This window comes from Epargyreus clarus, unplaced genomic scaffold (assembly GCF_041222505.1).
Source record: "Epargyreus clarus isolate Ecla_fem2 unplaced genomic scaffold, WU_Ecla_fem_2.2 ptg000016l, whole genome shotgun sequence".
NCBI lineage: Eukaryota > Metazoa > Arthropoda > Insecta > Lepidoptera > Hesperiidae > Epargyreus > Epargyreus clarus.
The window spans coordinates 1,024,435-1,168,613 of record NW_027332224.1 but is presented as its reverse complement, the minus strand read 5'-3'; the positions used below and the strand labels follow the sequence as shown (position 1 = coordinate 1,168,613).

The following is a 144,179-nucleotide window of genomic DNA, read 5'->3' as shown; positions in this document are numbered from 1 at the left end:
GTTTTGGGTTCCGATTGTGTTACCATTATCACATTTTAATTTTCTACCATAAACCTTGTTTTTTATTATTGTTACTGTATGGAACGAGATTGAGTTAATATAAATAGTAAAAAATGTGAATTAATCTTAATTTATTTAGATTATTAGTTTATTATTGTTGTATTAATTTAATATTGTCAAAAATAAGAAACTACGATTTGGAACGTATTTTCTTGATAGGTCAACACCTTTGTTTACATTTTGGACACCTAATTATGAATCAGACTATAGTAATCATTATTACCTTTGAAGAACTTAAGCATGTTTCCTGAAGATGTTTTCTTTATCGCAAGGTTCAAAGCAACTGATAATAAACGTTTAATAAGCACATAATTTAACAAACAGTGATTAAAATTGGAAATTTTATACATTCCTGAAATATAAGTATCATATTGATGTTTTGAAATTGGGATTTGAACACTGGATTCCCGTGGCGACACAAAACGTAGTAATGAAATATGAAGTTAGACCTCTTTGTACCTGACTGCGGAAGGTAATGTTTATCGAGTGTATGTATGTATGTGTGTTTGTGTGTGTGTGTGTGTGTGTGTGTGTGTGTGTGTGTGTGTATGTATGTGTGTGTGTGTGTGTGTGTGTGTGTGTATGTGTGTGTGTGTGTGTGTATGTATGTATGTATGTATGTCTCATTCTCTGTCACGCTGCAGCACAAACGGCTTGATAGATTAACATATGAGGTGTCGTTAGATTCGTCTAAATTGTGGGAGTGACATAGGCTATATTTTAAACCAGTTGGGTTCTTATAATAATTGCTAGTTCATATAAAATTCTTATACTAACAACTTGTGTTAGTATTTAATATTTTTCATGTTTTTTTTTATCTTTCATAAAATAATGTCTAATATGTGTATAATTTACATTTTCTTACGTGTGAACAGAATCTTAATATATTCCTTATGTAATGTATTTATATTTAAGCGTAATTTTAGTAATGCTTGCAAACAGCAAATGTATAAGTCATTATTTTAACCAACAAAATGTATAATACTGAAGTATTTTGTATAGTTACCTACCATTATTCGCTTTTATACAATGCAATCCGTCTTCTGTAGAAATAGATTAATTATTAACATTTGTATTTAAAGTAAGTGTTTATTATTTAATTTATAATACTTACTCACACTTTAGAATCATAATGATGTAAGTGCAAAAAGTCGTAAAAGTGAATAATCTCCAAAAACACTTTCAAATAGGGATCTGAGATCGCTTAATAGAAGAATCGATCTTTTGGCCACAAAATTTGATTTTAATCGATCTCCAGTAATGGATCGATTCAGTGAATCGATCTTTCATTCTATAAAATCGAAAGTCGATTTTTTCGACGTTGGTTGAATTGCTGACGAATACGTATTTCAGTGCTTGTATGCTCCTGATTACCCTTTTTAGCTGAAAAGATCGATGATCGATTTTTGGAGAATCGTTTCTTTGTGCCTCGATTTTTTGTGAATCGATTTATTATACTTCGATTCGAATCGATTTAAGAATCATCTTTTCGGAAAGAATCGTCATCCTATTCGTTGAAGAGTGTCAAACTTGAATTGACTCTCGTGTTTACGGTAATCTCCGCCAGACAGTAGCAGTGTCGCTGTCGTGAGAGACCGCAGAAAGCACCTGATTCTGATGCATTTCTCTCGAATGGTATTTGCAATTACGTTATTGTATTTCTAAAGGCAATTTTGTAGTTTAGTGCATTAGATTGCTTGTTTTTTAGACTTGAATTTATATAATTGTTATAGAATTTTCAGTTGAGAACTTAATATAAAGGTCTTAATTATTACTTATCGATTTTGTTGCGTTACTGTAGTGGTCATCATACTGGTTCGACAAAGGCAAACAATAAAATGGAATAATATTAAGTTTAGGGTCTAGAGGTTTATCCTTGTGTGTGTTATGGACCCACACATCAATAGTGTGTGATTATAATTGTAAAAATAATTTTTGACCCATTCCAAATTGTATAATGGTGTGGGCAGATCCCCAAATTAATTAATTTATTATTACCATGATTTATATAATAGTATTCACTTTATTTTTTATTCTACGGGGATAGTATTCTTTACATCGGGTTGATTAGAGCATCATAAGACCGCGATTTGTTAAGTCTTTCCTAAGTCTATGTAATTTGTGATCTCGCAAAATTCTGATATTTCTGCTAGATACACTAACAATGCAGAACACAAGCTTATGTAACATCTTATGGGGTAATCATTGAAATTTAAATGTAGTGTAGTGACGTCATAGTTACACTAATTTCTGCCTTATAATGTCAGTGTAGCGTTATTACGAGCCATTCCAGCTTAGTCCTCAGATATATTACAAACTAAATGTATAAGTATATACATAAAAGTAAGAATTGTCATTTTTTAAAGATGTTTAGTATACTTTGTCCTAAGTTTTGTTTAATTTTTGGTGTCATTTATTTCTGTTGTATGTTGCCAAACGCATTTAGACACGATATCGGGTTTGATTCTGGGGCAAGCAAAGTCTATTATTTAAATATCATACATCTGGGTGTTTTGTGTTTGTGTGTAGCACCCAAAATTGTAGTGTCATTGAACTTATTTCTTTATTAGTAATATTACATTTTAGTTAATTTGTAAAAGTGCGTCTATTCACGAAGTAACGCCTAAAAATGTAATTAGTAGATGATTAATAAGGAGAATTGTTGCCATGATTTTGATAAATAAATCTTGAAAATTAATTGGTGTTTTATTTATACTTAAAACGAAATTGAGGTAGAAAATAATGCTCCTCACCTGATATATATTTTTTATATAACATAGGAGTAGCAGACGGGCATGCAGCCTGGCAAGTGGCTACTGCCGCCCATGGACATCTGTAATCAACCCCAGATAGGAATAGATATTTCTACCTTTTTTTTTCTTGACGAGGGGGAAACCTTCAAAAGGTATCCGGTGCCGTGGGAGCGGCACAGGGTTATGTGGGATTCTTACCGCACTAAAACCCCCCCCGGTGGCCGTCCTCAGCGTTACCTTATATTATAAATATATATATAAACAGTATTACATAATTACACATGTGACCTCTTTAATTTGTCACATAACATTACTTCCCAGAATATGATCCTTATAAGCGACACTATCAGATAGTGGAATAATACAGAGGGTGTATTTTTTTCAAAATGAACATGTTCGATTTCCGGCTAAGGAAAAATATATAAACAAAACGAACGATGCAGTTTTAGTTTTTATCAAAATCGGCCTCGTAACTCCTTTCAGCATTTTTCGCTAATCCTTATTGTTTTGAATTTGGCCCTGAAGGCCTATTTGACAAATTCACCCTGTATATATAATTTTAGACTAAAATTATCGCGGAATTGAGACATTTTATTTAGTTTATGCAAGTCACAAATAGTACAAAGTACGGTGCGTAAGGATATCTACTGTTAGTGTTGTGTGTCGTGATATGGAACCTAGAAAAGAAAAACGAACTAGACGTAGGGTAGATAGATTAATCTACCACTATTACTTGTCAACGGTTTCTCCCCGCCACAGCAGTTTCGCTGTGACCACGATCCATGCAACTGGGTCGAAATATCGGCAATAAAAAACGCATATCGTGAGTACCCGTTACATAATAAAATGTCACCCTGTATATGAAGCTGGTTACAGATCCATATGACAGTAACCACTTACCATCATACCACGCTGGTTCGCTACAAGATCGAACTCCAGACCTCCGTTTTCATGTCACCACCAAACTGAGGCATACTTCTGAGAAAGTAGCAAACAGATAAACCGTATTAACATAATTACACATGTGACCTCTTTAATTTGTCACATAACATTACTTCCCAGAATATGATCCTTATAAGCTACACTATCAGATAGTGGAATAATATAGAGGGTGTATTTTTTTTCAAAATGAATTCGTTCGATTTCCGGCTAAGGAACAATATATTTAAAAAAATGAACGATGCAGTTTTAGTTTTTATCAAAATCGGCCTCGTAACTCTTTCCAGCATTTTTCGCTAATCCTTATTGTTTCGGATTTGGCCCTGAAGGCCTATTTGAAAAATTCACCCTGTAATTTTTTATATAATATAGGAGTAGCAGACGAGCATGCAGTCCACCTGATGGTAAGTGGCCCATAGACATCTGTAATCTACCCCAGATAAGATTAGATTCCCACCTATTCCAGGTCAACCACAGATTCGCTGCTACCCCATGTCCGTTGTTCATTACAGATGTCCATGGGCGGCAGTAGCCACTTACCATCAGGTGGACTGAATGCTCGTCTGCTACTCTTATATTATAAAAAAAGCAGCACGCTGGTTCGCTACAAGATCGAACTCCAGACCTCCGTTTTCATGTCACCACCAAACTGAGGCATACTTCTGAGAAAGTAGCAAACAGATAAACCGTATTAACATAATTACACATGTTTACCTGTTATCGCGATCATCATATCAATCAAATAAGCTCGTAATATACTACTGATAATTAAATATAATAAAATTCACCAACGCGCTCACGTTATTTGTGTTGTGAATTATGTGCAAACTTTTGGTAAGTTTAAACTAAGTTCAGTGTTGTGTTACTGTGAAGTTATTGTCTTATAGTAGCTGTCTGGTTTGAAGTGGTAAGTACTGTAGAACCTTAGTACTGAATAGCAACGCATGAAATGAAAAATTAACATTTTTGTTAATATTCATATTTTGTTACGAACAAAAATGTTAATTTTTAATTAACATTCTTGTTATTTTTTAATGATTAAGATTTTGATTTTGAGATGATGATTTTTTGTTAATTTTTAATGATTACAATGTTTTCAGTTTTTGTAAAGTCAATTTAATGTACTTCTTAGTAAGGTCTTTGGTTTATGGGGTATAAGAATGAAACTTCATAAAACATTATTTTTTATAATATTTTGCGAAAATAACTCCGAAAGGCATATCGTTTCATAGTATTTAATATTACTTTCCGATTTATCGCAGTATCACGGTTGAGGCCGTGACCATGGCCATCAGTTTCATAAAATTTAAGTAGCAAACTTGAAGTTCACCCAATGGCTTTAGCCAGAGCCGGATTAACCTTAAGGCAGAGTAGGCAACTGCCTAGGGGCCCAGGATCGACAGGGGCCCACTGCAGACTCCTTACTAACACGCAGCCAACCCGCGTTGAGCACGCATAGAGCCTGCGTATGTCTGAACCCGCCCTTAGGACGTCATCCATGCCTATATCGGGAATTGTATTCAGGAATGTGGGTAGAAGGCAAAAAAAAAAATATTTAGTCAGTCAGAGTAGGTAAAGAAAAGGGGCCCGAAAATTGTATTGCCTACAGGCCCATACAGGGTTAATCCAGCTCTGGCTTTAGCGGACCAATTCTAGAAAGGGCGGTTCGCTCCGGGCCCCGGATCGTGGGGACCCCCGAACAAAGTTGGGGCCCCCAAATAAAAAGACCACCGGACTCATCGTCCCTGAAATACGTATTTGTAGGCGAACAGGTCTATGTGACATTTGTATTTTTTTTAAAAACAAGTAACTTTTTAGACTGGGGGCCTCCATTCTATTTTCCGCCCGGGGCTCCGACGACCTTAGTCCGCCACTGATGGCAAGTGGTCATTGGCCATTGCCTCTCATGGCCTTGTGTGACCAACTTTATATAGAACAGGTTTTATCTAAAGCCGATCAATGCGTTGCCACTGATGAGGTCTAAAATGCCAGTCTCAAATTTAAGTCAGGCATCAATATATGTTCACGAATAAGAACAGAACAGCTTCACGCTAGAATTAGGTGTGGCGGTGGTACCTTGCGGTCGAATTATATTGACTTTACCTTTCAAACATATTTCCTATCACATCATTGATCGATATCTGGTAGAACTCCTGTTTTATATGGAGTTTGTTAAGTCCATGCTGTCACTTGAACTCAGGTGGTAGACTCAGGTCTTGAAGCTGGTAGAAGCTTTTGTGGTTCGATTCGGGCGGCTCCACCGCCACACCTATTTCTGTCTATTACCAGTAGTATGGAGCGCGGCTGTGTTCTGGTTTGATGGGTGATAAGGGAAAAATACTTTTCCGAGGGGTTCCAACCTAGTCCTCAAGGGTAGCGCATCTGTGGCTGATCTCAGATTGGAATATCTGGTGCTATTTGGGGTTGATTACAGATGTCCATTATGTCTACAGATTACTATGTCTACAGCTTAGCCCATACACGCCCTTAATTAAATAATCAATCTACATAATATGTTGTTTATCAAAGATTGACATTTGATAATTTCTTCATTTTCGATATTATGAAATTTCGATCCATTTGTGTGTAAAAAAATGGTTAAGTATATATTTTAACGAGCTTTTGCCCGCGGCTTCGCTCGCGTTAAGAAGTAATATTATTAACTAAGAAGATTTATACAGACTTTCATCCCCTATTTTATCCCCATGGGGGTAGAATTGATCAAAATCTTAGCGGATGCCTACGTCATAACATCTACCTGTATGCCAAATTTCAGCCGGATCCGTCCAGTGGTTTGGGCTGTGCGTAGAAAATAATCAGGCATTAACTTTCTTCCCTTATGAAAAATACTTAAAATACGCGCATTCTCATAGATACTAACAAACTTGTCTAGAACGTTTATTATATATTTCTTGGCACGGATTTCTCCCCACTAAGTAAGTTCCCCAGAAGTGAATAAATGAGTGGTTAGCCTGAGGAGTAAGATGAAAATCTTCATGCATGTTTTCCTTACCACACTTTTCAAACCAGAACACAGCAGCGCTACACTTCTGTTATAACAGAAATAGGGATAGCAGTGTATCTAATCGAATCTTTTGAAGGTGGTAGAACCCTTTGTGGTTCAACTCCGGCTGCACCACCGCCTCCTATTCCGCCTCATAACAGCAGTGGTAAACGCTGCTATGTTCTGGTTTGAAGGGTGTGGTAAGGGAGACATACTTTTCCGACGCGTTCCAGCTTAGTCCTCAGGGGTAGGCGGCGCATCCGTGGCCGATTTCAGGTAGGAATATCTTATTTTTTCTGGGGTTGATTACATATGTCCATGGGAGGCAGTAGCCACTTACCATCAGGTGGACTGCATGCTCGTCTGCTACCCCTATATTGTAAAGAAGAAGTGTTTTTCGTTGAAGAAACCTTCGATTGTTAAAGGAATTATTTCTGACTCATTAATTATTCGAGTATCATGATTTATTTCTAGATATCAGCTTTTAGAAATCATGATGACATCAGTGATAATAACATGTACCTACTCGAGAAAAATGCATTTGAATCAGGCATGTTGCCATCTGAAGCAGATATAGTATAGTGGTTGAAAGTCGATGCCTAGATCGAGGGGTCCGAGGTTCAAATCCAATCGCGTCTCTGTTTTGATGTGAAACATCTATAGCCGTAAAACCGATTACTGGCGTGGCGATGCATGCCGTGGCGACGCGTCGCCACGCTATACGATGGTATATATATACAGTCTATATGCAGTAGTGTGTACGGTGTGGCGACGCGTCGCCATGCGCAATCGACTTCAATAAATAGTCATCGTTATCTGGAAAAAAATCGTAATATTTTATTTTATCATTATGACATATTTAGTTCCTATCACAATATGTTCTTTTCTGCATATTACTTTTACAAAATAATGTCGATGTTTCACATCTGCCAGGCGTCCCGTGACGGCTCACATTTTTTTTTATACATAGTCATTTTTACGTATTTTTGCACTAACGTCATTATAATCTGAAAGGTGTGATATGAAATCGATGAGTTATTACTAAACTGCGATTATAATGACGTAATGTGACCGAAATTATCTTTATATCACGGCGTGCGTAAATGGACGTTTTACGCACGCTTCGCGTGCGCAAAACCCCCATTTCCGACCCCGTAATATAAAATTTTATACAACACGCGGATGAAAAATGTTTTTCTGACTCGTGTGATTGCAGTCCTCGCCTGCGGCTCGGCCTGCAAACTCACACTTGTCAGAAAAAAATTTTTCGTCCTCGTATTGTAATGTACTATTTCGTCCTCGTATTGTAATGTACTATTTTATGCCGTTTTTCAGGAAGGAACATGACGCATACTTATACCAAATACTGTTTTTTCGGTACTTTCACATTATCAATATTTCCTTATTTTTAAGATTAAGGTATTACGGTTTTCTTATTACTTATTCATTGACGTCTGTTATTATTCAGTCTATCCAATTTTTTGCCTAATTATTTTCGAGGGGAAATCTTTGAAAAATCTGGTGCCGTGAGAGCATCATCAGCGCATTACTGTCCCACTGCTGGGCACGGGTAGGAGACCCGTGCCCAGCAGTGGGACCTCATAATGAGAATGATTAGGCCATAGTCCACCGCGCTGGCCAAGTGCGAATTGGTAGACTTCACATACTTTTGAACATATATTTTTAAGAATTCTCAGGTATGCAGGTTTCCTCACGATGTTTTCCTTCACCATTTAAGCAAGTGATAATTAACTTCTAATACGCACATAACTTTGAAACATTAGAGGTGCCTGGGATTTGAACCTCGGACCCCTCGATCAAGAGGTCTCGTTTCTTAACCACTAGGCTATCACTGTTTTTTACCATGAGAGTGACCCTAGTTGATGTGAGATTTTTATCGCACTAAAACTCCACGGTGGCCGTCCTTGGCGCTGCGTTGAGGACTTCGGGATCTCCAAAGAAACGCCACCGAAGTCCTCTAAGCTCCTTCCCCCATCGGGCACCGCCCTAGAGAGCATAAAGCTACACCATCTGGTGTACACGACGGTACGCGACCACACATACCGCCGTCCTTCCTGGGGGCGCTGGCGGTTCAACTCCCACTCTTGCCGTCCGCAACCCCGGAAGCCCCCTTTTAGTCGCCTCTTACGACAGGCATACCGTAGCCCTATTCTGGTCCCGGAACTACAGGGACAACAGAGACATACCTACCACACAAGTTACCAATATCTTGCTTAACAACATATAAATAGCTAATAGTGAAATCAGAAGACTTAATAAGTAGTTCTGATTTATCAATATATTGATAATGAAAATCTATGAGTTATGATTATCATGATGATATCATTCTTTATATAATCTGTAACATTAGTTTACAACTACTTAACGCCATTATTAGAACATTACATTAAGAATTATCTATCTATCTATAGGCATAGACAAAAGAATCAGTAGGAATATTTTTTACTAGTTTTTGCCCGCGGCTTCGCCCGCGTTTAAAGAAAATAATATGACATACTAACATACATAAAACTGAAAACATTCATTGAAATGACAGTGGCGCCATCCGGTGAAAATTGATCGTACCAACTCTGGAACCTTCGTGGGCTCATGGACAACAACTTAGCTAAAGATCAACACTTGATCAAATACATAGTTTACGATTCAATCCTTACTAATATGGATTAAAATAATCGATTTTTTTGGTTCAAAAAATCGATTCTCCGATTAATCGATCTTAGATCGCCATCTCTAGTTCTCGTGGAATTTCCGGGATAAAAAGTATCCTATGTCCTTTCTCGGGTCTCAGACTATCTTTGTACAAAATTTCATTAAAATCGGTTCAGTGGTTTAGGCGTGAAGAACAGACAACCAGACAGACAGACAGACAGACAGACATAGTTACTTTCGAATTTATAATATTAGTAAGGATCTATGAATAGTTTTTTTTTATTTTTAGCATTTTTTTATAATAAACGTACCTATAGCAGACGAGCATGCTGTCCACCTGACTGACTGAATATCATCTTCAATACACCCAATAAACAACCATAAATAGCATTCTAACGCAAGGACTCATTAGTACCAATCCAGTGAAAATTATGAAAAAGATACAGCATGTAGATTTTTCGAATTTCAATAAGAATGAGTAAAAAAAGTAAATTTGCTCATAAAAAAATATTTTAACAAAAAATAAAACCGACTTCTATGTCACTACAAAGTAAAAAATAATTGAAATAAATGTTGGTTTAGTACATATTTCTGAAGTTGGCGCTCAATATATGTCGTTTGATAACGGCGTAAACAGCGTGTCCAATATGAGCGCCGACTTCAGAAATATGTACTAAACCAACATTTATTTCAATTATTTTTTACTTTGTAGTGACATAGAAGTCGGTTTTATTTTTTGTTAAAATATTTTTTTTCACCCTTTTTAGTGATGGTATGCTAACGTTTGTATTAATATTATGTAAAATTGTATAAAGGTGATCATGAATAAAGGTAAGGTCTGAATTCATACGGATTGGACCCACCCGCTCGCAGGGCGCTACCGCGCTCTTCTCGCTTAGTTTTACATTGTCTTATATGTTCCAACCTAACCTAACCAATTCAATACGAAACACTATAGGCGAAACACGATAGTATCTCATATAGGATACTACATTATTGGCTAGGTTAGGTAGGAACAGAAAAGTAAATAAATCAAACTAGGTGGTAAAACTCTGCGAGTGAGTTGGTCCAATTTACCTTAATTCAATAGTTGAGAAAAATTACAACGTATTCATTAATCATATTTTATATTTGTAAGAAGTAATTGTCAAGTTACTGTGGTTTAGGCCAGCAGTGTCCCTGAGTCACTAGAATTGAAGACTTGAAGGTCAAAGTTATCAGGGTTAAGACCTTGAAGGTCAAAATTTTCATCCTATGTGTCTGCTTAGTGACGTTAATACATATATGAAAGCACAAAATGGCTAACTCCTATGGTTTAGCTTGGAAGCACACCAGCATTATCAGAGTGAAAGAGTTGATGGTCATTTTTTTCATTACATATACCTGCTTAGGACCTGTAAAATATGTGTGAAAGCACTAAATGGCTTATTTATGTGGTTTAGGCTTACCTCTGCATCATAAGGATTGAAGAATTGAAGTTCATATCTTCCATCATATGTCTCTACTCAAATACCTTATCATATATTCGTAAGCTCCAAATGCCTAACTTGTATGGTTTAGGCAGGAGGCACCTTTGCATTATCAGAGTTGAAGAGTGGAAGACCAAAATTTACATCATATATCTCTACCTATCAACCTTATTAAATATCCATAAGTTCCAAATGCCAAACTTGTATGGTTGAGGCAGGAGGCACTTCTGCATTGCCAGGGTTGAGGAGTTGAAGGTCGAATTTTCCATCATATCATATTAATCTAGATACTCAATGTTCATTTAAAGTTTCATGACAATTGAGTGGGCAAAAGTAAAGTTGTCATAAAATATGTAAAAAGCAGGGGTAGTGATGATGAGTTCCAACCCATTACTTAAGTTCTAATCATCAGAGTATACTAATGTTATAGTAGGAAAGTACCGCAACAAAACACCCTTTCATATGAAAAAAAGGAAATTGAAATTGGTTAAGAAATACTCGAGTTATTAAAGTTTATATCGGGAAAGAAAAGAAAGAAATGGGGTTTTTCCAATTTCCCGGGAAAACTGGCGAAAATTTTCAAATTTCCTCGAAATGGGACCCCCTGTGAAACTAGCCGCATACAATGGTGTATGAATCATGTCGATCGGTCGCGGCATCGTGAAAAAATCGCCGAACAAACATAAAAAAAAAAAATATATACGGTCGAATTGAGTAACCTCCTCCTTTTTGGAAGTCGGTTAAAAAACACAAAATAAATTATAACTCTGCAGGGGTTGAGCTTAAGGACTCCCGTCGAATTTATGCAACTGATGACTTTTTTTTTTATAATATAAGGGTAGCAGACGAGCGTGCAGTCCACCTGATGGTAAGTGGCTACTGCCGTAGGTACATCTGTAATGACCCTATATGACATTAGATTCCTATTAGAGGTCGGCCATAGATGCGTCGCTACCCCTGAGGACTACGCCTGACCGCTTCAAAAAACTATGTATTCCTTACCGCACCCTTCAAACCAGCACAAATCAGCGCTTAATGTGGCTATGATTAGAAAAAATGTAGCGGCGGTGCGTCCAGAGTAGAACTAGAAAGAAATTTAACCTTCAGCTTCTACCTAAAATTGACAATTAAAAGTAATTTGAAAATATTTAAACGATTTTTGTCGTATGGTCACTATATAAGTAATTGTAATGTATGCAACTAATTTTAGTTTTCACATTTATTATACAAAAACATAAAATATAAAAATTCATTTTTATTATTTTTCCAAAACGCCTCAAAGGAACCTAGTATACTTAACAAAATAAATACAACCGACTTCTATGTTACTACAAAGTAAAAAAATAATTCAAATAAAATATGTTGGTTTAGTACATACTTCTGAAGTTGGCGCTCAATATATTAAACAGCGGGTCCAATATGAATCATGTCGATCGGTTGCGTCATCGAAAACATCGCTGATCATACATAATACAATATATACATATATATATATATATATATATATATATATATATATATATATATATATATATATATATATATATATATATATATGCGACGATAAAATCTCTGTTCCTTTAGGAAGTCGCTTAAAAAACCTTACTATTAATTACCTACTTACTATTAAAGTCATTACTTACTGATTACTTGTAATACACGACTTCCTCAGTCGACATCAGATAAACATTCTAGTTAAGTAATTGCGTTTCATTGTTTTCTCCAAATTATCAGTAATTCAATTCCGTGAAATATTTTAATAATGATTATGATAATAACATCACATTAATGTATATTATGTGATAAATATTTATCTTTACATCTACATGAATAACGATTTATGCTTTTAAGATATCTAGTAGGATCTTGGTATGCAGTGGAAAGAATTTATTTGTCTGTTATTTAAGTTATAAGGTCAAAGAAATAAATAAAAATGAAACAAAAACAAAGAAATAAAGAAATGCATACACTATGGTTTTATTTAGAAGATAGTCCGCTAGTCCGCTCTGAAGTTGTTGCGAGCAGGTGTAGTCATACAATTTGCTATAGCGACGCGGTTCATTTCTATATTCAGAGCGGACTAGCTGTTTTACGCGGACTATACCACCGCTACACTTATTTCTGCTTACAACAACAGTGTTAGGCGCAGATATGTTCTGGTTTGAAAGGTGTGGTCATAGATTAGTAAAGATTACTCACTCCTAACAAGAGAATGTACCCAGTTTTGACAATTGAAATAGTTGCGTAAAACAGTTTTGCCACGTCTCCGTGCTAAAATGTCCCTAAAATATTTGAAATAATTATTTATTTATTATGTAAATTACGCAGTATTAGTTATTTATTCGTAAATTTTCTCTAAAAATGTTTTTATTTGTTAAGAATTAAAAAAAAGAACTTACTAATAAGCCATTTGTGGCTTCATTCAATTTCAAGGCGGCGAAGTATCTTTATTAAGTAATCTATGGGTGTGGTAAGAAAGACATACTTATCAGAAGCGATCCGACTTAGTCCTCAGGGTAGCAAGGCCGTTAATCTCGGGTAGGAATTTAATCTTATCTGGGGTTGATTACAGATGTCCATGGACTGCAGTAGCCACTTACCATCAGGTGAAGCCATCTCGTTTGCTTCTTCATATTACAATATACAAAATGCACAAAATTGCAGGCAAAATATTGTATTATTTAATGCAATAATTGACAATTGATTTTTATCGAACGGATGAAAATAATTACGATTATTGTTATAAATATCTTATTTTAAGTGCTTTTTTTGATTGGAAATTTTACAGGGTTGCTCATTTTCATTACTTGTTAATTTTTAAAAGTTAATTAATTTTAATCGTTGTTTCTGTAACTTTTGGCTTTGAGGATCAAGAGTAAGAAATCCACGCTTCGCTGATTTTTTAAAATTAAGACATATCATATCATATCAAAAAAAAAAAATCACACGTTGACGTTTTAATGTAACAAAATACTCTTACTGGTTACTAATTCTTAAAAATATGTGTAGTCTACCAATTTGTCCTATCCAACATGATAGTAAAAATTTTATTTATTATTATTAACATAAAATGTATTATAGGGCCTTAGGTACAACAGTTGGGAGACAAAGCGAAAGACAGTTATCCAAGTGTACCTGGTGAGATCCTGGCGCCTGTGATAGGTGTCAAAAGAACCTGAGTCTACTTTTAAAAGTCTTTTAAACCATTCCAACTTGTACAGAATAAAGATCTTTTCAAAATCTCGGATAAATACTCCAATATTTCCAAATTTTATCATATTTCCATAAATACGTTGAATTGTTAAATAGTAGGAACCTATGCTATTCTGCAGGCCTTATTAATAGAGGCTTTGCCGAGTAATTAAGATTTGTGAGACTTATCTAAAGCTTCCGACCATGTAAATCATAAAAAATACTATTAAAATCATGAATTTGTATCATTCAGAGCATCTGTTATCTTGAAAATTGTTCTTATTACGAAATTAGAATGCAAAAAGTAAAAATACATGTAAATAAACCAATCAAAACAAGTGTTAAAATAGGGTCTGTGCCAGGACTTCATCTTAGGACCGCTACTTTAATTTATATGAAAGATCACTACAAAATTTTATATTCGAATAAAATGATTTCAATTCTATGGATGGACTTTGTATTTAAGTAACTTTTTTTTATTTTTTGCACAAAGACTAAGCTTCGTCGTGCTGCAAGTTAACGCCGCCAGCGTTTTGGGAACCATGCCTCACACGGCAATTTTAATATTTTTTTGTAAATTTTGTAAATAAGTTCATTTAAAGTTTAATTTATTAACTTTTTACTTTAAATTTCATGTACTTCAAACAAATTTCAATCAATAACCATCCTTGGTAGCCACTTAGTGCTAAATTTAAATTTGTTTTTTGAGATGTAACTAGATTAGGTATCGAACACATTATCGTAATCAAAAACAAGTATTTTAATGAAATACCCATGTTAAGTTGTACGTCATAAATAATACAGATATTCAGATTACAGTACTTTTAAGTTAATATTCAGTAGTCTTGTTTTTACGGGTGCAAGAACACATGTAGCTAAGGTAGATATCCCTTTTATATAAATATTTTTTTATAATATAGGAGTAGCAGACGAGCAAGCAGTCCAGCTGATGGTAAGTGGTTACTGTCACCCATGGACATCAGTAATCAACCCCAGATAGGATTAGATATTCCTACCTGAGGTCGGCCACAGATGCGCCGCTACCTACTACTAAGCTGGAACGCCTCGGAAAAGTATGTCTCCCTTACCACACCCTTCAAACCAGAACACAGCAGCGCTTAACGCTGCTGTTATGAGGCAGAAATAGGTGTGGCGTTGGTGCCGCCGGAGTCGAACCACAAAGGGTTCTACCACCTTCATTATATACAAGTTAGTAGTTAAGTAGTCGTCGTGAACTCATTACTTTCCCATTGATGGGCACAGATCTGTCCTCAAAGTGAGGGTTTTGGCCCTATGACTAGACTATTCTAGTGCAGGCCAAAAGCGAATTGTTAAATTTCACAAGCCGTTAAACTTTTTGTTTTTCCCAATTCTTAGGCGTGTAGGTTTACTTGAAATTAAATAAAATCAGTAATATCTGAACAAAAACCTTCTAAAGAGAATTATTATAAAACCAAAAAATCACGATTTCTTAAATACAGCCTGTATTACTAGATTACAACGACATTGTTGTAATCTATCAAGCCGTTTAGGATACAGAGCGTGCCAAAGAATGGGACATATATTATTTATTTTTTATTAAAAGTCCAATATTATTTACCCTTTAAAAGATGCAAATATGCACACGTATGGAGTTTCTTGCGCCGCTTCTTCTCCATAGCGAAATACCTTCCGAAGCGGTGGTAGTTTGTTGACTTTCAAATAGTATTCTATATGTATCAATTTTGAATAAATGAGATTTGAATTTGAATTTGAATACGTGGAAGTCTCTTATACGGTACCTCACATCTATATTTATTTATTTATAAATATATAAACGCTTTCTACACTCACAGCCCCACACTAGGATTCTCTATATCGTGGGTGCCATGGACACACACAGACAAATACACAAACACCCAGACACAGAAACAGAAACCTAAATTCATCATTTAGATTTCTGTCTGGCCGGGGATCGAACCCGGGACCCTCTGCGCGTCAGACCGGTATGGTGACCGCTTCGCTACGCGGATCGTCGATACGTTAATACTCGAAAAATATTATGCTACGCAGTCGGGCAAAGTCAATAATTCATCGTTTTATTACGGTAATTGTATCATCGATAAAATAGCGACGTCTACGTAAAAAGCAAATGCTTCCTAACTTTCAAATAATCAGCAAAGTAAATTGTTACACTGTCCGCAGTAAATCCAATTAGATAACGCGAAATATTATTGCAGATAATATTACAATGAACGGATTTCAAATTTCATTGTTATCCATTTCTTATCGTCTAATACGGGGTCATATAGTTTGTGGAAATTCCGGTATTCCCTTGTTTTTTCTGTTCCATGGGTATTCCTACTCCTACTCTTTCTTGCTTTTACCACGCTTTTATTAGCTTGACCTGTATGTATGTAACAAAATCTTTGAACTCGATTTTTACCCACTTTTAGCCGTTCGATTAATTTAAAATTTTAAACTATTATCAAGAACCGATGACAATACACGAATTCAATAATTTCATTCTTTTCTCCTCATCATGATCGTCAGGAATCAGGATTAACGATTTTCCTTGTGAGATTTTAGCGTGGTTTTTCTCGATCAAGGGGTTCGAGGTTCGAATCCCAGGCACGTACCTCTAATTTTTCAAAGTTACGTGCGTATTAGAAATTAATTACTACTTGTTAAACGGTGAAGGAAAACATCGTGAGGAAACCTGCATACCTGAGAGATGTATGTGAAGTCTACCAATATGCACTTGTCCAGCGCGGTGGACTATGGTCTAATCTTTCTCATTATGAGAGGAGACCCGTGCCCAGCAGTGGGACAGTAATGGGTTGCTGAAGAAACGAGCAGTCCACCTGATGGTAAGTGGCTACTGGCACACAAGGACATCTGTCACCAATCGTAAATAATATAGAACTAGCACGCAGTCCACCTGGTGGTAAGTGGCTACTGCCGCCGATGCTGTCATTAATCCCAGATAAGATTAGACCGCCACACCTATTTCTACCTAATTGAAGGTGGTAGAACCCTTTGTGGTTCGACTCCGGCGGCACCACCGCCACACCTATTTCTACCTAATAACAGCAGGGTTAAGCGCTGCTGTGTTCCGGTTTGAAGGGTGTGGTAAGGGAGACAGACTTTTCCGAGGCGTTCCAGCTTAGTCCTCAGGGGTAGCAGCGCATCTGTGGCCGACCTCAGGTAGGAATATCTAATCCTATCTGGGGTTGATTACAGATGTCAATGGGCGGCAGTAGCCACTTATCATCAGGTCGACTGCATGCTCGTCTGCTACTCTTATATTATAAAAAAAAAATCTTAACTGAGGTCGGCCACAAGCGACCCCTGCGTACTAAGTAACCTCGGATAGGTATATCCTTTACAAACCTTTAAAAGCAGAAGGCAGCAGGGCTATAGGGTTATTAGGTAGAAATAGGTGAGGCGATGTCCCCGGAGTTGATTCACAAAAGGTTCTACCTTCAAAATATTTTCTACAAATATTTACGGAGGCTGGTCCGTTTAAAATTACTGTATGGTTTTTATAAAAAGTCACAAGTCATAGGTAGTATAAAGTAACTAGTAACGTGCCTTAGTACCTTAGGGTGTAGCTTGGTTAAATTTTGAGTCCAAATCGGTGGCGTACTTACAGTTCAAAAATAAGGTTTTTATGTGGAGTAGAAGAATTTTTTTGGTTAGTAGGCTGTCAACAACGCGCTCAGAGGACTCCGGTTGCGTTCCGTAGGAGATCCCGGAGTCCTCTTGGCAACGCTGAGGACGGCCACCGGGGGGGTTTTAGTGCGGTAACAGTTCCACCTAACCCTGTGTCGCTCCTACGACACTGGGTAGGAGGTTTTGAATTTTGAAGGTTTTGAAAGTTTTTGAAGCTTTTCCCCTTTTGAACAAGGCAACCTTTTGAAGGTTTCCCCCTCGTAAACAAAAAAGGCTGTCAAATATAACAAAAAGGCGTAGAGTGGGTGTCACTCGCCCTTTGGAGAAGGGCCAGGTCAGCAAAGCTACTGGCGATAGTAGCAGGCGAAACAGTGTGCTCTCGCTCGTATATTAAAGCAAGGTGTAGAACCCTTTGTGGTTTGACACCGGTATCCTCCGCCACACCTATTCACCTATAACATTATTATTATAACATTACCACATACATCATAACATTACCTAATAACAGCAGTGTTAAGCGCTGCTGTGTTATGTTTTGAAGGGTGTGGTAGGGTAAACTTATCCGATGCGTTCCAGCTTAGTCTTCAGGGGTAGCGGCGCATCTGTGGCCGACCTCAGATAGGAATATCTAATTCTATTTGGGGTTGATTACAGATGTCCCTGGACAGTAGTCACTTACCATCAGGTGGACTGCATGCTCTGCTACTTTAATATTATATAAAAAAAATAAAATCCTAATATAAACGAAAATAAAACTAAAACCATCTCTCCCTTCCAGATATGCGAAATCTGATATTCTTCCTGCTGTTCTCTGTATGTTCAGCCCAGTTCCTCTCGAATGGATGTCCGAGTAACTTCCACGTCCATCTCTTGCTTCCTCACGAGAGTGACTGCGCTAAGTACTACCAGTGCAGCAATGGACGTAAAATTCCGATGAGTTGTGCTCCTGGCACGCTGTTTGACGCGAGGTTACAGGTTCGTGGTACATTCCATTTGTTTTATTCTCTGATATTATTTGTATTTTTTAGCAATTGAAATGAATAAGTTAGGGAGTAAACTGAATTGCTCAACTAAACTATACAATTGAACTGTACTTCTATACTATTACTATTAAATGAATGCTATTAATCTACGATAAACAAGAATTATTATTTTCAATTTACATCCTTCATTTGTTTAATATAAAGTTATTAATTTTTTACTACTTATTTCCTTTACTTACATGATAATCACCTTTTAGATTTGCAACTGGCCTTTCGCCGTTACTTGTGTGCAAACAACAACACCGGCGGTATCGGAAACGACAGTACCAGAAACGACAGTGCCAGAAACGACAGTGCCAGAAACGACAGTGCCAGAAACAACAGTGCCAGAAACAACAGTGCCAGAAACAACAGTACCAGAAACAACAGTGCCAGAAACAACAGTACCAGAAACAACAGTGCCAGAAACAACAGTATCAGTAACAACAGAGTCATCGACGCCAGTTTCAATACCAGATAAATGTCCGGATGACTTCAATATCCATCTCCTGCTGCCCCACGAGAGTGATTGCAGCAAGTATTACTCTTGCAGCAATGGACGTAAAATTTTAATGGATTGCGGTGTCCACCGATTGTTTAATTTTGACAAACAGGTATGCATATATGTACAGGGTGAATTTTTCAAATAGGCCTTCAGGGCCAAATCCGAAACTATAAGGATAAGCGAAAAATGCTGAAAGGAGTTACGAGTCCGATTTTGATAAAAACTAAAACTGCGTCACTAGTTTTTTTTAAATATTTTTTTCCCTAGCTGGGAATCGAACGAGTTCATTTAAAAAAAATACATCCTCTATATTATTCCACTCTCTGATAGTGTTGCTTATAAGGATCAAATTCTGGGAAGTAATGATAAAAGACAAACTAAAGGAAAAGCCTCAATTTAAAAAAAATATACAGGGTGAATATTTCAAATGTGCCTTCAGGGCCAAATCCGAAACTATAAGGTTAAGCGGAAAATGCTGAAAGGAGTTACGAGGCCGATTTTGATAAAAAATAAAACGCGAGTATATGTAAGGGGGTACGCGGGGTCATCTCTGGACCATACATAAATTGCTCATTAAATGCAAAAGGGCCGCTAAACGAAAAATCAGCAAACCAGTTTTATTAGAAAAACGTGATGTAAGCACACGGTATTTTAAAAAATAAAAAAGATGCATCCAATGATGTATAACACTATTATTAATCTAAAAAAAAAACAAAAACAAAATACATAAATCGGTCTTTCAAATTATGTTTTGGATTGTTAACGCTGGTATAATACATTCTTGAAGTATAATATTCGTAAGACCCTTTTCAACACTATTGTTTGATTATTATTTATTGTAAAATTGAATGAATGCATTGAATATTGAACTATTGTAAAATTATTGCAAGAAATTTGTGATTTGCTAGCTTTTTATTATTATCTCATTATGTACAGCTAAAGTTTTTGTAAGAATATGGTTAACTACATCTTAATATAGAACTGAAATTTGGATTAGTGATTTTGATGACTATTCAAAAACAAGATGTTATTATTGATACAGTATTAACTCGGATAGCTTATGAATTATCCAGATGCTAGCGGACCTTTTTGTGTTTAAGTTTATTCAAGTTATTTTTACTACCATTTAATTAACATATTTAAATAAGATATTTATAACATTCTTATTTAATCTATTTTCCCTGTTTAGACATGTGACTGGCCTCATAACGTGGTATGTATGACCCAGCCCACGCCAGAAGCAACAATCACACCTCAGTATACCACCACAACAGAGTCTCAAACTAGTGTTACAACTGAATATTCAGTAACAACAGACGCTACTAAAATAACAGAACACGTGACTGCAAATACAACAACACAATATACCACAACAACAGAGTCTCAAACTGAAGCACAAACTGTATATACAACAACTTCTGACGCGTCAACACCTATTGTGATACCAGACAGATGTCCAGATGATTTTGAAGTACATCTCTTGCTGCCACACGAGAGTGATTGCAGCAAGTACTATTCGTGCAGCAATGGATACAAAGTTCTAATGAATTGCAGTGATGACTTGTGGTTTAATTTTGAAAAACAGGTATGTTATATGTTGCTATTTATTATATCTGATGATCTCTTTCTCTGTGACATCACTAGCTGGGGCATTATTCAAAATTAAAAAACCGGAAAAATTAATGCCAGTTAGGAATGTACATTTATCTGGAGTTGATTACAGATGTCCATGGGCGACAGGAGCCACTTACCATCATATACTTTATAGTTTATTTTTATTTTAGTGTGTTTTTGTTTTCTATTCTTATTGTTATCGTTTCGACCTTTTTAGTACATTAGTTTTAAATTGTTTTTTTTTTTGCAGTTGTGCAATTTTTTTTCGAAAATATTTATTTTATGCATGTTCCTTTTTTAATTTAATATTTTCGATGTTCAGAAATGTGACTGGCCCCACAATGTGGATTGTACCACCACAACAGAGGCTCAAACAACTAGTGAAGCTACCACTGATATTGAAACAACAGAACACGTGACGACAACTGAATATCCTACAACAACAACTGAGTATATCACAACAACAGAGTCTCAAACTGAAGCAGAAACTGAATATACAACAACATCATCTACATCTGACGCGTCAACACCTATTGTGATACCAGACAGATGTCCAGATGATTTTGAAGTACATCTCTTGCTGCCACACGAGAGTGATTGCAGCAAGTACTATTCGTGCAGCAATGGATATAAAGTTCTAATGAATTGCAGTGATAACTTGTGGTTTAATTTTGAAAAACAGGTATGTTATATGTTGCTAGTTATTATATCTGATGATCTGTTTCTCTGTGACATCACTAGCTGGGGCATTATTCAAAATTAAAAACCGAAAAAAATTAATGCCAGTTAGGAATGTACATTTATCTGGAGTTGATTACAGATGTCCATGGGCGGTAGTAGCTACTTACCATCATATAGTTTATAGTTCATTTTAATATTGTTTTCTATTCTTATTGTTATCGTTTCGGCCTTTTTAGTGCATTACTTTTAAATTGTTTTTTTTTGCAGTCGTGCAATTTTTTTTCGAAAATATTTATTTTATTCATGTTCCTTTTTTAATTTATTATTTTCGATGTTCAGAAATGTGACTGGCCCCACAATGTGGATTGTACCACCACAACAGAGGCTCAAACAACTAGTGAAGCTACCACTGATATTGAAACAACAGAACACGTGACGACAACTGAATATCCTACAACAACAACTGAGTATATCACAACAACAGAGTCTCAAACTGAAGCAGAAACTGAATATACAACAACATCATCTACATCTGACGCGTCAACACCTATTGTGATACCAGACAGATGTCCAGATGATTTTGAAGTACATCTCTTGCTGCCACACGAGAGTGATTGCAGCAAGTACTATTCGTGCAGCAATGGATATAAAGTTCTAATGAATTGCAGTGATAACTTGTGGTTTAATTTTGAAAAACAGGTATGTTATATGTTGCTATTTATTATATCTGATGATCTCTTTCTCTGTGATATCACTAGCCAGAGCATTATTCAAAATTAAAAAACCGGAAAAATTAATGCCAGTTAGGAATGTACATTTATCTGGAGTTGATTACAGATGTCCATGGGCGACAGGAGCCACTTACCATCATATAATTTATAGTTTATTTTTTATTTTGTTTTCTATTCTTATTGTCATCGTTTCGGCCTTTTAAGTATATTACTTTAAATTGATTTTTTTTTGCAGTCGTATAATTATTTTTTGAAAAATTTTATTTTATTCATGTTCCTTTTTTAATTTATTATTTTCGATGTTCAGAAATGTGACTGGCCCCACAATGTGGATTGTACCACCACAACTGAAGCTCAAACAACTAGTGAAGCTACCACTGATATTGAAACAACAGAACACGTGACGACAACTGAATATCCTACAACAACAACAACTGAGTATATCACAACAACAGAGTCTCAAACTGAAGCTCAAACTGAATATACAACAACGACAACATCTGAGGTACCAGTTGTAATACCAGACAGATGTCCAGATGTCTTCAGTATCCATCTCTTGCTGCCCCACGAGAGTGATTGCAGCAAGTTCTACTCATGTAGCAATGGACGCAAAATATTAATGCATTGCCCTGCTAACTTATTATTTGACTTCAATAAACAGGTAATTATAACCAAGTGAAAAAAGTAATAATTTCCTTTTATTTTTAACTTTAGCAACAACTTCATTTCATTTGAATCTCCAGATTAATGTGTTTAATATTTTCTGTACATGTTATACATAAAAATATTTAATACAATTACATAAGCATGATATCATAATTTCCTAGTTGAAGAAACCTTCAATTTATAAGATACTAAATGAGCATTTTTTTAGAGTTTTTACCTCCAAATTCCAAAGGACAATGCCCATGAAAGTATGGACCGCCGTCCAGAGTTGCATCACATTGAAACTTGTTGTGGACGATGTATAATGAATCAAATACTACCACCAATAATTATTTTTTAGATCAGCACCCGGGTTCTGAAGTTATTTACCGAAATGTTACATAACCTCAAAATCTAAAATATCCGACGATAGATTAATGGTCGGTTTTAACTGATAGTAGGTACCTATAATATAGTTCGATTCTTATTTTATCTTAAATGGAATCCAATGTTCAAAGAAACTATTCTGATCGACAAACTATGTAAAAAAATCAAAAAATAATTTTAATATTACTTTCATATTGATGCATGAGAAAAATCATTAGTCAAAATACTAATAGATCTTATTGAATTCCTAGTATAAAATACCGCCATTTTAATTTTTAAAAACAACAATCAACATTTCGTCTTATTTTTATCTTAAATGTAATCCCCTGTTCAAAGAAACTATTCTGATCGACAAATTATGTAAAAAAATCAAAAAATAATTTTAATATTACTTTCATTTTGACGCATGAGAAAAATCAGTACCAAGAATGGGCATTCTCCTTTAAACATTAATTAAAAAATAATACGTATGTATACTATGTATACAACATGCTATTACTATAATTAATTTTATTATATAACACTTAGGTATGCGACTGGCCTCACAACGTCATTTGTGTGTCGAAACCCACATCAGCTCCAACATCCACTACAACAGAGTCTCATAAAACAACTGAATATTCAACAACAACAACCGACAGTCAAACGACAGCTGATTATATGACAACATCAGCGTACGCGGAAACAGAGGGATCAACACCGCAAGAGATTCCAAGCGAGTGTCCTGATGACCACGACATCCATCTCATGCTGCCCCACGAGAGCGATTGCAATAAGTTCTACTTATGCAGCCATGGACACAAAATACCTATGAACTGCCCGGCGACTTTATTGTTCGACTTCTTCAGACAAGTACGTTTGAATTTATTGGTTTTTAATCGATTTCTAAAAAATATGGGGTTCTATATTCGATCTTTTTAGATTTAATTATTTGTTTGTATGTATGTGTGTATATATGTATGTATGTATGTCCATCTTTTTCTAAACTACTGATCTGACCAAAAAATATTTAATTATATATTTTAAAATATTTGAGTAAATGATATAAAGACACCAAATGAAAATTTGGTAATGGTTACCACTTACCACATAACTGCCGTTTATGGACAACTTTTAATCAAATTCACATTGAAATAGGGTTCTATCTGAAGTTGACCTCATATATGTAAAAATATTGGCATTAAAAAAATGAAAAAGAGAATAATTATTTTTAAAATTAAAAAAGACAAACCCACTGAGTTTCTTACCAGATCTTCTCAGTTGAGTTCGCGTTCCGATCCGGTAGTAGTTTTAGAAAATATTGTAACTGACAATTTGTAAGTGCCGCCGTTGGCCTATACAAATATATTTCATTTCATTTCATTTCATTTGTTGTCACTACGGCTTAGCTAGACGTCTCTTATACGTCAGCCGGCAACCCTTCTATCGAAACGCTAGAATTCCTTTACAATAGAAATAGATGAAAGGTGGTATCATTTTGAAGGTGGTAGAATCCTTTGTGGTCCGACTCTGGCGGCATCACCGCCACACCTATTTCTGCATCATAACAGCAGTGTTGAGCGCTGCTGTGTTCTGGTTTGAAGGGTGTGGTAAGGGAGACATACTTTTCCGAGGCGTTCCAGCTTAGTCCTCAGGCGTAGTGGCGCATCTGTGGCCGACCTCAGGTAGGGTTATCTAATCTTATCTGGGGTTGATTACAGATGTCCATTGCGGCAGTAGCCACTTACCATCAGGTGGAGCATGCTCGCCTGCTACTCCCATATTAATAAAAATATCTAGCTGGTCGAACCACACTTGTTCTACATACCATTCTTTTTCACCTTTTAATGACTTCAATTAATGAACTTTTTAAATTTTAAGTAAGCGTATCGCTATCGAAACAAATCCCTTACTAATTATCTTTCAAGTATTAGTATAATTTATGATTTTAAGCCAATATCGCTGTATGGGTATTCAAGATAAGTTTTAAATGATTGCGTAGTTTCAATAACTATGAAAAGTAAATATGTCAAATGTTCCTTAAAAAAGTTTAACACGAAAGCGAAAACTCTTTTACATTTAAGAATTGTATGGAATAGTTTATTTTATTTTTTTATTTTTTTATTTATTATTATTAGAATAAATATATAAAAAATAAAAAATAAAAAAAAAATAGTTCAAACTCTATAACTATGTAGATACATTAAATTTAAATATATTTCAGACGTGCGATTGGCCTGACAACGTAATATGTGTGACCAAGCCTCCACCAGATCCTCCAACAACAACACAACAGTACACTTCAGTTACAACAGAAGCAACAACTGAATATCCAACTACAACAGAAGATTTCACAACAGAAAAGGAAATTGAAACTACTTCTTCAGAGTCCTCTTCAACAACGGAATATTTCACAACAACAGAGGGTACAACAACAGAAAATGAAACTAAAACAACTCCAACACAGTCCTCTTCAACAACGGAATATTTCACAACACCAGAGGGTACAACAACAGAAAATGAAACTAAAACAACTCCAACACAGTCCTCTTCAACAACGGAATATTTCACAACAACAGAGGGTACAACAACAGAAAATGAAACTAAAACAACTCCAACACAGTCCTCTTCAACAACGGAATATTTCACAACAACAGAGAGTACAACAGCAGAAAATGAAACTAAAACAACTCCAACAGAGTCCTCTTCAACAACAGAATATTTCACAACAACAGAGGGTACAACAACAGAAAATGAAACTAAAACATCTCCAACACAGTCCTCTTCAACAACGGAATATTTCACAACTACAGAGGGTACAACAACAGAAAATGAAACTAAAACAACTCCAACACAGTCCTCTTCAACAACGGAATATTTCACAACAACAGAGGGTACATCAACAGAAAATGAAACTAAAACAACTCCAACACAGTCCTCTTCAACAACGGAATATTTCACAACAACAGAGGGTACAACAACAGAAAATGAAACTAAAACAACTCCAACACAGTCCTCTTCAACAACGGAATATTTCACAACAACAGAGAGTACAACAACAGAAAATGAAACTAAAACAACTCCAACAGAGTCCTCTTCAACAACAGAATATTTCACAACAACAGAGGTTGAAACTACAGATACTACAATCAGAGTAGAGTCTACAACTGGTGACTACACAACAGTAAGGGACGACTCTACAACTACGATCAGAGATGAGTCTACAACTGGTGACTACACGACAGTAAGAGACGACTCTACAACTACGATCAGAGATGAGTCTACAACTGGTGACTACACGACAGTAAGAGACGACTCTACAACTACGATCAGAGATGAGTCTACAACTGGTGACTACACAACAGTAAGAGACGACTCTACAACTACGATCAGTGATGACTCTACAACTGGTGGCTACACAACAGTAAGAGACGACTCTACAACTACGATCAGAGATGAGTCTACAACTGGTGACTACACAACAGTAAGAGACGACTCTACAACTACGATCAGTGATGACTCTACAACTACAATCAGAGATGAGTCTACAACTGGTGACTACACTACAATAAGAGATGAGACTACAACAGAAGGCCACACTACAATCAGAGATGAGTCTACAACTGGTGCCTACACTACAATAGGAGATGAGACTACAACAGAAGGCCACACTACAATAAGAGATGAGACTACAACTGAAGGCCAAACTTCAATAAGAGATGAGTCTACAACTGGTGCCTACACTACAGTAAGAGAAGAATCTACAACTGGTGATTACACTACAGTAAGAGACTACTCTACAACTACAATCAGAGATGAATCTACAACTACAGTAAGAGATGAGTCTACTTCTGGTACCTACACTACAATAAGAGATGAGACTACAACTGAAGGCCAAACTTCAATAAGAGATGAGTCTACAACTGGTGCCTACACTACAGTAAGAGAAGAATCTACAACTGGTGATTACACTACAGTAAGAGATGAGACTACAACAGAAGGCCACACTACAATCAGAGATGAGTCTACAACTTGTGACTACACTACAATAAGAGATGAGACTACAACAGAAGGCCACACTACAATCAGAGATGAGTCTACAACTGGTGCCTACACTACAGTAAGAGAAGAATCTACAACTGGTGATTACACTACAGTAAGAGACTACTCTACAACTACAATCAGAGATGAATCTACAACTACAGTAAGAGATGAGTCTACATCTGGTACCTACACTACATTAAGAGATGAGACTACAACAGAAGGCCACACTACAATCAGAGATGAGACTACAACTGGTGCCTACACTACAATAAGAGATGAGACTACAACAGAAGGCCACACTACAATCAGAGATGAATCTACAACTGGTGCCTACACTACAATAAGAGATGAGACTACAACAGAAGGCCACACTACAATCAGGGATGAGTCTACAACTGGTGACTACACTACAATAAGAGATGACTCAACAACTACAATCAGAGATGAGTCTACAACTACAGTAAGAGATGACTCTACTACTACAGTCAGAGATAAGACTACAACTGGTGACTACACAACAGTAAGAGACGACTCTACAACTACGATCAGAGATGAATCTACAACTGGTGACTACACAACAGTAAGAGACGACTCTACAACTACGAACAGAGATGAGTCTACAACTGGTGACTACACGACAGTAAGAGACGACTCTACAACTACGATCAGAGATGAATATACAACTGGTGACTACACAACAGTAAGAGACGACTCTACAACTACGAACAGAGATGAGTCTACAACTGGTGACTACACGACAGTAAGAGAGGACTCTACAACTACGATCAGAGATGAGTCTACAACTGGTGACTACACAACAGTAAGAGACGACTCTACAACTACGATCAGAGATGAGTCTACAACTGGTGACTACACGACAGTAAGAGACGACTCTACAACTACGATCAGAGATGAATCTACAACTACAGTAAGAGATGAGCCTACAACTGGTGATTACACTACAGTAAGAGATGAGACTACAACAGAAGGCCACACTACAATCAGAGATGAGTCTACAACTGGTGACTACACTACAATAAGAGATGACTCAACAACTACAATCAGAGATGAATCTACAACTGGTGACTACACAACAGTAAGAGACGACTCTACAACTACGATCAGAGATGAGTCTACAACTGGTGACTACACGACAGTAAGAGACGACTCTACAACTACGATCAGAGATGAGTCTACAACTGGTAACTACACAACAGTAAGAGACGACTCTACAACTACGATCAGAGATGAATCTACAACTGGTGGCTACACAACAGTAAGAAACGACTCTACAACTACGATCAGAGATGAATCTACAACTGGTGACTACACAACAGTAAGAGACGACGCTACAACTACGATCAGAGATGAATCTACAACTGCTGACTACACAACAGTAAGAGACGACTCTACAACTACGATCAGAGATGAATCTACAACTGCTGACTACACAACAGTAAGAGACGACTCTACAACTACGATCAGAGATGAATCTACAACTGGTGGCTACACAACAGTAAGAGACGACTCTACAACTACGATCAGAGATGAATCTACAACTGGTGACTACACGACAGTAAGAGACGACTCTACAACTACGATCAGAGATGAATCTACAACTGGTGACTACACGACAGTAAGAGACGACTCTACAACTACGATCAGAGATGAATCTACAACTGGTGACTACACGACAGTAAGAGACGACTCTACAACTACGATCAGAGATGAATCTACAACTGGTGGCTACACGACAGTAAGAGACGACTCTACAACTACGATCAGAGATGAATCTACAACTGGTGACTACACGACAGTAAGAGACGACTCTACAACTACGATCAGAGATGAATCTACAACTGCTGACTACACAACAGTAAGAGACGACTCTACAACTACGATCAGAGATGAATCTACAACTGGTGGCTACACAACAGTAAGAGACGACTCTACAACTACGATCAGAGATGAATCTACAACTGGTGACTACACAACAGTAAGAGACGACTCTACAACTACGATCAGAGATGAATCTACAACTGGTGGCTACACAACAGTAAGAGACGACTCTACAACTACGATCAGAGATGAATCTACAACTGGTGACTACACAACAGTAAGAGACGACGCTACAACTACGATCAGAGATGAATCTACAACTACAGTAAGAGACGAGTCTACAACTGTCGACTACACAACAATCAGAGATTACTCTACAACAGAAGCCACCACGAAATCTCAAAGTACACAAGACTACACAGAATCAGAGACAACAGATGCAGGGAGCACTACAATATCGAACTACACCAAAACTACTCTTGGAACAACAGGAACAACAGATGTAACACATAGCACAACAACAGATGTAACACATAGTTCAACAACGACAATCCCAGAAGCAACAACAGGGAGCGAAGCAACAGAAGCGCCGTCGATCTGTCCCCCAGGTTTCATAGGGATGGTGCCGCATCCTGAACTGTGTGATTCCTTCTTCATGTGTCTGAATGGGGTCTCTAATCAGCTGTTCTGCAATCCCGGCTTCGAGTTTGATCCCAATTTTGGAGTAAGTATTGTATGCACTATTTTATTGGCTTAAGGTTTCAATATGATTGTCCCTGTAGTCCCGGGACCGGAATAGGGCTACGGTATCCCCTGCCTATGTAAGAGGCGACCAAAAGGGTCTTCCGGGGTTGCGGGCGGTAAGAGTGGGAGCTCAAACTGTCCAGCAAACGACCTCGGGAAGACAGCGGTTCGTGTGATCGCATATCGCTGTTATCACCAGGGGATGTGAGAGCGTACATTACTTTTCTCCCCCCTCGGGCAGAGCCCGATATGGACATCGCGTTAGGAGGACTCCGGTTGTTTCGTTAGAGATCCCGGAGTTATCCACCGATTACAGATGTCCATGGGCGGCAGTAGTCACTTACCATCAGGTGGACTGCATGCTCGTCTGCTACTCTTACAGTATAAAAAATAAGTTATCTTAATTTTTTTTCTTAAATTACATAATTTGTTTCATTTATTTATTTAAAATTTATTGCATCACCTCTAAAAAGAAATGTACAAAAGGCAAACAAAATACCTGATGGCATTCTCTACCAGTTAAGCCTGGGTGGATGTAGAGAATTTGCAGCAGGTGTTACAAAGCAACAAAAGAAAACAACAACAAACAATAATGAAAACAGCAGATATTATAAATATGTATTAGGAGTTTAGGAGTAAGAAAAAATACATATTAAAATGATTTAATAAGTATCACTATTTTCTCGCAATTTTGATCATCAGGACGTCTTATCAGCACGTGATAAATAAATAATTCTTTTCTCAACCCGCATGCATATGACACGCATGACAGGATAAGAATCTATGCAACGATATGCAAATGATATGCACGAAAACAAATGATTATAAAGTTATAAATAACATGAGTAAATTGTAGAAGTAAATTATATTTTCAATGCACTTTCAGAAAAAGGGTAAAATAAGAGAATAAATTAAACTATATACGAATAAAAACTTATTTACATAATGTATCTTATATATAAAATTCTCGTGTCACAATGTTAGTTACCGTACTCCTCTGAAACGGCTTTACCGATTTTCACCAAATTTTATACGCATATTCAGTAGTTCAGATAATCGGCTACTATCTATTTTTCATACCCCTAAGTGATAAGGATAGTTCACCCTTAACATTTTTTTTATTTATATGGCAACACAACGTTTGCCGGGTCAGCTAGTACTTATATACACGTATATACAAAAATGAAAAACAACAGTAAGTTTTTATTAATAAATACGAGTACTTAGTTTAATTTATTTTATTTTCTGAAAGTGATTTTTTCTAATAATTTAAATAATGTTTTACATAATAATTAATAACATTATACTTGCATCTTTTGTTTTTGATATCATCATGACGTGCTATTCTGCAAAATATTTTAATGAGCATTGAAATTACGATAGATGACACAAAGATTGACAGGTGATAAATAGATTGATTGCTTGGCTTAATTAGGTATTTGCTCTACAAAAATATATTTACAATTAAGAAAATAAATTCTGAGATATTACACAAAGAAAAACGAAAGCATTAACGGTTTTTCTTTCAGGCAAGCTGTAGTTAAAAAATAAATGTATCTTAAAAAAGGCTATTGAAGTCTACCAATTCGCACTTGACCAGCGCGGTGGACTATGACCTAATCTTTTTCATTCTGAGAGGAGACCTGTACCCTTACCATGTTTTCAAAACATCCCACAATTTTACGTTACGTTAACTCAATCCATTATTCTGTTCCGTTTGCTTCAGTAGACTGAGTAAACGTAACAATAAGTAAGTGCTCAAGTCCTTTTGTCTGCCTCACATGTTCGCAAAAAAGAGAGACAAAACATAAAGCGCCATTTTGTCAACTTAGACATTTAATGTTACGTTACTGACACTATAGTTCCGATACAATCCGCTAGGGGCGCTGATTGGAAATTGTATGGGCAATACGTAAACAAATACCAAAACAGTCATATTTGTCAAAACGTAAAAACTCATGGTAAGGGTATTGTACCCGACAGTGGAACAATAATGGATTGAAGACTAACTGTCATTATAATTGTAAATGTCTCCGCGTGCCTCTACAAAATAAATATATTTTATTTCATTTCAATTCATATTAAAAGTATTAATTATATTTGTGTTGCGTAAATTAATCAAAAAGGGATGTATAATTTTCTACTAATATTCTATTTATTTTTCAGACTTGCGTCCCCATTTCGGAAAACGGATGCTTCGCGCAAAGAGGTAAGTCAATCTATTAACTTTCATTAAAAGTACCTATTTTTAAATATCTACTCAATACCTATACCTACTACAACAGCAATGGCTGATACATTGTAAATGAAGCAGAGGTTATGCTCTGTAATAGTATGGGAACCTACACCTATTTCTACCTAATAACAGCACTGTTAACTGCTGCTGTGTTCCGGTTTGAAGGGTGTGGTAAGGTAGACATACTTTTCCGAGGAATTCTAACTTAGTCCTGAAGGGTAGCGGCGCATCTGTGGCCGACCTCTAGTAGGCTTATCTTATCCTTATCTGGGGTTGGTCAGATATCCCCATGGGCGGCAGTGACCATCTACCATTACGTAGACATTAATATCAAAACCAACAATTATGAATTACATATTCTTTCCCAAAGCGTTCCGAACTTAGTCTTCAGGGTTAGCGTGTTGGCTATTTGTGGCCGGCCTTAGGAACTCTTTATGTTATCTGGAGTTGGTCAAAAAACCCCATGGGCAGCAGTGACCACCTACCATCAGGATACCTACCAACAATATAAAAAAACAAGATTATTTCAATAATATGAATGTAACATATTCACAAACAATATTAATTTGTTGAATCCAATTTCAGAACGAACAACAACAACAGCAAATGATGTTACGTACACAACAGAGGGCACGACAGGAGAACCGAGTGACGTAGCAACTGTTACTTCAGATGATATTGTTACTACCACAGAATCACAAGAGACAACTCTTGAAGATTCGACACGAACCCGTCCACCAGACGAAGTGACTGTTGTTACAGATCCTCCGAGTGAAACAACAGATAGTGGAACAACAACTAGCAGTACAACAATCAGCATTGACAGTGAAACAACAGATAGCCAAACAACATCAAGATATGATGACACAACAGTAGTTACAGAGGCAACAACAGAGGGAGATGCATTACCAGTAGTGTGCCCGCCAGGGTTCATAGGCAGCGTGTCACATCCAGATCTATGTGATTCCTTCTTCCTTTGCTTCAATGGTGTCGCGTTCCAACGCTTCTGCCTCCCTGGATTCGAATTTGAACTGGATGCAGGAGTAAGTATTTTGATTTATAACATCTACAGTAGCTCATACTGGGAGCATGTGTGACGCATGGGAGATTAAAGTACTCGAGCATTTTTTTTATAATATAGGAGTAGCAGACGAGCATGCAGTCCACCTGATTGTAAGTGGCTACTGCTGCCCATGGATATCTGTAATCAACCCCAGATAGCATTAGATATTCCTACCTGAGGTCGGCCACAGATGCGACGCTACTCCTGAAGACTAAGCTGGAATGCCTCGGAAAATATGTCACACTTCAAACCAGAACACAGCAGCGTTTAACACTGCTGTTATGAGGCAGAAAGGAATGGTGGTGGTGTCGCCAGAGTTGAAGCACAAAGGGTTCTACCACCTTCATTTGCCGTGCAGTCATAATGCCGTCGGCCTGATACGTATAATGTAATCTTTAGCGCATGTAACCAACACCATATAGATCAGGTTCTACCTGAAGCCGATCACAGTGTTGTCAGTCCTGAGGACTATGATTGTCGCGTCATATGTAAGAAGTTCATGTAGAAGACACATCTTTTACCGAAACGCAGAGATATTTCACACTAGTAATAGATGTGGCGGTGATACGTTCTCTCTATACTGGCTCTACCATCTTTCAATGTTTGCTCGTTTTAATATCACTTATGCAGTATTGCTACACTTCTCAACATAATTTTATAGCTATTACTTATTATCTAACATCTCCAAGCCTGCAAGTTTCTTTATTAGCTTAAGATTTGCACCAAAAAATAATTAGATAATTTTATAATTAATGTTCTAATAGATTGTTATTGTTGATTTCATGTTATTCAATCTAATCTAATTAAATTAATGCGATTATCCGTAGCTATTATTCTTCACGTCTTATCTCAAAGGTATTAGAAATGTCTTCTAAAACCGATCCATCATTTCAACTAAATGTTACAAAATACAAAAGGTTTGATCAAACGTGACTGGACACGCTTTGTTGTTCTATGTACGGATTGAATTTTATTTGTTGACACTATAAATGTATAAAAAATTCTGCGACTATACTCGAAATGTATCGTGTCCAGATTATATATCTTCATTATAAAATTAATCAATAAATCAATATGTTTTGCTGAAAATATTGTATAAGTCCTAGTAACTACCTCATTCTTTTCTATTTTTTCCATCCTATACTTCATAGTAACCCATAACATTTACTTATTAGGTGTTTATGATTTTAAAAACTTTATACCTGCTTAGAATTTATCTATTACGATTTAAAACTTGTATAAGTTGTAAATATAAGCATTGTTTTGTAATTGTATGTTTTTTCAGCAATGCGTTCCCATATCGGAAAATGGATGCTTCGCTCAAAGAGGTAAATACACGACATATTTTAATTGTCACTTGTCACTTATTGATGATGCCACAACCATTACGCTATCAAGATGTAGATTTTTTATTTCGATATTCATATTTTTACCTTACACGATCACTTTGGTAATTGAATGGTCTCATTAATTACATTAAAATAAAAACATTTAAGTATATTACATATATTTCATCTTTTTTTATATAAAAGTAATGTGAATGATGGTCCTAATCTTATTTTGTGGGGTAATCATTATTTTCACACGAAACCTTATAATAGTCATCCATACTAAACAAATAATTTGGTCTCGTTATCATAGGTCCCTTAACGGAAACAAAACACACAAAAATACTATTAAATCTATATTTTTTTTAATTTCAGAGATGTCAACAACGGTAGGAAATAATGACAACGAATCCACCACATTAGGGTCTTTGGAAACAACAATGTCTACTGAATCAACAGCGGATACACAAACAACAGAAAATTATGAATCCACAGAACAATCAACAGTGGATTCTCAGACTCAATCCACTCCGCAACAGACCGATGGAACGACACCTGACTCTACAACAACATACGAAACGACCTTTAACCCAGAATCCACATCAGATTCTTCAACTAATGACGTCACAGATGCCACTACATTGAAGTCAACTACAGAAGACTTGGAAACAACACAAAATATACAACAGACAACACATAATGATCTCACTACGGATGATTCAGTTACGTCGACAGTAAATCCACAATCAACAACAGAAAATTACGACAGCACAACTGAAGAACTAACAACAGTGGACTCAAATGACGCAACTTCAACAGTAAATCTACAATCCACAACAGGAAGTTACGATAGTACCACTGAAGAACTAACAACAGTAGATTCAAATGACCCAACTGATAAGACTACTCTACAAACAACAACAACCAGAGATGAGTCAACGACAGTTAATAATATATGTCCTCCGGGTGTGATGGGACACGTGCCGCATCCGACCCAGTGCGATGCGTTCTTCCTGTGCATGGGGGGTACCGCGTTCCCGCTGTTCTGCAGGAGCGGGGAGGAGTTTGATCCTGTGACTAGGGTAAGTTTGACTTCTTAAGCCACTACTAACTATTATTTTCAGTTAATTCGAGTGCTACTTTCATTCTGAGGTATATTTTGAATAGACGTATTAAGACTAGATATTTAAGTAAAGTATAAATGTATAAAATATTTTATTCAGAAATTTGTAATTATTAGTTGATGTATAGATTTAATGTTTTCACACAATGTTGTTTTTGTAATGAGTCTTTTGAATATTTTTCCTACGGGAAATATCTGCCTAACTAAGTCACAGCAAAGTATGGCAGGGTTTATCAATTTTTAAAATATGTATTTTTACAAATAATTGATTTCATTGGGCTTATTTTAAGAATATGATTTAAGAAACTAACGCCTTAATATTATTTTTCAGCAATGTGTTCCCATATCAGAAAATGGCTGCTTCGCTTTAAGAGGTAAATAGTTTTAATACTTATAATATATTTCATCATCGGCCATTTTCATCCTGTTATTGACGAAAACCAAAGATGTTACAACTGTATGTGGGTCAATTTCTTCGGACATCTCTGCCAATCCTGAAATATCTGATTTATAACCGTAGTGTTAGGCATATCAGCGTTCAGTCTTAAGAACTATCACATATCAATTCATGTTTGATCGACCGAAGACAGGAGTTAAGACCAATTTTACGTTAAAAAATAACCTTGGGTAGTAGAAGCTAAATATTTTAAAACAACTACTGTGAATTAAGACTAAAATTCTTCTGATTTTGAGAGGTAACTGGTCCTAATCTAGTCACACAGCATTTAAATTATTTTTAAACGTTTCATATGTTTTATTTTTTTTACAGAGAGATCAACAACAGTAGGAAATAACGATAATGAATCGACAACATCAGATCCTTTTGAAACCACAAGGACCACGGATTCACAAACAACAGAAAATCATGAATCCACAGAACATTCGACGGTGGATTCTGAATCTACTCCACAACAGACTGATGCAACGACACTCGATTCAACATCGACATACGAAACAACTTTAAACCCAGAATCAACATCAGATACAACCAATGGAGACACGGAAGCAACTACTTTGAAGTCAACTACTGAAGACTTGGGAATAACACAAAATACACAACAGACAACAGATAATGATCTCACTACGGATGATTCAGTTACGTCGACAGTAAATTCACAGTCAACAACAGAAAATTACGACAGCACAACTGAAAAACTAACAACAGTGGGCTCAAATGACGCAACTTCAACAGTAAATCAACAATCCACAACAGAAAATTACGACAGCACCACCGAAGAACTAACAACAGCAGACTCAAATGACGGAACTTCAACAGTAAATCTGCAATCAACAACAGAAAGTTACGACAGCACCACTGAAAAACTAACAACAGTCGAATCAAATGACGCAACTTCAACAATAAATGTACAATCCACAACAGAAAGTTACGACAGCACCACTGAAAAACTAACAACAGGCGATTCAAATGACGCAACTTCAACAGTAAATCTACAATCCACAACAGAAAGTAATGATAGCACTACACAAGAACTAACTACAGTAGACTCAAATGACGCCACTGATACCACTACTCTACAAACAACAACAGCCAGAGATGAGTCATCGACAATCAATAATGTATGTCCTCCGGGTGTGATGGGGCACGTGCCGCATCCGACCCAGTGCGATGCGTTCTTCCTGTGTATGGGAGGTACCGCGTTCCCGCTGTTCTGCAGGAGCGGGGAGGAGTTTGATCCTGTGACTAGGGTAAGGACCATTGCTACTATGATAATGTCCACTTAATTCAAGTTTTAATTTCGTTGATGTCGAATAATGTACAATATGTTTAATAATATATAATGTAATGTACAATAACAACAAGATAGTTTTTAATACTAAATATATTTTGAAAAAAAAAGTAATTTTGATCGAGAAATTTCTTTAAGAAGTTGATTTTTGGGACATATCAAACTAAGCCACAGCAAAGTATGGCGTGGTGTAGCTGTATTTCTTTATAAAAGTTTTCACAAATGATTGTTTCTCTTTTAAGGATGTGACTTTTTGATGTGTTTAAGAAATTGACGCTTAGTTGTTATTTTTTCAGCAATGCGTACCTATATCAGAAAATGGATGCTTTGCTTTAAGAGGTAAATAAATACTTTTAATACTATTTTATCATCAGCTTTTATTATATTATCAGTAGTGTGAAAAGTAAAGGTGCTAGAACTATTTATGGTTCGATTTCAGTGGACATTTGCGCCATAGATTCTATACTCTAGATTTATAACAACAGATATGGGTAGTACTATCATAAAAAAGCTATTGTAAATTTTGACTAAAGTTCTCCTAATTTTGTGCGGAAACTGACCCTAGTCTATTTATTCGCACGGTCATTTATTTTTTTCATTACAACTTTTGATCAAATCTACAGTGACACAAAAGTATATTATTATATTTATTTACTTTTACAGAGAGATCAACAACGGTAGGAAATAATAACGATGAATCGACTACATCTGACCCTTCGGAAACCACAAGGACCACGGATTCACAAACAACAGAAAATCAAGAATCTACAGAACATACGACAGTGGATTCTGAATCCACTCCACAACAGACTGATGCAACGACGTCTGATTCAACAACTACATACGAAACAACGTTAAACCCAGAATCTACGTCAGATTCAACCAATGAAGACACTACATTGCAGTGGACTACAGAAGACTTACAAACAACACAAAATATACAACACACAACAGATAATGATCACACTACAGATGATTCAGTTACGTCGACTCAAAATCTACAATCAACAACAGAAAGTTACGAGACTACCACTGAAAAATTAACAACAGCAGACTCAAATGACGCAACTTCAACAGTAAATCTACAATCCACAACAGACAGTTACGACAGCACAACTGTAGACTCAAATGACGCAACTACTACTCTACAAACAACAACAACCAGAGATGAGTCATCGACAGCCAAGACAATATGTCCGCCGGGAACATTTGGGAACGTGCCGCATCCGAGCCAATGCGATGCGTTCTTCCTGTGCATGGGAGGCAACGCATTCCCGCTGTTCTGCAGGAGTGGGGAGGAGTTTGATCCTGTGACTAGGGTAAGATTGAAAAGTTGTCCTGTTTGCTATGAACCTCTCCACTGAAAAAAATCAAGGTTTTATTATTTCTCTAGAAGGGATTATTTGCATTAATAATTTGGACATCTGTAATCAACCCCAGATAGGATTAAATATTCCTACCTGAGGTCGGCCACAGATGCGTCGCTACCCCTGAAGACTAAGCTGAAACGCCTGGAAAAAGTATGTCTCCCTTGCGACACCCTTCAAACCAGAACACAGCAGCGCCTAACACTGCTGTTATGAGGCAGAAGTAGATGTGGCGGTGGTGCCGCCGGAGTCGAACCACAAAGGGTTCTACCACCTTGAAATTGCAAAAATTACGGTCAACACCAGAAAATTACGAAAGTATATGGTAAACACTAACAACAGTACGCTCAGTCGACGCAACTATTTTACAAACAACATACTATACTGTACTTGAAGAACATTTATTTTAAAATTTCTAAATATTGTAAGTTTTTGTTGGCCGATTTAGGATAGTTTTTTAGTAATATTTCATAACCTACTGATATAACCGGCTTAAAGGTGTAATCATCAAAGTTTATAAATAACTCATGCTTTGTTATTTTTTTCAGCAATGTGTTCCCATATCAGAAAATGGATGCTTCGCTCTAAGAGGTAAAAGTTTAATAATTATCATAATATATAACTTTATAAGCACCTACTGTTGTGCAGATAGGGCTCTTTGATTAAACTGAAATTGACATAAATAATAATAATATTTTTAATTACTTTTACAGAGAGATCAACAACGGCAGGAAATAATGAGGATGAATCAACCACATCGGATCCTTTTGAAAGCACAAGAACCACAGGTTTACAAACGACAGAAAATTATGAATCTACAGAGCATTCGACAGTGGATTCTGAATCCACACCACAAGAGGCCGATAAAACAACGCCAGATTCAACAACAGCACAAGAAACAACTCTTAACCCGGAATCAACATCGGATTCAACTAATGACGAGACGGATGATACTACATTGACTTCAACTACAATAGACTCAGGAACAACGCAAAATATACAACACACAACAGACAATGATTTCACAACAGACAATTCACATACTTCGTCGGAAAATTTGCAATCAACAACAGAAAATTACGACAGTACGACTGAAGAACTAACAACAGTGGACTCAAATGACGCGACTGATACTACTACTCTACAGACAACAACAATCAGAGAAGAGTCATCGACAGCCAAGACAATATGTCCGCCGGGAACGTTTGGGAACGTGCCGCATCCGAGCCAGTGCGATGCGTTCTTCCTGTGCATGGGAGGCAACGCATTCCCATTATTCTGTAGGAGTGGGGAGGAGTTTGATCCTCTAACAAGGGTAAGTTTGGATCCTCCTACTGTTGTCTATCTGTCCACTGAAATCGTGGTTTCCTTTTATATTTCGCTGTAGGAGCTCCTTTGTTTAACATTAAGGAGTATTTATGTACTTTAATTTACTTTCAACTTTTATGCATTGTAATTTTTCTGTACATATAAAAAAAACAGTTTCTCTAAGTATGTGGGCTGTATTTAGATGGTTTTATTTTACAAAAGTTCCTTAATTGCTGATATTATTACCGACATAAAGGTGTGATAATAAAATACTTTATAAGTAACTCATGCTTAATTATTTTTTTCAGCAATGCGTTCCCATCTCAGAAAATGGATGCTTCGCATTAAGAGGTAAATGTATTTAATAATAATCGTTTAATATATTTTTTCATCTGAGTTACTCTCAAGCGGACAGTGCGCTAACCAAATGTGGTAGAAGTATCCATGGTTGTAAAATCCATCAGTTCATTACTCATGCCCATTTAGAAAAACTTTATCAACAAAAAATATATAAATTCTTTTTAATTTACAGAAAGGTCAACAACGATAGGAAATATTGAGGATGAAACAACTACGTCAGATCCTTTGGATATCACAAGGACCACAGATTTACAAACAACAGAAAATCACGAATCGACAGAGCATTCGACAGTGGATTCTGAATCCACTTCACAAGAGGCGGATAAAACAACGTCAGACTCAACAACAGTGTATGAAACAACTCTTAACCCGGAATCAACATCAGATTCAACTAATGACGAGACGGATATACAACACACAACAGACAATTCACATACTTCATCGGAAAATCTACAATCAACAACAGAAAATTACGACAGCACAACTGAAGAACTAACAACAGATTCAAACGACTCAACCGATACTACTACTCTACAAACAACAACAACCAGAGATGATTCAACGACAGCCAAGACAATATGTCCGCCGGGTATGATGGGACACGTGCCTCATCCGACGCAGTGCGATGCGTTCTTCCTGTGCATGGGGGGTGTCGCATTGCCGTTGTTCTGCAGGAGCGGGGAAGAGTTTGATGCCATCATTAGGGTAAGTTAGGCAATTTTAACCACCTCTACAATAACTGAAGGTGGCAGAAATCTCTTAGTTTCTATATGAGGCGGTGGTGACTCTGGAGTCACCACCGCCTCATATATTCCTACCTTATAATAGCAGTGGCTTATAAACTAATTCAAGTATTAATAAACTTGATAACGTTTAGTCGCGTAATAATAATATTATAATAATAGTAATAATAATAAGAGTATCCCATTTTTTAAACTTATTTTAATCAAGTTTAATCGCACAGTAAAACTATTAAGAGTCCTAATTTTTACGATTCATTTTTTTCAGAATTGCGTGCCCATTTCTGAAAATGGATGTACAGCTCAACAAGGTAATGTTTTAAATTGAAATATTAAAGTGTATTAAGTTTCTTTTGTGGTCGTAATTTTTAATTTTTGATTGTAATTTTAAACTCATAAATGAAATTCTGATTTATAGGACTGTCTTCAACAACACAAGAGTTGGATCAATCAGACACAACAACAGAATCCAAAACAACAGACGATAGAGACACGACGACAATAAGACTTCCTAATGAAGATAAAACTTCAGTGCCACAAGACACAACCACAGGGAACGGAGCCACTGAAGATATCGATATAACGTCTGAGAATGGCAATACTGAGAGATCAACGAGCACAGAGAAGCCGATATGTGGTCCGACGGATATGGGGCACGTGCCGCATCCGAGCCAGTGTGATGCGTTCTTCCTGTGCATGGGTGGTGTTGCAATACCACTGTTTTGTAGGAGCGGGGAGGAATTTGATCCTGTAGTTAAGGTAAGTTTGTAATTGTGACACTTGATGGCTTTTTACTAGGTATAAAAATGTCTACGGTATCTCCTGCCTGTCGTCGACCCCGGGAAGGACGGCCGTTTGTGTGGTCGCATACCGTCGTACACACCAGACGGTGTGGCGAGTGCCAAGCTCACCTGGGCGGAGTCCGACGGGGCAATGCGCTAAGAGGACTCCGGTTGCGTTCCTTTGGCGCTGCGTAGAGACCCCGGAGTCCTCTACGCAGCGCCGAGGACGGCCACCGGGGGGGTTTTAGTGCGGTAAAAGTTCCACATAATCAGGCGTCACTTCCATGGCGTCTTGTACGTTTTGAACGTTTCCCCCTCGTAAAAAAGAAGGTATAAAAATGTCATCAGTTTACATGATTCTGTATTCAAGCATCACATCACACAGTGGACTATGGTACAGTTATATGAATATTAACTTAAAACTTGTAGATATGAAGTACTTATTATTTATTTTTTTATAAATTGTATGCATTTATGATATCAGTTCTTTATGATTTATTTTTGATTATATTTTTGAGTTAATTATGGATATTTTTTATTAATCAACTTTATAATGCAATAATTGGATTTTATATGTTTTTTTCTTCAGAATTGCGTGCCTATTTCTGACACCGGGTGCACAGCTCAAAAAGGTAATGTTTTAAATCGTTGTAATAAATTGCATTATGTTTCTTCAATTACCGTTATTATGAAGTAATACTTAACTGATAAAATTAAAACTGATTAACAAATTAAATTAAAACTGATTTAGTAAACTGATTAACAGGTCAATCAACAACAACACAAGAGTCCGATCAATCAAACACAGCAACAGAATCCAAAACAACAGGCGATAGAGACACGACGACAATAAGACTTCCCAACGAAGACAAGACTTTAGTCCCACAAGACACAACTACAGGAAACGGAGCCACAAAAGATATTGATGTGACATCGGAGAATGGTAATACTGGGAGACCAACAAGCACGGAGAAGCCGATATGCCCTCCGACATATATGGGGCACGTGCCGCATCCGACCCAGTGCGATGCGTTCTTCCTGTGCATGGGGGGCACCGCATTCCCGCTGTTCTGCAGGAGCGGAGAGGAGTTTGATCCTGTATTACAGGTGAATCTTGCATTAATCACGGGAAACAATTATTCTCGATCAATTAATACATGAATCTGAATTTAAATTAATAATATTATATGATTTTTCATTATTTATGTTATGTTATTATGTTACGTATTTATGTTCTTCTCAAAATTATCTGTGTTACTTTTACAGAAATGCGTGGCTATATCTGACAACGGATGCACAGCGAACAAAGGTAAATAATGTTATTATGCAAATGTATGCTTTCTGTATTATTTTTATGTTTTAAAACACATATTAAATAATACAGGTAATTTAAATGCAGATTTGATTAGTCAAATTATATTTACAGGACTATCTTCAACAACACAAGAGTCTGATCAATCAAACACGGCCACGGAATCCAAAACAACAGGCGATAGAGACACGACGACAATAAGACAACCCAACGAAGATAAAACCTTAGGTCCACAAGATACAACTACAGGAAATGAAGCCACTGAAGATACTGATGTGACGTCTGAGAATGGTGAAGGATTATCTTCAACAACACAAGAGTCCGATCAATCAAACACAGCAACAGAATCTAAAACAACAGGCGATAAAGACTCAACTACAATTAGACTTCCTAATGAAGATGAGACTTCAGTGCCACAAGACACAACTACAGGGAATGGAGCCACAAAAGATATTGATGTGACTTCTGAGAATGGCAATACTGGGAGACCAACGAGCACAGAGAAGCCGATATGTCTCCCGACATATATGGGACACGTGCCGCATCCGTCCCAGTGCGATGCGTTCTTCCTGTGCATGGGTGGTACCGCAGTCCCGCTGTTCTGTAGGAGTGGGGAGGAGTTTGATCCTGTGTTACAGGTGAGTTTGATCCTGTGTAATAGGTAATTGTGATCTATTACGAGGTTTTTTTTATATAACATAGGACGAGCATGCAGTGTACCTGATGGTAAGTGGCTACTGCCGCCCATGGACATCTGTAATGAACTCCAGATAGGATTAGATATTCCTACCTGAGGTCGGCCACAGATGCGCCGCTACCCCTGAGGACTAAGCTGGAACGCCTCGGAAATGTATGTATTTATATTTATAAAAACATATAATTCTGAACGCTTTAATTAACCTGTTATATTGTTAAATCATTAGTAAATATGAGTTTAATAATGTTTATTAAATTTATATTATTGTATTCCTTTTTTATTTTCACAGAAATGCGTGCCTATTTCTGACAATGGTTGCACAGCGAACATAGGTAATGTATTATACATTTTAACGTTTTTAGTTTCATTGGTTGACTGTTTCAGAATGTTAAATATATTTTAAACTATTTACAGGGTCATCAACAACACAAGCGCCTGATCAATCAGACACAGCAACAGAATCGCAAACAACAGACGATGACACAACAATAACACTCCCTAACGACGCGAAGCCGATATGCGGCCCGACAGAGCTGGGACACGTGCCCCACCCGACACAATGCGATGCGTTCTTCCTGTGCATGGGTGGTGTTGCAGTGCCGCTGTATTGCAGGAGTGGGGAGGAGTTTGATCCTGTGTTACAGGTGAGTTTTGAATCACGAGATAGACTAACGGATAGGCGGATAGATGGATTATGTAATTATTTATTTTTGATGTGAAACATCTATAGCCGCACGTAAAACCGATTTCTGGCGTGGCGACGCATGCCGTGGCGACGTCGCCACGCTATACGATGGTATACATATACAGTCTATATGCAGTAGTGTGTACGGTGTGGCGACGCGTCGCCATGCGCAATCGACTTGAAATAAATTCGTAAATTTTTGTATTTAATGAATGAAATGTTTATTCAATAAATAGTCATCGTTATCTGGAAAAACATCGTAATATTTTATTTTATCATTATGACATATTTAGTTCCTATCACAATATGTTCTTTTCTGCATATTACTTTTACAAAATAATGTCGATGTTTCACATCTGCCAGGCGTCCCGTGACGGCTCACATTTTTTTCATTACGTCACGATTTACTTTTCGCAATTGGTTTATTTATATAATTGCAGTTAATGTAGTGACAACCTTATTACTGCAATGGAGTGTAGGTATTTATTTTATCAACTAGGCTTAGTTTCCATACTGTACCCTTACCATGAGTTTTTAAAATATCCCACATTTTTACGTTACGTTTACTCAATCCATTATTCTGTTCCGTTTGCTTCAGTAGACTGAGTAAACGTAACAATAAGTAAGTACTCAAGTCTTTTTGTCTGCCTCACATGTTCGCAAAAAAGAGAGACACAACATAAAGCGCCATTTTGTCAATTTAGACATTTAATGTTACGTTACTGACACTATAGTTCTGATACAATCCGCTAGGGGCGCTGATTGGAAACTGTATGGGCCAATACGTAAACAAATACCAAAACAGTCAACATTGTCAAAACGTAAAAACTCATGGTAAGGGTACAGTCCGTATTTCTACTGTGATGATGGCTTGAAGTTCATTTATGCTTATCATACTTTTTATACGATGTTCCCTATGATTTTAGTAAGAATAAATTCATGTGAGTATGATTGTTGAATCCAGATTTGTTGGATTTACAAAAAAGTATTTGAAATTTTCAAAATAAGTAGGTAAATAAATATTAATTATCTTACTTTATTTTCAGAAATGCGTTCACATCTCTGAAAATGGCTGCACTGCTAAACAAGGTAACTAGAAATTAAATATGTTTTAATTTTATTATTTTAGTGCAACATGTCAATACACATACCGTGGTCCTTCCCGGGGTTGCTGGCCGGGCGGTTCGAGCTCCCACTCTTGCCGCCCGCAACCCCGGAAGCCCCCTTTTAGTCGCCTCTTACGACAGGCAGGGGATACCGTAACCCTATTCTAGTCCCGGGACTACAGGGACAACCTTGTACCCAGCAATAGAATATAAAAGCGTTCTTGTGATTTCTTGTTTCAGGTTGAGACACATGAAAATCGGAATATGGCTGCACAGCGACCAGGGGGCCTACCACCATCTTTTAAAAACCATCATAGTTCAGGAAAGTTCTAATTCCTCCTTAAAACAGTAAAATATTCCGTCATACACAGTTGAACAAACTTAAACCCTTATTAATTTTTCGCTTATCCATTGTATAAAACCAACTAAATATGTCATATTTTGGTTAAAAAGTTAAATTTCCTGCAAAAAAAGTAAAAGTATGATTAAAATAATATTGTGTTAAGAGATGGTAGTAACCCCCCAGGTCTAGGAAAACGAAGATAGCAAAATGTTAAACAAAAAGTACCAAAATTAGTAGATCTAAAAACATTAATAAACTGTTAAAAAGCCCATTTTTATGATAGACAAAATAATAAAATTATAACATCATAAGAAATAATGAGAAATATTATTTATTTAATTTGCATCCTATATTAGATATCATTTTATCTTGTCGCAATTCATGGAAAATGAAATAAATATGGATTTAAATCCTTCTTTATGTCCTAAGAATAATTTTATTGTAAGAAATATTGGAACCATGATTTGACATTTTTAATTGAACAGTTTTAAGTTAAAGTTTTCAAATCGAAAATAATGCTCTGAAATTTAAAATGTAGTATTTAAAGTATTTATTACAATAAAGTGATTTTGTTGGTATGTTTTGCTGATAACATAATAATATTATGGACGATTTCTTATTTATGAATTTATTATTTGAACAATAATTTTGTCCAATAAAGTGCCAAACATTTGTTCATATTTAACACACTTTTTACGTTTTTATGTGTTTTAACGTTTGTAATATTTATAAATATTGCACCTTTAGAATTACAATGACGTGAGTGTAGAAACCTGACAAAGTAATTTTATAAAATACACTTTTTAAAGCGTATAGTCCGCGTAAAACTGCTAGTCCGCTCTGAATATAGAAATGAAACGCGTCGCCAAAGCAAATTGTATGACTACAACTGCTCGCAACAACTTCAGAGCGGACTAGCAGTTTGGCGATAACTATACCTAAAGTATAGTTTGTCACTTAAAACTTAAAAGTGTCAAACTATCCAATATACCAGTGACTCGAGTTATAGGTACTGTAACATATTGTGAATTTAAAAGTATTACTAAACGGCTGTGTTTAAAAAAATCCTTTTAATAAACATATTTATTGCAAAAACAATAGTTTAATTACAACTTGTACCTGGTTTTATAAATACGTTTTATTCTCAGAGTAATAATTGGTATAGAGTGCTACTCATAACGATTCTTAGGCATAAGATTTCTATGAGAAATTGCTGCTCAAAGATGTTTATCCGTTAAATGTAATAAACTTTTACACACAGAGAGATGGAAATTACGATATTTACTATTATATTCGGCTACTAATGTCTTGGTATTCCTGAACTAAGATGGAAAGCCTCGGAAGAGTATGTTTTTCTTACCGCACAATTCAAACCAGAAAACAACAGTGCTACACAGCGGAGGCAGATATAAATGACGTGGTGATGGCGAGGATTCTATCACCACACTTATTTCTACCTAATAACAGCAGTGTTAGGCGCTGCTGTGTTCCGGTTTGAAGGGTGTGGTAAGGGAGACAGACTTTTCCGAGGCGTTCCAGCTTAGTCCGCAGGGGTAGCGGCGCATCTGTGGCCGACCTTAGGTAGGAATATCTAATCCTATCTAGGGTTGATTACAGATGGCCATGGGCGGCAGTAGCGACTTACCATCAGGTGGCTGCATGCTAGTCTGCTACTCTTAGATTATAAAAAAAACCTTCCCTAAATAGTAAAACGCTCCACTTAAATTTAAAATATGACTGTTCAGTGTCCATTCTATACCATACACATGATGTTAAAGTTCTCTTTGCCTATTGTTCGCACCCAAGCAGGCACGCTCTATACTTTATTACTCTGAGATGCTATTATTTTAGCTGCTGTAATCATATATTTGTTTTTCTATAAGTAATTTGTAAAATCCGATCGCATTGTTCTAACCGTGACTTATAAATGTTTCATAATGTAAAACCAATGTATATAAAAGGCATTCCTATGATAAAAACACAATAAACGTGGAATAAACACTCGTGCGTAATATATAAAAAACACGTTGCATTTAATGTATTTCCATTGGTACGTTAGATAAAAGTTTTGAAGGTGGTAGAACCCTTTGTGGTTCGATTCCGGCGGCACCACCGCCACACCTATTTCTACCTAATAACAGCAGTGTTAGGCGCTGCTGTGTTCCATTTTGAAGGATGTTGTAAGAGAGACGCCATGGGAGTGACGCCGGGTTATGTGGGATTTTTACCGCACTAAAGCGGCTACCGGGGGGCGGTAGCCGTCTTCAGCGTTTGGTGGAGAACTCCGGGATTTCCAACGGAACACAACCGGAGTCTTCCTAACGCGATGCCCTTCTATCGGGCTCTGCCCTGGGGGGAGCAATTTACGCTCCTCTCACATCCCCTGTTGATTACAGCGATATGCGACCACACAAACCGCTGTCCTCCCCAGGGTCGCTTGCTGGACAGTTTGAGCTCCCACTCTTGCCGCCCGCAACCCCGGAAGCCCTTTTTAGTCACCTCTTACGACAGGCAGAGGATACCGTAGCCCTATTCTGGTCCCGGTACTACAGGGTCAACATCAACCCACCAACAAGAACATTTTCAAACATATTTCTTTCATTTTATTCGAAAGCTTTTTATTTTTAACATAGATTATGATACAATAATTATAACAACAGTTGTGATTTTATAATTGCTGATTTATTGAATTGAAATCTAAATTACATTACGCATTTTATATTTTTATAATTTTACTGATTTTCAATGAATTGCCCATTTGTTAGTATACAATTGTTTTGATTTCGTATCAGTGCCGCGTCAGCTGTCAGCGCCACATCAGTGAATTGTCAGTACTGCGTCAGTATTTTTTCAGTGCTGCACCAGTGTTGCGTTTATTGATGCTTCTCTGAAAATATAATGGAGAATTGAAAAAGTAAAAATGTTGAAGAACTTAGGAACCATCTCTTTCGGCTTTGGGAAGTGGGTTGCGCTGCTGTATTTAAAGTAATTTAGAAAGAAATAAAAAACAATGAGAGCAACATAGTTTCAAATTTTGCGCTTCAGTCTGTATGGTTGAATCACAGGCTGATTGTTCGAAGTTATTTACCTATCAGATATGAATCATTATTAATTTTATAAACGTTCTTAAATAATGATGTAAGAAATCTACCAATCCACATTTGGTCAGCATGGTTAACTATTGACTATACTTTGAGAAATAACGTACGCCTAGATAGAGGAATTTGCCGGGGATGCATTGGCGACTCCTCTGGTGTTGCAAATGTCCATAGGCGACGGTGACTACTTTCCATCAGGTAGCCCATCTGCCTCATCATTTAGGTATAATGTAAAAATGGACAGTGACCAATAACATTATTTTAACCTCATCCTTTCCTACTTAATATGCCTTTTATACCATCCCTTGACCTTTGAAAGCGAACAGAAGTAAGAGGAGTGAGAATATACGCACAATGCTCGAAACTATCATCAATTCCTCTGAGCAGATATCTCATAAAGTCATAAAAACTCCAATATGTCCGTCGCACCCTGCCCCTAAGGGGATGGACCACATCAACTTTATTTAACTCATGCTTCAAAGACCGCGCGTCACGATCTTGTGGTACAACACTACGTTTTTCAATAGGCCGTTGTATAGCTATCTTTGTTTCGAGATCGCTTATAGCTGGGGTTTCATCGAATAAGTCCAAAGGCGCGTTTCTCGGTACCTTTGCTATTGTTAAGTCGTCTTTTTCGGCAGTCACTTGATCGGTTTCTTCGGCAGTGACGTCTTCGGCAGTAACTTGTTCGGCAGTGACTTTTTCAGCTGTAACTTGTTCGGCAGTGACTTGTTCAGCAGTGACTTTTTCAGCTGTAACTTGTTCGGCAGTGACTTGTTCAGCAGTGACTTTTTCAGCTGTAACTTGCTCGGCTGTCACTTGTTCAGCACTGGCTTTTTCAGCTGTAACTTGTTCGGCTGTGACTTTTTCAGCTGTGACGTCGGCTGTGACTTTTTCAGCTGTGACGTCGGCTGTGACTTTTTCGGCTGTAACTTGGTCGGACGCTAAACCTTGTTCAGCTGTGACTTCTTCGGATGAGACCTCGATTACTTTGTAGTTATGACCGCCACGGCCAGTAGCGCTTCTCACGAAAATCTCCGTATCGCCGATAAAGGCACGACGTTCATTAGGAAACTTCCAAATGGTTAACTTGGGTAGGGCATTCACTTCATCTAATGTATTGCCTCCAACTGGATTTAATTCATTCCAGATGACAGCTCGCTTGGCTTTTAATGGGGCATCTGCTTTATTGATCTGTAATATAGAAATGTTGATTTACTTTATGTACATTATTCATGATGGTTGATTACAGAACCCTTTGTGGTTCATAGCTCTTGGTACGGTACACCTAATTCTGCCTTATAAAAGCAGTGTTAAGCGCTGTTATTGGAACGAAGTTCCTTATTGCGCGGTACGCTGGGTAAGGGGGCTAGGCGAGCGTCACGAAAAATCCTCACGACACCTTTGCTATCGTGCGTAGCGCTCGGAGAGGGGGAAGGGCGAGTATAGGATTCGACTTATTCCTTCTCTCTCTTTCTCTTGACAGTGACAAGCCACGCGACGCGCGCGTCTGCTGTGTATGTGTACCTCAAAACAATAACTAGCATAGAACTCTAGGTAAACTTACAAGTTTGTTACTAAGATTGAATTTAGTGATTACAATTATAATCAAGTTGATATTTATATAATAATTAAAAATAAAACAAAATATTTATATTCATAACGTTAAAAAATATTGATTGCAATTTTATTAGCATTCTTTCATTTATTTCATTTATTTCATTTATCATTTAACTCCTAAATATTGTTAATTTATTTAATTATACCTCCTATAATACTTATTTCAAAACGAAAGGAACTTCGTTCCAATCGGGTATCCCACATGTGACACCTCAGACATGTTGTTTCTTGCTTCGAATCGTGTGGTAAAGGAGAGACAGTACGACGCTTTCTAACTTAGTGTTCAGTTTGTTATTTCCACAATATAAAAAGGGGGATTTATGAGTGCCAAATATCTATCGTTCCACTTAAATAAGGGTGCAATAGAACTACTTCTATTAATTCAACTTGTGTAGATTTTTATTCAGATGACAAAAATATAAACAACATTTTAAATAATCAACAGAATTTTTGACTGTTTAAAATGTTGTGAACATTTTTTTTTATAATATAAGAGTAGCAGACGAGTGGCAACTGCCGCCCATGGACATCTGTAATCAACCCCAGATAGGATTAGATATTCCTACCTGAGGTCGGCCACTGATGCGCCGCTACCCCTGAGGACTAAGCTGGAACGCCTCGGAAAAGTCTGTCTCCCTTACCACACCCTTCAAACCGGAACACAGCAGCGCTTAACACTGCTGTTATTAGGTAGAAATAGGTGTGGCGGTGGTGCCGCCGGAGTCGAACCACAAAGGGTTCTACCACCTTCAAAACACATTTGTACATATTTGTACAGTTAAAATATACGTATGAGTATAAACCTATACTCGTTATCATTGATCTTTATTCGCTCTCTCACTCATAACTGTATCTATATAGAAAGTGTGTTTAAAATCAAACTTACCATAGCAATCTGAATTGTTCGTTCATTTTCGATTGGTAGTATCGGCAGAGCAAGACTTTGGTGTATTATAACAACCACACATAATGCTGAAAGGAAACAAGTATATAAAAAAGGTGTTTTAACTAAGTTCTTACGCGAAGCAAACGTTGTAAAGTTGATAGTAGATAGACAGAATTGAGCTGGATGAAGGATTTAGACCGTGTCTTCAGTTGGTAGAGCCCACTGTGATTCGACTCCGGCGTCACCACCGCTTCACCTATGCCACATAATAGCAATTTTAAGCGCTGCTGTGTTCGGGTTTAAAGGGTGTTTTAAGGGAGCATAATTTTCCGAGGCGTTTCAGCTTAGTCCTCATGGGTAGCGCGCATCTGTGGCCGACCTCAGGTAGGAATATCTAATCCTATCTAGAGTTGATTACAGATGTCCATGTGCGGCAGTAGCTACTTACCATCAGGTGAATAGAATGCTCGTCTGCTACTCCTATATTATAAAAAAAATTAACATTAATTTTCTTACTTACCAATATACGTATAGGTATACATATTTGAGGTCTATCAGGCACACAATCTGAGAAGTAAATAAAAACTTCAATAAGGGACATTGTGTATACTTCGTTGGGCTTTCATATTTGTTTGGGTGTGTCTAATTCACAATTGAAACAATAGCAATTAAAATTATTTTATCACGGTTGATTTACGGTAATTAGCTTTATTTGTCCGCATATTGTGTTTTGTAATTACATACACCTGGACACGGATCCCTTTGTTTTTATACGACTGACGTTACTGCCTATATACCATGTTTAGCCGACTCCTCATAGAACAAGAGTTCTACCTGGTTTAAGGTTCGGATCTGCATCACAGATGCGTTTCGCGTCACCTCATATGTACATCAGCCGGCATCCACACCCTTCCATTGATAAACAAGAACTTTGCGCTAGTCAGTCAAATTATATCTAATAGTTCTATCATCTTAGAAGGAAAAAAATAGGCCACAATCTAATATGTCAAATAAGTGCAGATTAATTGTGATTTGACAGTCAAAAGCAGAAAAAATGTATTATTTCGACGTGCACAACGTCGTCCTACGCTGAAAATCTATTTCGTAGACAGGCCTCGTAAGGGAGACCCTTACCTTACCGTTCCTAAGGTAAGGAGTCTCCCATACGGGGCTTTACCCTCAAATTACTATTATAACGTGTTATAAGGTAGAAAATGGTGTGCCGGTAGTAACTCCGTCGAACGATTAAGATTCTACCAGCCTCATAATATTTTCTATCCTTATCATAATCATTAGTCATATAATATACTTATCTGACCCGGCTAGTTGAAACTTTGTACCCACTCAAAATCTATTAATTAAACATATTTCATATAAAATATAACCTATGTTACTCGTGGATAATGTAGCTTTCGAATGGTGAAAGAATTTTTAAAATCGGTCCAGTAGTTTTTGAGCCTATTCATTACAATCAAACAAACAAAGTTTTCCTCTTTATAATATAAGTGTAGATTGAGTGGAAAATATTTCAACCGACTAAGTCTAGCCACTAATAAACTTTCCGATTAATTTAAATAAAAATAAAAAGATTTTTTTTATATTCTCGCACAGGTGTTTGGTTTAAGACAAAAAATAAAATAAACAAAACATTGTGATTTTATAAATGCCCTTTATTGAATTGATAATAATGATTAAAACATCTTATAATCTATATGATTTGCCCGTTAGGATGAAAGCAGTTGTTATCAGTTTGTATCAGATCCGTGTCAGTGAAAGTCAGCGGTGCGTCAGTAAATCGTTAGTGTTGCGTCATTATTGTTTCTTTGCTGCGTCAGCGTAGAGTTCTCTGATGCTCCTCTGAAAATATCACGGAAAATTATAAATAGGTCAAAAAGTTGTAGATTAATTTGGCGGCACCATATATTTCTGCTTTATAGCAATAATGCTATACTGTAGGTATTCTCGTTTGAAAGTTAAGACAGTGATTCTTTTTTTTTTATAATAGCAGACGAGCATGCAGTCCGCCTGACATGTGCAGTTCAGTGGTGCAAAAACACGAAATCGAAGAAAAAGTGCGGAGAAATATCGTTTCATTCGTAAACGATCTAAAAACTACATTATTTTAATTATTTTTCAAACACGAAAATAGATGACAGTGACAACTTCAATTGTCAAAGCTGCTTACATTTTTTGTTAGGAGTGAGTAACCTTTACTAATTTATGTCGCAGTCAGACTTTTTACGGTACCTTTACTATTTTCAAGTCATCTTCCCAGCTTTCGCTGCTGCTGCTGCTAAGGCTACTGATGCTGCTGTCACTACCACTTAGATCTATGTCACCTCTGGCGAAACGTGCCACGTTGGCCGCCAACACACGTTGCTCGACGGGGCTCAATAAATCCACAGCGCGTTTGGCCTTCAATTTCGCATCCTGTAATGTAGACTACTGATTTAGTTGACGTTAGTGACATTGAAGATGTAAAATATATTTTAGTTTTAGTTAGGAATTATTTCTGGTGTAACCATAGATTAGTAAAGATACTTCGCCGCCTTGAAATTGAATGAAGTCACAAACGGTTTATTAGTAAGTTCTTATTTTTAATTCTTGACAAATAAAAACATTTATAGAGAAAATTTACCAATAAATAACTAATACTGCGTAATTTACATAATAAATAAATAATTATTTCAAATATTTTAGGGACATTTTAGCACGGAGACGTGGCAAAACTTTTTTACGCAACTATTTCAATTCTCAAAACTGGGTACATTTTCTTGTTAGGAGTGAGTAATCTTTACTAATCTATGGGTGTAACGAATATTTCGGTACTCTGACTCTGAGTCAGATATATTATATTGCAGTAAAAAACTTAGTATTGCATTATTTTCTTAAGATAATAGAAACAATTTCTCTATTTTTGTGTTCATATATCGGTGTGTATTTAGTATAACAAGTAATTCAAATATATTTGTAAAAAGATGCAGCAAAACATCTTAATCATTGCTCAAAATGATGGTTACCTCTACAGAGTTACACATCATTGCAGCAGTAAACAATATATAATAATAATAATATTCTTTATTTAACCCAAAAGAAGAACACAAAACAAAACATACAATTTTGGACGATACAAAAGGCGGTCTTATCGCTAAAACAGCGATCTCTTCCAGAGAACCTTAGGATAAGGAGTTAAAGAAGGGATGACTTAAAATAATAGGGAGGGTGCAATTAAATGATAGATGCAGCACTAATATATAAAATTAAGTGTAAATTTAGAGATAGCATACTATAGAACAAATAATAAATAAAGGGGGAAGAAGCTAAAAATTTAAAATTACAAAAAGAACAACACATACATACAATATATTGTTTATTAAAGTTAATTATAGGTATTAAACCTATGTATTTTGAACAATCTAAAGACAAGCTTTCGCTTTCACTCTGTATATGCGTTTTAATATACATATTGATATTCTCCATGCATTTTCCATTGAACGCTATTATACTTTGAGTGAAACGTGTTAATTTGAAATACAACTTACCGAAATTTGTGCTATTTTTCCATTTTCGGATGGTTTCGGGAGAGCAAGACAGGGACTCAAAACAAGAAAAGCGCATACCGCTGAAAAAAACAAGTATATAATCAATTATATTTTCAAAAAGTTTTATTGCGCCGACTCCGCCGTTATTTTTGCCTTATCATCATCAATGCATTACTGTGTTAGTCAAAAGTCAAAAGTAATTCTACAATTATTTTTTTTAGGATTGAGACTATTGAAATTTTTGAAGGCGGCACCACCGCCACACCTATTTCTGCCTAATAACAGCAGTGTTAGGCGCTGCTGTGTTCCGGTTTGAAGGGTGTGGTAAGGGAGACAGACTTGTTTGAGGCGTTCCAGCTTAGTCCTCAGGGGTAGCGGCGCTTCTGTGCCCGACCTCAGTTAGGAATATCTAATCCTATCTGGGGTTGATTACAGATGTCCATGGGCGGCAGTAGCCACTTACCATCAGGTGGACTGCATGCTCGTCTGCTACGCTTATATTATAAAAAAAAACTCCGCATCACGGTTATTTTTGCCTTATCAATAAGGCATTACTGTATTAATCAAAATGTTCTACAATTATTTTTGGGATTAAGACTATTGAGATTTGGGACTGAATACTAAGACTCAATTATGTAAGTCAATCAGTTTTTTTTTCTTATAATATAGGAGTAGCAGACGAGCATGTAGTCCACCTGATCGTAAGTGCCTACTGCCGCCCTTGGACATATGTAATCAACCCCAAATAGGATTAGATATTCCTACCTGAACTAAAGGAAAAAGCTTTTTTTTAGGAAAATACATTATTTTTCATGTAAAACAACGCGAGGAAACCTGCGTCCTGCATACTTGAGAAATGTATAAAAAATCTCAAAAGTATGTGAAGTCTACCAATACGCACTTGGCCAGCGCGGTGGACTATGGCCTAATCCTTCTCATTCTGAGAGGAGAACCGTGCCCAGCAGTGGGACAATAATGGGTTGATGATGATGATTATTTTTCATACATTCTCATACTATTTTTTTTCAAATCGTCATGATAAGAAAACACCCAGCTAAATCGAAAAATAGCATATAACCTTTTCTTCATTCTAACGTCTAACCTACACAATCGTATAGGTCCCAATGACGCTCGAGTTTCTACACATTTAGCATCATGGGCTCCCCTACTTCTTTCAGCACAGATGGATGCATGCTACTTCCAAGATACTTATAATCTAAATATATATAACTCAAAGGTGACTGACTGACATAGTGATCTATCAACGCACAGCCCAAACCACTGAACGGATCGGGCTGAAATTTGGCATGCAGGTAGATGTTATGACGTAGGCATCCGCTAAGAAAGGATTTTGATCAATTCTACCCCTAAGGGGATAAAATAGGGTATGAAAATATTACTTCGTAACGCGAGCGAAGCCGCGGGCAAAAGTTCGTATAAAATAAAATTCACTTACCAAGGCACGAATAGTAAAACATCTTTTAGTTTTTCCTCGTAAGAGTTCCAAAGACGAAACGATATTTCCGATATGTGATGCTTCCTATACTTTCCCGTCATTATATATACTAATTTCAAGTATGTCTAATTGATAACTGGAACGATTTAATTAATATTACATTATCATGGTCGATTTAGCTAATTATTTTTATTGCTCAACATGATTTTATGTAAATATACTTACTATACTATTACTAGATCAATTTATAATATAACGCAAGGACGCCACGGACAAGGACACGACATGATAAGGACGACTATAGCGTTTTATGTGGGAGTTCCAAAGCCGTGACGTAAAATGACAAAAAAAAATAAAAGCAGTGATAGCCTAGTGGTTAAGGAACACGGCCTCTCGATCGAGGGGTCCGAGGTTCAAATTCCAGGCACGCACCTCTGATTTTCAAAATTTATGTGTGTATTAGAAATTAATTATCACTTGCTTAAACGGTGAAGGAAAACATCGTGAGGAAACCTGCATACCTGAGAGATTTATAAAAAAAAATCTTAAAAAGGTATGTGAAGTCTACCAATACGCACTTGGCCAGCGCGGTGGACTATGGCCTAATCCTTCTCATTCTGAGAGGAGACCCGTGCGCAGCAGTGGGACAGTAATGGGTTGATGATGATAATGATGATGATGATGACGTAAAATGTTCCGATCCGGTTGTGGTTTAAGAAAAAAATTAACGGGTTGCACTCCGGGAGTGTCGGCAGAAGTGAAAACTTTCGAAACCTAACCTGAATAATAAAATATCTTATATATAAAATTCTCGTGTCACAATATTAGTTACCGTACTCCTCCGAAACGGCTTTACCGATTTTCATCAAATTTTATATGCATACTCAGTATCTCAGGTCTGATAATCGGCTACTATCTATTTTTCATACCTCTAAGTGATAAGGGTTGTTCACCCTTAACATTTTTTATTTATATGGCAACACAACGTTTGCTGGGTCAGCTAGTAATCAATAAATGAAAAAAAATGAAAAAAATGAAAATGACACACATTGACATATTTTTCTATGCTGACCTTGACATCGTGACTTTTGTAGCTTGCTTTGCCATCTTATTCATTTTCGGTCAGGACATGACCTGACGCGAGTTTAACATTTTTTATCCATCACAAAGAGTGCACAACGCCGCTGAGGAAGTTTTCATTTCATATATATTGTAATTGATAATTTATAAGTGCCTCTACAGTACCCTTACCAGGAGTTTTTACGTTTCGACAAATATGTCTGTTTTGGTATTTGTTTACGTATGGGCCAATACGATTTCCTAGTTCTGACACAATCCGCTAGGGGCGCTGATTGGAATTTGTATGGGCAAATACGGAAACAAATACCAGAACAGCAAACACAGTAATGAAGAGGGAGAGAAACACATACATTAAAAAATTTATAAAATAAAAAATATATATATCTATATCTATATCTATCTATATAGTCTTATCTGGAGTTGATTAAAAATATCTGTTGACGGCAGTTACCAGGTAACTCTACGCCTATTTCCTATTTCTATCCTATTATAAAAAGATACCTCGTGTTACAGTCACATTCCACTGATTCGTGCATGGACCAGATGATTTACATCCCTTTTAAATACTCGTACTTATTTTATTTTTATATTTTTGGAATAAGTATTCAGTCTTGGTTTGATTTATGAATTATCAACTGTTCTTTTGCAATGTATTTTATACTTGAATTGTGATAAATTAGTGGACAAAGGTGTATTATAAATGTTGATGATTATGGAAGAATGTATTGTATTTTGGAATCCTGTCTGAGCGTTTTCATACTAGTATTGGTCTAAATAATATTCTGATTTTCTCCCGAAAGTATTTTTCAACCGCACCGAGTAAAATAAATGAAGGTGGTAGAACCATTTGTGGTTTGACTCCGGCAGCAGCACCGCCACGCCTAATTCTGCCTCATAACAGCAGCGTTAAGTGCTACTGTGTTCTGGTTTGAAGGGTGTGGTTAGGGAGACATTCTTTTCGAAGGCGTTCCAGCTTAGTCCTCAGGGGTAGCGACTCATCTGTGGCCGACCTCAGGTAGGATTATCTAATCCTATCTGGGGTTGATTACGTATGTCCATGGGCGGCAGTAGCTACTTGCCATCAGGTGGGCTGCATGCTCGTCTGCTACTCCTATATTATAAAAAAAAATTATAAAATAAACAAAAAAATTGGGATTTTGTAATTGCTGTTTATTGAATTGTTAAATATGTTAGTAAGAATTTATTTCCAGTTGTCAATGCCGTGTCAGTAAATTGTCAGCGCCGCGTCAGTAAATCATCGGAGCCGCGTCAGTGATTTGTCAGTGCTGCGTCATCCTGTTTCTGTGGTGCGTCAGCGTCGACGTCGTGCTCCTTGATGCTTTTCTGAAAATATGGAGAATTGAAAAATGAAAATTGACCAATTAGGCATAAATTAAAAAGTGGAGCTGAATTATTCTAATTTGAAAGTAAAGATGTTTATATGTATTGTGATGCATGTAATTAAGTTCTTTGGGCAATGGATCTATAACCTATTTAGGTTGGAAGGAGGCTATTTGCCTGTATTTACAGGAATTAATAAAAACATAAACAACCCTTCCTTGACAGTCAGGTCAGGTCAGTCAGTAAAAAGCAATGATAACGAAGTAGTTTGATATTTTTCTCTATCTGGTTCGAAGTTAGAAGCACAGGCACATATACCTCTGTTTTTGTAAAGTTATGTGCGTGACAGAAAATTATTATCACTTCTTTAAGGGTCAAAGAAAACGTGTAGAAACATACATTTGAGAGTTCTAAGAAATAGAGTTCTGAAAGGTGTGTGAAGGCATCCGATCCGTACTCGGCCAACGTAGCGGTTTATGGCCTGAACCTTACACTGAAAGGACCCGGCCTGCATTGGGCGGGTATTGACGACGATCACAGGAGTGGACTGTCCATCAGTCCTTGAAAGCGGTCAGAAAGATAGAACGTTTATACCCACATTCCTCGTCACTCAAGTCATCCTTAATGCCTCTGAGCAGAAATCTTATAAAGTCTATAAAACCCCCTCGGTATCCCCACTCTTCAGACGAATCGTCCATATCCGAATCATGCCCATGTCTTTTATTACGATTCTCTACATAACGTTTTTCAATATCTTCTGCAGCTATCTTCGGAGGGTAGAGATCGCCTGGGGATTCAATGTCATCTACTTCCAATGGAGCACTTCTTCGTACCTTTACTATTCTTAAATAATCTTCTTCAGAACTGCTGCTACTGTCGCTGCTGCTATCGCTGCTGCTATCGCTGCTGCTATCGCTGCTGCTGCTGCTACTGCTACTGCTACTGCTGCTACTGCTACTACTACTTGATCTAGCAGGTCGTCTCAATTCGTCATCTAACGCTGGCTGCGATAGGATCAGAACGGGGTTCAATAAGTCATGCGATCTCACTTTGTCCACCGGATTGGCATTTAATAAGCTTACTGGGTTGATAGATCGCTTCGCATCCAATTGGGCGTCTAAGTTCTTATCCTGCAATGTAGATGTTGGTTTATTTTATGGTCATACTTCAAGATCGTTTAAGTAAATAGATTAAAATAGATAAAGTCGTTTTTTTATAATATAGGTGTAGCAGACGATCATGCAGCCAACTGATGGTAAGTGGCTACTATCGCCAATGGACATCTGTAATCTACCCCAGATAGGATTAGATATTCCTACCTGACGTCGGCCACAGATACGCTACCCCTTAGGACTAAGCTGGAACGCCTCGGAAAAGAATGTCTGCCTTACCTCACCCTTCAAACCAGAACACAGCGTTTAACACGTTGTGTCGTCGGAGTCGAATCACAACTATTTGTACCACCTTCAAAGATTAATTTAGGAGTAGGTTTTGAATGTATCATAACGTCATGATTCGTTTACATCTGCAGATCGTTCTATACATCTATTATATTCCTACATCATTACTACTACATAGGCCGTGCCTGCTAAATGTTAAATCTATGGGAAATTTATGCCTCGCTTTGCATCTGTAAATATTTCTTCTAAGTGGTTTAGCCGATTTTTTACAGCTTATACATTGATTTTTATTTAGTATCTATGTCGATTGGTCTGGATATTCCACATACTTTTACTTTTAATTTATATAGCTGTGTATATTTGAAAAAACCTATATTTTTACTTACATTTTGTATAAAGGTACTGTAAAGATTTTTAAAATGAATTTAGGTATTCAAATTAAATTATATAAGTAAACATATTTTTTGGCTGTTCTTGATGGTCACGAGCCTCAGTCATGAGGAATCGACTAAGAAGAAGAATTTATACTTATTGAAAGTAGATTCTTTAGAAACTATTTTTGAATGTCAATATTTCTACCATCACTTCACTAGGTGTTTCGTTATGGAGAAGATATTCTCAACGAAATTTATAGTTTTCTACTAGTTATAATTTTATAATTTGGTATTTAAATCATATTTAAAACAATAACTACTCATGGTTAAAATAACTCTAGTGTTGTTCCCCATTATTGCCTAATTAACCTCGCATATGCGTATTCGTATGCATATTCACATTCATCATGCATTCGTGAGTTAATGATCACATTCTTCATGCATTCGTGAGTTAAGTGATGACATTCTCCATGCTAAGCGTTGCCTAGCGGTTAAGAAACTCGGCCTCTCTATCGAGGGGTCCGAGGTACAAATCCCAGACACGCACCTCAGGCTTCAAAGTTATGTGCGTATTAGAAATTAATTATCACTTGCTAAACGGTGAAGGAAAACATCGTGACGAAACTTGCATACCTGAGAGATTTATTAAAAAACTCAAAGGTATGTGAAGTCTACCAATACGCACTTGGCCAGCGCGGTGGACTATGGCCTAATCCTTCTCATTATGAGAGGAGACCCGTGCCCAGCAGTGGGACAGTAATGGGTTGATGATGATAATGATTCTCCATGCTTCTTTTTAATTTTTTTTTTACTTTGAGTTTAAAAAATATTACTTTAAATGTGACTTACCGGTATCTGAACTATATTTATATCTTCGGATGGTAATTCCCGGAGGGCAAGACATGAGCTTAAAGTTATTGTAACACATAATGCTGAAAGAAAAATATAAAAATAAGTCAAAAGCTGTTTTTCTTTGAAAAATGTGGTAAAGCAGTCCACAAGACGTTCTAATTTAGTCCTCAGAGGCAGCTTATTTATTGGCAACATTTTCGGTTATCAATAATCAACCCATCCAATGTTTTGCGTACTAAAGATTGAAACAGATATTAGTAACATAGGGCAGTAATTTCGATGTTTTGTAAGCAAAAAAAAAATGTGAGCCGTCACGGGACGCCTGGCAGATGTGAAACATCGACATTATTTTGTAAAAGTAATATGCAGAAAAGAACATATTGTGATAGGAACTAAATATGTCATAATGATAAAATAAAATATTACGATCCGCATGGCGACGCGTCGCCACACCGTACACACTACTGCATATAGACGACTAATATATACCATCGTATAGCGTGGCGACGTCATGCGACGGCATGCGTCGCCACGCCAGAAATCGGTTTTACGTGCGGCTATAGATGTTTCACATCAAAAATGGATTGTTCGATTATTTATAATGGAAGTAAGTAGATAAGATTCTAATCATATTTGGGGTTGATAACAGATGTTCTTACAGCAGTGACCTGCCATCAGATGGACTGCATGGTCGTTAGCTACTTCTTTCATGTTTTTTTATATTATATAGGAGTAGCAGACGAGCATGCAGTCTACCTGATGGCAAGTCGTCCTGCTGTCATGAACTGATAAGATTAGATACTTCCTGAGGACCTCCTGCCTGAGGACGGCCACAGATGCGCTGCTACCCCTGAGGACTAAGCTGGTGTGCCTCGGAAAAGTCTCCATTACTACACCCTTCAAACCAGAACACAGCAGCGCATAACACTGCTGTTATGATGCAGACATAGGTGTGGCAAAAAGATTTTTACCTTCTAGTCTACCTAATGGTAAGTGGTGGTAAGGATGGTAAGTGGTCCTACCCATGTATAATGAATCCCTGATAAGATTAAATTTTTACCTGAGGTCGGACTAAGCTGGAACCCTTGGAAAAGTATCCCTGATCTTTTTTTTATTATTATAGGAGTAGCAGACGAGCATGCAGTCCACCGGATGGTAAATGGCTACTGTCGCCCATGTAATCTGTGTCTGTAATCAACCCCAGATAGGATTAGATATTCCTACCTGAGGTCGGCCACAGTTGCGCCGCCCTGAGGACTAAGCTGGAACGTCTCGATAAAATTATCTCTTACCTCAAATATATATTAAAAAAATGATTTTCTACTTACCAATACAAGTATGGGTCAACATAATTCAGCTGTTCTACCCAGGAAGTCTAAAGACGAAATAATATTTTCTATATGCAACACTTCCTTTACTTCCGCCTTATTAATACTACCCAGCGCGTTAAATTGGCTATTCAAACAATGGCAATCAAAATCAGGTTATCATGGTATATTTACGGCAATTATTATTTTCTATACATTTTGGAAATTCTTAAATTAATTGCAAGGTCAATTTCTTTGTCATAAAGGTGGCTCTTACGGAGTAAGTCAATGTTAAATTCGCCAATAGGATTGCGTGGTATCGATGAAACGTAACGTTGAGTGAAAATCAAACTTTCCTATTGGTGTCAAACTTTTTCCAAGGTGGATTTGAAACGCTTACGTTGCTGTCTTGCTTAGTGGAAAGGTACCTTAAGGTATAAACGTAAATATAATGCCGCGGTCACACTGTTACGAAACAACAAACCGTTACAAATTTAAACGGGATAGAGCGTTTGACTCATTTGTGTAGGTTTGCAAATACTTGTCGTTGATCCAATGGAGTGCTTACTGCTAAAAAATCCCATTTGTCATAGCGCCTAGGTTTCAGGGTCCCCGCTCACCATTGGTAAAACTGTAGGGATCCTGGGAGTTGACATCTTGTGTGACGTGCAGTATCGGAGTCATTTGGAAGTTGAAGCCAAGGTGGCATCAAACAAACTGGGCGTCCTGAACAGAGCCAAGGAATAATTCACTGGGGGCAACTCCTTCTGCTTTACAAAGCACAAGTGAGGCCCCACATGGAGTACTGCTCGCATCTTTGGGCAGGGGCGCCACAACACCAGCTTAACCCGCTTGACTCCGTACAGAAACACGCGGTGCGAATCGTCGATGACCCAGCGATCTCTGATCGGTTAGAACCCTTAAGCCTGCGGTTCCTTCTGCGTGTTCTACCGGCTTTCCAATGGTGAATGTTCTGAGGAACTGTTTGATCTAGTGCCCACGTCATCCTTCCTTCATCGCACCACTCGCCGAAGGATGAGCTTCCATTCACATCAACTGGACCTGTAGCGGTCCTCCCGGGTTCGGTTTGTACATTTTTGCCGCGTACGTGCAAAATGTGGTATTCCCTGAGCGCTATGACATGGGGCTCGTTAAGAGGGGTGCAAAAAGAGTTCTCCTTCAAAACCAGCGATGTATTGGCGATTCCTCCAGTGTTGCAAATGTCCATAGGCGGCGGTGACTACTTTCCATCAGGTAGCCCGTCTACCTTATCGTTAGGTAAAAATATAAAAAAATACACAAGTAATCTATCCACAAGCTTTTATTTGTGATTGTTTGGCAAGAGTGCGGACACGACATAAGGACTTTGTTGCAAGCAATGCGTCCATACGTTTGTAGAGATTTGGATTTTAAGTCTGGTCTGAAGTAGTTCCAGCTCCACATTATAAAAACATTTTTTTAAAAGATGTGTGTTATGGAGTTTCTTTCGCCGCTTCTTCTCCATAACGAAACACCTGTGAAGTGGTGGTAGTTGTATTGACATTCAAAAAGTGCTCTGTAAAGAACCTATTTTGAATAGATATATAGATAGAGCCAGAGTGTGGATGCAGTGTAACTTTGTTAAGGGACGTTCCAAAGCAGTGGTGATAAATTAAGTGGTCGTCGAGAATCGTATGAATTATAAGAAGATTCTTTTTGTATCTTTTTCCTGTGACGTGCGTGTACGCAAATACGTGCAGGCACACGCAAGGTAAAATGGTACAGTTCGTGCCAAACTGCTAGTCCGCTTTGAAGTTGTTGCGCATAACTACAAGCATATATTCCATAGCAACGTAAGGTCGTTTGTCCACCGCACCGTCACCGAGCCGATACCGAGAACGAGATTTATTTCGGGCCGATTTTAATATGTCATGACGGCGGTAATTTGTCCACCGCGGTCTACACGAAATATCGGTGGCCGGGATGACGGTGCTCGGGTGTCGGACTTGCGGTGGACACGCGGCTATAGTAAATGTATGTACGCTTCTTCGGCGCCGTCATGATTATCGGTATCGGCTCGGTGACGATGGCGGTGGACAAACACAATAAGGGCATACAACACAGATATGTATCCGGGGGCGAGAGCGAGCAGCAGACAGGTGCCAGGGCCCGCGCTATCTTCGTCCCGCTAATATCTACAATTTGCTATTCGACGCGACTCTTTTCTATATTCAGAGCGGACTGGCAGATTGTCGCGGACTATATATAGTCAGATTATTATGCTGTATCCACACCCTTCGTATTTGTCGCAAACACCAAACATCGACAAACGTGTAGACTCCTTTTGATTCGCTAAAAATAAAACGCTCTATTCGGGCGTTTGAATTTGTAACGATTTATTTTAAAATCTCTTATAATATCTTATATTAGAGAATACAATATAAAACAGCCGCTATTTTTTTATTACTTATTGCTATAAATAGCATTTCTGTCATAACAATAAAATATTGCAGTTATATGATTCACAGTTAAATAAATAGCATTTACCAAGAAATCGGTTACCAACTGAATATGCAAAATAAGGGTAATAAAACTAAATAAATTTTAGAAATTTTATTTACACAATATACAAAAGTCTTTGTACAAAAACACGGCTTGATAGCAGCGATTATTTTTTCATTGTAGTCGATCCGTATTTCAAAAGACAAAAACACAACGGATACATATTAAAAGACTCGAAAATGGGCATGATGACAGTATTAAAAGATCGAAGAATAAATGATTTAATTTAAATCAATATGTTGAAAGAATTCTCGGAATAGACCTAGTTTTAATAAAAACTGTAAGATTTATTATATTTTCAATAAAATAAAAGTGTAAAATAATGCAGTCGGCCATCTTGTCTTAAACGCTAATCGGGGCGAAATGACGTCATTTTGTTGGCGTGTCACCATATTGCTTGAACTTTTCTATGGCGTGACGTCAGTCGCGGACGCCATGACACACGTGAGCGTATTCGCGCTTAATTCAAAATTTGGTTAAAAAATTAAAATATTTTCGTTAATACTGAATTTATTGCCGAAATAATACGATTTTTGTAATTAGTAGACATTTACCTACATTATAGAAGGGGATTTCAGAATTTGTCATCATGACCATTGAATCCGCTTTTGCTGCGCTACATAGATATATAGAATGCCGCTGGGGCAATCTAGGGTGTAAAATGGGGAAATGACCCTATGTTGTAAAATTACACTTAATTGCCATCTTAATTGTAATTGATGTAGGTAAGCATATTGTCGCGTGTGCAGCGAACAGGATAAAGTAGGTATAGTCCGTGTAAAACTGCTCGTCCGCTCTGAATATATAAATGAATCGTGTCGCCGTAGCAAATTGTATGACTACACCTGCTCGCAACAACTTTAGAGCGGACTAGCAGTTTGGCGCGGACTATACTTTACTTAAGCGGACTACTCACACACTTACCGTAGGGGTAATCTAGGGTGTAAAGCGGGCTACTCACATACCTGCCGCTGGGGCAATCTAGGGTGTAAAGTGAGTTACTCACACACCTGCCGCTGGGGCAATCTAGGGTATAGAGCAGGTTACTCACACACCTATCGCTGGGGCTATCTAGGGTATAAAGCGGGCTACTCACACACCTGCCACTGGGGCAATCTAGCGTGTAAAGCGGGCTACTCACACACCTGCCATTGGGGCAATCTAGGGTATAAAATTGGGGATATGACTCTAGGTTGTAAAATGACACTTAATTGCCATCTTAATTATAATGTGTGTAGGTAAGCACGTTGCACTGTGTAGCGTGATTAGGGTAATTTCTGCATGAACATGGACTGCACGTATGTTACTTATAAATTTCAAATCCTTGCAGGGTTGTACACTGTTAACTATACTGTTTTGCTTTGTGACGTCACACTAGCGGTAATACCACAAACTTCCAGCACAATAGCAATTTAAGGGGCTTATAGCGATCACCCCATCTCACCCCATCACCCTAGATTGCCCCTATAGCAGGTATGTGAGTAGCTCGCCTTACAATATGTATACTAAAACATTGTCAAAAGAAAACATAGTCAAAATATATAACTTAAAACTAGTTTGGCATCTTGATAGATACGTATAGTCGTCACAATTTAATAGGCACATTATGACACATGCCATCGCTAGGCACTAAGCATGTGATATACAAATCGATAACCAAAGAAAATAGATTTTTACGACAAATCAATTACAATCCCACATCGTATTGTACAGATTACCTAATATTTTGTAAACAGAATATTTATTTAATGTTTTTTTCTAAATCATCTAAAGATTTGATAAAAGGAAAAAAGAAAATAAATTCTATTGTAATTTAAAAAAATAATCATTTTAGAAGATTAAATAAAGCATCGCTCGTGCTATCGTAAACTGCATTTTTTGCGTTTTATCAATCACTAAGAAACAAAATCATGATTATTTTATTGTTGTTATGATGAAAAAGGCATAAATAATTAATTATTGGTAGTTCTAAGTTTCGATTATTTGAAAGTTAATCGATTATGGTTTCTTCCGAATGTTTTATAGCCGCAAGCTTTAGCTGTCACGTGGTCGTAAACTGTCTACTAAAAAGTTAGTTTAAAACATTAATGACATTAGGATGGCATGTGTCAAAATGGGCCTTTTAAATTGTGACGACTATAATAACATTATTTTACAATTTTTTTTTTATTTTGTCATACGAAGCAGTTTGACTTTTGGTTCAAATAAACACCGAAGCATAATTGTAACACTAATCTTCACTTTGTAACACTTTTAATGTTTTAACACACGATTTTAATTTTATCCCGATCTCTTCATCAGGTTCGTCAGGAATCAGGATTAACGGTTTCCATGTGCGATTCTAGCGTGGCTTTTAGTTTTTAAACTATAATTATTTAGACCACAACATTTATAGGTGATCTGTGTACCGCCATTTTGAATTAAACGTCAGTTTGACATACAGATGGCGGTTTGAATACTAATGTTTTAGTTCCGTTGCTTATTTTTTATTAAAATCTTTTTCAATTGGTCTTATATGATTTTTATAAATCAAAATTCTTAGCTCTGCATTGCGCTTGCCAGGGCCTCATGCATTTCTGAAACAAGAAAATTAGTTTTAATTATTTTATCATATGTTGTAACTTAAGTTTTCGAAATTAGGGAAAAAAACGAAGTTCCTTATTTTTTGTCTGAGGTATTTTTCAAAGAGTTTTTATTTATTGAAGAAAGAAGAAGCAAACGTAAAAGCGGTCCACCTAGTAAGGGGCCGTTCAAGTATTACGTAACGCAATTTTTGAAGATTTTTGACCCCCCCTCCCCCCCTTGTAACGCACCGTAACGTTTTTCTATACCCCCCCCCCTCCCCCTCTAAACGTTACGTAACACTCAAGTGTCAATTTTTACCCTAAACTCGCTAAAAAGTTATGTTATAGTTTTTATCCTTGGGCGTGTTCAGCCGAACTAGGTATCCTGAGTATTCTAAGTTAGTTTAAGTATAGTCAAAGCATGTATACTACTATACTGTACTATACTTAGTCTAACTCAGAATACTCAGGACTTAGTTCGGCTGAACCCACTCATTCAAGGGATTCCCCGTAAAACGTAAATGAAAAGGGTTGCCAATTTAGGAGTTTTAAATCTCTATTTTTTTATTAAAAAATGTTACGTAACGTGTATTAAGAAAGACCCCCTCCCGCCCCTGTAACGCATCGTAACGTTTTACAAGAAATTATTTCGTTACGTAATACTTGAACGCTCCCTAACTACTGGATATCTATAATCAATTTTGGACTGGTTCAGAACAAACTTTTCCAAGGCGTTCCAGCTTAGTCCTCAGCGGTAGCGGCGCATCTGTGGCCGACCGATGCTAACCTAATCTTATCTTTTTTTTGTTATCGAGGGGGAACCTTCAAAGGGTACTGTGTTCTGGTTTGAAGGGTGTGCAAAGGGAGACATACTTATCCGAGGCGTTCCAGCTTAGTTACAGGGGTAGCGGCGCATCTGGCCGACTTTAGGTAGGAATATCTAATCCTATCTGGGGTTGATTACGGATGTCCATGCGCAGTGGCCACTTGTCATCGGGTGGACTGCTCGTCTGCTGCCCCTATATTATAAAAACTAAATAAGCTGTTACTTACCAGTTTAGTCGGACTGAAGTCTTGACCATAATGACATGAATAGTGGTACCAATAACCATTTTCACAGTAGAAGAAGTATTTACAATCTAATGGATCTGGTACAAATATAGGCTTCTCCAAACACGGTGGTAGTGTAGATGGTTCATACGCAACTGTTACAGGCGTTGCAGTTGTAGTCGTGAACGGTGGTAGAGTTTTCATTCTTAACGGTGGTAAGGTATAATGTGGTGGTGACGTAACATTCATTGTTGTAGAGCTTTCCGTTGTTGAAGTTAACGGTGTGGTTTCAATAGCCGTTGTTGCAGTAACGGTTGTACTTGTCTCTGTTGTAAACTCAGTTGTTATAGTTGGAGCAAGCGTTTCTGTAACTGTTGTCTGTTCTGTAGTTAAAATTGATGGTATCGTCTCAGTAGCCTTTACTGGCTCAATAACGATTGTTCTTGTCTCTGTTGTAAACTCGGTTGTGGTAGTTTCAGTTATAATTGGTTGTGTTACGGTTGTAGGCATTGTTTCAGTAACAGTTGATGTTATGGGAGTAACGGTTGAAAGTTCAGTTGTTGATTCCGTCGTAGATACTGTTGTAACTGTTGGTTCTTCTGTTGTAGTTACTTCAGTTGTAGTAGATGGTGCTTCTGTTGTAGTTAATTCACTGGTAGTAGATGGTTGTTCTGTTGTAGTTACTTCACTCGTAGTGGATGGTTGTTCTGTTGTTGTCATTTCATTCGTAGTAGATGGTTCTTCTGTTGTACTTACTTCACTCGTAGTGGATGGTCCTTCTGTTGTAGTGACTTCACTTATAGTGGATAGTTGTTCTGTTGTAGTTACTTCACTTGTAGTGGATGGTTCTTCTGTTGTTGTAACTTCACTTGTAGTGGATGGTTCTTCTGTTGTTGTAACTTCACTTGTAGTGGATGGTTGTTCTGTTGTTGTCATTTCACTGGTAGTGGATGGTTCTTCTGTTATAGTAGATGGTTGTTCTGTTGTAGTTACTTCACTTGTAGTGGATGGTGCTTCTGTTGTCGTTACTTCAGTGGTAGTGGATGGTCCTTCTGTTATAGTAGATGGTTGTTCTGTTGTCGTTACTTCAGTGGTAGTGGATGGTCCTTCTGTTGTTGTCATTTCACTGGTAGTGGATGGTTCTTCTGTTGTAGTAGATGGTTGTTCTGTTGTTGTTACTTCACTGGTAGTAGATGGTTCTTCTGTTGTAGGCGTTGTTGATGTTGATGTTGTAAATGGTGGGAGCGTCCAGCGTGTAGGAGCAATGGATGGTACTGACGTAATAGGTGGCAAAGAAGTAGTGGTAGTGGATGGTTCTTCTGTTGTAGTTACTTCAGTGGTAGTGGATTGTTGTTCTGTTGTTGTTACTTCACTCGTAGTAGTAGGTCCTTCTGTTGTAGTTAGTTCACTGGTAGTGGATGGTTGTTCTGTTGTTGTCAGCTCACTGGTAGTAGATGGTTCTTCTGTTGTCGTTAATTCAGTGGTAGAAGATGGTTGTTCTGTTGGAGTTACTTCACTGGTAGTGGAAGATCTTTCTGTTGTAGTTACTTCATTAGTAGTGGTTGGTTCTTCTGTTGTTGTCAGCTCACTGGTAGTAGATGGTTCTTCTGGTGTAGGCGATGTTGAAGTTGGTGATGTGACTGGTGGGAGCTTCCAGCGTGTAGGAGCAATGTATGGTTCTAACGTAATAGGTGGCAAAGAAGTAGTTGTCGTGGATGATACTTCTGTTGTTGTCAGTTCACTGGTAGTGGATGGTGCTTCTGTTGTCGAAATTTCAGTGGCAGTGGATGGTCCTTCTGTTGTTGTCAGTTGACTGGTAGTGGATGGTTCTTCTGTTGTAGTAAATGGTTGTTCTGTTGTTGTCATTTCACTGGTAGTGGATGGTTCTTCTGGTGTAGACGATGTTGATGTTGTGAATGGTGGGAGGGTCCAGCGTGTGGGAGCAATGGATGGTTTTGACGTAATAGGTGGCAAAGAAGTAGTGGTAGTTGATGGTTCTTCTGTTGTAGTTACTTCAGTTGTAGTGGATGGTTGTCCCGTTGTTGTCATTTCACTGGTAGTAGATTGTTGTTCCGTTGTAGTTACTTCAGAGGTGGTAGATGGTTCTTCTGTTGTAGTCACTTCACTGGTAGTAGATGGTTCTTCTGTTGTAGTCACTTCAGTGGTAGTAGATGGTTCTTCTGTTGTAGTCACTTCAGTGGTAGGAGATGGTTGTTCTGTTGTAGTTACTTCAGAGGCAGTCGATGGTTCTCCTGTTGTAGTCACTTCAGTGGTAGGAGATGATTGTTCTGTTGTAGTTACTTCAGAGGTAGTAGATGGTTCTTCTGTTGTAGTCACTTCAGTGGTAGGAGATGGTTGTTCTATTGTAGTTACTTCACTGGTAGTAGATGGTGCTTCTGTTGTTGTCAGTTGACCGGTAGGGGATGGTTCTTCTGTTGTAGACGATGTTGATGTTGTAAATGGTGGGAGGGTCCGGTGTCCTTGTGGAGGGGATGACTCCGATGTAACCGTCGGCAAAGTTACAGTAGATAGTTCACTTGTAGTAGAGAATCCTTCTGTCGTAGTTACTTCACTGGTAGGAGATGGTTCTTCTGGTGTAGCCGATGTTGATGTTGATGTTCTGAATGGTGGGAGGGTCCAGTGGCCTGATGGAGGGGATGACTCTGACGTATCCGTTGGCAAAGTTACAGTAGATGGTTTACTTGTAGTAGAGAATCCTTTCCTTGTAGGGACTGAAGGCAATGTAGTTCTTTCAGCTGATGGAGGTAAGTAATGTTTGGTAGTAGATTCGGGAGTATGTGTTGTAGGTCGAGATGATGTCGGTACTGTGAGTGGTGGGAGGGTCCAGTGAGCTGGTGGTGGGGATGGTTCTATTGTGATAGGAGTCTGTGGAGCCTCAGTGGTACTTGTAGGTTCTGTTGTAGTTGGCGATTCCTCTGTTGTAGTTATTTCACTGGTAGTAGATGTTCCTTCTGTAGTGGTTAGTTCAGTAGTAGTTGATGTCCCATCTGAAGTAGTTGGTTCACTAGTAGATGGTGCTTCTGTTGTAATCAGTTCACTAGTAGTGGATGGTGCTTCTGTGGTGGACAGTTCAGTAGTAGTAGATGCCCCTTCTGTAGTAGACATTTCAGTAGTAGTAGATGCCTCTTCTGTAGTAGACAGTTCACTAGTAGTAGATGCCCCTTCTGTAGTAGTCAGTTCAGTAGTAGTGAATAATCCTTCTGTAGTAATTGGTTCACTAGTATATGGTACTTCTGTTGTAGTCAGTTCACTCGTAGTGGATGCACCTTCTGTAGTGGTTAGTTCAGTAGTAGTAGATGGTCCTTCTGAAGTAGTTGGTTCACTAGTAGAAGATGGTGCTTCTGTTGTTGTCATTTCACTGGTAGTTGATGCCCCTTCTGTAGTAGAAAGTTCAGTAGTATTGGACGTCTCTTCTGTTGTAGTTACTTCACTACTAGTGGATGGTATTTCTGTTGTAGTTTCTTCACTGGTAGTTGATGTTCCTCCTGTTGTAGTCAACTCACTGGTAGTTGATGGTTCTTCTGTTGTAGTTACTTCACTAGTAGTAGATAGTGCTTCTGTTCTCGTAAATTCACTGGTAGTGGATAGTGTTTCCGTAGTAGTTGACGTCATTGGTGGAATAGTAACTGGAGATTCAGAGCCACTTGGTTCAGCTGTTGTTGTTTCACTGGTAGGCCATTCTGTTGTTGGTGATTCTTCTGTTGTCACATTTTCTGTTGCTGGTGCTTCAGTTACCGATGGAAGTGTTGTAGTTGGTGTTGAAGGTGATCTCGGTGTTGTGAATGGTCGGAGCGTCCAATGAGGTAGTGGTGTTGTTAAAGGAGTGACTGTGCTTGGAGGTTCAGATCCTGGGGTTTCGGTGGTAGGTGGGGTCTTTGTGGATGGTGTGTATGAGCAGTTGGCTAGCCCAGGCGGTTGGCAGTTCTGCAAGAGATTGGTTGTGATTATTTCAAGGTTGAACCTTTAGGTTCTACCAGATTCTAAGACTAGAGGCACCACGGCTACATCTATTTCTGCCTAATGACAGCAGTGTAGCGCTGCTGTGTTCTGGTTTGAAGAATGTAAGGGAAATATTGCCATACATATTAACTTAGTGAAGCAGTTCTTGCGATTTGGTGGTGGTATTTCTGCCTCATTACATCAGCGTTACGCGCTGCTGTGTTCTGGTTTGAAGGGTATGGCTAAGGGCGACATACTTTTTATGTTCCAGCTTAGTCCTCAGGAGTAGCGGCACATCTCTGGCTGACCTCAGGTAGGAATCTAATCCTATTTGGGGTTGATTACAGATGACCATGGGCGGCAGTAGCCACTTACCATCAGATGCATGCTCGTCTGCTACTCCTATATTATAAAAAAATAGATTTGTAATAATACTTACATTAGTAGGCACGTCAAAAAGCAAATCATAAGGGCATTGGAAGACAAAGGGAAAGTAATGCCAGCATATGATGTACTTGTCGCACTCTCCCGGGTAAGGTAGGGCGTTGAGGGTCCGATTGATACACGGATTGGCTGCCACCATCGATAGATAGAAGAGGAGGAACAGTATTGGAATATCTGGGAAAAAATAAGGCTCTTTAACAAAAAAATGCAAGTGTTTTTAGACCACACGACTGAAGTAAAACTTATTTAGATTTATCTATATGTATTTATGTATAAATATGTATTTTCTTAAAAATGAGGTTGTTACTTTAGAGAATTTGACCCTTAAGCAACACTATCCGATAGTGGAAAAATATGAGGTGCTTTTTCAAAATTAACTCGTTAGTCTCTCGGCTAGGGATAGAGGCATTTTAAAAAGTAGGTAATGATGCAGTTTTAGTTTATATCAAAATCGGCCTCGTAACTCCTTTAAACTATTTCGCTAATCCATATAGATTTTGATTTGTCCCTGAAAGCCCATTTGAAAGTTTCACCTATACATAATGAATATTTATATATATATTTAATTATAATTATAGCATCATAGCAGTGTTAGGCGCTGCTGTGTTCCGTTTTGAACAGTGGCGTAGCTACCTAGGGGCTAGGCGGGGCAGTGCCCCGGGGCCCTCAAACTCAGGGGGCCCTCGAACCCTTACCAGAAATCTCGATCGAACGGAACTTTTGGAAATTTCTCCCATTTTCAAAATAAATATGAAATGTTGCAACCCCACTTTAAACATGACAACTCAGTTGAAAGTAATTTAAAAGTTATGCCTAGGGAATTCCCCTAAATTCTTTCTGTACTAGTACTTAGTTTTACCTCAACTAACTCAAGCATGGACTGTTCACCAATCATGCAAGGAAATAATGAGCAAATATGGAGTGCTAGAATGCGACCTAACGGAAGTATTCCGTCGTGGGGCCCCGGCGTTGTAAAATAGGGCCTCCCCCTCTCTTCCCGTGGGTGCCGTAAGAACCGGCTAAGGGATACGGTGCAGACCACCTATGCACAAATGTGAATAGTTTGCAGACATATGTTTTTTTGTGTTTATTTGTTAGTATCGAGTATATTTATAAAGTTTATTTGTTAGTATCGAGTATATTATACGAGTATATTTATAAATCAATAAATGTATTGATCGGCATGTTAATGCGCAATCGTATCAAATCGGGGTGCGCCGACACATGGACCCTTAATTTATACATTTGCATACTTATTTTTTCATACATTTGCATACTAATCCTTAAGGATTATACATAAATACATATGTCATAACATGGAAGAATTTGTTGGTTAATCAACTAATTCTTCGATGTTATGACATATATGTTTGTAACTTGCGAAAATATAACGGACACATTAGCGTCATAGGATCGTATCCAATCGTGGTCCTATGACGCTTTGATCTACCTATTTTAAGAACAAATGTCCCTACAGTGAAACATTTTTGATTTATGTGGAAACGTTATACTTTTGCGGAAACTAAAGCTAGGATCATTGTAAATAAAATAGTTATTTAGTCGGTTAGGCCCGACCTTTATATGATAAATCCTTGACGATCCTATTTCGTTTTATTAGCCAAACCTACATCGAGTATTAATTGTAATTTATGTTGTTACTGTTTAATATTTTTATTACCTGCCCTGCACTGCACAAAAAAGGGCTTAAATAGCTTAGCATTTATAAAGTATTTGTATATTTCATGTTTTTGTTTGATAAAACCTAATCAGTTTCCATAGCAGTGGGGCCCCATTTTTTTATTTGCCCCAGGGCCCTTGGTTACCTAGCTACGCCACTGGTTTTGAAGGGTGTGGTAAGGGAGACAGACTTTTCCGAGGCGTACCATCTTAGTCCTCAGGGGTAGCGGCGCATCTGTGGCCGACCTCAGGTAGGAATATCTAATCCTATCTGGGGTTGATTACAGGTGTCCATGGGCGTCAGTAGCCACTTACCATCAGGTGGACTGCATGCTCGTCTGCTACTCCTATACTACAAAAAAAAAATCAATATATGAAACGTAACTCTTTCTTTCCATCTTTGCTAACTCATATCTCTCTCTCTCTGTCGAAGTTCCGTTCGCGTCGCCCGAACGGAACTTCGGAAAAGTATGTCTCCCTTACCACACCCTTCAAAACGGAACACAGCAGCGCTTAACACTGCTGTTATTATATTATATATATACATATATATATATATATATATATAATAAAATTACAAGTATAAATATTTTTTAAATAGTTAAAGAAACAAAGTCATGTAAAATTCTGATATTTATCAACCTGTTTGTGAACAATGAAGATTATATTATAAGCCTAGTAGCTGACCCGGCAAACGTTGTGTGCCATATAAGTTGTGTTGCCATATAAATAAAAAAATGTTAATGGTGAACAACCCTTGAAAATCGGTAAAGCCGTTTCGGAGGAGTACGGCAACTAGCATTGTGACACGAGATTTTACATACAAGATGTTCTGGTTTGAAGGTTATGTCCATTGCTGTCCATTTTTGTTGGCAACTGGGCTAAACCCTGAAGTATAGGTACCATTACCTTCGAATGGAGAAAGATACCGAATCGCTTTTCATGTCATGGGTTTTCATGCCACCAGGGGTCACAAAGGCAGATTAATTCACGCGAGCATATATCTGTGTGTTTGGAAAAATGGTGCTTTGTCCCTGTAGTTCCGGGACTAGAATAGGGCTACGGTATCCCCAGTCTGTCGTAAGAGGCGACTAAAAGTGGGCTACCGGGGTTGCGGGCGGCAAGAGTGGGAGCTCGAACCGTCCAGTATGCTACCCCGAGAAGGACGGCGGTATGTGTAGTCGCATACCGTCGTAATCACCAGATGTTGTGGGCGGAGCGAACGCTCCCCCAGGGCAGAGCCCGATCCGGGCATCGCGCTTGGAGGATTCCGGTTGTGTTCCGTTGGACATCCCGGAGTTCTCCAACAAGCACTGAGGACGGCCACCGGGGGGGTTTTAGTGCGGTAAAAATCCCACATAACCCGGCGTCGCTCCCACGTCGTCGGGTACCTTTTGAAGGTTTCCCCCTCGAAAACAAAAAAAAAAGGAAAAAAGGTGTTTGTGCTACCCAAAAGCAACCACAATCGATAACAAACAACGGAAGAGCCCTTGACAAGTGGTCGTCCTACTACCAACCGCCCCACGTTGCTAACTTAGTAATAAGATCTACACAAGCCGCGGAATTACGCGCACTGCTTAACTACTCTAGGGGATATTATCTTGTCACACGTGTTCTTTTTTTATAATATAGGAGTAGCAAACGAGCATGCAGTCCACCTGATGGTACGCTACTGCCACCCATTTACATCCGTAATCAACCCCAGATAGGATTAGATAATCCTACCTGAAGTCGGCCACGGATGCACCGCCACCCCTGAGGGCTAAGCTGGAACGCCTCGGAAAAGTATGTCTCTCTTACCACACCCTTCAAACCGGAACACAGCAGCGCCTAACACTGCTGTTATTAGGCAGAAATAGGTGTGGCGGTGGTGCCGCCGGAGTCGAACCACAAAGGGTTCTACCACCTTCAATGCGCACAGTGTTCACATCCACATGCACACTGCACTAACACATGAACAATTCCCTGCAGTCTTATCGCGAGTGTATGACGCTATAGGATGCAAGTGGCACGCATGCATGTTTAAACGTGCGACAGGAAACATCCTAATTGTCTCTTTATCACGGTGTCTCTACATATGAGTGTCTTACACGTGAATTAAACTGTTTCTATCTGTCTGCATCCCGCATGTATGTGGCTAATATGACAGGAAAAGTGTTTACGAAACGATAGGATGAAGACACGCGTGTACACATACCCGTTTGACAAGAAAAGGTCCGAACATCTTAAAGTGATAACTAATGCGCGTGTATGTAGCTTACATGACAGGAAAAGTATTACGAAACGAACATAGACACGCATGTACACAAACCCGCGTGACAAGAAAAGCTCCTAACATCTTAAAGTGATAACTAATGCATTCATAATTGAAATTTGAAAAATTGCAATTCTTACCAATTTTAAATGATTGAAAATTACCCATTATGATGATGGATGATTCGGTACTCCCCGCGCATAGCAGAGCGTATAACTAAGTAATCTTACCTTTGACTATTAACTGCGGTAAAATAATTACCATATAATCGATTTTCTTGCTAATAATTATAAAATTATTTCGATTGTAAGTAATTAGGTACTGTAGGTATATTTCTGAGAACATGCAGAATTAGTAGTTATTTATAATTATGATTTGTTTTTGTTATTATTTGTAGAATTACATTTTTTTTATTATAGAAGTACCCGACGCCGTAGGAGCGACGCCGGGTTATGTGGGATTTTTTTCCGCACTAAAACCCGCCCGGTTGCGGTTCTCAGCGCTTGGTGGAGAACTCCGGGATCTCCGATGGAACACAACCGGAGTTCTCCGAGCGGGATGCCTCTACCGGGCTCTGCCCTGGGAGGAGCAGTTTACGCTCTTCCCACATACTTGGTGCTTACAACGGTATACGGCCACACACACCGCCGTCCTTCTCGGTTACTTGACGGTTCGAGCTCCCACTCTTGCCGCCCGCAACCCCAGACGCCCCCTTTTAGTCGCCTCTTACGACAGACAGAGGGTACCATAGCCCTATTCTAGTCCCGGGACTACAGGGATGATACAGTGATAGCCTAGTAATTGATAGTTTGATACTTAGCCTCTCAATCGAGGGGTCCGAGGAGTCAGATCCCCTTTTTAACACGCTTTTATTAGCTTGGGTTGTATGTATGTATGTACGTAACAGTAACGGAATCTTTGAACCACTTAAAACTTTAAACATTCAGTTTAATTCAAAATATTGAAAAATTATCAAAAACCGATGACAATACACGATTTTAATAATTTTGTACCATTGTCCTTATCAACATCCTCAGGATTAACGATGTTCGAGGGACGATGAACGAGGGAGACTTCAGGCAAAGTTACTAGATTGATTTTTAGTTTTGAAAAATAATAATTTTATTTCCCTATAACTCAAATGTACTGAAACATATCTATAATGCCATCTTATACAATGATTTTTAGGATTCCGTACTCAAAGGATAAAACGAAACACTCCGCTGTCTGTTCTTGAGTCACAGGGCTTTATCTCTTAAACCGTAATAGATAGACACTTGATTTTTTTTTTAAGTAATTTTCGTTAAGGATTACGTACTTAAGTGGTTTTTGCTCCTAGCGACCTTTTATTTCCAAGCATATCCAGATCCTACAGAATATAAAGAAAGTATATAAACATTTCAAAATTGTTTATTTTTCGCTGATTTACTCCCATTTATTTGTTTATTTTTGCCATGTATGAAAAACTCAAGGATATTAATCGAATTTTGAATCATGTTAAACTAAATTCAAACTAAACTTGTTTCAAATTACTTCTTTTTTTTATAATATAAGAGTAGCAGACGAGCATGCAGTCCACCTGATGGTAAGTGGATACTGCCGCCCATGGACATCTGTAATCAACCCCAGATAGGATTAGATATTCCTACCTGAGGTCGGCCGCAGATGCGCCGCTACCCCTGAGGACTAAGCTGGAACGCCTCGGAAAGGTCTGTCTCCCTTACCACACCCTTCATACCGGAACACAGCAGCGTCTAACACTGCTGTTATTAGGTAGAAATTACTTCTTATATACAGTTACTTCTATTATCGAATAGCTCTATGGTTTCTATTTCGTTACACATTAAAATAGTAACACGATTACGTCAATAAAGTACGGTGATGACGTCATAATCTTTGTTATGGAATTAAAGCCAACAGTATCTTACTGCTATATGGACATTTGTAATCAACCCCAGATAGATTTAGCCGTACCAGAGGTCGGCTGTTGATAGCCTTGAGGAGTAAATTGGAACCTTTCAGACAAGTATCACACCCACCCTTCAAACCAGAACAGTAGCGCTTAACACTGCTGTTATTAGAGAAATAAGTGACGTTCGTGCCTTCAGGGACAAATTACAGGATTCTACTCTCTATTTTTGTGTTATAACAACATTGTAACGCTGCTGTGTTCTAGTTTGAAGGGTGTGGTAAGAGAATAACTTTTATAAGGCATTCCAACTTATTCTTCAGGGTTAGCAACGCCGTGATCGACTTCAGGCAGGACTTTAATCCTATCTGGAGTTGATTATTGATGTTCATTCGACAGTTACCATCAGGTGGACTGCTTGCTTCCGAAGAACTTTAGAGGTGTTAATAGTGTGGTAAGGGAGACATACTTTGCCGAGGCACTCCAGCTTAATCCTCAGGAGTAGCGGCGCATCTGTGGCCGACCTCAGGAATCTCTAATTCTATCTGGGTTTGATTACAGATGTCCATGGGCGGCAGTAGCCACTTACCATCCAGACTGTATGCTCGTCTGCTACTCTTATATTATAAAAAAATCGAATATCGCCATCTGATCGTTAGCGAAGCTGCGTGTAAAAGGTAGTAAAATAAATAAATATATCATTCATATCTGAATAATGGTAATTTAATATGATGGATGGTATGTGCATGTATTTGTAAGAGCGCAGAAATAAATAGACCAAAACAGTTTATAACAGTGACAAATATATTGTCATCATATTCACAATATAATTGTTAATAATGATATTTTTTTATTATCAACAAATCATCCATATTTTTCTTAATGCATTATTCATCAATCCTTATCAACTGTAAACACATCATTTCTCCTATTTATCATTTCTTACTCATCATCATTATTTATCGGTCACAATCATTACCCGTTACTTATCATAATTTTCTATTCACTTCTCTTCTCTCATCATTATTATTTTTTCTTAATAATTTGTTTTTCATTATTATCATTCTTAATCCCTCATCATCAACTTTAAACTCATCGTCATTATTACTCACTCATCACTATTACTTATTACTCATCATTATTTTTCACACATCATTCTCAATCACTCATCATCATTATTCAAAGCTCATTATCATTCTCCATCAATCATCATCATCATCTTCTTCTTCTTCACGATTCCTTAGCTTCTGACGCAGCTCATCTGCAGGATTGAATACGCCACTAGTTTGCGTATTGCAAATGAAGCATCTGGAACTCTTTTTGAAGTTCTGCAAGGCACATTTCTCGCAGAAGTAGTGCTTGCACCTGGGAAGAAAAGATAAAAGATGATTAAGAAAAGGTGTTCTTTTAATAACATTGTTAAGTGATTTTAACCGACTTCAAAAAAGGTGGTAGAACCCTTTGTGGTTCGACTCCGGCGGCACCACCGCCACATCTATTTCAGCCTAATAACACCAGTGTTAAGCGCTGCTGTGTTCTGATTTGAAGGGTGTGGTAAGGGAGACATACTTTTCTGAGACGTTCCAGCTTATTCCTCAGTCAAACCATAAAACATATTACGCTTCTTTTTTATATATAGGAGTAGCAGAAGAGCATGCAGTCCTCCTGATGGTAGGTGGCTACTGCCGCCCATGGACATCTGTAATCAACTCCAGATAGGATTAGATATTCTTACCTGAGGTCGGCCACAGATGCGCAACTACCCCTGAGGCACCCCCACAACGTTAAAATCAGAACACAGCCGAGCTTAATACTGCTGTTATAACAGAAATAGGTTTGGTTGTGGTGCCGCCGGAGTCGAACCACAAAGGATTGCACCTTCAAATTGACATGACATCTCTTTCTCTCTAGTAGATTGTTTATATGGGTAAAAAAGTTTCGCCACGTCTCCGTGCTAAAATGTCCCTAAAATACTTGAAATATTTATTTATTATGTAAATTACGCAGTATTACTTATTTATTCGTAAATTTTCTTTAAAAATGTTTTTTATTTGTCAAGAATTCAAAAAAATAACTGACAAATCAGCCTTTTAGTGGCTTCATTCAATTTCAATGCGGCAAAGTATCTTTACTTATCAAAGAGCATATCAAAAAAATCTAATTTTATAATAAACTAGCTGACCCGGCAAATGTTGTGTTGTCATATAAATAAAAAAAATGTCAAGGTCGAACAACCCTTATCACTTAGGGGTACGAAAAATAGTAACCATTCTCAGACCTACGGAATATGCATATAAAATTTGGTGAAAATCGGCAGCCGTTTCGGAGGAGTACGGTAACTAACATTGTGACACGAGAATTTTATATAAGACTAGTGGTGCCCGCGGCTTCGCCCGCATTTTAAAGAAATAATATGACATACATAAAACGGAAAATTTGCACCTGCATTGGAATGACAGTGGTGCCATCTGTCGAAAATTGGTCCTACCAACTCCCAAACCCTCGTGGGCTCTTGGACAACAACTTTGCTAAAGATCATCACTTGATCAAATGCATAGTTTCCGACTCTATAACTACTTACGAATTAAAAATTAAAAATACCTTTTCCCACGGACTAAATTCTGAATCTAAACCATTCTCAAGTCCCCTTGAACACACACAACAAATTTCATCAAAATCCGTCCAGTCGTTTAGGAGGAGTTCAGTGACATACACACGCACATAAGAAATATATATATATATAAAGATACTAACTTAGTAACCACTGGCTCTACGAAACTACCCCTGCATATAAAACATTTGAAGGGTAGATCGTCATCACTGTGCACTTCATAGTCGGAGTCCCCTTCAACAACATCTTCCCGCTCCAGCTGCCAACCGTGTTTATAGTCTGAGCGGTCGTGGAGAAACTTGCACGAATCTGGGGGTAGAAAGAGAAATATTATGAGGGTAGGGCAATAAATAATAATGTTGGAATTTTGTTACATTATATTTTACAGCTTCAAACAATATAAGGTATAGTCCACGTAAAACTGCTAGTCCGCTCTGAATATAGAAATGAATGGCGTCGCCATAGCAAATTGTATGACTACACCTGCTCGCAACAACTTCAGAGCGGACTTGCAGTTTGGCGCGGACTATAAATGGCTACTTCCGCCCATGGAAATGTGTAATCAACCCCAGATAAGATTCCTACCTTAGCTTGATAGCAAATGTTTTTTGCTATACCTGAGGACTGATTAGGAATGCCTCAGGTAAGAATTACCTTACCGCACTTCAAACCAGAACACAGCAACGCTTAACACTGCTGTTATGAGGCAGAAATAAGTGTGACGGTGGTGCCACAAAGGGTCCTCTAATGACTATATAAAACACTAAGCCTACATACCTCCAAACCCACAAAAACCAGTCTCCTTATAATCTTTACAAATATCCGGCTGATAGTCCCATCTGTAACAGAAAACGTTACGTAATATAACGTTCTGGTTGAACATAAGATCTCTGTAGGGCTCCGGTGTCTCGCAGCGATGTTATAGGTGAAGGCTTGTCGAACTAAAATCGAAATTATAAGGGAGTCGGAGAAAAACAACGTTCCTTTATTTCTTGAGTAGTCAGAAGTAGTGACATATATTTTCTTTTAAATATACAATACAGTATAAAAAAGGTAAAAATGTATAAAACCTATGTCTATTGTTAGCCAGCAGCCTGCATCGCCAACAATCTCTTTGATTGATACATAACAAGAAAATGGGTTTTTTTAGCAAACAAGCGTACAGTCCACCTGATGGTAAGTGGTCTATGCCGTTTATGGACATCTGTAACCAATTCTACATAGAACAAGCATTATTTGAAGCCAAATAGCTTTGATATCAAACAATTAAGTACACTTAGTGACAATTAGAGCAGTGATAGCCTACTGGTTAAGAAACGCGGCCTCTCGATCGAGGGGTCCGAGGTTCAAATCCCAGGCGCGCACCTCTGATTTTCAAATTTATGTGCGTATTACAAATTAATTATCACTTGCTTAAACGGTGAAGGAAAACATCGTGAGGATACCTGCATACCTGAGAGATAAAAATCTTAAAGGTATGTGAAGTCTACCAATACGCACTTGTCCAGCGCGGTGGACTATGGCCTAATCCTTCTCATTCTGAGAGGAGACCCGTGCCCAGCAGTGGAACGGTAATGGGTTGATGATGAAGTGATAATTGATATTAACAGACTAACTTTTGCCCACGACAACGCGGTCAGAGGTCTATGACAAGTTGTTTTTATCTATCCCTATATATGAATGTATAACAAACAGACTCATTCTCCATTCTTCATTGCTTCCCCGATGTCGGAGGAAGCTAGGGTGCTATTTAGGTTAGCTGACTTAGGTTTAGCAAAAAAATAATTTGGGTTCTATTCCAATTTTTTATTATTATTTTATCTAAAATCATATTCAAATTTGGTCTATTCAAAATTGATTAATATTTTTTTTAACAAAATACTACCGCTTTGGATAGTGGTTCGTTATGGAGAGGAAGTGGCGAAAGAAACTCCGTATGTGCGCAATTTAAAATCTTTTAAAAGTATGTATTCGTTTTATACAATGTTATGAGATGAATTGCTTAGTAGTTTCTTTGTACGGGATGATGTGTTCGCCCAGCGAAAAAATCCCACTCTTAATTAAAAATAAATAAATAAATAACAGACTCATTCTCGCATTTATAATATTAGTAAGGAAGTTAGGATGGTTTGAATATTGGTCATGAACAGTTTTGGAACCAATACACACTTGTCCATCGCGGTGGACTATGGCCTAATCCTTCTCATTCTGAGAGACCCGTGCCCAGCAGTGGGACAGTAATGGGTTGATGATGATGATGAGTTATGGAATGTCTCATGTACTAACCTGACAGTAGCCCTCAGATTAGCCGGAGCCCTAATAGGTCCTTTCCTTACAAGACCAGAGCTAGCATTACCGGCCGCTGTGTCCCTTTTCTTGTAATACTGTGCATAGTTGTTGAGACCTCGGTACACCTAGAACGATAAACAATAATAATATGTATTATACAAAAAAAAAGTGGTGATAGCCTAGTGGTTAAGAAACTCGGCTTCTTCATCGAGGGGTCCAAAGTTCAAATCCCAGGCACATGTCTCTGATTTTTCACGTACATATAAGACATTAATTAAAACGGTTTAAGAAAACATCGTGAGGAAACCTGCGCACCTGAGAGATTAATAAAAAATGAAATTTTAAAGGTATGTGAAGTCTACCAATATGCAGTCGGCTAGTGTGGTGGACTATGGCCTATTCCTTCTCTTTCTGAGAGGAGACCCGTGCCCAGCAGTGGGACAGTAGTGGGGTGATGATGATGCACACACACAAAGGTATATCAGCACCCAGACCCATTAGACACTACATTCCCCTGTAGTGATGTCGCAGGCTCTTGTATATTGAGAGGCGTCTTAATGATTTGATGTCTTTATTGTAACTAACTTAATAATACTCTTACACTAACTTATATAACTAAGAGTCTTACGCAGACTACACCCCATTGAAATCTTAGATTCAAAATTTGAATGTATGGTCAAGACTGAATTACCTTATAATACTACATTTTTTCTATTGTAGGAGTAAGAGAGACTTACTTTTCCGAGGCATTCCAGCTTAGTCCACAAGAGTAATGGCCCAGCTTTGATTGATTTCAGGTACAAATCTAATCTTATATAAGTTGGTCACAAATGTCTATGAGCGGCAGTAGCCACTCATCATCAGATGGACTGCATTCGTCTGCTACTTCTATATCACATCACTTCACATATTACATACAGAAAAATCAACGGATTGCACTCCGGGAGTACTCTGAATAATCTTACATATAAAATTCTCGTGTCACAATGTTAGTTACCGTACTCCTCCGAAACGGCTTTACCGATTTTCGCCAAATTTTCTATGCATATTCAGTAGGTCTGAGAATCGGCTACTATGTATTTTTTATACCCCTAAGTGATAAGGGTTGTTCACCCTTAACATTTTTTTTATTTATATGGCAACACCGTTTGCCGGGTCAGCTAGTAAAATATAATAAATGAAAAATGAAACTGACACCCATCAACATATTTTTCTATGCTGACACCGTATGACATCTTGACTTTTGCAGTTTGCTTTTCCGTCCAACGAATTTTCGGTCAGTCCACGTGTCCTGACATGTTTAAAAATTTTTACTATCACAAAAAATGTACAATGCCGCTAAAGAAGTTTTCATTTCAAAAATCATTTTAAGTAGTTTAATTTTGTCATTATATGTTTATAACAGCTACCTTATCATCAGCCTGCCCTTGGAGCTCCTCATTAATCTTCTGGGCCTTTTCGAAGATGGCCTGAGCATCCCTATCCCGTTCAGTGTCCAGTTCGTACGTAGCTGTTGCGTTCTCTCTTTGTTGTTGCACTGATAACGTTGTTCTGGATTCTTGCACCTGAAAAATGAAATTAAAACAAGTGGTATAATGTATTTAAGAACAGTGATAGTTGAGTGGTTGAAATATAGCGTTTTGATTGAGGGGGTTCCCAGACACAAACCTTTGAGCTTTGATAGTCAAGTGTAGAAATTAATTATCACTTATGATATGCATACATGAGAAATCATTATAAGAACAGTTTTCAAAGGTATATGAAGTTTACTACGCACTTAGCCAGCACAGTGGACTATGGCCTAATCCTTCTCATTCTGTGAGGAGACCTGTGCCGAGCAGTGGCACAGTAATGGTTTGGCGACAATAATTATTGCAAAGTTGTACAAAGATATTATAGGTATAACATTTTGGATAATTCATTATTTAGATAGTTTTGGACATGGATCAAATTTTTAAATGTAAGGTTATTGTAAAAGTGAACAAATTACAAATAGGTAACCATTTAATTCTATTTGTAAAGTAATAATAATAATAAGTGTAAGCCCGTGAACATCATTGTTAATACCGATTCGCCTACATCTGAGTCGAGACTTAAAAAGTATACATAAACATAATAATAATAATAATATGCTTTATTGTACCCATAAAAGAAATATACACAAGGAAAATTATAATTTTAAAAATACAATAGGCGACCTTATCGCTAATCAGCGATCTCTTCCAGGCAACCTACAGGGTGTGGAGTTAAAGTAACAAGAAATAGAATAAGAGGTAGGGTGCAAGTAACAGTTGTAAGGAATATAATAAAGTAACTGAGCAGTGTAGTCCCATGAAAACTATTTTTATTTTCGTTACAGTTTCTGATATTATTTTATTTTGTTAGTTATAATAATAATAATAATAATTTATTTCGGACGTAAATCCATATTTTGGTTAGTAACAATTTGTACTTAAAAGACTAATGTTAGTAATACACATTTTACAGAAAACACACACAAATAATCCCATTCAACAATATTACTACTTGGCGGCAAGTTGTAACGGCCTCACGTGTAAATTGGTCCAATGGCCCAATATGGGGCTGTCACACCTCTCCGCCACAGTCTGTAGGAGTCTGTTGGGGCTGTCACGCACCCGTCTCCACAGGGATGCCACTCGTTTGCGCATTATTGTGTAAAAGTCATCCACACTAGTCTCCGCGAACATCCCTGAGGCACTACAGTGGCACGGCAGCCCCATCAACGCCCTGAACGCGTTATTATATTGGACACGCAGGACGCTGTAAGTCTTTTTAGTATATCTGATCCACAAGCTGCAAGTGTAAAATGACTGGCAGTATGCCCTGAACAATGTTAACTTTACATCTTTAGTACACTTTGCGAACCTGCGAATCAACATATTACTTCTAACTGCCAGCGCCCTACGCTCCCTTTCTACATCCAAGTCGTCTTTTTGGTCTGAGGTGACCCAATGTCCCAGATATTTAAACTTGGATACTGATCTAAGTGGGGTTCCGCTTAGAGTGACTTTTGGAACTGATTGATAATATTTGGTAGTTATGGTAACAGTTACAGGGCTCCATGGCACTCCTGGTACAAAGCTTATAACTGCATGAATTGTTAAATCTTTTTTGGTGTACCTATAAAATTGCTATTTTGGAAAAAAAAAGTTCCCGCATCCTGTGATAAAATATGTATCAATCAATAGCCTAAAACCTGTTATTAATATGCAATCTATCCAATAATTTGCTGACCAAAGTTCAATATTACACAATTTTTGCATATTAAATTGTTAAAATTTTGATCTTTGCAGATAATAATAAGCTAGCTATTGATAATTCTTCCAAATACTCACTTTCTCATCATCGCTGCTACCATCATTATTCCATTCAGACTTCTGCCGTTTGGGTCCAGCAGTGGTCTGTATATTAGGGTTAGCTTTCTGTGGCCGCTTTGTCGGTAAAACTACTGTGGGCTCATCAGAGTTGGAGCTGCTTTGATCTGAAAATTACATGTTTTTTTTTATTTCCTTGCAATATGAAAACTTACATGGTGTAGTGTATAATAGTTTTTCAACTAAAATAAAATAAATATATTGTTTCATGAATATAATATACCTTAGAACCATAGATTAGTATTATCTATGCTTAGAACCCAGTGTGTCTCAGACCAGTATGGTGACTCTGCCATATAGATTGTGTTGATATAACAATAATAATGATTGCTTAGTTGTGAAATGTGGCCTCTCAATCTGAGAGACCACGGTAAGCCTCCTATTTTATTTGACATTTGAAAGTTTGTAATAGAAATTTATTATTGCTTACTAATAGCAAAGGAAAATATCGTAAAACGTTCCCACTGTCACCATGGGCATCTGTAATTAACCCCAGATAGGATTAGTTACCTAAGGTCAACCACAACGTTGTTACGCCTGAAGAATAAGTTGGAATGTCTCATGTAGGTTTATGTCGCTTACCACACTCTTCAAACCAACATACATCAGAAGAACACTGCTGTTATAAGGCAGAAATAGATGAGACGGTGTCTCTGGAGTCCAACCACGGAGGGTTCTACCACCTTCAAACCTTGATATAACCTAAAAATAGACTAACTAACAATGTTTGGTAATATCCTCTTCCATGTCCATTAACTTTTATTTCTATTTTCTATCATAAATAATAAAACAATAAGTTCTAACCTTCAGAACTCGAAGATTTGCGCTTTCTCCCGCCACGACGTTTTATTGTTCTCTTTTTGAATGTTCCCGGTACCTCAACTTCCGCGTCAGACATTTTGCTATTCTTATTTTAAAATATTTGCTATAGTACAAAATAGAGTTACTATTAAAGTATTTTTACTTAAAATTCATGGCTTTTATAAATAAATTGAGATAAAAATATTTTGTTTACGATTTAATATTGTCAATGTCATAAATTTGTCAATTTGATAAGTCAAGTCACTCTGTCATTAACCGCAAATTTTGAGGTTATAAATAAGGATATTCACTACAAATGAGTTAACTATAAATAAGTATTAAAATTTAAGTATAATTAAACATTTTATTATTTACGTTATGGGATAATTTATTATTACAATTATGTAGGATATTATTTATTTTTACAGATTGTGTATTGTTTTTATTACTTGCAACACAAGGTAATCTAACTCGCCTAAGCTATTAGAGCGCCATATTTTGAAAACCGATTTGAATTAATTTAATCATTCATTTATGATTTATGTTTAGATGTCATTGTATCAAATCACCTTTTTAAATTCAAATTCAAATCTCATTTATTCAAAATTGATTCATATAGAATACTTTTTGAAAGTCAACAAACTACCACCGCTTCGGAAGGTGTTTCGCTATGGAGAAGAAGCGGCGCAAGAAACTCCATACGTGTGCATATTTGCATCTTTTAAAGAGTAAATTATATACAATTTTACATAGTGGTACATATAATTAATTATTGATGTTGGAGCTGGAGTTGTCATACCATGCGGTTTTATCATTTAAGTAGGTACTGATTTACATTATAATAAGCTTTTTTACATAAAGTTAATTTTATAGTAGATTTAAACCTTTTCTCGGATAGATCGATAATGTCTTTTGGTATTTTATTGTAGAAACGAATACACTTCCCCATAAAAGAATTACACACCTTGCTTAATCTAAATTGAGGTATGGCTAGTTTGTCTTTATTTCTAGTATTATGACTATGCCTATTATATATTATTTTCCAAAGAAGAATAATTTTTGCGATCATATTAAATATTTTCATGAATATATTTACCAGGCACTGTCAAAACATTTATACATTTAAACAGTTCTCGCAAGGACTCACGGGGGCGAAGACCATAAATGGCTCTAATTGCACGTTTTTGTGGTATAAAAATGACATCTATGCTAGCAGCATTACCCCACAGCAGAATACCGTAAGACATAATGCTATGAAAATAAAGTAAACGAGCCTTTTTTTAACGAGGGGGAAACCTTCAAAAGGTACCCGACATTGATCTATAACTAAAGATCCGCCACAAGCGGGCAAAACTTGAAACATACAAAATACGGCAAGTGGTGTAAAACGACTCCAGCCAAGTCCAGTCGCTCTCGCGCGGCGTAGTAATACACACGAATGTCACTGAACACGTTAAACGTCATTATTTTGAATTTAAAGCCTCAAAATGCCTTCTTGTGCAATGCGTAAATGCAAAAATTATGCTCGAAAAAGAAACAAACTTCATGGAATCACCTATCACACGTAAATGAAGAGAAATTATTAAATTTTGTTTATTTTTCGTGTTCGATCCGCCATGATTACGTGAGTAACCAGAAAGAGACAAAGTATGTTTTTGTCAATGAAAGTGATAAAGACGCAAAATGCATGGTCATAGATCAACAGAACTAAAGTGACATTTTATTGAATCTGACGATGTTCATATGTCGTATGTTATAGTTTAAGATCCCACTGCTTAATTTTTATATTAGTGTGTTTTTAGTCAAAATATAACATTTTATGGTTTATTTTAATAAAATAAAATCGATATATGGGAAATTCTGTATCCTAATCTTTAAATTTCCTTCGATACCTGTGGTAAATAACAAAAAATATTACCATAAAATTTATATAGGATAGTATACGGTATTTTAAAATTTCTTTAATTGAATAAATATTTCAATCATTAAGGTCGTATTTCTTCCTTAACCTAAACATAATTTAATAAACAATCTTTGTATAGCCAGAAATTAATCCTCAAAAAAACCACGGTAAAATTAAAATCTTATATATAAAATTCTCATGTCACAATGTTAGTTACTCTGTACCTACTCCTGCGAAACGGCTTTACTGATTTTCACCAAAATTTATACGCATATTCAGTAAGTCTGAGAATTGGCTACTATCTATTTTTCATATCTCTTAAGTGATAAGGGTTGTTCACCCTTAACATTTTTTTATTTATATGGCAACACAATGCTTGCTGGGTCAGCTAGTACATTTATAAAATTTACACAACTTTGCAATTAATGGTCGTGTGTAAAATAAAACTGATAATAATAAACATAGATTAGTAAAGATACTTCGCCGCCTTGAAATTGAAATAAGCCACAAACGGCTTAATAGTAAGTTCTTTTTTGAATTCTTGACAAATAAAGACATTTTTAGAGAAAATTTACGAATAAATAACTAATACTGCGTAATTTACATAAATAAATAATTATTTCAAATATTTTAGAGACATTTTAGCACGGAGACTGGCAAAACTTTTTTACGCAACTATTTCAATTCTCAAAACTGGGTACATTTTCTTGTTAGGAGTGAGTAATATTTACTAATCTATGATAATAAATATAAACAATTTTTAAATCGTATATTTTAAACCAGTCGATACATCTGTATAGATACATTCTTTCAAATTATATTTTTATATAATAATAATTTATTTAGTTAAACTGTACTATAACATTTCTAAGTAAACGATGTACTAAAACTATTATCGACAGTTTTGGACATTTTTTACCTTCTGTTCCATTATTTCTTTGTCTTTGACAAGCATGCGGATCAATGGGAAAGCCACCATACGTCCCGTTTTTACGGGACAGTCCCTTTTTTCGATGCTTCGTGCCGTTGTCTCCGAAATGAACCGTTGCCATTGTCAATTAAGTAACAGTAAATAGTATAATTGTGAAAAAAAACATGGGGTGCTCCATTTATCAGTTTTCATAAAGCGCCCCACATTTTTTGCACAATTATACTATTTACTGTTCCTTAAATGATACCTATATTGAAAATTATTTTCTACTTTTTAGTTAATTTTATCATAAAAGCGTGTTTTTTATTATTTTTAACTATATTTTTTCAAGTAAAAAGTATTTGACATAAAAAAATCGATGTCCCGTTTTAAGTAAGTAATCATTGGTCACTATATTCCATGGTCAATATTTACGTTTGCGTACACTTGAAACGCAAGGTCAAACACTAGTTGTCTTTTTTTATCACATTGTTCTAATAGCTCTGTCCCTTATAGAACATTTGTCTATGTAGTTAAAGGTAAGTAAATTAAAAAACGTGCATGTGTGCTATCAAAGCAGTTTCGCTCAAGTTTTCTCTTAAGTTAGTGGGCGTATAACGTGTCTAGTATAAAATGTCATTGGTACCCGACGACATGGGAGCGACGTCGAGTTATGTGGGATTTTTACCGCACTAAAACCCCCCCGGTGGCCGTCCTCATCGCTTGTTGGAGAACTCCGGGATCTCCGACGGAACGCAACCGGAGTCCAAGCGCAATGCCCCGATCGGGCTCTGCCCTAGGAGAGCAATTTTCGCTCCTCCCTAACCATCTGGTGTTCACGACGGTATGCGACCACACATACCGCCGTCCTTCCCGGGGTCGTATACTGGACAGTTCGAGCTCCCACTCTTGCCGCCCGCAACCCCGGAAGGCCCCTTTTAGTCGCCTCTTAGGACAGACAGGGGATACCGTAGCCCTATTCTGGTCCCGGTACTACAGGGACAAAGTAAACGAGCCTAGCGGTTGGTATATCGGTAAGATGGTAAGATTGAAGGTGGTAGAACACTTTGTGATTCGACTCCGGCGGCACCACCGCCACACCTATTTCTGCCTAATAACAGCAGTGTTAGGCGCTGCTGTGTTCCGTTTTGAAGGGTGCGGTAAGGGAGACATACGTTTCCGAGGTGTTCCAGCTTAGTCCTCAGGGGTAGCGGCGCATCTATGGTCACTCATCACTCACATTATAAAAAAAAGATGTTTAATCTTCTTTACGGCATAGGCGGCAGAACTAAGTCTACATAACTTTTCTATCTGCGGGCTCCATTGTACATAGTTTAGAATCTAAATTTATCCCTAAGAAAACTGTTTCATCTACAAATTCTAGGTGATTGTTAAGGGTAACATTCATCCTTAGCTTTTTAACATTAGGCAAAGGAAATCGGACACATTTAGTCTTTTTAACACGCTTTTATTAGGTTGGGTTGTATGAATGTACATAACAGTAATGGAATCTTTGAACCCGATTTCTATCCACTTTTAACGTTCAGTTTAATTCAAAATTTTGAAAAATTATCAAAAACCGATGATAATACCTACATGATTTTAATAATTTTGTACCATTGTCCTTATAAACATCCTTAGGATTAACGATTTTCGAGGCGAGAGAAAGCGCCTTAGTTCAGGCAAAGTTACTTGATTGATTTTTAGTTTTGAAAAAAAAAAATGTTATTTCCCTATAACTCAAATGTACTGAAACATATCTATAATGCCATCTTGTAGAATGATTTTTAGGATTCCGTACTCAAAGGATAAAACGAAACCCTCCGCTGTCTGTTCGTGAGTCACAGGGCTTTATCTCTTAAACCGTAATAGATAGACACTTGATTTTTTTACAGACGATCCATAATGATGGTCGCTATAACAACAAATACTAAAAATTAATAAATTAAATATATTTCAAAAAACTAAAAAAATTAACACGCTTTTATGATAAAATCAACTAAAAAGTAGAAAATAATTTTCAATCTAGGAATCAATTAAGGCAGGGGTTCCCAATCTTTTGTAAACCGCGGCGCAGTTTCAAGTTCGATATTTTTTCACGGCGCCCTGTTCTAGCTAACTATTAGATGAAGACAGTCGAAAGAAATATGTACCCACAATAATAGTAGTTACGTTAGGTTGATCGAAACGAAAATTTAAACACCACAATATAAAATTGTACCATACTTATGTTATTTTAAAAGACTTTAAACGGAAAACAACAAGAAATACTTGAGAAAAAACAAAAATTAAATACGATATTTATTCAGTCAAATCAATGTGAATGAAAACGCCAATATTTGTGGTGTCAACTAATGAGCGGATCGACTCACGGCGCCCCTCTTTACTTTCTACGGCGCACCAGGGCGCCGCGGCGCACACTTTGGGAACCCCTGAATTAAGGAATAGTAAATTGTATAATTGTGGAAAAAGTGTGGCGTGCTTTTCGAAAATTGATAAGTGGAGCACTTCACGCTTTTTTACAATTATACAATTTACTGTTCCTTAATTGATTCCTAGATTGAAATTATTTTCTACTTTTTAGTTGATTTTATGATAAAAGCGTGTTTTTTAGTTTTTTGAACTATATTTTTATTATTTAATACAAGATTGTTTGCGCTAAGCCGGTTGCAGATTATGTCAAGTGCTTTATTGACAACGTTGATGTCGTTAGTAAAACAAACATTTTAGTAAAATAAACATTTTATATTGTTCAGCTATGTTTAGCTGAACGAAATAAATTGTTTATTTTGTTTCTTGAAGGTTGAAATAAGTACGAAAATGAATATAAGTATTTTATTTAAGTATTTTTACAGTCTGAGTTTAATTATAATTAGGAAAAAAATGAAAATAACTATTTTAGTGAACATAAGATTAACCGACTAAATGTATCATTTCATTTAATATCAACGTTGTGGAAACTGAAGAGTAGTAAACTTAGTCCTCAAGAGTATCTAGCGGCGCATCTGTGGCCGACCTCAGGTAGGGTATTAAATCCTATCTGGGATTGATTACAGATGTCCGTGGGCGGCAGGAGCCACTTACCATCAGGTGGACTGCATGCTCGTCTGGTACACCTATATTATACTATAAAAAGAAGCACCGTCGGGCGCTGTAGGAAATTTGATGGGTGACCGCAAGTGACAAGATTTTATGCACTCTGCTCCCGAGGGCAGGTTAAATCATCGGTTCCAATTGTTAGCATTGAATGGCGATCGTTAAAACTGGTTGAAGGTCTTATGGGATTCGTAATAGCCTGTCCCTGTAGTTCCAGGACCAGAATAGGGCTACGGTATCCCCTGCCTGTCGTAAGAGGCGACTAAAAGGGGCTTTCGGGGTTGCGGACGGCAAGAGGGGGAGCTCGAACCGTCCAGTAAGCGACCCCGGGAAGGACCGCGGTATGTGTGGTGGTATACCGTCGTACACACCAGACGGTGTAGCGAGCGTCATACTCACCTGGGCGGAGCCCGATGGGGCAACGCGCTTAGAGGACTCCGGTTGCGTTCCTTGGAGAGCCCGGAGTTCTCAACGCAGCGCGGAGGATGGCCACCAGGGGTGGTATTTTTATAAATAAAGAAATGAAGAAAAAACTTTTACTTTTATTATTCAGAAAAATAATAAGGCCTACGCTCCACATACAGTGGCCATAGTTGTGATAGATAAAAATGATTCTACGAAAAAAATATTTATTACTAGCTTTTGCCCGCGGCTTCGCCCGCTTTTAAAAGGAAATAATATAACATACATAAAACTGTTCATCTTTGCTAAAGATCATCACTTGATCAAATGCATAGTTTACATAGATTCAATCCTTACTAATACCGATTAAAATAATCGATGTTTTGAGTCCAAATGTCGATTCTCCGATTAATCGATCTTAGATCGCCATCCCTAGTTCCCGTGGGATTTCCGGGATAAAAACTATCCTATGTCCTTTCTCGGGTCTCAGACTGTCTTTGTACAAAATTTAATTGAAATCGGTTCAGTTGTTTAGACGTGAAGAAGAGACAACCAGACAGACAGACAGACAGACAGAGTTACTTTCGGATTTATAATATTAGTAAGGATTGATTCATTATATATTTTTTGTGTTTTTTTATGACGAATATGACGATTGTTGCCTATGACTTTATTATGACGATTTGGTATTTTGTGTATCAAGAAATAATTTAGATAACATTGTTTTTGTTCTCTTTAGATTTTATCGCGCCATATTTATTACGTTGATCAAAACATACTGATGACGCGTCTGCATAACAAGCCCTAAATATTTGATGATTGAAACTCACATTCAGAGATTAGTAAAGATACTTCGCCGCCTTGAAATTGAATGAAGCCACAAACGGCTTATTAGTAAGTTCTTTTTTTTGAATTATTGACAAATAAAAACATTTTTAGATAAAAATTACGAATAAATAACTAATACTGCGTAATTTACACAATAAATAAATAATTATTTCAAATATTTTAGGGACATTTTAGCACGGATACTTGGCAAAACTTTTTTACGCAACTATTTCAATTTTCAAAACTGGGTACATTTTCTTGTTAGGAGTGAGTAATCTTTACTAATCTATGTAATTTTAATATTTTTTATCCCAAAATGGGTCTGACCATGATTATCCAACATACATCCATTTTGGTACCAAATTAATATGACATTAGTCATTAGGTATAATTCATACTGTGTTTAAAATTTTCAAATCTACTTCAAACGTAAATGCCTAACGTGTTTTATCCAAGTTAATATTCCATGAATGTAACTCGCTCACCTATATTGGGACACGCAATACGAATTTTAAACATTACGGATAGCATTGATTTACAAGAAAAATGCATTAAATCGCATGTAAAGACATCCACTTACTGCCTTTTGGAATAGATCGCAGAAAATGGTATACTACTTTTGCACAGATACTAACAAAAAACAAAACGACGTAAGTATCGAATGTGTTTGAATGGGATATGCCGTTTTTGAATTTCGAAGATTTCGTGTTCAATTTGAAATTGGTATACTACTTTTAAAATGAAGCTCCTTAGATCCAAAAGGTAGTATGTTTTATGTAAAATAAACTGCGAAAAGACTTTTTGCGTTGCAAATATTTTTTGAAAGCACTTAGAAATTTTCTATAGAGCTGTTATTCGACATACAATTATGTGGAGCGATTTTCTTCTATGTTAAAAATATGTATGTAGGTATCCTGTTTGAATTTCACTATTGCTAATAACGAAAGTTTGCTAAAAAGGTGGTAGGTAAACAGCTAAGTTATTTTTATAATATAGGAGTAGCAGACGAGCATGCGGTCCACCTGATGGTAAGTGGCTACCGTTGCCCATGGACATCTGTAATCTGTAATCATCCCCAGATAGGATTAGATATTCCTATCTGAGGTCGGCCACAGACGCGTTGCTATTATACTAGCCTAGGATGACTCCCTTACCACACCCTTCAAACCAGAACACAACAACACTGAACATTGGTGTCATTATGCAGAAAAATGGTATGGCGGTGGTGCCGTTGGAGTCGAACCACAAAGGGTTCTACGTTATTAAGTACTTGAATGCCTGTTTACTCGGCTACCCAGAAAGGGTTATGTTTTTGGGACAGGTTATGTATTTTTGCAAACAAAATTAAATTTAATTATAATCGAATTGTTTATAGATTAACAAAAATAGAATTAAAATTAATTAAAAACTAATTGTTTAATTTTATCAAAATAAAAATATAAAATAATTTTAAACTGTTTAAGTATATGTCATTTTAATTTAGTTTTCTATAATCAATTTTATTTAGGTACCTATTTTAGCGCATCACATTTAAATATTGTTTTCTTGTCGGATTTTCTATATTATTTATTTTATTTCGTCATAATATGCCTTTGATTTGCAAATCGTAAACGGGGGACTATACCCGCTTAGATACTATTACATAAGCTAAATCTAGATTATACCAGAAATAACTAGTGTGGAAGAAAGTTCAGGCAAACCTAAGGCCTTAGGACCATAAGGGCAAAACCGGCCTTACAAGTAAAACTGGATATAGCCGAGCGCTCAACTGGATTGTAGTGATGGGAAAGTATTAAATTACTTATCGATATATCGATTTTATTTTAATATTTGATTTTATTTTTCATACTAGAGGAATAACATACGGCTATGCTGTTTACCTCATGGGTCAGGTAGCGGACTAGCAGTTTTTCGCGGACTATAGAAAAACTGCTAGTCCTCTACCTGACTCATTACCGGCCGAGTTGCTATTACTCATAATCAGTAATAGCAACTCGGCCTCTCGATCCAAGGGTCCAAGGTTCAAATCCCAGGCACGCGCCTCTGATTTTTCAAAATTATGTGCGTATTAGAAATTGATTATCACTTGCTAATCGGCGAAGGACATCGTGAGGAAAGCCACATACCTAAGAGATTTATAAAAAATAATCTCAAAGGTATAAAAGTCTACCAATATGCACTTGTCCAGCGCGGTGGATTATGGCCTAATCCTTCTCATTCTGAGAGGAGACCCGTGTCCAGTGGGACAGTAATGGGTTGATGATGATGATAGTGTAATCTAAAACTATCCTTTCATAAATATATTAATCACTGTAATGCCAGCTTATCAACAATGTAACCTTATCTTCTGATGTAACTTATTGGTAATGTCAATGTTTACCAATCTACAAACAATGGGGGTAAATTACTTTGTTTCTAAACTGTATCAGAGAGTGACTGTACTGTAATGTAAAAATACAGGACACGTCCTTTTTTGTTTTGTTTAAATTAATTTTTTTAAACACAAGAATTCAATAGAAGGGAAAAGTTATTCTTCAAGTTAATAAACACATTTTTACATATAGCATATTTTTTTGCGTTGATCATAGATTAGTAAATATTACTCACTCCTAACAAGAAAATGTGACCAATTTTGACTATTGAAATTGTCAATAGATGACTACATTTTTCAAGCACGAAAATATTCGTGCTTGAAAAATGTAGTTTTTAGATCTCTTACAAAAGAAACGATATTTCTCCACACTTTTTCTTCGATTTCGTGTTTTTGCACCACTTAACTGCACATGAAGGCATTGTTCCGCGCAAATGACAGCACGACAGCCATTAAATGGTTGACACATTGTCAGCCGTTTAAGCCATTTAATGGCTTCCTTCAATTACAAGGCGGTGAGATATCTATACTTAACTATGGCGTTGAGGGTTAAATACTCGTAGCAACGTACCTGTGGCCTGCTCAGGTAGGACTAATTATTCAGTCAGATAGACTGAATGCTTGTTGTTATATACAAAATGAGCTTTTACCCGCGGTTTCGCTCGCGTATCGAAGTAATATTTTTATCCCCTATTTTATCCCCTTGGGGGTAGAATTGATCAAAATCCTTTCTTAGCGGATGCCTACGTCATAACATCTACCTGCATGCCAAATTTCAGCCCGATCCGTCCAGTGGTTTGGGCTGTGCGTTGATAGATCACTACGTCAGTCAGTCACCTTTGAGTTATATAGTATATTTAGACTACGAAGAAAAAGGACAAGTATAAATCCAATCCTCCTTCCTTCCTTCGTCTACTAATCCTCATTAAAACCTGGTGGAAAGTATTATCTAATTATATAGCGAATCCAATATCCAGCAGTGGTATACAAAAGCGTAACCACCGTAGCGTTCAATCTCAACAACCGATATCTCAAACGCGAGATAACTGATAATAAGTTATTTGTTAAACAAAAAAGTTTGTGCATGTAACGGAACTTTTTTATCGGTGCATATGTAATATGTAAATATGAAAGGTTATCGTTAAACTTTTGAACTTACTAGACTCTTCTGTAGTCAACTGAATAAAAATAGTCTGTTTTTTTATAATACAAGAGTAGCAGACGAGCATGCAGTCCACCTGATGGTGAGTGGCTACTGCCGCCCATGGACATCTGTAATCAACCCCAGATAGGATCAGATATTCCTACCTGAGGTCGGCCACAGATGCGCCGCTACCCCTGAGGAATAAGCTGGAACGCCTCGGAAAAGCCATCTCCCTTACCACACCATGAAACCGGAACACAGCAGCGCCTAACACTGCTGTTATTAGGTAGAAATAGGTGTGGCGGTGGTGCCGCCGGAGTCAACCCACAAAGTGTTCTACCACATTCATAATAATGATCCTAATTAATCATAATTAAAACCTCCTCCCTTTTGAGAGATGATAAAAATGGTAAATGTTCTAAGAAATACGGATTTTAGCGATTGAAGGTGGTGGAACCCTTTGTGGTTCGACTCCGGAGGCATCACCGCCACACCTTTTTACCACGCCTTTATTAGCTTGACCGGTATGTGTGTAACGGAATTTTTGAACTCGACTTTACCCACTTTGAACGGTCCGATTAATTTAAAATTTTGAACAATTGTCAAGAATTGATGACAAAACACAATTTTAATAATTTTACCCCATTCTCTTCATCAGGATCGTCGGGAATCAGGATTAACGATTCTCCTTGTGCATTTTAGCGTGGTTTTTAGTTTTTAAACTATAATTATTCTGGCTATTAACAGTAGAATTCAGCGCTGCTGTGTTCCGCTTTGAAGGTGGTAAGAGAGATACTTATCCGAGGCGTTTTTACGTCGGTACGTTTAGCAACAAATCTGTGGCCGACCTCAGGTAGGACCTTAATCTTATCTGGGATTGATTACATATTCATGGGTGGCAGTTGCCAATGACTTAGGTACTTCTATAATATAACAAATGTAATTAAATATTTTGTTTGTTATTTAACTAGGTTATTTTTATTTTTTTAAGTATAATTAGGTAAAGATTCGTAATACTAGAAATACCCAAAAAATCCAATGTCATAATATTGATAATGTTTACGCAAACATGCAAACTTATGATCATGTTTTTGTTTTTACTGATAATAATGTGTCGTCATTATTATTGATCTAAAAACCCCTTGACGGTTTCTTATTATTAGGTATCTGTGAATTAATGTGTAAAACAAAACATTTAGATTATTTTTACCTGTTTGTGGAGGGTAATGTTGTTCGAGAGTATGTATGTGTGTTTCATTCTTTTCACTCTCTACCATAGATTAGTAAAGATTACTCACTCCTAACAAGAAAATGTACCCAGTTTTGAGAATTGAAATAGTTGCGTAAAAAAGTTTTGCCACGTCTCCGTGCTAAAATGTCCCTAAAATATTTGAAATAATTATTTATTTATTATGTAAATTACTCAGTATTAGTTATTTACTCGTAAATATTCTATAAAAATATATTTATTTGTCAAGAATTCAAAAAAAGAACTTACTAATAAGCCGTTTGTGGCTTCATTCAATTTCAAGGCGGCGAAGTATCTTTACTAATCTATGCGCTCTACATACAATAACGCTTAATGGATTTTGACTTATGAGGTGTTGTTAGATTTGTCTAAATTATCGGACGGACATAGCCGTTTATCTTTTTGATTTCATGTTTTTTTGTTTTTATAATACTTAAAAGCTTTTCTCAGAAAAACTTCAGCTGACATCATAATACCTATTAGAATCCTACGTTTCTGAATAATCAGTGCCTCAGTGCTTATTACGATACTAAGCCTTAAATAAATACTCTAATAAACAAACTTAATTACCTACTTATAAAAAAAAATAATGTGCCTTCTTTATAAGTTTAATTAAATAGTCGATTTAATAAAAAGTAATATTTTTTATTTTATTTTTTATCGACCACATCCCATCCCTAACATCCTTTTAAATCACAGCAATGAATGAGAATCTAAAGATACGAGTATATCGTGTGCAAGAAATAAGTTGCGTTTCTATGACAATTCTTAAGGTACCTGCTGGGCACGGTTCTTCCCACTATTAGGACTATTGGATACATTATACTGCTTCAATATGATTTGGTAGAGTAAATTACTAGGGAACAATTGCCCAGACCGGCAAAATATGACGTAGATGATAGCGCTATTTTGTAACGAGCCTGTAGATATAGTCCGCGCCAAACTCTTAGTCCGCTCTGAAGTTGTTGCGAGCAGGTGTAGTCCATAGATAAGTAAAGATACTTCGCCGCCTTGAAATTGAATGAAGCCACAAACGGCTTATTTTAGTAAGTTCTTTTTTGAATTCTTGACAAATAAAAACATTTTTAGAGAAAATATACGAATAAATAACTAATACTGCGTAATTTACGTAATAAATAAATAATTATTTCAAATTTTTTAGGGACATTTTAGCACGGAGACGTGGCAAAACTTTTTTACGCAACTATTTCAATTCTCAAAACTGAGTACATTTTCTTGTTAGGAGTGAGTAATCTTTACTAATCTATGGTGTAGTCATACAACTTGCTATGGCGACGCGATTCATTTCTATATTCAGAGCCGACTAGCAGTTTTACGCGGACTATACCATCTGACGATTAATAGTTATTGCCGCCCAATTACATCTGTAATTAACCCCTGATAAGATTACATTCCTATCTGTGGTCGGCCACAGGTGCGCCGCTTATCCTGAGAATTAAGCTCGAATGCCTCGAAAAAGTATGTCTCCAACTCTTCAACCTTACCATCATATGGACTGCATTATCGTGTGCTACCTCTATATTATAAAATCAATTGAGTAATCTTACGAACTAAAGACCCCTAAATTTGTGTTTTCCCAATTGTTACTTTACTCTGTCGGTAAAATGCAGTTTTTATATACAGATAACCTTTCGACAGTTTTAATCTGTGGAATAAAAGAGTCTGCGCGGGAAATAGCTGTCATTGACGTTTAGAGAACGCGCGAAGACGGTTGCTTGGCAAAGGCGTATACATAGTGCCTAGTGAAATATATTGGTAAAGTGGTTGTGTGTGGATTGCTAAGGCTGATTTATTTTGGATACTTTTTTGGTGAGTTATATTACATTTTTTCAAACAGTAGGCATAAAACTTATTGTTTGTTTAAAGTTTTATTTTTTATTTCATAAAAATTCAATTGTTATTTTTTTTATTTTTTTAAACAGTGTGTAAGGGGCACAATTTTATTTCTATTAGTGATTTCATTTTTTTTAAATTTAAATGTTAGGTTCTAGAGTCATATTAAAAAGTGATTTGTTATTTTTTTTTTACAAATCGGAAATATTTTCATAGATTCTAAAAAATCTTTGTTCTCTACATAGTGAAGATGATAATAATAAATAGATGAATAATTAAACTTGCGTGTTTAATAAAAAATAGATTTACCAAATTCTTAACATTCCAGTTAATTTTGAAGCATCCCTTTTTTAATAAACATTAATTTTGGTAATTAGAGATTAGTAGGTAGAGTCCACGTAAAACTGCTAGTCCGCTCTGAATATAGAAATGAATCGCGTCACCATAGCAAATTGTATGTCTACTCGCAACAACTTCAGAGCGGATTAACAGTTTGGCGCGGACTATATAAGTATAACTTGTAGTGATAGTTCAGTGGTTGAATCTCGATCTCTCAATCGAGGAGTCCGAGGTTCAAATCCTATGCTATTTCAAGCTATGTTCGTATTAGAATTTTATTACTTAAACGCATAGATTAGTAAAGATACTTCGCCGCCTTGAAATTGAATGAAGCCACAAACGGCTTATTTTTAAGTTCTTTTTTTGAATTCTTGCCAAATAAAAACATTTTTATAGAAAATTTACGAGTAAATAACTAATACTGAGTAATTTACATAATAAATAAATAATTATTTCAAATATTTTAGGGACATTCTAGCACGGAGACGTGGCAAAACTTTTTTACGCAACTATTTCAATTCTCAAAACTGGGTACATTTTCTTGTTAGGAGTGAGTAATGTTTACTACTCTATGCTTACACGGTGAAGGAAAACATCGTAAGGGTATCTACATGCCTGAGTTCTACAAAAGTACTAAAGATGTGAACAATTATTTAATTCAATTTAGTTAGTTATCAAAGATATGTGAAGTCTACCAGTTAGCACTTGGCTAGCGCGAATTATGGCCTAATAACCTTAACTGATAAGAGACCCGTGCCCAGCAGTGGGACAGTAATGATAGCTTATCGGTTAAAACTCAGTCGCTCTAGCGGTCTGAAGTTCGATTCCGTTAGAAAATTACGAAGCATGTTCGAAATTAATTATGTTTTTAAGCGCTGCTGTGTTCTGGTTTGATAGGTGTGGTAAGAAAAAAACTTACTTGAGGTGTTCCAACTTAGTTCTCAATGATAGCAACGTATCAGTGATCGAGCTCAGGTAGGCAGTCCTATCTGGGGTTGATTATAGATTGATCTATCGATTATATATTATGTTATAGAGGACTCCGGGATCTCCAGAGGAACGCAACCGGAGTCCTCTTAGCGCGTTGCCCCGTCGGGCTCCGCCCAGCTGAGCTTGACGCTCGCCACACCCTCTGGTGGGCACGACGGTATGCGACTACACATGCCGCCGTCCTTCCCGGGGTCGCTTACAGGGCGGTTCGAGCTCCCACTCTTGCCGCCCGCAACCCCGGAAGCCCCTTTTAGTCCCCTCTTACGACAAACAGGGGGTACCGTAGCCCTATTCAGGTCCCGGAACTACAGGGACACTTTGTCACGCTGCAGCCCAAACGGCTTTACGGATTAACATATGAGGTGTCGTTGGAGTCGTCTAAATTGTAACTATAGGTTATATTTTCACGTAATCGTGTTTTTGTTTTTATCACAATTCTCTAGTGAGCTATAAATTCTATAAACATTATATTATTCTTTCGTAAAAGCTTAAAGGAAGTATAATCATGGCATAATACCATAAATGGATTAAAAAACAAATCGAGGCAGGGCGGAAATTCTTCGAACATTCTTCGATAAAGCTTTTATAGAATCTGGTTTATCATAGGGTTACCATAAATTATTAAAAATAATGTACTATTACGAATAATTTACTAATACCCGACTGTGTAGAGTTTTTCGAGCGTATGAACTAATTGTATGTCTCTTTTTTTTTGCCTTGTAATTGAAGGAAGCCATTAAATGGCTTAAACTGCTGACAGATCTGTCATGGCTGTCATGGTGTAATTTACGCGGAACAATGCCGATATGTGCAGTTAAGACGTGCAAAAACACGAAATCGAAGAAAAAGTGCGGAGAAATATCGTTTCATTTGTAAATGATCTAAAAACTAATTTTTTTAATTATTTTTCAAACACGAAAATAGAGGACAGTGACAATTTCAATTGTCAAAACTGGTTACATTTTCTTGTTAGGAGTGAGTAATCTTTAGTAATCTATGTTTTAAACAAAAATATAATTTCTAGGTAAAATAATAATGAATTTTAATTATGGTAGAAGCCTTTGTGGTTCGACTCCGGAGGTACCATCACCACATTATTCCTGCCTTATAACAGTGTAGTGCTTCTGTCTTTTAGGGAGAAATACTTATGGTGTTCTGTTAATTCGAGAGGTAACACGAGTAAGCTAATTAACAAGCGGCACCCCGTATCCTATCAGAGCTTTTACGCTGTTTGTCCACCGCCACCGTCACGGAGCCGATACCGATAATTAATGACGGCGTCGAAGTAGCGTATATACATTTACTATATCCGCTTGTCCACCGCACGCCCGTCACCCGAGCACCGTCATCCGGCCGCCGATATTCCGAGTAGATCGGCGTGACCGCTAGATCGGCACCGAGATCTTGACGGGCCGATGTGCCGGCGATATAAAACACATTGGAACTTGTCCATACACTGCCGTCACACGCGTGACAGCCGGAACAAAATAAACCGCCGATATCGGTCGCGGTGGACAAACTGTCACCGTCACGACATATTAAGATCAGCCCGAAATAATCTCGTTCTCGGTATGGGCTCGGTGACGGTGCGGTGGACAAACGACCTTAGGGGTCGCAAACGCCCATATTTGTGGATGAAAAAAAACAAATATAAGAATTCTTTGACATTTGTAATCAACCCCAGATACGATTAGATACCTACCTGAGGTCGGTCGAAGATAGACCGCTACCCTGAGGACTAAGTTGGAACGCCTCCGTATGTCTCCCTTACCCACGCCCTTCAAACCAGGACAATGCAGCACTTAATGCTGCTGTTATGACAGAAATATGTGTGGCGGTGGTGCCGCCGGAGTCGAACTACTCCGGCTAGACAGATATTTATTTATACTTTATTGAACCAAACATGATTTGGTACAAAAGGCGGCTTAATGCTTAAAGCAATGTTTGAAGGTGGTAGAAACCTTTTTGGTTGACTCCGACGTCCATGGGCGGCAGTAGCCACTTACCACCAGGTGGACTGCATGCTCGTCTGCTACTCTATATTAAAAAAAAGCCCATAACGCGGAGTCCTAGTGTAGGGTGTAGTTTAGAAAGGGTCTTTTTAGGGTTCCGTACCCACAGGGTAAAAACGGAACCCTATTACTAAGACTTCGCTGTCTGTCCGTCTGTCACAGGGATATCTTCGGAACCGTAATAGATAGACACATGATTTTTTTACAGGGGATGTATAACGGTAGTCGCTATAACAACAAATACTAAAAATAAAATTAAGTTGAATAATAAAGGAGGTCTCCATACAACAAACTGGTATTTTTCGGCATTTTTCGATCTAACTGTTAAACCGTACTAGGAAGACTGTTGAAATTTTTACAACCTTTAACTACTATAACTGGTATTATAATAAATACAAGTAAGAACCATAAAACATATTTTAATATAGTTATTTTAATTTAACGTATCACCCTAACGCCATCTACTGTTGTGTCATATAACTAAGTATTGTTGAAAATAATAAAATGAATAAAAATAAGTAAAAAATAATGAATGGTGGTACGGAAGCCTCCATGTACGAGTTCGACTCGTACTTGGCGAATTATTTGTAAGTTACTCTGTTAAGTAACAATATGGCCACCCTACCACCGGTTGAATGAAATATGGCGTTGCATTTAATTTAATCACTAACCTAGCTCAACCAATATGGCGTTTGATTGCATCAACTTTGTATAAACTACAGTTAGTAAACATAATTATGTTTGTACCCAACTACAAGGAAGTTTAAACATATTTTGCATGCAGTCCACCTGATGGTAAGTGGCTACTGCGGTATGGACATTGGCGATGGCGGTTCTTTCCGAAAATGATCGATTCCTGAATTGATTCGAATCGAAGTGTAATAGATCGATTCAAAAAAATCGAGACCCAAAGTATCGATTTTCCAAAAATCGATCTTCGATCCATTCAGCTAAGAAAGGGCGAAGACAGCGAAAAGAAAAAAAGGTCTAGATAACAACCAAATTCGGAAATATCGACTTTCGATCTTCTGGGGTAAAAGATCGATTCACTGAATCGATTTATTGCTGGAGATCGATTAAAAGAATTGATTATTTGGCACAAAAGATCTATTTTTACGATTAATCGATCTCAAATTGCCATCCCCAATGGACAACTGGACATCATAATCCACCCCAGATAGGATTAGCATCTACTTGAGGTCGGCAGATGCGCCGCTACCCATGAAGACCAAGCTAGAATTCCAAGGAAAAGTACGCTTCCCTTACCACACCCTTCAAACCAGAACACAGCAGCTTAACACTACTGTTATAACAGAAATAGGCGTGGCGGTGGTGCCGCCGGAGTCGAACCGCAAAGGATTTTACAATCTTCAAGATGTTTGTGTATAATTCTAGAAATTTTCCGACGTTCTCTTCGCAAGTGCTCCCGACCAAGGACTTGATAAGGGGACATAATAATTGATTGTCGGCTATCAATTGCCTTATTACTCAATATAGAATAATATAGATGCATCTTGTGCGTTGATTCGTGAATGGACGAAGATTGTACTTGATCATGATCGTTTTATATTATGTTCAAAGTTGAAAGTCAAATTCATTTTTAAAAGGGTAAAACGGATACCTATTACTAAGTCGCCGTTGTCTGTCTGTCTGTCCTACTCTTTCTCTTGTACTATAATAGACTAGTTTATGCCCGCAGCTTCGCCCGCGTTTAAAAGAAAATAATATAACATACTAACATACATAAAACTGAAAATTCGTACCTTCAACTTTGCTAAATATCATCACTTGATCAAATTCATAGTTTACGACTCAATCCTTACTAATATCGATTAAAATAATCGATGTATTGGGTCCAAAAGATCTATTCTCCGATTAAACGATCTCAGATCGCCATCCCTAGTTCCCGTGGGATTTCTGGGATAAAAACTATCCCATGTCCTTTCTCGGGTCTCAGACTATCTTTGTACAAAAGTTCATTTAAATCGGTTCAGTGGTTTAGACGTGAAGAAGAGACAACCAGACAGACAGACAGAGTTACTTTCGGATTTATAATATTAATAAGGATAAGGATACATACATACTTGAAATTCTTAGTGTCTACTACTATGGCCGTTTATAACAAGAAGTACTGAACAGAATCCAAGAAATGTGATTTTTTTGGCATTTTTCGTACTAATTATTAGGTAATTAATTGAACTGTAATAGGAAGACATGTTAGATTTTCACAATGAATTAATTTTATTCTATTATAATAACAAACTTAACAAATACTAAGTAAAAATGAAAATTCGATGCTGCGGAACCTTCTATGTACGAGCTCGACTCTTACTTGTCTAATTATTTACCTATGTATGTGTCGTGTATGTTAATAAGACTGAAGTAGCAGACGAGCATACAGTCCACCTGATGGTAAGTGGCTACAGGCACATGGACATCTGTAATCAACCCCAGATAGGTGAGGACCAAGCAGGATAGCCTCGCCAAAGTATGTCTCCCTTACTTCACCCTTTAAAACAGATCACAGTACCTCGACACTGCTATTTTTAAGCAGAAATAGGTGCAGAAGTAATGCCTTTGGAGTTCTATAACCTTTACCATCATAAAGATTAATTAATGAAACTATCATTATTGTTTTCATTAGTATGTAACTATGTACATGCATACTCTATGCATATGTATTTGTGTAATTATTATGCCATTAAACTTGATAGGGATTTATTCGCGGAATAATTATAATTTATAATTATAATTATAATTATAATTATATAGATATTAATAAACAATAATCTGTGATACATGATGAAAGGTCTAACATAATTGCAAATTACATGTGTTATTTACGTGTTTAAGCATTATAAACAACTTTAATGTCCCGCTGCTGGGCACGGGTCTCCTCAGAATGAGAAGGATAGGCCATAGTCCACCGCGCTGGACAAGTGCGTATTGTTAGACTTCACATACTTTTGAAAACTTTTTTTAACATTTCTCAGGAATGAAAGTTTTCCCACTATGTTTTTTACCGTTACCGCAAGTGATAATTAATTTCTAATACGCACATAACTTTGAAAAATCAGAGGTGCCTGGAATTGGAACTTCGGACCGCTCGATCAAGAGGCCGAGTTTCGTAACCACTAGGCTATCACTGCAATATGTGGTATGTAACGGGATCTTTGAACGCGATTTTTCCCCATTTTGAACGGTCAGATTAATTCAAAATTTTGAACACTTATCAAGAACCGATGACAATACACGATTTAAATAATTTTGTCCCATTGTCCTCATCAGGATCGTCAGGATTAACGATTTTCCTTGAACGATTCTAGCGTGTTTTTACTATTTAAATTGAAATTAAGCATGATAATATTGTATAATTTATTTATTACAGATTATAATGGAGATCGAGGGAGCAAACTGTAAATACAGAGTGTCAGCCTGTGAGGATCTGGAGCAGTTATCAGTGGAACGACCGATAAAGATTGACCAGTAAGTTATCTTAATATACAGGATGAATGATAAATAGTGGTTGAAACGTTGTTTGTTGTTGAAAGTGGTTTATGAGGAGCAAACCTTCAAAAGGTCGGATTAGGTATATACTTTTACCGCACTAAAACCAAGGTGGCCGTCCCGCCTTATTTTTTTGTTTTCGAGGGGGAACCCTTCAAAAGGTACCTGACGACGTGGGAGCGACGCCGGGTTATGTGGGTTTTTACCGCACTAAAACCTCCCCGGTGGCCGTCCTCAGTGCTTGGTCTCCGAACTCCGGGAACTCCGGGATCTCCAATGGAACACAACCGGAGGCCTCCAAGCACGATGCCCCGGTCGGGCTCTGCCTTGGGGAGAGCCCTTTACGCTCCTCCCGCGCATCTGGTGTTTACGACGGCATGCGACCACACATTCCGCCGTCCTTCCCGGGGTTGCTCTCCGGACGGTTTGAGCTCCCACTCCTGCCGCCGGCAACCCCGGAAGCCCCCTTTCAGTCGCCTGTTACGACAGGCAGGGGATACCGTAGCCCTATCCTAGTCCCGGAACTACAGGGACAAGATGGCCTAGAGGACTCGGGCATCTGCGAAGGGTTTCTAATAAAGTTCTCTAAGGTCAGTAAAGTTGCCAATTCCCAGTTGATCTGCCCGGTGGACTATGGCCTAAAACTATCATTCTGAGAGGAGACCGGTGCCTAGCAGTGGGACAAAAATGGGTTGACGATAAGTAGGGAAAATTTTTCAAATGTGTGTGGATGGCGAAATCAGAAAAAAGGAATAGTTATTTTATTACCTAATAATACTTCAAAAGTAAACCTACCTAAATTGTTAAATTTCGACCTTTGTATTAATTATCAATAATTTGAATCACTGAGTAAGTCACTGATTGCCTGTACCCTTACCATGGGTTTTACGTTTCGACAAATATAACTGTTTTGGTATTTGTTTACGTATTTGCCCATACAAATTCCAGTCAGCGCCCCTAGCGGATTGTATCAGAACTATAGAGTCAGTAACGTAAGATTAAATATCTAAATTGACAAATGGCGGTTTATGTTCTGTCTTACTTTTTTGCGAACATGTGAGGGAGACAAAAAGTTCATCGTCACTTGAGCACTTACTTATTGTTACGTTTACTCAGTCTACTGAAGCAAACGGAACAGAATAATGGACTGAGTAAACGTAACGTAAGATTGTGGGATGTTTTGAAAACTCATGGTAAGGGTACTGATTGGCTGATTGCCCGAGCCGAGATTTTCCAACGTATGTATGTATAGTCTGATTCATAATTAGGTGTCCAAAATGTAAACAAAGAAATGTCACTGTCAAAATTAACAAGAAATAAAAACTAACAAATTCAACAAAAAACGAAAACTTTAACAACTATATACAATTTAACAAACGCGCTATGAAAACGAGAAAACATTAGAATTCGATCACAATCACGAAAATGAATAACATTAGCTACGAAACTTAATAATGACGGCACAAGAAATGTTTCGGATTCAGAGTGTGTTACCATTATCACATTTTAATTTTCTACCATAAACCTTGTTTTTTATTAGTATTACTGTATGAAAAGAAATTGAGGTAACATAAATATTATAAAATATGAATGAATCTTAATTTATTTAGATTATTATTTTATTATTGGTGTATTACTTTAATATCGTCAAAAGTAAGAAACTACCATTTGGAACGTATTTTATTGATAGGTCAACCTTTGTTTACATTTTGGAATCCTAATTATGAATGGACTTTAGGTGTGTAATTGTGTGTGTCTTGCATTTTTGGAACGTTTTGGGTACAAGCCAAAATCTTGACAATTTTTATTAACACGCTTTTATTAGCTTGGGTTGTATGTATGTATGTAACAGAGTAACGAAATCTTTGAACCCGATTTTTAACTTGCTGGGGTGCTTTTCGAAAACTGATAAGTGGAGCACCCCACGCTTTTTTCACAATTATACTATTTACTGTTCCTTAATTGATTCCTAGGTTGAAAATTATTTTCTACTTTTTAGTTGAGTTTATCATAAAAACGTGTTTAGTTTTTTGAACTATATTTATACATAATAATATGACTTTTCGTTCCATTTGTCTAAATCGTAGGAGTGGCAAATCCTATATTTTTAAGCAATCTTTTGTTTTTATAATAAGATAACCCGCCCAATGAAAGAGGGTTAGCACTTGACGTAAAATAATAATTCACCGTTATCTCTCGTGTTTGTGACGGAAATAATTATCAATAACAAAATACTAGAATAACAAGTTTATCTTGACTCCATTCTCTTATTTTATGTGCTGAGAACAAACAACATGCATAAAGCGCTTTAACTTACGCCCTTTGTTGATAATCTATCTATCCATTTATTGTCCAATAAAGATCGAAATCTGACAGTTTTAGGCAGTTGGTTTTGAAGGTGGTAGAACCCGTTGTGGTTCGACTCCGGCGGCACCACCGCCACATCTATTTCTACCTAATAACAGTAGTGTTAGGCGCTGCTGTGTTCCGGTTTGAAGGGTGTGGTAAGGGAGACATATTTTCCGAGGCGTTCCAGCTTAGTCCTCAGCGGTAGCGGCGCATCTGTGACCGATCTCAGGTGGGAATATCTAATCCTATCTGGGGTTGATTACAGATGTCCATGGGCGGCAGAAGCCACTTACTATCAGGTGGACTGTATGCTCCAAAAATCGAGCTCATCTTTTAACACGTTCACAGTCCTTTCTAGATCCTTCTAGATCCTTAGAAATATCAAGTCGCACCACCACACACCACTTGGTAGGACTAAATATAATTCCTGGTAAAAGAACAGAGAGTAAAAGGTGCGTAGGCTGTTATAAAAAGATTATTGATGAAAACAACATCTACAGCACAAAAAAGGGCCACAAAAGTACGCCAAGAGTGTAATCAGTGTAATAAAGGTTTTTTTACTCCTGTAACGAACAGAATCAAAGCGCTGGCGCAGCCACTAACCGCGATGGTGAGCAATGCATGTAGTTACTGCACCGACTAAGAGATGGCGTTGTACGAAAACTGAATCGCGCTATCGTTTGTATCGTGTAGCTTGTATAAGTAGGGCGGATGACTTTAGTTCATTTGTAGATAAGGTGGATGTCGATACTGTGTGTATACGTTTTAGTTACGGATTCTCGAGCTAATTACGGATCGTACAGTATTGCCATTGTCCATTGTCGTGAGAATTTCGTATGTGGTATCGGATTACCGGGCCATAACGCATTGCACGCATAGTAATAGGGATCAAGTTAATTGTATTAACAAAATAAAGAATTATCGTCCCATCACCACGGCGTTTGTATTCGCACCGCACCACACCCCTCCGACCCCCGCTACACTCCTGTTTTTCGAATTTTCACAAGTGATGTTTCTAAGTAGATTGTAAATGTAGATTGAGCCTTTTTTTATTCAGATATATAATATCTATCAGTTTCAAGATTTTTATTTCTTTTCGTATTGGTTGGAGGCGATTTTAGTTAAAATAAATCTGTCTATATAGATTTAACGGTTTTTAATTACCTTCTCTTAAAATATTTGTATTAATAAAATATTTTGATGGCATCTGTTTTTAAAATAATACACATTTTTCATTCTTCATTCACAAGTCCACAAAATTGCATAAACATATTCAAAAGTCCGAGCAATTTATTGAAGTATGAAGATGCATAGGTATCGTGCCCCCGTACGGGGGCACGGACTAGACACCTTACTTCACAGTGATCTCTTATGGGGGCACTGGACTGTGAACGTGTTAAGAAATTGTAAAAGTTCGAAATCTGGTGGACTCAAATTGATTAGGATTAATTAATCAAGCGGCGTACGAGATGTTAGCCCAGTCGTTTAAATTAAATCGGTAATCATATTTATATTGAGCTAAAACTAGCTATTAAAAGCTTTAGTGTACTGAAGCTGGTAGAACACTTTGTGGTTCGACTCCGGCGGCACTACCGTCACACCTATTGCAGCCTCATAACAGCAGTGTGATGCAGTATCGATAATATCGCTAAAACGCGAATCGCTGTTAAAAGCAGTATGTCTGCTACGATCATGCAAGTGTGTATGCATACATGCATGCACAATATGCACGCATCTATGCATCTATGCATCTATGTATAAAAATAATAAGTAAAGAACAAAACTGTAGGTTTTATTGATTGTAAGTAATTTGATGTTTGATGTAGAAACGGTTTTAATTAATTAATTTGTTTTTTACAGAGAAATATCTGGATTAGACGTGTTAGTAGCGGAACTACACAGGGTGTTCTCTGGCGACCACGTGAATGTACATGATGTTCAGAAACTGATGGCTGGGTACAAATCCAATCCTAAAGACTGGAAGAAGTATGCCAAGTTTGACAGGTTCAGGTAAGATACATTCCCCGTCTACTTCACACCGTCACACATAAACGATAGGTTAAATGACCTTTAAAGCCTACAGACTCACGCGAGAAGTCTCGTCGAGAAATCTCGCCGTGAAATTGCGCGAGAATCGAGAAGGCATCTATAGTCTGATTCATAACTAGGTGTCCAAAATGTAAACAAATGTGTTGACCTATCAAGAAAATACGTTTCAAATGGTAGTTTCTTATTTTTGTCAATATTAAATTAAAACAACAATAATAAAATAATAATCTAAATAAATTAAGATCAATTCACATTTTCTAATATTTATGTTACCTCAATTTCGTTCCATACAGTAGGTAATACTAATAAAAAACAAGGTTTATGGTAGAAAATTAAAATGTGATAATGGTAACACAATCGAAACCCCAAAACAATTCTTGTGCCGTCATTTTTAAGTTTAGTAGCTGATGTTATTAATTTTCGTGATTGTAATCGAACTTGAATGCATTATCGTTTTCATATCGCGTTTGTTAAATTGTGAATAATTGTAAAGTTTTCGTTTTTTGTTGAGTTTGTTAAAGTTTTTGTTTCTTGTTAATTTTGACAGTGACATTTGTTTGTTTACATTTTGGACACCTAATTATGAATCAGACTATACACTCTTTCGATCTTCTCGATTTGCATTCTCGACTGTCATCCAGAACGAACAGTGCAGCGGCTCTACCTACACAACAACATACAATGTCATGGTCGCACTGAGACCGAAGGAGAATGTGATACCGTCCTCTTTTTTCGCCCGAGAAACCCTTTGAAGCGTGCAAAAATCGGCACCGATCGCCGAACACCCTTCAAACCAGAACACAGCACCGCTTAACACTGCTGTTATGAGGCAGAAATAGGTGTGGCGGTGGTAGCGTTTGAGTCGTACCACAGAGGGTTCTACCACCTTTAGCTTCATGCTCTTTTCCTCCTTTAATCTTTAAAATCCCTGATAGACATTTAAACTTCTGTGGGTATTTACATAGAATATTATATTTATTATAAACAATTATAAATATCCCGTTTTAAAAGATAATATTATCTGCATCCATTTATTTGGAAGACATAGCAACCATTTTGTTTTTATGCGAAACTGACCTTATTATTACATTTTTATCACAATAACTATGTTTGTTTAAAATCGTGTGGGATCGTTAATGAATATTTTTTAAAAACATGGCCTTTTATCTGAACTTTTAATTACTTTGATTATTTTATCAAAACTTCTAGAATGGTTTCCTGAAATCAAAATACTTTCTTACGTTACAAATTATCGCATCGTCAAATAAGTTATGTTGTTACTAAATATGCTTTGACAGCGTCAAAAAAGATGTCTAAGCGTCATTGAATAAATCCTAGCGTCATTTAATAGGTCCTAGCGTCATAAAATACGACTAAGCGTCACAAAATTCGCCCTAAAGTCACAAAATGCATTCTGGTTGCATAAAATAGTTTTATGCCAATAAATAAGCCTGAAATATCAACTAAGTAATAAATGATCTCATATACTAGGCATCGGAGAAAAGTGTTTAGTCATGAAAGAAAAGTAATGGAAAGTTAGAAAATGTCACACATATATTTACACCTTTAAACAAAATTAAAATAAGCAAACACACTGTAATGAATATTTGAATTAAATAGTCCACATTTTCTTTAAACATTTAAACAAGTTTTCGTATCGAACTAAGCAAGTGACAATGATTTTTTAATAACTTTGAAATACAGAGGTGCATGCCTGGGATTCGAACCTCGGACCACTTGACTAATAGGGCTAGTTTCAACTACTATCACTGCTTTCTGATTTCTGAAAAATTATTAGAAGTCGAGTTTCAAATAATGCTTACTGATACTTTTAGAAAAAAATATTTATTACTAGCTGACCCCGCAAACGTTGATGCCATATAAATAAACAAATGTTAAGGGTGAACAACCCTTATCACTTAGGGGTATGAAAAATAGGTACCCGGTTCTCAGACCTACTGAATATGCATAATTTGGTGAAAATCGGTAAAGCCGTTTCGGAGGAGTACGGTAACTAACATTGTGACACGAGAATTTTATATATAAGATTATTTATTTTTTCCAGGTACACAAGAAACCTGGTAGATGAGGGTAATGGAGCCTTCAACATCATGATACTCTGCTGGGGACCAGGTCATGCTTCTGCCATCCATGACCACGCTGACTCTCACTGCTTCATGAAGCTTTTGAGTGGAAGCTTGGAAGAAGTCAGGTAAGAAGTTTAGAAGAACCACGTTCTCCAAGGTCTCTGTGGTTCGACTCCGGCGTACCACCACACCTTTCTGCCTAATAAGCGCTGCTGTGTTCTGGTTTGAAGGGTGTGTTAAGGGATACATACTTATCGGAGGCATTTCAGCTTAGTCCTCAGGGGTAGCGACGCATTTCTGGGCTATCTCAGACAGGAGTTTTATCTTATCTGGGGTTGATTACAGATGTCCATGGGCGGTAGTAGCCACTGTATCTGCACGATTGTTATTGTATATATAAATACATCAATACACAATGTACAGGGGAATACATTTGTCTGACGCGACACGTGTCTGATACGCTCTATGTCTGTTGATATAATTAAACTCCGAACTGTTCTTTCAGATATGATTGGCCAAGCAACGTAGAACCAGAAGTAATGAGGAAGTTCAAAAGAAAAAACCTTAGACGGTGTTCAAACGGCACAGATTTAAATATTACCCAAAATGGTAATAATATTGGAAACGGTGAATATCAGAATGGAGAACATGGGAACGAAGAATATGATATGCAAGAAATGGAAGAGATTGGGAGAACAAGACTGGAAATTGATGACGTTTGTTATATTAATGGTAAGTTTCATATATGTTCTCTAGTTATTAGTGTGGCGACTTTCCGCAAATCTTTAATAGATGGCGTTACTTGTGGCCTCATTAAAATTGCATACACAAGGGGCGCCCAGCTTTTATTGTTATGGTTCAACAAAATATGATGTAATCACATACAGCATATCATCATCATCGTAATCATCAACCCATTGATGTCCCACTGCTGGGCACGGGTCTACTCTCAGAATGAAAAGGATTAGACCATAGTCCACCGCGCTGGACAAGTGCGTATTGGTAGACTTCACATACATTTGAAAACTTTTTTTAACGATTGCTCAGGTACGCAGGTTTCCTCACGATGTTTTCCTTCATCGTCTAAGCAAGTAATTATTAATTTCTAATACGCACATGACTTTCAAAAATCAGAGGTGCGTGCCTGGGATTTGAACCTCGGACCTTTTGATCAAGAGCCTGAGCTTCTTAACCTATCTATCACTGCTCACATACATCACATCGCCTGGAAAATCCCCGTTTATTTCTTATCTCCGAAGTATCGTGTACACAACATCACTGTGTTTTCCCAATGAATTATTATTAGGTTCTCGAAAGACGTTAATTATGATAATGTACTTGTACATGTTCGGTTTTTGTTTTACTTGACATTTACGTCAATCTCTTGTTTTTATTTCTTTATCTATTTTAGAAACCTTAACTTTGATTCACTGATTGTTTTTTAACTTACTTTTAACTTTGATTGACTGTTCGCTTGTCTAATTTTACTGATTGCTTTTATTCTTAAGAAAATTCTACCTTTGATTGACTGATTGACTTGTCTGATTAAGATTTAGAGTTGGTTACAGATGTCCATACGGCAGTACATATGATGACTAATTTTAGTCTTCAAGCGTATTATTAGCTTCAAGTAGAACCTGTTCAATATGGATTACAGTTACAGATTACGGCATTGACCTTACCATCAATTGGACTTCTCATTTTCTACATCAATCGTATAAAAATATTTGTATTTTACAAAATTACTCCTTTACTTCCAGACGCCCTAGGTCTTCATAGAATGGAGAACCCTTCGCACGTGGACGGTGCCATCTCCCTTCACCTCTACTGCCCGCCCTTCGACAGCTGTAGGGTCTTCGACGCCAGGACCGGGAAGCCCACGGAAGCCAAGGTCACGTTCTGGTCTAAGTACGGGAAGAAGATTAAAAGGGTAAGTTTATTTTAAAGTTACTTTAGTTGATCTAAAAGTTAGTCATATCAATTCGTCTGTTGACAGACATATCTCCAAAATGACAGTCCAAAGTACCAAGTGGTCTAATTTAGTCCTCAAGGATAGCAACGTATCTGTTTCCAACCTGTAGTTCCTTATAGGGTATCTAGGGTTGTTTACGGGGCTTCTGGGGTCGCAAGGGTGGGAGCTGGGGACCCCGGGTGGGGCGGCGATAAGTGTGGTGCTGGTTTGTGCGGGGTTTTGTACTCACCAGGGTAGACCCCGAAGGTGCAGGATGCTTAGAGGACTCCGGTTGCGTTCCTTTGGAGATCACGGAGTCCTCAACTCAGCTTCAAGGACGGTCCCCGGAGGATTTTAGTGCGGCAAGAATCCCACATAACCCCATGTCGCTCCCACGGCACCGGGTACCTTTTGAAGGTTGTTTACGGATTTACTGGCAGTAAATCGCCAACAGGTGGACTGCATGGTCCATTGTTACTTTTATAAAAAAATCTGTCATCATCCATTTGACATCTATCCGTTAGTCATCAATAGTTCAATTGCAGTGTAGCGCTGCTGTTTTCTTGTTTGACGTCTAAGGGAGACACTTGGCGTTCTTAATGAAAAGACGCTTTCTACACTCACAGCCTCACACCAGGATTTCCTGCGTCTTGGTCATGAACACACATAGACAAATACACAAGCACTCAGACCTAGAAACAGAAATCTAAGATCATCATTTAGATGTTTGTTTGGCTGGAAATCGAATTCCTTCGTGCCTCAGACCGGTATGATGACCGCTCTACCATGCGTCAAAAAGTCAAAAATAAGGCTTCAATCATATCTGAGGTCGATTATAGATGTCCATACGGCAGTAACCATTAACCATTAGTTAATATGCATGCTCGTGTGCTGTTTTATTTTAATTTAGACTTTTTCAAAACAGGTTATTGAAGCAAATCCTGGCGGGAAATAAAACAAAATGGCGGATGGAATCAACGGAACATATCAGCTATAATGCTCAACATTTATTTTAAATTAAACTTTAAATTAAGTTTAACGTTAATTATAATTATTATAATAATCGTTGGTTCGTTAGTAATTGTGTATTTTTGATCGACTGACTGTCATATTATTGTTAAATAATATTTATATTTTGTCGAATTGTTCATACTTATATTAGATAGATGGCGTTCTAACCAAATTAATAATAGAGTATTTATGGATAAAAATCACTCATTCCAAATTAGTTTAGTGTTTAAACGAAAATTAAAATGAAAATTTTAAATAATTATGTCGTGGGGATGAAAATCTAAAATAATTTGATTTGTATGTAGTATACTTTTTAAATTGTCATTTTTATATATTTTTTTAAATTATAATATCTATCAGTGTTGTAATTTGATTGATATACTATTATATTTTTTTTATTAATATACTCACTATTTCTTAATATTTATACAAATGTAACATTCTTTATAACTTTATATGTACAATTATTAAATTATTACATAAAATGTTTTATTATTATTTATGGCATAATTATTATAAATATTGTACTATTCTAATGAATTTTTAATTAATTTCTTGACAAGATATTTTATGTTTCCAATTGGATACTATTTTAAATAGTTAAATAGAATTATTATTATTTTAGCCTGTTAGCTAATTTTATGCCAGTGAGTGCTAAAGACATAGCCCAGAGCCCAGTGTAATAAAGTATTAAGTGTTAAATAATAAAATGTTTGTATTTGTACATTTCGTTAAGCGGCAATAAATTGCAAGAAAGATCGAGGTAGATTTAAATTTGAAAAGAAAATAAAAAACATAGTTCTTCATTATTCTTCTCGCGCAAAAAAATAGCTAAATGTGCAAACTAAGTGGGCATAGAAAACTGAAAATGAAATTAAAAATGTATGAACAGATTCAGTCAGATTGTAAGTATATATTAAAATAAATAGGCAAAAATAAGTCTATGACTTATCAAATCCTAAATTACAGTTCATTTCCACGAACAGGCATAGAGCGTGTCAGGCACGGGCCGTCGCAAAACGAAACAGAACGATATGTCGCGAATCTAAACCGAGCAGACATGAACCGTGCTTCTCAAAATATTGTATGGAAACATGATTTTGTCTGACACGGTCTGTGTCTGGCACGGGTATTGCCTGACACGTGTAATGTCTGTAGATAAACGGTGCCTTAAATAGTATAATAAATATAATAAGTGTTAGAACGACTGGATTTATATACTCAAATATTATATTTTGTGAATTACAATTATTTTACACTAATAAATTAAAATAAAACAAAATGTAACATTGCATAAATTTATTTACAAAATAAATATATAATTTTATAAACTAATGTTTTTTTAATCCTTTGTACATAATAAATAAATATTTTAGTGTAGAATTGAAAACAATAATCTTAAAAAGTTATATTAACATTTCGTTTCAAGTTAATTAAAATACAGTTTAAAATCAGATACTCCCTTTTTTCAAGGTCATGTTGCCGTGTATTTAGAATTCAATTAAGATAAGTCTATAATAATAATGATCCTAAAAGTCATATTATTATCTCCAAAAATATTTTTTAATAATCCTAGTAATTGAAATAAAAATGGCATATCTTCTTGGCTAATCCATTGGCTACTATTTCTTGAACAATTGGTAGCTTTACTATTTATTTTATAATATAGGAGTAGCAGACGAGCATGCAGTCTACCTGATGGTATGTACTGTCGCCCATGGACATCTGTAATCAACCACAGGTAGGATTAGATATTCCTACCTGAGGTCGGCCACAGATGCGCCGCTACCCCTGAGGACTAAGCTGGAACGCCTCGGAAAAGTATCTTACCACACAGTAGTGGTTGACACTGGTAGCATCCCAATAGTTGCTTCGCGTCTATTTCATAGATTATGCATCAGCAGACACGTATACTGCTGGCAGATTTTTCGAATAAAATCGAACTTGTATTATTAGTCGCTCAAACAACAATTGGACGCTTGCGTAGTGTCTTAAGCACCGTTTCAGTAGCTTAAGGTGACCCAAGTATCGCTCAACATAGTAGCCAATATGCCTTATTGTGCCTTATACATATAACGTTTAAATTTGTTACAACAAATGTATAGCAGAGTATCTATTAAAGTTTATTTCTAAATACATGACGGCAATAACATACAAAACTTTAAAAATATCTTCTTATTGTAAATAATTACATAGACATTTTAGAAAGTATTTTAATTACAAATTTAACACGTTAATGCAATTATATGTATCACGTTTCATTTAAATGTATTATGAATTAGTATACAAATGAAAATTTGACATATTGTTACAAGCGTTTTAAGGTACATAATATAGAGCGTATCTATTTTAGTTAAAAAATTAATACATTTTTGTATTCATAATACAATACTTTCGGACATCATTTGACGTTTTTTAAACAAATCAAATTATTTTTATATTTACATCTACATAATATTTTATTTCAAAATAATTTAATTTGTTTAAAAAATATCAACAATATTACAGTTACAAAATTTATTATTTTTAAGTTGTAATAATAATTTAATAAATTACACAATTTAATTGTCATTAATTTAAATAAATATACATTTGTCTACATTTTTACATTTAATTGCTTATACTATTGTACTTTTTTTATGTTTACAACATTAATGTTGGCACAAAATACGTTTACATAACAATATTGTTTTCAACCTACATTTAAACCTAATTGAACTAAACATTTATAAATATTTTAAATATTTATATGTTAGACATTTTACTTATTCTGAGTCAAAAGTTGAAGGAGTTTCTCGTCAATTTTATCCCAGGGGAGAAAAACATTCATGCCAATGGCGCTGGGGGTGATCTGGATGTTATTTCTAGCACAGTCAACGTTGCAGTTGAAGTCGCAGGTGTGTGTGTATCTGTTGAAGAGGAGGCCTTCGGAGCAGGCGACTAGTTTGGCACGTTGGCCATCGCAAACCCAGAATTTGTCGCAGTCGGTGTCGTGGGCCCAGGGGAGGACGTTGCATTCGTCGACGCATTTTTGGTCGTTACCACCGCCGCCTCCGCCTCCGCCGCCACCGCCGCCTCCACCGCCACCGCCGCCTCCGCCGCCACCGCCGCCTCCGCCTCCGCCACCACCACCGCCTCCGCCTCCGCCACCACCGCCGCCTCCACCGCCGCCTCCACCGCCGCCTCCACCGCCGCCTCCACCGCCGCCTCCACCGCCACCGCCGCCTCCATCACCACCGCCGCCTCCATCACCACCGCCGCCTCCATCACCACCACCGCCTCCGTCTCCACCTCCGCCTCCGTCTCCACCTCCGCCTCCATCACCACCGCCGCCTCCGTCACCACCGCCGCCTCCGCCGCCTCCGCCATCTCCGCCACCTCCGCCATCTCCGCCACCTCCGCCATCTCCGCCACCGCCTCCACCTCCACCGCCGCCTCCGCCGCCACCGCCGTCGCCAGGAATGCAACCAGCAATTTCAGGCCATTCGCATTCCTGTAAAATAACATTATGTTGATCAAATAAAGAAATATTACTTATGTTTACGTTCATAGAAGAAAGGATAGACTAATATCGTTACCATTCTAAAAAGTTGAAGTAAAAACTTAATACATAATAAAAAATGCACTAATCTTAATTTAAGTATGAAATTGCGAAAACGATATTAATTACGATTGCGAGATTCATTCAATATTAAAGGTTACTAAACCTACTTTGTATGTGTATGTTTTTTGGATATAGAAAAAACCAAACATTACTTAATTAAAATACTGAAACATCACGTTTTATGCGGGAAAGTCACACTAATTTATCAGATAAGATTATTATCACAATCAAGATGCAAGTGCATATTTATCAATACGATCAACATCGCTACCGTATTTTGATAAACATCTACTGATTGTGCCGTGAGATTTTCTAATGACGATATTTATTAGGTTTAGTTAAATCTGCTTTATCATATGCCTGTTTAGATGTTGATAAGGCTAGATGTTAGATTAAAAGTAAAAATATACCTATGTTTAGATTCAATTACAATCTTTTGATAACATAATAGTGTCGCTATCAACATGTAGCGACTTCCCGCTACTCGTCAAGAGATGGCGCTACTGAATCACGCTATCGAAGTTTTCTAAATATCTTGCATATATACAAGCTCCAAACTGAGACTGAGACAAACGGAGTACAGCCGTTCCCCGGGCATGATCACCTAGCCCGGCGAGAGATCTCCCTTTGCCAAAACATTAATCCCACTGCTGGGCACGGGTCTCCTCTCAAAGTGAGAGAGGTTTAGGCAAAAGTTCATTGGCTGGACAAATGGGAACTGTTATAGTTTGCGCCACTGCTAGTTCGCTCTGAAAGTTGCGAGCTGGTGTCATCATACAATTTGCTATGGCGACGCGATTCATTTCTATATTCAGAGCGGACTAGCAGTTTTACGCGGACTGTAGACTTCTGACATTTTTGAGTACTTTCTTAAAGAACTCCCAGACTTCTCAAAATGTTTTCCTTTACATTTATTTTTTTTTTTTTTAACTATTCTTCTTTTTTATATTCATGTACATTCTCATATTAGTTTAGTACATTCAATTTCATGCTTAGTTACTCGTAATTTGAATTCTTCCTAATGAGACTTATCTTTGACTATTTCAATATCTTAAACCTTAACATTATTTTATTCATTTATGAGTATTAGTGTATGTAATCTGTAATAATTATATCTATTATATCAGATTACTCGATACGTGATCTCTAAGGAATTTCCCTTTTTGCTTTAGCTTATGTAATTCACCTGTTTTAATTGCCTCAAACTGATCTAACTTTTGATTATGAAAACTACACATGAAAATCTACATTAAAAATCCTAAAACTACAATTAAAAATATAACAAGAACTACTTTGTCACTTCAAGCATTTTCTATTTATATCATTCAAACATATCTTTTTAGAAAAATCATACTACTTTAAACTAACTAACATAGTTCCTTTAAATATTTGTGAACTTCGGCCACCATCACCGGATAAACTTAAAGAAAAGCTATAAATTAATAACGAGGGATTAAAACTTTCTGGAATCTTAAAAAGCATTTGACACACTCACCTGTGTCACGGGATTGAAGTGTAAATCAGCGGGGCAGTTTCTTTCAATTTTCTCGCCGTCCACACATTGGTAGAACATTTCGCAGTCGGGGTGAGGTAGAAGCAGTTCTTCTTCGAAGTCAGCAGGGCAGCCGTTAGGAAGGGATCCTCCGCCTCCACCGCCTCCACCGCCACCGCCGCCTCCACCGCCTCCGCCGCCTCCGCCGCCTCCGCCATCTCCACCACCTCCTCCATCTCCACCGCCTCCACCTCCTCCACCGCCTCCTCCGTCACCACCGCCTCCTCCATCTCCACCGCCTCCTCCGTCACCACCGCCGCCTCCATCGCCACCGCCGCCTCCATCTCCACCACCTCCTCCATCTCCACCGCCTCCGCCTCCTCCACCGCCGCCTCCATCGCCACCGCCGCCTCCATCTCCACCGCCTCCTCCATCGCCACCGCCGCCTCCATCTCCACCACCTCCGCCTCCTCCACCGCCGCCTCCTCCTCCACCGCCTCCTCCACCGCCTCCTCCACCGCCTCCTCCACCGCCTCCTCCTCCTCCACCGCCTCCTCCATCGCCACCACCGCCTCCATCTCCACCGCCTCCGCCTCCTCCACCGCCTCCTCCATCGCCACCGCCGCCTCCATCTCCACCGCCTCCGCCTCCTCCACCGCCGCCTCCTCCTCCACCGCCTCCTCCACCGCCTCCTCCACCGCCTCCTCCTCCTCCACCGCCGCCTCCATCGCCACCGCCGCCTCCTCCTCCACCGCCTCCTCCATCACCACCGCCGCCTCCGTCACCACCGCCTCCTCCACCGCCGCCTCCATCGCCACCGCCGCCTCCTCCTCCACCGCCTCCTCCATCACCACCGCCGCCTCCGTCACCACCGCCTCCTCCATCGCCACCGCCGCCTCCGTCACCACCGCCTCCTCCTCCTCCACCGCCTCCTCCATCGCCACCGCCGCCTCCGCCGCCTCCGCCAGGCACGCATCCAGCGTATTGTGGCCAATCACATTCCTGCAATACAATTAACATATCACTCATATGTGACTATCAAAAACGAATACAGAAATTGTCATGTCACTTCACCTGACCATATTTCATTTGTTTTTAAGAGACAATTAATAATTGTATTTTATGAATAATTTTTAAGGGACAATTAATTTAGCTTTATATTTAATTTAAATCATTTTAAGGAATATTTTTAGGACAGTATGAAAATACAACTATTAATACTTTTGGACTAACCTGTGTTATAGGGTTGAAGTGTAAGCCTGGCACACAGAAGCGTTCCACTTTCTCTCCGTGTCGACATTGGTAGTATTTGCCACAGTCAGGGTGGGGTAGAAGCATTTCTTCGTTAAAGTCAGCAGGGCAGCCATTAGGGAGTAATCCTCCACCGCCACCACCGCCGCCTCCGTCACCACCGCCGCCTCCGTCACCTCCGCCTCCGCCATCTCCACCTCCTCCGCCGCCTCCTCCTCCACCGCCTCCTCCATCGCCACCGCCGCCTCCGTCACCACCGCCTCCTCCATCGCCACCGCCGCCTCCGTCTCCACCGCCTCCTCCTCCTCCACCGCCTCCTCCATCGCCACCGCCGCCTCCGTCACCACCGCCGCCTCCGTCACCACCGCCGCCTCCATCACCACCGCCGCCTCCATCACCACCGCCTCCGCCTCCTCCACCGCCGCCTCCATCGCCACCGCCGCCTCCATCTCCACCGCCTCCGCCTCCTCCACCGCCTCCTCCTCCTCCACCGCCTCCTCCATCGCCACCGCCGCCTCCATCTCCTCCGCCTCCTCCATCTCCACCGCCTCCTCCGTCACCACCACCGCCTCCATCTCCACCGCCTCCTCCGTCACCACCGCCGCCTCCGCCGCCACCGCCGCCTCCGTCACCACCGCCGCCAGGCACGCAGCCTGCATTTTCAGGCCAATCACATTGCTGCAATACAATTAAACATATCACTCATATGTGACTACCAAAAACGAATACAAAAATACTCATGTCACTTCACCTGTCCAAATTACATTTGTTTTTAAGAGACATTAATAATTATATTTTATTAATATATTTTTAAGAGACACAATTAATTGAACTTTATCTTAAATTTAAATCATTTTTTAGGAATATTTTTAGGGCAATATGAAAATGCGACTTTTAATACTTTTGAACTAACCTGTGTTATAGGGTTGAAGTGTAAGCCTGGCACACAGAAGCGTTCCACTTTCTCTCCGTATAGACATTGGTAGTATTTGCCGCAGTCAGGGTGGGGTAGAAGCATTTCTTCGTTAAAGTCAGCAGGGCAGCCATTAGGGAGTAATCCGCCACCGCCACCACCGCCTCCGCCACCGCCACCTCCGCCTCCTCCGCCGCCACCGCCGCCTCCGTCACCACCGCCGCCGCCGCCTCCGCCTCCACCACCTCCGCCGCCACCGCCGCCTTCTCCTCCGCCTCCGCCATCACCACCGCCGCCTCCTTCACCACCACCTCCACCATCTCCTCCTCCTCCGCCACCTCCGCCTCCACCACCGCCGCCTCCGCCGCCTCCGCCGCCTCCACCGCCTCCACCGCCGCCGCCGCCTCCGCCACCACCGCCTCCGCCACCGCCTCCTCCACCACCGCCTCCACCGCTGCCTCCGTCACCACCGCCGCCTCCATCTCCACCGCCTCCTCCTCCTCCACCGCCTCCTCCGTCACCACCGCCGCCTCCATCTCCACCGCCTCCTCCTCCTCCACCGCCTCCTCCGTCACCACCGCCGCCTCCATCGCCACCGCCTCCTCCGTCACCACCACCTCCACCACCGCCGCCGCCAGGCACGCATCCAGCGTATTGTGGCCAATCACATTCCTGTAATTTTAAATGCATTAGTTTAAAATCAGCCGACTTCACTCTTGTATATTATACCAGTTTGTTATTTTTTTTTACTGACAGGACAATTATCTGAGGCATTTTTCAGATATATGAAAAATATCTGCTGTATTTACAATGAGTCGATGAAACAAAATTGAATTTTATATCATCGTACTCGTACATACAAAAAAAAAACATAATTCATAAATTATAGTCGACTTTGAAATAATTTACTTTCTACGAAGCCTCGAAGGGCGTTGAAATCTTACCAGGAGCTATGACTGTTGTCCCTGTAGTTCCGGGCTTCCGGGTTCCAAAATAGAGCTACGGTATCCCCTGCCTGTCATAAGAGGCGACTAAAAGGGGCTTTCGGGGTTACGGGCGGCAAGAGTGGGAGCTCGAACCGCCCGGCTAGCGACCCCGGGAAGGACGACGGTATGTGTGGTCGCATTCCGTCGTATACACCAGATGGTGTGGTGACACAAAGTCACCTGGGCGGAGCCCGACGGGGCAGTGCGCTGAGAGGACTCCGGTCGCGTTCCTTTGGAGATCCCGGAGTCCTCTACGCAGCGCCGAGGACGGCCACCGGGGGGGTTTTAGTGCGGTAAAAGTCCCATATAACCCCGTGTCGCTCCCACGGCACCGGGTACCTTTTGAAGGTTTCCCCCTCGAGAAGAAAAAAAAAAAAAAAAAAGGAGTACGTAAATGACTGTACGTAATATGATAAGGGTAGTTTGAAAGCAGAATAACGAACCTGTGTTACGGGGTTGAAGTGTAGTCCTGGCACGCAGCTCCGTTCAACTTTCTGTCCATGTACACATTGGTAGTATTTGCCGCAATCGGCGTGTGGTAGCAACTGTTCCTCAGTGAAGTCAGCGGGGCACTCGTCTGAAACGCCACCACCACCGCCGCCTCCGCCACCGCCGCCTCCGCCACCGCCATCGCCGCCTCCGCCACCACCGCCATCGCCACCGCCACCTCCGCCGCCACTTGCGCAATCAACGTTCCATGGCCAATCGCAAACCTATGGATAAAATTATGGTTAATTATTGACATTATTTACATAATACATAGAGTTTTACAATACAAGACAATTTAGGTATAAAAGGTGTTAAAACCTCGTCTGCTACTTTCATATTATATATAAAAATAATCTTTTAAAGGTATAGTTTTTGAGGAATTTTACCCGACTGCGGAGGATTATAATTCCCGAGCTAATGTCTCATTTTTAGCAGTGCCAACAGCCTAATAGTTTGACGAATTTCAACATAATAATAAGGTGTCGTTGGATTTATTTAAATTGTGGGAGTAACATAGGCTACAGTACTTCCATTTTCAGTAAATGGTGTTTATTCAGTGTGTTCTTTTGATGTTATAAAAATTACTAGTTATTTGTTGTTGCGAAGAGAAGAAGGTACTAAATAATATTTGCTCTTATAATTAGCAAGACGCTTTTAACACGCTTTTATTAGCTTGGGTTGTATGTATGTATGTACGTAACAGTAACGGAATATTTGAACCCGATTTCTATCCACTTTGAACGTTCAGTTTAATTCAAAATTCTGAAGAATTATCAAAAACCGATGACAATACACGATTTTAATAATTTTGTACCATTGTCCTTATCAACATCCTCAGGATTAACGATTTTCGAGGCGAGATTGTTAAAGCGCCTGTGAGGAAGTTCATCGCAAGTTACTAGATTGCAAATAATTGCTTTTTAATTTCAATAACTGTTATAGCGTGATTTTTAGTTTAGAAAATAATAATGTCATTTCCCTATAACTCAAATGCTCTGAAACATATCTATAACGCCCTCTTGTAGAATGATTTTTAGGATTCCGTACTCAAAGGGTAAAACGAAACCCTCCGCTGTCTGTACATGTGTCACTGGGCTTTATCTCTTAAACCGTAATAGATAGACACTTGCTTTTTTTACAAACGATGCATGATAGTGGTACTATACTATTTACTGTTCCTTAATTGATTCCTAGATTGAAGATTATTTTTTGCTTTTTAGTTGATTTTATCATAAAAGCGTGTTTTTTAGCTTTTAATCTATATTTATTAATTCCTATTATCAGCCTAATAATGTAACTCATTATTAAACCAATATAGTATTAACCCACTCCGCAATAAAATTTAATTGTTTCCTTTAATTTATAAACAAATTGATAGCCTATCTGAAGTATTAAGAGACCTTGCATAAATATTGAAAGACATTCTGCAAATGCAGAGGAAAACCTTGCAAAAATAAATAAATACCTTGAATTCAATAATTTCAATTGATACGGATTATGTGTAATCCCTTTCATAATTATGAAGGATGTTACTCATACGAGTATTTAGCACAAAGATTATAGGAAAAGATAAGGAATACGGTTTAAATATTCATATTATATACTAAATCAAGATTTATCTTTTTTGACTACGCCTGATGTCTAGACTAAAATAAAATTACCAATAATTTTCGAAATTTTTAATGACACTCAAAATCCCCCGTAAAGGTGTAAGTTTTGTAGATTTTCGGTTTCAGTTAGTGGATCGCCTTTTTTTTTTATAATATAGGAGTCATGCAGTCCACCTTATGGTAAGTGCCTACTGCCGCCCATAGACATCTGTAATCGACCCCGGATAGGATTAGATATTCCTACCTGAGGTCCACGATTCCTACCTAATAACAGCAGCGCCTAACACCGCTGTTATTAGGTAGAAATAGGTGTGGCGGTGGAGCCGCCGGAGTCGAACTACAAAGGGTTCTACCACCTTCTAAGTAAACTCATGTTCGTGTCTCTTAGAATGGGAAAATATAAGCCAGTCTATTGCGCAAGTCGTCCAAGCTTATTGCCTTATAGACTTAGTACTTACTACTATATCAATTCACAAAATATATTCAATAAGCTATATCAATTCACAAAATATATTTAACATGATTAAAAGTGAAATAAGAAATTATTAAAAAAAACTTTAAGTAAAAATCTGACTCGCATAAATATGTATGTTTATAACCATATTGTTATATGCAATATGGTTATAAATAATGATAATGATATTGCATTATTGCACTGTCGTTATAATTGCAGCCGCTGCCAATTCAAAGAAATAATCATATAGATAATTGAAAAATATTTATTTCGGTTATCATATATAATAACATTATATTGTATTAGTTATCTTATTATAAAAGACAACTAGATGAATCGGTCCAAAATTTTAAGAATTTAATGTTTGACTAAAATGTAAATATAAATCTCATTTTGGATAAATTTCAAATACTCATTAAAAATCTCGAAATCTTGTGATTCTCAAATCTCAAGATAACAATCCCGATAAAAAGTCATAGCTATGATAGCCTAATCCGATTCGAATTTCGCTTCTGATTTTCAAAATGATGTCTAGTAAAATTAATTATGACTAAAATCCACCGATTTTATTTTTCACTAAGTTATAATTAATTTGTGTAGGTTCTGTAGTGTTCTATTTTGAAGGGTGTGTAAGGTATTCTTAGACTATAGGTATTCCGAGACGATCCAATTTAGTCCTCAAGGGTAGGGACGTATCTGTGGCCGACTCTAGGTATCTTTGATTGATTATAGATGTCCATGGGTAGCAGTAGCACTTCAAAAAATCCTTACTAATATTATAAATCCGAAAGTAACTCTGTCTGTTTGTCTTTTCTTCACGCCTAAACCACTGAACCGATTTTAATGAAATTTTGTAAAAAGATAGTCTACAACCCGAGAAAGGACATAGTATAGTTTTTATCACGGAAATCCTACGGAAATCAGGAATGGCGATCTAAGATGGATTAATCAGCGAATCGATCTTTTGGACCAAAAAGTCGATTATTTTAATCGATATTAGTACGGATTTAATCGTAAACTATGCATTTGATCAATTGATGATCTTTAGCAAAGTTTTTGTCAATGTCATTCCAATGAAGGTACGAATTTTCAGTTTTATGTATGTTACTATTTTATATTATTTTCTTATAAACGCGGGCGAAGCCGCAGGCAAAAACTAGTAATAAATATGCCGATTCAAAATCGTACAGCGCCATCTCTTGTCAAGTGCTAGAAATAGGCGACAGACACGAGTAGAAATTCTTAGAACCAAAATGATTCAGATTGATAAAATCCACATAAATCATTATAAAACGGAGGCAAGTAATTGCGTATTTCAGGAAATGTTATTTTCTTGTCATAAACCGTATTAAAAGATTATGATGGTGATTACAAGAAGGTAATTCTGATTACCGGGATTATCGGATTATCGATAAGTATATTTAGAAATGGTGTAGTATGTACAGTACTGAAAGTACTTAATTTTAAGGTGTCATTGAGCATGTCCACATGATGGCAAATATTGTTAAATGAAGACTTTATTTCTCTTAAGAATATTGACAAATCACTTACAGAGAAATCATCAGTCACCCATTACTGTCCCACTGCTGGGCACGGGTCTCCTCTCATAATGAGAAGGATAAGCCATAGTCCACCGCGCTGGACAAGTGCGTATTGGTACACTTCACATACCTTTATGATTGTATATTGAACATGGCTACAACCACCTATGGGCGTCTGTAATCAACTCCGCAGAAGAGTTGACATTGCCTAGGATCGGCCACAGAGGCCCTTGAAGACTACATTGGGACGCCTCGGATAAGTATTTCTCCCTTATCATACCCTTCAAAACAAACAGCAGAGCTTAACACTGCTCTTATGAGGCAGAAATAAGTATGGCGGTGGTAACTCCAGCTGAACCAAAGGGATCTACAACTCAATCTTATAAATATATATAACTCAAAGGTGACTGACAGACATAGTGATTTATCAACGCACAGCCCAAACCACTGGACGGATCGGGCTGATATTTGGCGTGCAGGTAGATGTTATGACGTAGGCATCCGCTAAGAAAGGATTTTGATCAATTCTACCCCCAAGGGGATAAAATAGGGGATGAAAATATTACATCGTAACGCGAGCGAAGCCGCGGGCAAAAGCTCGTAAATAAATAAACAAATAAAGACTTGTTTGTTAGAATGTCACTATTTTATCAAATGCCACTTCCTATCGAATTAAACAAAATATGCCTACTCGATGCTATCTGGAACCATTCATCATACTAATTGCAAATTTTTGACAGAACCGATAAAGTAATGAGGCTTATCTGGTAACGAAATTCCCAATGAAGGTGCATATAAGTTGATAAGTATAAGTTGATATGACTTTTGTAATATTGAAGTCGCAAATGTTATCCACCTGATGGTAAGCCACTTCTGTATCTTTAATCAACCTCAGTACTCTTACCATGAGTTTTTACGTTTTGACAAATACGACTGTTTTGGTATTTGTTTACGTATTGGCCCATACAATTTCCTAGTTCTAACAGAATCCGCTAGGGGCGCTGATTGGCAATTGTATGCCGGTGTAAGTTGAAAAGTTTAAGTGTATCTTACTATAGTCCGCGTAAAACTGCTAGTCCGCTCTGAATATAGAAATGAATTGCGTCGCCATAGCAAATTGTATGACTATACCTGCTCGCAGCAACTTCAGAGCGGACTAGCAGTTTGGCGGGGACTATACTTCTTTAAACCAGAACTAAGCAGCGCAACACTGCTGGTATACGGCAGACATAGGTGGACCACCGGAGTCGACTTACGAGGATTTAAAACACTTTAGAAAATCTTAAAAAATATATAGTTCTCAAATGAAATTACAACAAAGCGTGTACTGATTAGATTGTAATTTCATGATTTATATATCTAATCGCATAAATATGTAATAATTCGGTCTGAAATTGTATCTTCTTTGTATTGAACTTTGCCTTGAGTCTATACCTAAATATCTATTTATCTAGTCGTACTACTTAAATATATACATGCAGATAATAATTACTATATACATAATTATTTATTGACTAGCTGACCCGACAAATGTTAAGGGTGAACAATCCTTATCATTTAGGGGTATAAAAAATAGATAGTAGCCGATTCATAGACCTACTGAATATGCATATAAAATTTAGTGAAATTGGTAAAGCCGATTCGGAGGAGTACGGTAATTAACATTGTGACACGAGAATTTAATATAAAAGATTTTATTATCGTCATTTTTAATTTTACTTACGTTTAGTTTAATAATTAGTAGCTTATGTTATTCCGGAATAAATTACTTTTATATGTAGATTTTTTTAACAACGTGTAATGTAAAGAAAAAAATGGAAAATAATATAAAAGATAAAAGTCATAATCATAATCATCATATTGCGTCAGCAATATCATTCACAAAGGTAATAACGTGAAGTTGGTTATTAAACTGACCATATTGACGTCAGTCATATTGAATATCAATGACATTATTGACTATTTTGTCATATGTGTCTTTTCTCAGAGTGAGAAAGGCTGGTTTGGTAAAGTCCTTTGTGCTTCGACTCCGGCGGCACCATCGCCACACCTATTTCTGCCTAATAAAAGCAATGTTAAGAGATGCTGTGTTCTGGGCTTGGGCCTCCTCTCAGAGTGAGAAGGATTAGGCCATAGTCTACCGCGCTGGCCAAGTTCAAATTGATAGACTTCACACACCTTTTAGAACTTTTTACGAACTCTCAGACGTGTAGACATCCGCAGGTTACTTTCAATGTGAAAATTAATTTATAGTATTTATAGAACAAAGTATAAATTTGAAAAATCAGTGCTTGATTTTGTAACCTAGTACCCTCGAATTAGAGGCCGAGTTTCTAAATCCACATCATCAACCCACTAGTGCCCCACTGCTGGGCACGGGTCTCCTCTCAGAATGAAAAGGGTAAGGCCGTCCACCGCGCTGCCCAAGTGCGTATTGGTAGACTTCACATACCTTTGAATTTTTTTTTTAAGATTTCTCAGGTATGTAGGTTTCATGACGATGTTTTCCTTCATCGTTTAAGCAAGAGATGGTTTTTTTTTTATATTTGAGCCTGACGATAAAGCAGACGTGCTACCTAATGGAAAGTAGTCTCCATCGCCTATGAACATTTGCAACACCAGAGGAGTCGCCAATGCATCGCCGGCTTTGAAGGAGAGCTCTTTTTGCACCTTTTTTGGAGAGCCCCATGTCATAGCGCTCCGGGAATACCTCGGGAGGAAGCTCATTCCACATCTTACACGTCCGTGGCAAGAACGTCCGTGCAAACCGAACCGTGGAGGGCCGCCTCGAGTCCAGTTGGAATAACTAATTTGTAACTTAACCCTATTACTAAAAATGACTTACCGACAGTTCAGGGTTGAAGTAGGTTCCAGGGGCACAGGATGTCTCCACCAGCTCCCCGAATTCGCAGTAGTAGAACTTGTCACAGTCGGTTTCGTGTGGAAGTAGTCTATACACTTGGTAGTCAGCAGGACAGCCGTTTGGTAGGTCCCCTTCTGGTCTTGGTGGGGGTTCGGTTGGGGGTGAAGGGGGTTGGGTTGGGGGTTGGGTTGGGGGTTGGGTTGGGGGTTGGGTTGGGGGTTGTGTGGGAGGTTGAGTTGGGGGTTCAGTCGGGGGTGGGGTAGGGGGATCAGTTGGAGGTTGGGTTGGGGGTTGGGTCGGGGGTTGAGTTGGGGGATCAGTCGGGGGTGGGGTAGGGGGTTCAGTTGGGGGTGGGGTAGGGGGATCAGTTGGGGGTTGGGTCGGGGGTTGAGTTGGGGGTTGGGTTGGGGGTTGGGTTGGGGGTTGAGTTGGGGGTTGGGTTGGGGGTTGGGTTGGGGGTTGGGTTGGGGGCTGAGTTGGGGGTTGGGTTGGGGGTTGAGTTGGGGGTGGGGTAGGGGGATCAGTAGGGGGTTGAGTAGGGGGATCAGTAGGGGCTGGGGTAGGGGGTTGAGTTGGGGGTTGTGTTGGGGGATCAGTTGGCGGTCCCTCCGTAGGTGGAACCCCTGGCAGCTCACAACCCGCTAAAGACGGATGAACACAGACCTGTAAAGAAAAAAAACATTAGTACTTCTTTCATTCTTTCTTTTGATCTGATCTTTAGCTTATTAAGTAGGTAATTTCCTTTCCCTTGCCCGAAGGGTCCCTTTCTACCTGCTGTTCTGCTAAACGCTGCTGTGTTCTGGTTTGAAGGGTGTAAGGGAGACATACTTATCAGAGTCTTTCCAGCGTAGTCCTCAGGAGTAGCGGCACATTTGTGGCCGACATCAGGTAGGAATCTTATTTAATCTGGAGTTGATTACAAATGTTCATAGGCTGCAGTAGCCAATTACCATCAGGTGGACTACATGCTCGTCTGCTACTCTTATAGAAAAAAAATCAACGGGTTGCACTCCGGGAGTGCCGACAGAAGTGAAAACTTTCGAAACCTGACCTGAATAATAAAATATAAGAAATAAAAATTAAACTGACACCCATTGACATATTTTTTCTATGCTGACACCGGATGACTTGACTTTTGCAGTTTGCTTTGCTCTCTTACGGATTTTCGATCAGGCCTGAAGGCACAAGAAGTTCACAATGCCGCTAAAGAAGTAAAGAAGAAGGACTCACTTGTAGCGTTGGTGAGAACTCAGTACCAGGCGCGCAGTCCGTCGGAGTGTCCCATCTTAGTCCATATTCGCAATAGTAGAACTTCGTGCAGTCGTACTCGTGGGGTAGAAGGAAATGGGACTGGTCTTCGGGGCAGAGCTCGTGGGGTGTCGCCCGCCGGGAGTCAGGTCGGGCCACGACCGAAGCCAGGAGACCCAGGAAAATAAGTCCTGGAAAAGATGGTTGTTATCAGAAGTGGTAGGTTTGTTCAGAATCATACTAAACACTGGATTCTCTATATGACAGGCAGGCAGGCAGATGCAGTGGCGGACGACGATTGTCAGGCCCGAGGAAGAAAGTTGAATGGAGGCGCCAAGTGTAAAAAGTTCGCCAGTGACTCGGTGACCTTTTTTCGCTGACTTATACACATTTCATAGATTCTGACGAGCTTTTTTTAGCAACTCTGGAGACCCCCCAGGATCGGAGGCCCGGGGTGGACCGCCCCTTCCGCTTTTAAGCCGCTAGAGGGCAAATGGTCAGGACTCCGGTAGTAGCTGGGTCCGTAACCTTCTCTCCCTCTAGCGAAGGTGGACGATACAGGAAAGCGGTAACGGCGAGTAAAACTATCCCATCCTTCCAGCCTTTTTCTTTTTATTTCGAGGGGGAAACCTTCAAAAGGTACCCGACGACGTGGGAGCGACGCCGGGTTATGTGGGATTTTTACCGCACTAAAACCCCCTCCGGTGGCCGTCCTCGGCGCTTGGTGGAGAATTCCGGGATCTCGGATGGAACACAACCGGAGTCCTCCGAGCGCGATGCCCCAATCGGGCTCTTCCGTGGTGGAGCAGTTTATGCTCCTCCCACACACCTAGTGTTTACAACGGTATGCGGCCTCACACACCGCCGTCCTTCCCGGAGTTACTTGCTGGACGGTTCGAGCTCCCACTCTTGCCGCCCGCAACCTCAGAAGCGTAGTCTCCTTGTACCGGCTAAGCTTTAGACTCGTCACTAAAACCCGGTGAAACTATTGAGGCCTAGGGCCACCAGTTACTACACAATTTGAAAAAAAAGTGCGTTTTCAATTTCAGATCTAGGATTTTTATGAAAGACATTGCCATCGAACTTTTATTTTTTATTTTGTGTTGTGACAAGTGCCATTGCCGCCTATATCTGTGACCAACACTATATCCACTTGAAGATACCTGAACAGGTTCTACCTGAAACCGATCACAGATGCCTTGCTACTCCTGAAGATTAAGATATTCGCTTCATATGTAACTCAGCGAATGTACACCCATCCAAGAAGCTGGTTTGAAGGGTTTAGTAAGAGATATACTTGTATGAGGCGTTTCAACTTAGTCCTCAGTAGCAACGCATCTGTGACCGACCTCAGGTAGGACTTATCTGGGACTACAGATCTGATTTCCATGGACGGCAGTAGCTTCTTACCGTCAGGTGGACTGCATGATCATTTGCTACTTCTTGTTATAAAACAATGTGAGCCGTCACGGGACGCCTGGAAGATGTGAAACATCGACATTATTTTGTAAAAGTAATATGCAGAAAAGAACATATTGTGATAGGAACTAAATATGTCATAATGATAAAATAAAATATTACGATCCGCATGGCGACGCGTCGCCACACCGTACATACTACTGCATATAGACTGTATATATATACCATCGTATAGCGTGGCGACGCGTCGCCACGGCATGCGTCGCCACGCCAGAAATCGGTTTTACGTGCGGCTATAGATGTTTCACATCAAAATGAAATTACAAAATTGTAGCTACTCCAAAAGTGTAAACAAAGTAATTAATTTTCACCGATGTCATCATTAGAGTGTAGAAGTTATTTTATCATTCGATTACAGAAGCGATGTTATCATTAAATAATACAACAGATTTTATCATTAGATCATAGTAAAGATATTATTATTAGATTTTTGTTTAGGTATCATTATCATTATTTTGCATCTGGGGCTCTAACACCGTCTTAAAAAGAATCATAGTTCAGGAAAGTTGTATTTCAATATTGCATCAAGATTATGTTATTTCTACCACGACCTCCTTAAAACAATTTTGTTTTATTCCTGCCGAGCGATGTAAACTTATTCATTTTTCGCTTATCCATTGTATAAAACCAAAAGAAATTGGAAAATTTTGCTTAAAAAAATAAATTTACTGCAATAAAAGTGTGAATAATTTCGACAGACTTCATATAAAACTGTTTATTGTAATATTATAAAAACAATGATATTTCAACGAGGTCGTGGTACGAAATTTCAATGTATGATTAAACTAACATTGTTTTAAGAGATGGTAGTAGGCCCTGATCTATTAGATTCCTAGGGCTTACAATATTAACTTAAGACTTAATGACATTCTTATAAGTGCAAAATCGTCAAAGTGAATTTTAAAAAGTGCCAAACTATCCAATACATTGACTCTTATGTAATTATCTTAAATGTAACGTATGGAACTATTGTGCTGAATATTAAATTGGAACAACTCCAAAAAGTAGCTCCCTTACCACACCCTTCAAACCAGAACACAGCAGCGCTTGATACTGCTATTATAACAGAAATAGGTGCAACGGTGGTGCCTTCAGAGTTGAACCACAACGTCAACATCATACAAAGATGATGTTGACGTTGCTTCAATGTGTTTATTCATTTCTGTTGTTGGAAGCTACGCATGTCACAGTATCAATAGATTAATAGAGAAGATATATTTAAATAATAGAAAATACATAAATATTGCATTATAGTAAAGATACTATCAAAAGATCATAACATCAGACTAGATAAACATCAGATTTCCATGTTTATCTAGCTAACCTATTACGCGATTTGATCTGCAAATAGATATTATTGTTAGATATTTATGTTTTGAATAGACTTTTAATTTTTTTTTATAATATAGGGGTAGCAGACGAGCATGCAGTCCACCTAATGGTAAGTGGCTACTGCCGCCCATGGACATCTGTAATCAACCTCAGATAGGATTAGATATTCCTACCTGAGGTCGGCCACAGATGCACCGCTATCCCTGAGGACTAAGCCGGAACGCTGAAAAGTCTCTCTCCTTTACACACCCTTCAAACCGGAACACAGCAGCGCCTAACACTGCTGTTATAAGGTAGAAATAGGTGTGGCGGTGGACCGCCGGAGTCGAACCACAAAGGGTGCTACCACCTTCAAAAATGACTACTTCATGATGGATGACTTCTTCTACTGTCACACTGTGTTACCTACTGTCTTGTACAATGTACATTGCATTTTATAACCGTCTTTATATGCGCCGATTGCACCTAATTTAGATAAACGTTATTGTTGAAAATATGTTTTTATGTGTGTTATTGACTGATAAAATTCGTGTAACTGGGGAAGTCCTATAAAAGTTTATTTTATCAAAATATTTGTTTAAAATTATTATATTTTTAAGCAGTCGGTTGTTTTTTTGTTTTTGTTGTAAATCTCTGGTTTCTCAGATAGGTTCTGTAGGTTACACCATAGTAAAGCTGACCGCCCATCAGTCTTTTATCAGATCTATATAAGTGTCTATCTGTATTTTTCAACATAGGAGTAACAGACGAGCATGCAGTCCACCTGATGGTGAGTGGCTATGCCGCCTATGGACATTGGATCCCAGATAGGATTAGATATTGCTAACTGAGGTCGGCCACAGATGCGCTGCTACCCCTGAGGACTAAGCTAGAACACCTCGGATAAGAATGTCTCCATTACCACACCTTTCAAACCAGAACACAGCAGCGCTTAACACCGCTGTTATGAGGTAGAAATAGCTATCGCGGTGGTGCCGGAGTCGAACCACCAAGGGTTCTACCACCTTCAAAACACCATATTAAACAATGGTTCTACTGTACGCTTAAATTTGTTGGGGGCCCCACCACATTTTATTTTTTATTTTCGGAAATCTTGAAGTGAAAACTTCTTTAGGCACTTTGGGCACTTTTTAAGATCTATTTTTTTCGAAAAGTACAACCTAAGAGTATGCGTAATTGGATAATATTTTAAGAATTTTGGTTTTATACACGGGGTTTTGTCTTTGGGGGTCTCGCCACAAATTAATCTTTTTTTTTTATTTTCGAAAATTTTGAAGTCAAAAATTCTATAGGCGTTTTGGGCACTTTTTTTACGTACGTGTATTTTTTCCGAAAAATATAAAATAAGTAAGTATGTGTAATTCTGGATAACATTTAAAGAATTTTGGCTTGCACACGGGGTTTCTTATACTTGGGGCCTCTTGATACTGCTGTATACAAGTAATTTACCTAATAAAAAAATATAAAAAAACTATTCAAGCAATAATTTATAATATTCATGACCAAACAGAACCAATCTTTTTTTTAACATTTCATATTGCACCATATTACTATATAAAGAAAAATCCTTACTAATATTATAAATCCGAAAGTAACTCTGTCTGTCTGTCTGTCTGTCTGGTTGTCTCTTCTTCACGCCTAAACCACTGAACCGATTTTAATGAAATTTTGTACAAAGATAGCCTGAGACCCGAGAAAGGATAGTTTTTATCCCGAAAATCCCACGGGAACTAGGGATGGCGATCTAAGATCGATTAATCGGAGAATCGATCGTTTGGACCCAAAACATCGATCATTTTAATCGATATTAGTAAGGATTGAATCGTAAACTATGCATTTGATCAAGTGATGATCTTTAACAAAGTTGTTGTCCATGAGCCCACGAAGGTTTCAGAGTTGGTACGACCAATTTTCGCCAGATGGCGCCACTGTCATTCCAATGAAGATACGAATTTTCAGTTTTATGTATGTTAGTATGTCATATTATTTTCTTTTAAACGCGGGCAAAGCCGCGGCCAAAAACTAGTATATTATAAAGTGACATAGGATTAAAACTACTTCGCAACAACCCGCTACCAATATCTATAATGGTTTATATTTTACACCATGCAGTATGCACCTTCCTCTCATATAGCATACATGCATATGCAAATAATAAGTACAGTTTCAAAACTAAAAACCATGCTAAAATCGCACAAGGAAAATCGTTAATCCTGATTCCTGACGATCCTGATGAGAATGGGATAAAATGATTAAAATCGTGTATTGTCATCGGTTCTTGATAATTCAAAATTTTAAATAAATCGGACCGTTCAAAGTGGGTAAAAATCGAGTTCATACATTCCGTTACATACATACATACATACATACAGGTCAAGCTAATAAAAGCGTGGTAATAAATATACCACCTCTAAATCCAACGAACATTTGCCTTAAAAGATAGATAAAGATGACCACTGAATTAAAAGATAGATAAAAAAACTTACTTATCATATCGCGTCAGGAAAGACGCAGTTCTTTAAAAAATCACTCAATTCGCAGAAAATATGTTATTTAGCGGTCAACACTAAACTGCGACGTTTTTTGGCTACCACCCTTTTATATTATCAACTTCTATCAGATTTGATAAGCTCTTTTGTTTTATTGGCTCTAAATTGTGAATTGACTTCGAATTATATCGTATGAATAGATAATTAATTAGATATATACAATAAAAATGCAATTTCTGTCTGTATATTTGTCAGTTTTAGGGTTCCGTATCCAAGGGATAAAAACGGAACCTTGTTATGTCACTGTCTGTCCGTCTGTCACAGGGCTCTATCTCTTAAACCGTAATAGATAGACACTTAATTTTAACTGGTAATGGTGGTAATGTGGCGGTAATGGTGGCCGTTATAACAATAAGTATTTTATTAAAATACTAGCTGACCCGGCAAACGTTGTTTTGCCATATAAATAAAAAATTGTTAAGGGTTATCACTTAGAGGTATGAAAACTAGATAGTAGCCGATTCTCAGACCTACTGAATATGCATATAAAATTTGGTGAAAATCGGTAAAGCCGTTTCGGAGGAGTACGGTAACTAACATTGTGACACGAGAATTTTATATTTAAGATATATACGGTCGAATTGACAAACCTCCTATTGGAGGCGGTTTAAAAATAAAAATGCTTGAAAATAAGTAGGGAACGTCATACAAGAAACCGCTGCTTTTTATTAACACGCTTTTATTAGCTTGGGTTGTATGTATGTATGTACGTAACAGTAACTGAATCTTTGAACCCGATTTCTATCCACTTTGAACGTTCAGTTTAATTCAAAATTTTGAAGAATTATCAAAAACCGATGACAATACACGATTTTAATAATTTTGTATCATTGGCCTTGTCAACAACCTCAGGATTAACGATTTTCGAGGCGAAAGAAAGCGCCTTAGGGAAAGTTCAGGCAAAGTTACTAGATTGATTTTTAGTTTTGAAAAATAATAATGTTATTTCCTTATAACTCAAATGTACTGAAACATATCTATAATGCCATCTTGTAGAATGATTTTTAGGATTCCGTACTCAAAAGGTAAAACGAAACCCTCCGCTGTCTGTTCGTGAGTCACAGGGCTTTATCTCTTAAACCGTAATAGATAGACACTTGATTTTTTTACAGACGATGCATAATGATGGTCGCTATAACAACAAATACTAAAAATTAATAAAATAAATATAGTTAAAAAAACTAAAAAACACGCTTTTATATAAACTCAACTAAAAAGTAGAAAATGCCTGTCTGTTATTAACAGCAGTGTTCAGCGCTGCTGTGTTCTCGTTTAAGAGTGTAGTAAGGGAGACATACTCTTCAGAGCCATTCCAGCTTAGTCCTCAGGAGTAGCGGCGCATCCGTGGCCGACCTCAGGTAGGAGTGTTAGCTGCTGCTGTGTTCCGTTTTGAAGGGTGTGGTAAGGGAGACAGACTTTTCCGAGGCATTCTAGCTTATTCCTCAGGGGTAGGGCATCTGTGGCCGCCCTCAGATAGGAATCTAATCCTATCTGGGGTTGATTACAAATGTCTATGGACGGCAGTAGCCACTTACCATCAGGTGGACTGCATGCTCTTCTGCTACTCTTATATTTAAAAAAGGTGGACTGCATTGCAGAATAATAGGCGTAGACAAAGCCACGGGCAATAACTAGTTATAATAATAAATATTTGTTTGTGATACATACATTATTATGTTGTTTAATTAATTATTGTGTAAGTAATTATAAGTACTTAAATTTTAATATATATGTAATCCCTCTTTGTCATAGCACAATTTTTTTTTATATCGTAAAGATAATTAGGAGATTTGTTTTTAAAGGTAGAATCTTTTGGAGTCCGACTGCAAGTTGAATAATAATTATAGTTTAAAAACCTAAAACCACGCTAAAATCGCACAAGAAAATCGTTAATCCTGATTCCTGACGATCCTGATGAGGTGAATGGGATAAAATTATTAAAATCGTGTATTGTCATCGGTTCTTGATAATTGTTTAAAATTTGAAATTAATTGGACCGTTAGAAATGGGTACAAATCGAGTTCAAAGATTCCGTTACATACATACAGATATACATACACACACACACACACACATACACACATACATACATACATACATACATACATACAACCCAAGCTAATGAAAGCGTGTTAAAAAGGGGGTACAGTCCATCTGACGGTAAATGGCTACTGCTGTCTAAAAGTATCTTAGATTTGTTTTAAAGGTAGAATCTATTGTAGTCAGACTGCAAGTAGCAAAGAAGGTGTAGTCCACTTGATGGCAAGTGGCTACTGCCGCCCATGGACATCCCAGATAAGAGTATAGGCTTACCTGAGATCAACCACCTGAGGTCAGCTACCACTGCGTTGCTACCCCTGAGGACTAAGTTCAGATAAGTATGTCTCCCTTACCATGCCTTTGAAGGTGGTAGAACCCTTTGTTGTTCGACTCCGGCGGCACCACACCCACACCTATTTCTGTTATAACAGCAGTGTTAAGCGCTGCCGTGTTCTGTACCCTTACCATGAGTTTTTACGTTTTGACAAATATGACTGTTTTGGTATTTGTTTACGTATTTGCCCATACAAATTCCAATCGGCGCCCCTAGCGGATTGTATCAGAACTATAGTGTCAGTAACGTAACATTAAATGTCTAAATTGACAAAATGGTGCTTTATGTTTTGTCTCTCTTTTTTGCGAACATGTGAGGCAGACAAAAGGACTTGAGCACTTACTTATTGTTACGTTTACTCAGTCTACTGAAGCAAACGGAACAGAATAATAGATTGAGTAAACGTAACGTTAAATTGTGTTATTTTTGAAAACTCATGGTTAGGGTACTGGATTGAAGGGCGTAGTAACGGAGACATACTTATCCGAGCACCTGCCGACCTCAGATAGGACTCTCATCTTATCTAGGGTTCATGACAGCATTTTACTATTTATTACCTAGAATTTTCTAGAAAATTCTTAGACGGAGATCCCCGACCGCATATATTTTTTATTTATCAAATAATATAAAAATCACTACAAATCTATTAGATAAATAACACTAATCCTCCACGCTACGATAAAGTGCTTAGATTTAGTTATTATACAGATAATTCGCCTTTTAGCCCTTAATCTTGATATAGGAAACATTTATTCCGAATGAATCTATTTTGTAGAAATAATAGAAAATTTGCTTGATAATATTATCCGATGTTTTAGAAAAATACCTAAAGAGAAAGCCCTTTGTACAACTGGTACTAAGGTCATATCGTTTTTTATAATGTAAGCAGACGAGCATGCAGTCCACCTGATGGTAAGTGGCTACTGCCGCCCATGGATGCCTATAATCAAGCCCAGATAAAGTCAGATGTGTTGCTAGTCCTGATGACAATATTGGAACGCCTCCGATGAGCATGTCTTACGACACCCTATAAATCGGAGCATAGCAGAGCTAGACACTTTTGTTAATAAAAACCTTTAAGAAGCTACAATGCATGCATGCATTTAAACATATACTATAGTCTGATTCATAATTAGGTGTCCAAAATGTAAACAAAGAAATGTCATTGTCAAAATTCGATTACAGGTATTGTAAACCTTAACAAATTAACAAGAAACAAAAAATTCACAAAATTCAACATAAAACAAAAACTTAATAACTTCACACAATTAAAAAAAACGCGCTAAGAAAACTAGAAAAAATTCGAGTTCGATCACGATCACAAAAATGAATAATATCAACTACGAAACTTAAAAATGACG

At 37.8% G+C, this 144,179-nt stretch overlaps 5 protein-coding genes across 5 annotated transcripts; 2 read left to right on the top strand and 3 right to left on the bottom strand.

The window, feature by feature from the left end:
• The first annotated feature begins 18,521 nt into the window (after window positions 1-18,521).
• LOC140748476 (uncharacterized) lies at window positions 18,522-46,321 on the top strand. The gene is made up of 30 exons (XM_073081289.1): window positions 18,522-18,716; window positions 18,982-19,377; window positions 20,458-20,853; window positions 21,205-21,564; window positions 21,903-22,262; window positions 22,602-22,955; window positions 23,855-24,178; window positions 25,530-29,912; window positions 32,099-32,141; window positions 32,754-33,211; window positions 34,517-34,559; window positions 34,935-35,641; window positions 36,014-36,056; window positions 36,452-37,389; window positions 37,727-37,769; window positions 38,094-38,749; window positions 39,346-39,388; window positions 39,511-40,112; window positions 40,414-40,456; window positions 40,638-41,170; window positions 41,474-41,516; window positions 41,624-41,964; window positions 42,577-42,619; window positions 42,754-43,094; window positions 43,254-43,296; window positions 43,414-43,937; window positions 44,286-44,328; window positions 44,411-44,640; window positions 45,728-45,770; window positions 46,028-46,321. Exons 1-30 carry the CDS (start codon window positions 18,522-18,524, stop codon window positions 46,030-46,032), a joined length of 12,576 nt encoding a protein of 4,191 aa, XP_072937390.1. The 3' UTR covers window positions 46,033-46,321.
• Window positions 46,322-69,650: 23,329 nt separating this feature from the next.
• LOC140748475 (uncharacterized) lies at window positions 69,651-73,784 on the bottom strand. Its single transcript, XM_073081288.1, has 4 exons — window positions 73,641-73,784; window positions 70,147-73,186; window positions 69,702-70,032; window positions 69,651-69,663 (listed from the first exon to the last, which is right to left on the bottom strand). Exons 1-4 carry the CDS (start codon window positions 73,782-73,784, stop codon window positions 69,651-69,653), a joined length of 3,528 nt encoding a protein of 1,175 aa, XP_072937389.1.
• A 6,483-nt stretch (window positions 73,785-80,267) lies between these two features.
• Window positions 80,268-88,816, bottom strand: mdlc (RING finger protein mdlc). Its single transcript, XM_073081623.1, has 7 exons — window positions 88,585-88,816; window positions 87,742-87,887; window positions 85,795-85,950; window positions 84,383-84,510; window positions 82,874-82,935; window positions 82,240-82,405; window positions 80,268-80,850 (listed from the first exon to the last, which is right to left on the bottom strand). Exons 1-7 carry the CDS (start codon window positions 88,676-88,678, stop codon window positions 80,688-80,690), a joined length of 915 nt encoding a protein of 304 aa, XP_072937724.1. The 5' UTR covers window positions 88,679-88,816; the 3' UTR covers window positions 80,268-80,687.
• Window positions 88,817-102,178: 13,362 nt separating this feature from the next.
• On the top strand, window positions 102,179-118,799 carry LOC140748759 (cysteine dioxygenase type 1). The gene is made up of 7 exons (XM_073081624.1): window positions 102,179-102,314; window positions 109,068-109,165; window positions 113,396-113,545; window positions 115,650-115,796; window positions 116,177-116,403; window positions 117,432-117,601; window positions 118,548-118,799. Exons 2-7 carry the CDS (start codon window positions 109,074-109,076, stop codon window positions 118,575-118,577), a joined length of 816 nt encoding a protein of 271 aa, XP_072937725.1. The 5' UTR covers window positions 102,179-102,314; window positions 109,068-109,073; the 3' UTR covers window positions 118,578-118,799.
• A 2,487-nt stretch (window positions 118,800-121,286) lies between these two features.
• Window positions 121,287-140,459, bottom strand: LOC140748474 (uncharacterized). The gene is made up of 14 exons (XM_073081287.1): window positions 140,382-140,459; window positions 135,067-135,275; window positions 133,819-134,499; window positions 127,323-127,592; window positions 125,894-126,565; window positions 125,613-125,658; window positions 125,139-125,569; window positions 124,963-125,097; window positions 124,695-124,731; window positions 123,918-124,651; window positions 123,733-123,876; window positions 122,106-122,126; window positions 121,739-122,068; window positions 121,287-121,694 (listed from the first exon to the last, which is right to left on the bottom strand). The coding sequence occupies exons 1-14, from the start codon at window positions 140,386-140,388 to the stop codon at window positions 121,395-121,397; spliced, it is 4,017 nt and encodes a 1,338-aa protein (XP_072937388.1). The 5' UTR covers window positions 140,389-140,459; the 3' UTR covers window positions 121,287-121,394.
• Between the last annotated feature and the right edge of the window lie 3,720 nt (window positions 140,460-144,179).

Bases quoted from the DNA above. Each gene is read 5' to 3' on its own strand.
- LOC140748759 (XM_073081624.1), top strand. From the start codon at position 109,074: ATGGAGATCGAGGGAGCAAACTGTAAATACAGAGTGTCAGCCTGTGAG. The intron at 115,797-116,176 runs GTAAGAAGTTTA...CTGTTCTTTCAG, and splicing joins GGAAGCTTGGAAGAAGTCAG to ATATGATTGGCCAAGCAACG. The intron at 116,404-117,431 runs GTAAGTTTCATA...CTTTACTTCCAG, and splicing joins TGACGTTTGTTATATTAATG to ACGCCCTAGGTCTTCATAGA.
- LOC140748474 (XM_073081287.1), bottom strand. The intron at 126,566-127,322 runs GTTCGTTATTCT...TTAAAATTACAG, and splicing joins ACTTCAACCCCGTAACACAG to GAATGTGATTGGCCACAATA. The intron at 124,732-124,962 runs GTTAGTCCAAAA...ATTGTATTGCAG, and splicing joins ACTTCAACCCTATAACACAG to GAATGTGATTGGCCACAATA.
- LOC140748475 (XM_073081288.1), bottom strand. From the start codon at position 73,784: ATGGTGGCAGCCAATCCGTGTATCAATCGGACCCTCAACGCCCTACCT. The intron at 73,187-73,640 runs GTAAGTATTATT...AATCTCTTGCAG, and splicing joins TTTTTGACGTGCCTACTAAT to AACTGCCAACCGCCTGGGCT. The intron at 70,033-70,146 runs GTGAAGTTACAA...CTATAAGTGAAG, and splicing joins AGAACAACCATCCACTACAA to TCACTACAACAGAAGGACCA.
- mdlc (XM_073081623.1), bottom strand. From the start codon at position 88,678: ATGTCTGACGCGGAAGTTGAGGTACCGGGAACATTCAAAAAGAGAACA. The intron at 85,951-87,741 runs GTGAGTATTTGG...TTCATTTTTCAG, and splicing joins GTAGCAGCGATGATGAGAAA to GTGCAAGAATCCAGAACAAC. The intron at 82,936-84,382 runs GTTAGTACATGA...TTTCTGTTACAG, and splicing joins AATCTGAGGGCTACTGTCAG to ATGGGACTATCAGCCGGATA.
- LOC140748476 (XM_073081289.1), top strand. From the start codon at position 18,522: ATGCGAAATCTGATATTCTTCCTGCTGTTCTCTGTATGTTCAGCCCAG. The intron at 37,770-38,093 runs GTAAATAAATAC...TTACTTTTACAG, and splicing joins TGGATGCTTTGCTTTAAGAG to AGAGATCAACAACGGTAGGA. The intron at 43,095-43,253 runs GTGAATCTTGCA...TTACTTTTACAG, and splicing joins AGTTTGATCCTGTATTACAG to AAATGCGTGGCTATATCTGA.